Raw genomic sequence first — 144,179 nt, forward strand, 5'->3', positions numbered from 1 at the left:
ATTAGTTAACCCGAATGGCATAACCAAGAACTCATAATGACCATAGCGGGTTCTGAAGGCAGTTTTAGAAATACTCTGCTCTTGTACTTTCAACTGATAATAACCTGATCTCAGGTCAATTTTGGAGAACACAGCTGCACCCCTCAACTGATCATACAAGTCATCAATGCGGGGCAATGGGTATCGGTTCTTTATTGTCACCTTATTCAACTGCCGATAGTCAATGCATAACCGGAGAGTGCCATCTTTCTTCTTAACAAACAACACTGGCACTCCCCAAGGTGACACACTAGGGCGAATAAAGCCCTTATCAAGCAGCTCTTGCAACTGCACTTTCAATTCTTTTAGTTATACAGGCGCCATTCTGTATGGTGTTATAGAGATTGGGTCCACACCAGGCATAACATCAATTTCAAACTGCACTTATCTTTCTGGAGGTAATCCTGGCACTTCTTCAGGAAATACATCTGGAAAGTCACACACAGTAGGAATGTCCTCCAATGTTGGACTCCCCACTTGGGTGTCTATCACATGTGCCAAGTACGCCTTACACCCTTTTCTAATCATTTTCCTGGCCAATGCAGCTGAAATGATGTTTGAAGGCAACAACTGTCTCTCCCCATGTATTACTACATCACCATGCGAGGAGACCAAAAGTGGTATCTTGATCTCTGATCAATCATGGCGTGATGCCTGGCTAACCAATCCATGCCCAAGATAATGTCATAATCTCTGAAGGGCATTTTAATTAAATCAGACAGAAAAGTGTGTCCTTGGATCACCAAAGGACAGTCTCTATATAGCCTATTTACCCTGACCTCCTGGCCTAATAGACTAGTTACTAGCACATCATAGTCCATTGGTACACCTTTGAATAGCGATGAGAGCACATCACACTAGCACTAACATACGAATGTGTGGAGCGAGGATCAAATAACACATACACATCTTGGTCAAGGATAGAGAAAATACCAGCTACAACATCTGATGTTTCAGCCTCCTCCCTCGGACGCATGGTATACACTCTGACTGGTGCGCCACTCGGTACTGGCTGGTTAATAGTGCTCTGACTTCCAGGGGTGTTACGGGACCCCTACCTCAGCCTCTACCTCTAGCGGTGTTGTGACCCTCTAGGTGCAGAGACTTGGGTTGATCCTTCAGATGTGGCAAAAGATCAAGACCGGCACGGACTAGTGCAATCCTTAGTGAAATGTCTGCTTCCTCCACAATTAAAGCATGCACCAGTAACCTTGAAACAAACCCCACCATGAGTTCTACCACAAGTTTCACCTCTTGGGGTGATAGAGCTCCTCGGGGTGTCTGCTTGAGTCTGTGACCGGGCCAGGGGTGGTCGTTGGCCAGAAAATCTGCCTCTGCCAGATCTACGGGAGCTGGATCCCCCAAACTGTTTTCTCTTTCCTGAACCACTCTCAGATGCTTGCCCAGTAGTCTTTTCAGCCTTTTCTTTCTCTTGTGTACCCTTCTTCACTGCCTCTTCGGATTCTATCCTTTCTAATTCCAATGCTTGTGAGATCAATTCAGCAAAATTCTGATGTCTGAAACCCACAACTTGCATTCTCAGACTCTGCCTTAGCCCAGACTCAAACCTCTTGCATCTGTCTCTGGGGGTGGAGACTAAGCTTCCAGCATAGTGGCTTAGCCTTGAGAAATCTCTCTCATATTCTACTACAGTTCGGTTCCCTTGTTTCAAACTCAAGAAATCTTGCAACTTCATGTCCACATATGCATCGGGAACCCATTTCTGTCAGAACTCCCTCAAAAAGTCTGTCCATGTCAGCACAGGTGGCTCAACCAGGCTGTGGGGGATGGTCTTCCACCATTCAAACGCATCCCCTTGCAACAAGGAAATAGAATACTCAAACTTCAATTCCTCTGTACACTGTAGCTTCCTGAAAATTCGTTCCATTCTTTCTAACCACTGTTCTGCCTCCAGTGGATCCATAGTGCCTTTAAACTCAGTGGCCCCAAATTTCATCAACTTTTCATATTGCCGAGTTGAGATTTGTGGTTGTCTTTGCAAATCTTGGTATTTGAGCTTGGGGTGGCACATGACCCGCCATTTGCTGAAGAAATGCAGCCATCTGTTGTACAAATTGAGCAGGAAACTGCGGTGCTAGAGCAGGAGCTGAAGTGGCTGACCCACTCACGTTACGAGTCTTTGGGGCTTCCCCTTGAAACTCAGCCTCAACAGATTGTTCTTCTAAATGATCTCCTTCTTCCATTCCGTTTTCTCAAATTTTCTACTTCCTGAGATTAAACACAAGGAAGTTGACCTCCGTTAGTGCATATTCATGATGTAAATATGTCATATGTATCAATTAAAGACACTTGAGCAGTTGTACTTATCAAATAAATATTCACATGCAATAGTCAAAATTTATTGCAAAACCATGCTCTGATACCACTAAAACATATCACACCTTACCCCTCTGTAAGGCATAATATGATCCCGTAGAATACTTAATGAACTACCGAACTTCACCTACCGATAACTCATTGAGTACCCTACAAGGGATTTTAAAACAATTTTCTTACATTTTGGAAGTGGTGAGCATTTTGATAAGAATTTAAAATAATTTATTCAAGTTTAAATACTAATAAAAATTTTTGTCCATTTTACTTTTGCCGTAAATTTTATAAAAATTTTGACAGAGTTCCCTCTGTATTTTGAGAAACCAGTTCTTCAAATACCTGTAAAAAGCACTTCCAAAAGTTTTCCACTACTCCCAACTTCCAATAAAACTCAAATCAACCCAATTCAAGTCTCTTCAAAGCAAATTCCACAATTTAATCAAAATTTGTCACCACAAAATATTTCATACTCCATTTACAAGGCATAAAGCAGAAAATTCATATGTACAAATATTAAATTTACAGAAGCAAACCCAAAATAATATTATTGCAATTTATTTACAACTGCTCAACTTTCATTGATACATACAACATTCCTATATTTACATCAAAATTATCTACAAGGGTATAAAATAATACCCGTACAACAGACTGGTGTAGTTTTCCAGTTAGTAGCAGCTCACTCTGCTGCCTTCTCTTTGCTCTTATCTGCGACAGCAAAATAAGCTATCGCTGAGTATAAAATACTCAGTGGTGCACAATAAAAAAAAATTAAAATGCTGTAAATAAATCATTCATTGCCAAACATACTTTAAACAGTTCTCAATCATATTTCACAAGTATCAAAGTTCATAATAACACCATTTTGTCAAATAATCTATTAAACACAGTTTAGTCAAACAATTTCATAACACAGTGTTGCCAAAGTCATACACAACTTAAGTCATGACACAAAATTTCCGATCAATGCCGTGTTGTACACCACGACAAAGCAATCTCAACCCCATTAATCGAAACCAATGAGGGTGTGACACCCCTTACCCGACTACAGTGTAGCCGAGCAAGTTATGCCACTCAGTGTGCCGGAGCACTCTATTTTATCTTAATTCATTTTTTTATCGTAGTTCTGAATATAACTTGTGAAATATAATTCATTTATTGAAATTGTAATTTATTTGAGGTTCCGAAAATTTTAAAGAAAATCCGGCGGAGTACCGGCTAAAAATGGAGAAAACAATTCTTCGGAACCTGTGAAAAACACTTCTAATAATCATATTCATCTATTCACAAACTCCAATATCAAAATCTCAATATTTTTCAACCATTCGTTTCTCAATCATTCATCACATTTGATAGTCATGTAACAGTCACAGATCAATATTCACTTTTCCATTTACAAACACAATTTTGCATTATTTACATGAAAATCAAAATACATTACATAAGTTTCATTTACACAAAGGAAAATAAAAATCAATTATAAAATACCAAAATGAAGCCTAGTGTCCTACCAATGCCTTTGTAGATGGTGAGGTGACACGGACACTATCTGAAGCGTGAGCGCCTTACGAATCTATAGTCTACTGGGCCCTCTGTCCAAATCTTCAGTACCTATGCGTTGCAAAAGCGACGCGCTAAGCATAAAGCTTAGTGGTGCCAATAATACAAGAAAATATAATATGCAAATAAAAATGATAATTTCCTTGCTATTGTGTTCATAAGAAATGAGTAATTACTAACTTATTGTTTAGTCGAGGGCTAATCATGTTTTATGATATTAACTTCTTCATGCATTTCGTTAATTATTTTCTTCATGATCTTGAGCTTCTTTGTATTTTTGTAATCATTCCTGATTCTTAATTTTCGTATTTTCTTTAATAATCAGTTCAATCACAGTTATACTTTTCCATGCCCAAGTAACCTATCTTTGGATGAATTGGGTGGATAGCAGTCGTTAACCTTGGACACCGCGGTGCCTCGGGCCGTCATACCATGGGACGCATAACGTCTACCACATATGCAGTCAGTATGGCTAAAAAGCCATGATATCACATAATCGGGCATAAAAGCCATGAATACGGGCATAAAAGCCATGAATACGGGCATAAAGCCATGAATACAGGCATAAAGCCTTTCGCAGTACTGCTAAAACAATACCCTATTGGCATGCCAAACTATCCAAACCAATCTTGTTAGGTATACTAGGGCATTTGATACTTTAAAATTCTTCAATCTTTGAATTTCAACTTTTGGTGTCACTATTCATTTCATTGGTCAACAAGAAAGTTGACTTTTGCATAGAAAGTAGGTACATTGACTTTGGCACTTCAAACATACCACATTTTTCATTTAAAACTTGTTGGTATTGGTTGCCAATACCATTTCTTAGCTTAATGCTAATTGAACAAAATTTTCAGATTTGGTGCTTCATCTTTCTATGTTCCATTTGTTATTTTACAGTGGGAATTTGAGAAATGGTAAACATGAAAGTTGTTCCTTATTCTGTCTAGTTGAATTTCTTTTTTGAATCACTCCATTTGGAGTTTTGTAGCTCAAGTTATGGCCAAAATAAGTTTCTTGTTCACGTGCCTTTATTCATCTTTGCACTTTTGGGTTTTGGCAGATTTTGGTCCAACTTTGGTCAGTAATTTGATCAAGTTAAGTTCATAATTTGGCCTAACTTTCGTCATATGAAATGTTCTACTATGCCTTAGGTTTTCATCGGTTCAAGAATCGCCTAAATCCGATTTTTCTAGAGAGAGTTATAGTCATCCAAACATTACTGCTCAAATGAAAATGCAAATCTCGATCTGATAAATTTCACTTTGCTCAATGATTTGATTAGGTTAATGGCATAATTCGGATTGGTGTCCTTCATGAAAGTTGTTTGTCTATATCTTATCTTATTGCTGTAAAAATTTCAGGTCAATTGACCATATCTACAGATTTCTGCGGACATTTGCAGGATATCGGATTGGGGCCAACTTTTGGTCCTCTTGCTTTGGTCTTTTGGGCATGGTTTCTTCAGCAAAAATGTGTCATTATAAGCCTAGTTTCATGTCCAATTGGTCAAACACCAACTGGACCTACACAGCCAAAGTTATGGCTATCTAAGTGGACTGAAATTTCAGTCACTCTGCTGCACTCACAAGGCAGCCTACACATTCACTTGGCTATACTATTTTTCAGTCCAATTCATGGTCAACATACCTAAAATGGTCACTAATTGACCATTAAAAGGTTCTCTAACAATTTCCTAAGCCAAGTCAATTTTTCACTTCTCAAAAACCTAATTCCCATCTCCATTTCACACTAGTTACCCTAGTTAAATAGTTAAGTCATTATCCACATAATTATGTACTTCAAACATGATCTCTAGTTCACTCCAAGCTCATCAAAAACATTCATTCCTATTCCTTCAATAGGGCAGCCGAAATCCATGGTATGTATACACATGAATTTAGTCCATTTAGTTTACAAATACCTACTAAATTCAAGTCCCTAACATGGAAATAAAGAAGTATTTGCATAAGTAAGCACTAACCTCTTGTAGGGCAGATTTCTCCAAGCTAAAACTTCACTTTCCTTCACTTTCTAGGCTGCCAAACACTTCCCCAAGAGGTATGGACAAGTTTTAGTGAAGGTGACTTAGGGTTTTAGGGTGAGGAAAGCATGGAAATTGAAGCTTTTAAGAACCAAAAATGGAGGAGCATGGGTGACGTTTTTTGAAGAGAGAAAGGGCTGCTGAAATTTCTGGAATTCTGCCTCATTTATCCCTTTTTATTGAATTTTAATTGTCTTGCTTTAATGTGATTGGCCATAGCATTTTTAATTACCTAAGCATGACATCATAATTCCCAATTTAGCTCCTTTTTCTTTCTTTTCTTTTCTACTAAATTTCAATTTAATTTTTAGCAATATTTATTAATATTTTAGATCATAATAATTATTTACTTAACTGGACAAGTCGGCCAAAAATCACCTCTGAAGGCGAAATGACCAAAATGCCCTCCGTTTGGCTTAACGGGTCAAAATTGTCTGTACCGATTGAAAAATTTTTCTAAATATTTTCTTAGCATTCTAATGCCATAGGAACCTCAATGACCCTTCTCTGGAGTCCCAAAAATTATTTTATTAATTTTTCTCCGGGTCTAGGGCTCCTAGTTGCGAAACCTTAACTTCCCTCAGGTTACCCATTGCTTGAGCAGGCTCATTTGACTTAACTGTATTTTATTTCTAAAATTTTTACTAAATTTTTCTCATTAATATTTGAGGTAATTATGGTTCCTCACTTTAGTTTAAATATTTTTCCAGAAGTTCTAGCTATCAGGACCGACCTTGGTCATAGGAGCGATGGTATCTTGAGCGCTCTGGGAGGATGTTACAGAGGGAGTTGGCTAGCTAGCTAATGAGTACTCATCCGATCTACAACCTCAACTGGCAAGTCAGAGAGGGAGGAAAATAAACGATCTCAACCCCAATAATGGAGGATGAATAATAAGTAACTGTCATGCTAAGTGTGAATCAAAAATCCATTTCAAACATTTCATTCAAATATTGCATACAAAAATCAAATCAATTTCCAAAGTTACAATTTGATCACAAGGTGGCAACACAAAAGTTCATAAATTCATAATGCGTATTAAATCAATTTTTCAAGGATAAAATGCTTAAAAAGGGTTTATTGTGCACAAACCTCAAGCGAGTCGTCCCTTAGCCTCGACTCGTTTCCTCGGGTTCCTTCCCGATATTCTTTTCAACTGAAACACAAAATTTTACAATGTTTCAGTACTAGAACTTAACATAAATCCCAAAATAAATTTAGCTTCATAATTACCTAGCTCTAACGTGCTAAATTCGACGTTCTTTAAATTTTGTGTTTCAGGTTACTATTCACTACACTATTCAAGTCAAATTGTTGACTTTTTAGGGATTAATAGGTATGGGAACTCCAACTTCACCCACATACCACATTTTGGTCATTAAACTTGTTGGTTTTGGTCACTTTTTCAAAGCTTAGGTCATTTTGGCAAAATTGCCAATTTTCGGTTTTAGTGCTTTAAAGTTGCACTGTTCCATTGGTCGATCTACTGTTGGAATTTGACAAAACTTTCCTAATAGAAAATGTTCCTTATTGTCTCAAGTGTATTCTCATTTTTTATCACCCCAATCAGAGTTTTGTAGCTCAAGTTATGGCCAAAATAAGTTTACTGTTCACGTGCCTTTATTCATCTTTGGTATTTTGGGTTACGCGATTTTGATCCAATTTTGGTCAGTAATTTGATCAAGTTAAGTTCATAATTTGGTCTAACTTTCTTCATATGAAATGTTCTACTATCTCTTAGGTTTCCATCGGTTCAAGAATCGCCTAAATCCGAGTTTCCTAGAGAGAGTTATAGTCATCCAAACCTTACTGCTCAACTGAAAATCTGCAGAGTTGCAGGTTTGGTAACTCAACTTTGCTCAATAATTTGAATGGGTTAATGGCATAATTTGGGGTGATGTTCTTCATGAAAGTTTTAGTTCTATATCTCCTCTAACCCCTGGCCAAATTTCAGGTCAATTTGACCTGTCTAACTCGAGTTATGACCAAATGAACAGTTACTGTTCATTTGGTCGATTTAATCTTGATGGCACTGCTCTCATTTCACTTTGGTCAATTGTTTCACCAAGTTTTGGTCAGTTTTTGGCCATGGTTCCTCAATGAAAATTGTGCTATTTTATGTCTATTTTCATCCCCAATTGGTGGCATATCAATTAGACTTGTAAAATTTGAGTTTTGGTCCTTCAAAGTGGGTTTGGTCATCTTTGCCAGACATGACCATTACCTCGAATTTAACTAAATTTCCTATCATTCCCACACAACTTATTTGGTCATAATTGACCATTATTTCATTCAAAATAGGTTAAACATGCCATTTATGCATTTCTCCAAATTTTGGTTCATAAACCTAGCATTGAAACCTAATTTCACTTAATTGTTACAATTACTTACATTTATGCCTTTTCATCTTACTACCATACTCATGCAAGTTTATTAACACCTTTAATTCATTTAAAATACATCCACACTCATACATCCATGGCTAGCTGAAAATTCCCTCTCTTCCTAATCATGCAATATTTTTCAATTTCTTCATATAATCTCATTCATTTCTACCCTAAATCCATCATATAAACTAAAAAGAAAAGTTGGATTAGTTTACCTTAAGTGAGCAGAATTTGTCTATCTAATTCTTTAATTTTCCTCTACTTTTCTTCTTTCTTTTGTGATCAAACTTCTTCTCAAGTAACTAAATCAGGTTCTAATAAGTCAAGTTGGGGTCAAAATAGGCTTAAATGGTTGAAAGAAAGCTTGGATTCAAGCTTCTCTAGTGTAACAATGGTGGTTTGTGGGAGAGGGAAGAGAGAGTCACGTTTTTATTTTTGAAGAAGATGACTTTAATTTTTTTTCTTTTGTTTTCTTTTATTTATTTTGCTATGGAAGACCAAAAAAAAATCTAATTTAATAAATATTTAATTAATTCTTTTATGACATCATTCATGATGTCATCACCTTTGACTTTTCTAACTTCTTTCTCTTTTTTTTTTCTATTTATTTTTTTCTATTAGTTCTTTAATTTAATTCTCGATTCTGAAATTTTCTTTTCTCCAATTTTATTTGACAGTTAGGTCAGGAGTCCGCTCTCGGGGTCAATTGACCAAATTGCCCCTCGCCGGTTCATCCCGGTTTGCAAATAATCCAATATTTCTTCCGGCTCTCTGACCTAATTATTTGACTGGCTTAACAGTTCTTTTTCGTGATTTTCTCTTTTCCACTGTGTTCATAAGGGTCCTAAGGACCGCAGCGTCACTTTCTACGGTTCGAAATTTGAGTTTAAAACGACTTGTGATCATTCAGGAGGTCACTCATCATTTGTGACTCTCGGCTCGTTTAACCTCTTATGTTCTGTTTTTCTTATTTATAGTTAACTAATTAAACATTACTAATTATTTGTGTTTATGGCTTCTCAAATTGTCTTAAGTGTGGCCCTAATCCCATTAATTATGGGACCGACACGGTCAGGAACGATGAAATATACCGAGCTATGCAGCGGGGTGTTCTGACCTCATCGATTCATCACTATCCCAAGGTGCATCCTCGGTGTTGTGGTGCCTCCAAAGCACTTTCACGATGGAATCGCTTGTTCCTCAACTCTTTCACTTCTCGAGCCGGGATCCATAGAGGTTCTTCTTCATATGTCAAATCATTTGTATTTCAATTTCTTCCATGGAGATGACATGTGAAGGATCGGCGGTATCTTCTGAGCATGGACACGTGGAACACATTATGGATCTTGTCCAGCTCTGGTGGTAAAGCCAGCCTATAGGCCACTGTACCCACACGTTCAATGACTTCATATGGGCCAATGAACCTAGGGCTTAACTTACCTTTTCTTCCAAACCTCAATACCTTCTTCCACGGTGACACCTTGAGGAACACTTTGTCGCCAACCGTATATTCTATTTCTTTTCTCTTCAGGTTGGCATAAGATTTACATGCATGCGAGGCAACCTTCAAATTAGCTTTGATTAGTTTTACTTTCTCCTCGATCTGTTTCACCAAATGCAGCCCTACGGTTTGTCTTCGCCCAATTGATCCGGCCTGCTTTGAGTTCTACATTTTCTCCCATACAGTGCTTCATATGGGGCCATTTGGATACTAGCTTGGTAGCTATTGTTGTATGCAAATTCTGCCAGTGGGAGGTATCTATCCCAACTTCCCTCCAACTCAATAACACAACTCCTCAGCATATCCTCAAGGACCTAACATATATTTCATGTTATTATTATCATTTCAGTTCAATATGTGTATTTGTTTAATTGGTTTCAATTATTTACAGATTACTCTTTACGATTGCCCATCAGTCGAGGATGGAAAGGCATCTTTGAAGTGGAGTTGTGTACCCAAGGACTCATGCAACTTCTTCCAAAATCTCGATGTAAACCTTGGGTCTCGATCAGATATGATGGAAAGTGGAATTCCATGTAGTCTAACTATCTCACTGATATACAATTCTGCTAACTTCTCCAGTGAGTAGTCAGTCCTAACTTCGTCAATCTATCTACTATTACCCATACTGCATCATGTTTCTTCTGGGTGAGAGGTAGACCACTTACAAAATCTATGGTGACCCGATCCCATTTCCATTCAGGTATGCGTATAGGCTGTAGCAATCCTGATGGAACTTGATGTTCTGCCTTGACCTGCTGACATGTCAAGCATTTAGTCATATAATCAGCTATGTCCTTCTTCATACCAGGCCACCAATACTGAAGTTTCAGATCATGATACATTTTTGTACTTCTTGGGTGCATAGCATAAACACTGGTATGTGCCTCTTTCAGAATACTGGCCTTCAATTCCCCATCCTCTGGTACACATACTCTTCCTTTGTAGTACAGACACCCATATGCTTTCACCTCATAGTCAGTTGCTTTTCCCTCTGAGATTTTGCTCATAATAGCCATTAACTTTTTATCTGCCTTTTGCCCATCTAAAATCTGCTGTAGCAGATTTGGCCTCACTTGCAACTCAGCCAAAATAGCTCCATCTCGAACCAAAGATAGACGGGCATTCAATGATCTCAAAGCTGTGATGGATTTTCTACTCAAAGCATCAGCAACTACATTTGCCTTCCCAGGATGGTAGTCAATTACACAATCATAGTCCTTCAGGAACTCAATCCATCGTCTCTGTCTAAGGTTGAGCTCCTTGTGGGTTGGCAAGTATTTCAGGCTTTTGTGGTCCGTGTAAATGTAGCACTTTTCACCATACAAGTAATGCCTCCATATCTTCAATGCAAAGATAATTGCTGCAAGCTCTAGATCATGGGTAGGGTAATTTTGTTCATGTGGCCTTAGCTGCCTGGAAGCATAAGCGACCACCTTCCCCTCTTGCATCAATACACACCCTAACCTATTATGAGAGGCATCACTGTAGACCACAAAGTCCTTTCCTGACACTGGCTGTGTTAACACGGGTGCCTCTGTCAACATAGCCTTTAACTTCTCAAAACTAGTTTGACACTTGTCATTCCAGTCAAATCTGACATTCTTATGTAACAACTTGGCCATTGGAGCAGCTATTAAGGAAAATCCCTTTCACAAATCTCCTGTAATACCCAGCTAGCCCCAAGAAGCTTCTGACCTCAGTTGTATTCCTGGGAGGCTTCCATTCCATCACTGCTTCTATTTTCTTGGGATCCACCCTAATCCCATCAGCTGACACTATATGTCCAAGAAATGCAATCTCATTCAACCAAAAGTCACACTTGGACAACTTAGCATACAGCTTCTTTTCACTCAGGGTTTGCAAAACAATTCTCAAATGCTCATCATGTTCTTCCCTGGTCTTGGAATACACCAAAATATCATCAATAAAGATCACTACGAACCGATCTAAGTGTGGATGGAAGATACGGTTCATAAGGTCCATGAATGTCGCTGGTGCATTTGTTAGGCCAAAGGGCATCACTAGAAACTCATAATGCCTATATCGGGTCCTGAATGCAGTCTTTGGCACATCTGTATCCTTCACCCTCAACTGATGATACCCTGATCTGAGATCAATCTTAGAAAATACTCCTGCTCCCTTCAACTGATCAAACAAATCATCAATTCTAGGCAACGGATATTTGTTCTTCACAGTCACTTTATTCAACTGTCGATAATCAATGCATAGCCTCAAAGTCCCATCCTTCTTTTTCACAAACAGCATTGGAGCTCCCCATGGTGACACACTGGGGCGTATGAACCCCTTATCAAGCAACACTTGCAGCTGAGTTTTTAACTCCCTCAATTCAGTGGGTGCCATCCTATAAGGAGCAATGGAAATGGGTGCTGTACCTGGTAGTGTCTCAATAGCAAATTTGACTTCCCTTTCTGGTGGCAAACCAGGCAATTCTTTAGGAAATACATCTGGGAAGTCTCTTACTGTGGGTATATCACTCAGGTTTGGCTTAGCCTGCCTAGTATCCACCACATGTGCTAGGTAGGCTTTACAGCCTTTTCTCATCATTCTTCTTGCAACTGTGGCTGAGATGACATTGGATAAGAAATCTGTGCTTTCCCCCACAACTGTGATCTCATTACCCTCAGAAGTTTTCAAAGAAATCCTCTTCAGTTTACAATCAACTATTGCCTGATGACGTGACAACCAATCCATTCCCAAAATCACGTCAAACTCGTGGAAGGGCAACTCAATCAGGTCTGCCAAAAATTCATACCCTTGAATCCTTAACGGGCAACCCTTGTATACTTTGTTCACCACTACACTGTGGCCCAATGGATTAGTGACCAGAATGTCTTGGTCACTCTCCCCTACTAGTATCCCCCTTTCTACGGGTAGGTTGATGCAGATGTATGAATGAGTGGATCCTGGATCCACTAATGCATGCACAGATGTAGTGTAGAGGGAGAACGTACCCCTAATGACGTCCGGGGCATCTTGCTCCTCCTGAGCTCTAATGGCATAAGCTCTGGCAGGTGGTCTGTTATCAGGCCTCTCTGCTGGCTCAGATGCAGGCCTTTGTGATGGTCCCACTGCGTTAGATTTGCTAGATTTCCTACCCCTTTGTGGTGCAGGAGCAGGTCTGTCTGCTTGTGTTGGAGCAGCTGTAATAGTTCTGCATGGATAGTTCTTCAACTGATGCTCTGTTGACCCACACCTTAAGCAGGCACCAGTCACTCTCCAACACTCCCCCTTATGCCATTTTAAACAATGTGGACACGCAGAAGATGCTGGGGCTGATCCCCTGAACCCCATCCCTGGAGAGCTGCCCACTGATGGTGTGGACTGACCTCTCCTAGGGGTAAACTGTGGCTTGGGCCCCTGAGGTGACCACGACCTTGTGGTTGACTGAACTGCGTGCGGGTGGACCCTTGAACCTCTTCCCGGATCACGGGAGCTGAACTAGGACACAGGCCCCTCTTCTGCTGTCTCTCTCTTCTAGTCTGCTCACTGATTCTTACTTTTCAACTTTTATTGCAGCTTCCACTAACTTGGTGAAGTCTGTAATTCCCAAGGCAGTGATCATGATCTTTATATTGTCATTTAATCCCTCTTCAAATCTCTTACACCTTTCAGCCTCATTAGGGACTATCTCCCTTCCGTAGCGGCTCAATCTAACAAATTCCTTTTCATACTCGGCCACTGACAGCTGCCTCTGCCTCAGGTTAATGAACTCTCTTCTTCTCTCTTCCAGGTATACACTACCCACATATTTCTTCTTAAATTCAGAGAGGAAGAAGTCCCAAGTTATAACTTTTGGCTGTACTTCACTGGACACAGTATCCCACTATTCATAAGCATCATCTTGCTTGAGAATCTGATAGCTTCTAGATTTTGCTCTAGAGTGCGATGGAGTTGTTTTAAAACTCGCTATTACATTCAACCAATTCTCATTTGCAGAATCATCTTCTCTCTTGCCAAAGAAGTCCACTGCTCCAAACTTTCTCAATTTTTCTAGATGTGATTTTGGTTGTGGAGGTGGTGGTGGTGGTGCTGGCATTACCCCGGCCATTTGTCTGAAGAATTCAGCCATTTCTTTGGAACATGGCTGTGGAGGTGAGCAGGCTCTGCTTGAGTGAGCGAGTTCTCCCATACCCCAGTCTCATTTGCTGCGGTGGAGCATGACTCTCCACTTCCTCCTCAACTACCCTCACGAGATGTAGGGTCCATATCCTATTTAAAATAAGAAAGACAAACAGATCTGCATTAGTGCCACCTCGACTCTTACAAATGCAATGCATGGTATGGACTCAATCTAGGCCCAGAAACGCCTAAACCATGCTCTGATACCACTAAATGTGACACCCTTTACCCGTGTATGATTATGCAGAGTAAGCAATGTCACACGGTGTCTGCACACTCTATTATACCTTAATTAATTTTTATCATGGTTTTGAATATAACTTGTGAAATATAATATATTTGAGCCATTTATCGAAATTATAATTTATTTGAGGTTTCGAAAATTTTTATAGAAAATCAAATGATCTAGGCTAAAAATGGAGAAAACAGTTCTTCGGATTAAAGAAAATGTTGGGCATTAAAGAAAAAGAGGTAGCTTTGATTGCATCTTCTTTTGCTGGAAAGTCCAACAAGAAGAAGGGCAATAAGAAAAAGAAACCTCAAATTCCTGGTCTTTCCAAGAAGTTAACTAAACAGAAAGGGAAGACTAAAGCTGGTGGAGGTAAAGGAAAGTGTTTCCACTGCCAGCAGGATGGGCACTGGAAAAGAAACTGCCCAGAGTATCTTGCTTCTCTGAATGACAAGAAGGATACACCTTCGGAAGGTATGTCCATTGATAAGTGCATAATTTATCAATTTTACTCCCATCACATTTAGTGTTTTTAATGTGTTTTTATGTTTAATTCAATTGGTTAAATCTGATTTATCTATTAGGCATATGTTTAGGAAGTTGTTTAAATAATTGTGTTAAATCAAGAAATTTGACTCTTGCTGTATTTTTCAGGGTTTTGGTGAAGTTTCTGAGCATAGAAGCATGGAAGGAAGCTTGGAAAGGTCAAAGGATTGAGAAGTGTTGTTGATACAAAGTACACGAGTCGTGTAAGCACAACCAAAAACCCGTGTAACATTCTGCCGGAAAGAATCCGAGGCAGGAAGAAGCGAAGTACGGGCGTGTAATTTGACCGTGTAACTTTTTGTGCCAATGTGAGTGTGACACCCCTTACGTCTATAATGTAGTCGAGCAAGTTATGCCACTTTCGATGTGTCGAACACCAATTCATGTTTCAATTTCAATTAATCTCTTTTTATTCATTTTTATAATTTTTGATTAATCTAAATTTTTCCAAATTTTATAGAAAATCGTGATCTTGGCTATAAATTGGAAAGCAGTTCTTACGAACCTGTTTAAAAACACTTCCAATATAATTATAATCTAAATCTCAGTCAACCACCAACATTTTTCAACAATTTCTCAAATCAATTCAGTATCTCAAAATTCACATTCATCTCATATCACAACCAATTCAATGAGAAATACTCATATTTCTTTCTGAACACAGCTCATAGGTAATGACAACAAAAATATGATTACATGAGTTTATAATATACATAACAAAAGTTTACAAATACAAAAGACTTAGGTAGCCCAATGTCCTACCAATGCACTGCAATTTGTGAGGTGACTTTGAACTCTGAGTGCAGATCTGAAAACTCACCCTATATGAAGTGCATTGGACTCCCCAGCTATGTCTCCAATACCTGCGCGTGGCAAAAGCGACGCGCTAAGCAATTCTGCTTAGTGGTGACAATATAAAATAATAACATGTATATAGAATGTATGTTTACATTTTTGGGTAGACTTAATTTCAAATATTTATTGCAATATTATTCGATTAAAGTTTGGTAAGATTTATTAACATTGCTCGAGTAACCTATACTAGTTAACTGGATTTGATAAACGGTTAATCTGGTGCTGGGTACTAAGTACCTCGGACCATCTCACCATCGGTCACATTGTGTCTCCGGTGTGCATGAGCGACTAATAATTTGTAATAATTATCGGGATTAAACGAGTATAACAACTCAATATCATAGCCAAAGGCTATTATGTCACAGAATGGCATGGAAAGCCATGAAATACATAATGGCATGAAGCCATATGCAGTACTGCTAACAGAACCATATTGGCATGCCAACCTATCCAAACCAATCACATTAGGCCTACTAGGGCATTTAACACTTTTTATTTATGTAATTCTTTGAAATTGAATTCTTATGATTACTATTCATTTTATTGGTCAACCAAAATGTTGACTTTTGCATTGGCAATAGGTAAATTAGTTTAAATATCATCAACATACCACATTTTTCATTTTAAACTTGTTGGTATTGGTTGCCAATACCATCTCTAAGCTTAATGTGAATTGGATGAATTTTCAGTTTTCAAGCTTTGGGTTTCTTGTTCCATTAGTTACTGTTGCAGTGGGAATTTGGAAAAATGATAAACACAAAAGTTGTTCCTTATTTTGTCTAGTTGAATTTATTTTTTGAATCACTCCATTTGGAGTTTTGTAGCTCAAGTTATGGTCCAAAAACCACAACTGGCCGGATTGAAATTTTTATGGACTGACCATATCTACATTGCAGTGAACAGTGACTTCAACTCACTTGTTGGATAGGTTCTGGTCATAATTTGGGTTAGGTTTCTTCATGAACGTTGTTGGTCTATATCTCAGCTTGTTGTGGGTAAAATTTCAAGTCAATTGGACCATTCTACACTGAGTTATGGCCAAATGACCAAACACTGTGCATTTGGTCATTCTGTAGAAACAGACTGCAGGTCATCTGGATTAGGGCAAGCTTTTGGTCCACTTGGTTTGGTCTTATGGGCATGGTTTCTTCACCAAAGTTGTGCCATTATGTGTCTAGTTTCATGTCCAATTGACCAAACACCAATTGAACCTCTACAATTCAAGTTATGGCTGCCCAAACCTGCTGGACTCATGTCCAATTCTGCAGGTCACCTAGGGCAGCCACACTAAACCTAAATCCCATCACTCAACACACTTCATTTTTGGTTTAAACAGAACTAAATGGTCACTAATTGACCATTAATACCCATTTTCATCATAACATGGTCAAAGTCCCATTTCTCCACCCCAAACCCTAACTCAAACATTACCGTTCATGCATTTTCATTGCATTTCTTCAATCCACTTACAAAATGCACATTAAGGGCAGCCATAATAACCTTTTAACTTCATTAAATCATCACAAACAAACCCTAACCATGGCTGCCAAAAATTTAGGGTTTACATACAATTGGTATTCAACAAATTTTCTTTGTAATTTACACTCATTTATAATTACTCAACATAAATTTGAAGAGAAACATAAGTTTAAGTCATTAACCTCTTTTAGCTCAAATCCAAGCCAACCAAAACTTTAATTTTTCTTCAAAATTTTGCTGCCCAAAGCTTCCTTAAGGTGTGGGGTGAATTTTTTGTGAAGACAACTAGGGCTTTTATGGTGTGGAAGCTAGGGAAAATCAAGCTTGAAAAAGCTTGTCCATGGAAGTTAGGGAAGGAATGGTTTACGGCAAGGAAGAAAGAAGAATTGAGAAATCTGGTTTTTCTCTCATTTTTCAGCCCATTTGTCTCTTTTAAATATAGTTATGCCATGTGTCAACATTGGGTTGGGTTAAGGCACACTAATGACATCATGTGATGTCTTAAATTCCCATTTAATTCATTTTTTTTTCTTTTCTTTTCTACTAATTTTCAATTCAATTTTTAGTAATATTTATTCACATTTTATGTTATAATAATTATTTACTTAACTGGACAAGTCGGCCAAAAATTACTTCTGAAGGCAAAATGACCAAAATGCCCTCCGTTTGGCTTAACAAACCAAAATTATGCATCTGGAATTGAAATGTTTTTCTAAATATTTTCTTGGCATTCTAATGCTATAGGAACCTCAATGACCCTTCTCTGAGTCCCCAAACTTATTTTATGAATTTTTCCCAAGGTCTAGGGCTCCTAGTTGTGAGAGCAGTAACTTCCTACTAGGTTACCCATCGCTTGGGCAGACTCATTTGACTTGGTTGTATTTTATTTCTAAAATTTTTCCTAAATTTTTCTTATTAATATTTGAGTTAATTATGGTTCCTCGCTTTAGTTTAAATATTTTTGGGCATTTTAGGTCATGGGACCGACACTAATCAAAAGCAGTAGAGATGTGCGGAGTTGCTATAGGGAGGAGGGTGTTACAACTCTTCCCCTCTAATTTAAATTTCGTTCTCAAAATTTACTGATGCAAAAAGTTGAGGCTGTTGCCTCATCATATCTTCACTTTCCCAAGTTGCCTCCTCGGTGTTGTGGTGTCTCCAAAGCACTTTCACCAGTGGAATCTGCTTATTTCTCAACTCTTTCACTTCCTGAGCCAGGATCCGTATGGATTCTTCTTCATATGTCAAATCCGGTTGTACTTCAATTTCTTTCATGGAGATGACATGTGAAGTATCTTCTTAGCATAGACACGTGGAACACATTGTGGATCTTGTCCAGCTCTAGTGGTAAAGCTAGCCTGTAGGCTACTGGTCCCACACGTTCAATGACTTCATATGGGCCAATGAACCTAGGGCTCAACTTACCTTTTCTTCCAAACCTCAGTACCTTCTTCCATGGTGACACCTTGAGGAACACTTTGTCGCCAACCGCATATTCTATTTCTTTTCTCTTCAAGTCGGCATAGGATTTACATGCATGCAGAGGCAACCTTTAGATTGGCTTTGATTAGTTTTACCTTCTCTTCAGTTTGATTCACCAAGTCTGGGCCTACCAGCCCAATTCTGTCCAGCACACTGGATTTCTACATTTTCTCCTATACAGTGCTTCATACGGGGCCATTTGGATGCTAGCTTGGTAGCTATTATTGTATGCAAATTCTGCCAGTGGGAGGTATCCATCCCAACTTCCCTCAAACTCAATGACACAACTCCTCAACATATCCTCGAGGACCTGACATATATTTCATGTCATTATTATCATTTTAGTTCAATATTTATATTAATTCAATTAGTTTCAATTGTTTACCTGGATTACTCTTTCTGATTGCCCATCCGTTTGAGGATGGAAAGCTGTGCTAAAATGGAGTTGTGTACCCAAGGATTCATGCAACTTCTTCCAAAATCTCGATGTAAACCTTGGGTCTCGATCAGATATGATGGAAAGTGGAATTCCATGCAATCTAACTATCTCACTGATATACAATTCTGCTAATTTCTCTAGTGAGTAGTCAATCCTAACTGGTAAAAAGTGTGCTGACTTCGTCAATCTATCTACTATCACCCATACTGCATCATGCTTCTTTTGGGTGAGAGGTAGACCACTTACAAAATCCATGGTGACCCGATCCCATTTCCATTCAGGTATGCGTATAGGCTGTAGCAAACAAGATGGAACTTGATGTTTTGCCTTAACTTGCTGACATGTCAAGCATTTAGTCACATAGTCAGCTATGTCCTTCTTCATACCAGGCCACCAATACTGAAGCTTCAGATCATGATACATTTTTGTACTTCCTGGGTGCCTAACATAAACACTGGCATGTGCCTCTTTCAGAATACTGGCTTTCAATTTCCCATTATCTAGTACACATACTCTTCCTTTGTAGTACAAACACCCATCTGCTTTCACCTCATAGTGAGTTGCTTTTCCCTCTGAGATTTTGCTCATAATAGCCATTAACTTTTCATCTGCCTTTTGCCCATCTAAAATCTGCTTGTGAGTTTGGCCTCACTTGCAACTCAGCCAAAATAGCTCCATCTCGAACTAAAGATAGACGGGCATTTAATGATCTCAAAGCTGTGATGGATTTTCTGCTCAAAGCATCAGCAACTACATTTGCCTTCCCAGGATGGTAGTCAATTACACAATCATAGTCTTTCAGGAACTCAATCCATCGCCTCTGTCTAAGGTTGAGCTCCTTCTGAGTTGGCAAATATTTTAGACTTTTGTGGTCTGTGTAAATGTAGCACTTTTCACCATATAAGTAGTGCCTCCATATCTTCAGTGAGAAGATAATTGCTGCAAGCTCTAGATCATGGGTAGGGTAATTCTGTTCATGTGGCCTTAGCTGTCTGGAAGCATAAGCGACCACCTTCCCCTCTTGCATCAATACACACCCTAATCCATTATGAGAGGCATCACTGTAAACCACAAAGTCCTTTCCTGACACTGGCTGTGTTAACACTGGTGCCTCTGTCAACATAGCCTTCAACTTCTTAAAACTGGTCTAAAACTTGTCGTTCCAATCAAATCTGACATTCTTGTGTAACAACTTGGTCATTGGAGCAGCTATTAAGGAAAACCCCTTCACAAATCTTCTGTAATACCCAGCTAGCCCCAAGAAACTTTTGACCTCAGTTGTATTCCTGGGAGACTTCCATTCCATCACTGCTTCTATTTTCTTGGGATCCACTCTAATCCCATCAGCTGACACTATGTGTCCAAGGAATGCAATCTCATTCAACAAAAAGTCACACTTAGACAACTTAGCATCTGACTTCTTTTCTCTCAAGGTTTGCAAAACAATTTTCAAATGCTCATCATATTCTTCCTGGTCTTAGAATACACCAAAATATCATCAATAAAGACCACTACGTCGATCTAAGTGTGGATGGATGATACGGTTCATAAGGTCCATGAATGTTGCATTTGTTAGGCCAAAGGGCATCACTAGAAACTCATAATGGGTCTGAATTATCCTTCACCTCAAGATGATACGATGCGAGATCAATCTTAGAAAATACTCGCTCCTTCGATCAAACAAATCATCAATTCAGCGGATATTTGTTCTTTATTCGATAATCAATGCATAGCCTCAAAGTCCCATCCTTCTTTTTCACAAATAGCATTGGAGCTCCCCATGGTGACACCTTTGGGCGTATGAATCCTTTATCAAGCAACACTTGTAATTGGATTTTTAGTTCCTTCAATTCAGGCGCCATCCTATAAGGAGCAATGGAAATGGGTCTTGTACTCGTAGTATATCAATAGCAAATTCAACTTCCCTTTACGGTGGCAAACCAGGCAATTCTTTAGGAACACATATGGGAAGTCTTTTCTTTGTGGGTATATCACTCGAGTTTGGCTTAACTTGCCTAGTATCCACCACGTGTGCTAGGTAGGCTTCACAGCCTTTTCTCATCATTCTTCTTGCAACTGTGGCTGAGATGACATTGGATAAGAAATCTGTCCTTTCCCCCACAACTGTGATCTCATTACCCTCAGAAGTTTTCAAAGAAATCCTCTTCAGTTTACAATCAACTATAGCCTGATGACGTGACAACCAATCCATTCCCAAAATCACGTCAAACTCGTGGAAGGGCAACTCAATCAGGTCTGCCAAAAATTCATACCCTTGAATCCTTAACGGGCAACCCTTGTACACTTTGTTCACCACTGCTGTGGCCCAATGGATTAGTGACCGAATGTCTTGGTCACTCTCCCTACTAGTATCCCCCTTTCTACGGGTAGGTTGATGCGGATGTATGAATGAGTGGATCCTGGATCCACTAATGCATGCATAGATGTATCATAGAGGAGAACGTGCCCCTAATGACGTCAGGGCATCTTGCTCCTCTGAGCTCTCATGGCATAAGCTCACGGTAGGTGGTGCGCCCTCGGGCCTCTCTGCGGCTTAGATGCGAGGCCTGTGATGGTCCCACTGCGTTAGATTTGCTAGATTTCCTACCCCTTTGTGGTGTAGGGCGGTGCATGTCTGCTTGTGTTGGAGCAGCTGTAGTAGTTCTGCATGGATAGTTCATCAGCTGATGCTCTGTCGACCCACACCTTAAACAGGCACTAGTCACTCTCCAACACTCCCCCTTATGCCATTTTAAACAATGTGGACATGCGAGAAGATCTTTGGGGCTGATCCTGAACCCCATCCTGGAGCTGCCCGATGGTGTGGGTGACCTCTCCTAGGGGTAAGCGTGGCTTGGGCCCTGAGGTGACCACGACCTTGTGGTTGACTGAACTGCATGCGGGTGGACCTTTGAACCTCTTCAGTGCGGGAGATGAACTAGATTGACTGAGCCCCTCTTCTGTCTCTCTCTTCTAGTCTACTCACTTATTCTAACCTTTTCAACTTTTATTGCGACTTCCACTAACTTGGTAAAGTCTCAGATTCCCAAAGCGATGATCATGATCTTTATGTTGTCATTTAATCTCTCTTCAAATCTCCTACACCTATCGGCCTCATTAGGGACTGTCTCCCTTCCGTAGCGGCTCAGTCTAACAAATTCCTTTTCATACTCGGCCACTGTCAGCTGTCTCTGCCTCAGGTTAATGAACTCTCTTCTTTTCTCTTCCAGGTATACACTACCCACATATTTCTTCTTAAATTCAGAGAGGAAGAAGTCCCAAGTTATAACTTTTGGCTGTACTTCACTGGACACAGTATCCCACTATTCATAAGCATCATCTTGCAACAGAGATACAGTAGCTTCTAGATTTTGCTCTAGAGTGCAGTGGAGTTGTTTTAAAACTCTGCACATTACATTCAACCAATTTTATTTGCAATAGAATCATCTTCTCTCTTGCCAAAGAAGTCTTTGCTCCAAACTTTCTCAATTTTTCTAAGTGTGATTTTGGTTGTGGAGGTGGTGGTGGTGGTGGCATTACTGACCATTTGTTTGAAGAATTCGGCCATTTCTTTGGAACACGGCTTTTGGAGGTTGAGCAGGCTCTGATGGAGCTGGTGGAGCAGGTTCTCCCCTACCCCCAGTCTCAGCTACTGCAGGTGGAGCATGACTCTCCACTTCCTCCTCAACTACTCTCTGAGATGAAGGGTCCATATCCTATTTAACAAAGACAACAAATCTGCATTAGTGCCACCTCGACTCTTACAAATGCAATGCATGGTATGGACTCAATCTAGGCCCGAAACGCCTAAACCATGCTCACGATACCACTAAATGTGACACCCTTTACCCGTCTACGGTGTAGTTGAGCAAGTTATGTCACTCGGTGTGTCGAACACTCAATTATATCTTAATTAATTAATCTCTTTTTGAATTCATTTGTGAAATATAATATATTTGAGCCATAAATCTATAATTTTTTGAGGTAAAATTTTTATAGAAAATCCAAGAGTGTCGGCTATAAATTGGAAAGCAGTTCTTGAACTGTTTAAAAACACTTCCAATATTTATAATTCAATCATCTCAACCACCAATATCAAAATTTCTCAAATTTTCAATTCGTTTCTCAAAATTCACATTCATCTCATATCACACCTAATTCAATGAGAAATACTCATATTTATTCACAAACACAATTTTCATAGGTATTTACATGAACATCAAAATACATTTCATAAGTTTATACATATGCATAATAAAAGTTAGTTACAAATACAAAAGACTTAAACCTAGTGTCCTACCAATGCACTGGAATTTGTGAGGTGACTTTGAACTATCTGAGTGCGGATCTGTCTCACCTGATGCGGTCTGCTGGACTCTCGACTATGTCTCGATTACTGCGCATGGCAAAAGCAGCGCTAAGCAATAATGCTTAGTGGTGACAATAATAAAATAATAACATGTATTGAATGTATGTTTTATTTGTTTGTGTTAATTATATTTATTTATTATTCGATTAAACTTTGTCCACTTTCATTCTTATTGCCCAAGTAACATAACTAGTTGATTGGATGGATAAGCGGGTAACCGCATTGGGTATTTAGTACCTCGGACCATCACACCATCGGTCACATATGCATCTCCGGTGTGCATGAGCGACTAATAATTTGTAATAACATCGAGGATTAAATCAAGTATAACAACTCAATATCACAAAGGTCGAGAATGGCTTAAAGCCATGAAATCAGAATGGCATAATGCCATATGCGATCGCTAACTGAACCCTATTGGCATGCCAAACTATCCAAACCAATCTTGTTAGGTATACTAGGGCATTTGATACTTTTGAATTCTTCAATTTTTGAATTTCAAGTTTTGGTGTCACCATTCACTTCATTAGTCAACAAAAATGTTGACTTTTGGCTAGAAAATAGGTGCATTGGTTTTAACACTCCCAATGTACCACATTTTGCATTTAAAACTTGTTGGAATTAATCACCAATACCATTTCTAAGCTTAGCACTAAGGGGGCATAATTTTCAGTTTTTGTACCCCAACTTTACTGTTCCATTAGTGACTGTTACAGTGGAAATTTGAGGAAATGGTAAACATGAAAGTTTTTCCTTATTTTGTCTAGTTGAATTTATTTTTTTGAATCACTCCATTTAGAGTATTGTAACTCCAGATATGGTCCAAAAACCACAGCTGGCCGGATTGCAAAACTGCAGAATTGACCATATCTATAGTGCAGTGAACAGTGACTGCCACTGCCTTGTTGGATAGGTTTTGGTCATAATTTGGGGTAGGTTTCTTCATGAAAGTTGTTTGTCTATATCTTATCTTGTTGCTGTAAAAATTTCAGGTCAATTGGACCATTCTACAGTGAGTTATGGCCAAATGAATAGTTACTGTTCATTTGGTCATTCTGCAGAATTTGATTGCAGGGTATCCGGATTGGGGCCAATTTTTGGTCTACTTGCTTTAGTCTTTTGGGCATGGTTTTTTCAGAAAAATTGTGCCATTATATGTCTAGTTTCATTTCCAATTGGCCAAACACCAATTGAACCTACACAGCCAAAGTTATGGCTGTCTAAGTGGGCTGGAATCACAGCCACCCTACTGCACTCACTAGGCAGCATACCCATTTCAGTTTGCCATGCAATAGTTCACTCCAAATTATGGTCAACTTACCTTAAATGGTCACTAATTGACCATTAGAATGTTCTTTAACAATTTCATAAGCAAAGTCCAAGTTTCACTCCCAAACCCTAGCTCATATTCAAGGTTTACATAAATTACCTTAGTTAACTAACTAATTCATTATCCTTATGTTTATATACTTTAAACATGATTTCTAGTTCACTCCAAGTCCATCAAAAACATTCCATCTTGTTCCTTCCTTAGGGCTGCCGAATTCCATGGGGTATATACACATAAATTTCATTCATTTGATTCATAAATTCTTACTTATATTAAGTCTTTAACATGGAATAAAAGAGGTATAAGTGTAAATAGGCACTAACCTTTTGTAGGGCAGAATTTTCCCAAGCTTGACTTCACTTTCTTTCCTTTTTTAGGCTGCCTAGAGTTTCCTTAGAGTGTGTGGATAAATTTTTGTGAAGGTGACTTAGGGTTTAGTAGTGGAATTTCATGGGAAATGGAAGTAATTAAAGGAAATTTTCATGGAGGGTTATGGAGGAGAGGTCACGGCTTGAGGAAGAAGAAGAAGAAGAGCAGAATTTTTTTGGTCTTCTTTTGTCTCTTTTATTAGTTAATTAGATGGTTGTTTAATTGTGATTGGAGAGAGCTTTTAAATGACATCATAATATGTCATAAATGAGCCTTTTATCTCATTTTCTATTCTTTACTTCTCTACTTATTTTCAATTTAATTTTTAGCAATATTTATTCACATTTTATGTCATAATAATTATTTACTCAACTGGACAAGTCGGCCAAAAATCGTCTCTGAAGGCGAAATGACCAAAATGCCCTTCGTTTGGCTTAACGGGTCAAAATTGTCTGTACCGATTGAAAAATTTTTCTAAATATTTTCTTGGCATTCTAATGCCATAGGAACCTCAATGACCCTTCTCTGGAGTCCCAAAAATTATTTTATGAATTTTTTCGGGTCTAGGGCTCCTAGTTGCGAGAACCGCAACTTCCCTCTGGGTTACCCATCGCCTGGGCACCGGCTCATTTAACTTGGTTGTATTTTATTTCTAAAATTTTTACTAAATTTTTCTTATTAATATTTGAGTTAATTATGGTCCCTCACTTTAGTTTAAATATTTTTCCGATCGTTCTAGCTGTCCGGACCAACACTGGTCATCGGAACAGTAGAATGTACGGAGTTGCTACAGGGAGGGTGTTACAACTCTTCCCCTCTAATTTAAATTTCGTCCTCGAAATTTACCTGATGCAAACAGTTGAGGGAACTGTTGCCTCATCGTTTCTTCACTTTCCCAAGGTGCCTCCTCGGTGTTGTGGTGCCTCCAAAGCACTTTCACCAGTGGAATCTGCTTGTTCCTCAACTCTTTCACATCCCGAGCCAGGATCCGTAGAGGTTCTTCTTCATATGTCAAATCCGGCTGTATTTCAATTTCTTCCATGGAGATGACATGTGAAGGATCTGAGCGGTATCTTCTGAGCATGGACACGTGGAACACATTGTGGGTCTTGTCCAGCTCTGGTGGTAAAGCCAGCCTATAGGCCACTGGACCCACACGTTCAATGACTTCATATGGGCCAATGAACCTAGGGCTTAACTTACCTTTTCTTCCAAACCTCAATACCTTCTTCCACGGTGACACCTTGAGGAACACTTTGTCGCCAACCGTATATTCTATTTCTTTTCTCTTCAGGGCAAAATGACTAGATCACCCTTTGTTGGATAAATGTTAAGGGCTAAAAATATTTTGGAGCTAATACATAGTGATGTACGTGGTCCATTTAAGGAAATGGCTAGAGGCAGTTTTCATTACTCTTTTACCTTTACTGATGATAAATCAAGGTTTGGGTATTTGTATTTGATGAAATACAAACATGAATCCTTTGAAAAGTTCAAAGAATTTAAATCTGAAGTAGAAAATCAAACAGGAAAGAGTATTAAAGCTCTTCGATCAGATCGTGGAGGTGAATATTTAAGTACTGAATTTGATGAATACTTGAGAGAGCACGACATTGTTTCCCAGTTGACTCCTCTAGGAACACCACAGCTGAATGGCGCATCTGAAAGGAGAAATTGTACCCTATTGGATATGGTACGTAGTATAATGAGCTATACTAATATGCCAATCTCCTTTTGAGGATTTGCATTAGAATCAGCTTTGTATATTCTGAATAGGATTCCATTCAAATCAGTTTCTTCCACACCTTATGAGATATGGCATGGAAGAAAATCAAGTCTTAAGCATGTTAAGATTTAGGGTTGTCCAGCTTATATCAAAAAGCTGAACACTGATAAATTAGAAACCAGATCAGAAAAGGGTCGATTTGTTGGATATCCAAAAGATAGTTTTGGATATTATTTTTATTTGCCTACTTGACAAAAGGTTATGGTAAGTAGAGATGCCACATTTCTTGAACAACAGTTTGTTTAAGAAGGAGGCAAAAGAAGGCAAATAGAGTTAGAATTAAAGAATTCTGACTAACCAACAGATCAGATGGATATAAATCCATCTAGTCAACCTACACCCGTTGATGAAACATCTACAACTATTCCTCGTAGAACAACCAGGGTCTCTCACCCACTAGTGAGATATGGTTTCCTTCACGAAGAAGAACAAGAGTTGTCTACTCATGAAGAAGTAGATCATGGAGATGATCCACTTACCTATGAAGAAGCTATATCAGATATAAACTCTTCAAAATGGATTGATGCTATGAAATCCGAGATTGATTCCATGTATAAGAATCAAGTTTGAGATCTTGTTGACCCACTTGAAGGTATTATACTTATAGGGAACAAATGGGTTTTCAAGAAGAAAATTGGTTCTGATAGAAAGGTAGAGACCTATAAGGCAAGGCTAGTAGCGAAAGGGTTTCGCCAAAGGCAAGGAATTGACTGTGAGGAGACTTTCTCGCCTGTTGCCATGCTTAAATCAATTAGGATTCTATTGGCAATAGCTGCATACTATGATTATGAGATTTGGCAGATGGATGTCAAAATAGCTTTTCCCAATGGACACATTGAAGAAAACATTTTCTTGGAACAACCTAGGGGTTTTGAATCATAAGATGGTTCCAAGGTATGCAAGCAAAAGTGATCCATTTATGGGTTGAAGCAAGCTTCGAGGAGTTGGAACATCCGTTTTGATGAAACCATTAAGTCAATTGGATTTATCAAAAATGAGGATGAGCCATGTGTATATAAGAAGGTTAGTGACAATGCTGTCACTTTCCTTTCCTTATATGTGGATGACATATTGTTGATGGGTAATGACACAGGTATGTTGACAACTGTAAAGGTATGGTTGTCAAATACATTCTCCATGAAAGACTTAGGAGAGGTAACCTATACTCTTGGGATTCGCATCTATAGAGATAGAGCGAAAAGAATAATTGGTTTATTCCAAAGTCTATACTTGGAAAAGGTGTTAAAGAGGTTTAACATGCTTGATTCCAAGAGAGGATTGTTACCAGTGAGACATGGTATCCATCTTTCAAAAGAGATGTCTCCAAAGACACCTGAAGAAAGAGATAAAATGGCTAGGATTCCATATGCTTCGGTTATTAGAAGTTTAATGTATGCAATGTTGTGTTAGTTTGACTAGTAGGTATCAATCCAATCTAAGTTTGGAACACTGGATAGCTGTCAAGAATATCCTTAAATACTTAAGAAGAACTAAGGATTTATTCTTGATATATGGAGGTGGAGACTTGCAATTGGATGGTTATACTGATTCTGATTTTCAATTAGATGGCAATGATAAAAAGTCTACATTTGGATATGTGTTCATTTGTAATGGAGGTGCAGTCAGTTGGAAGAGTTCCAAATAGAGTATGACTGCAGATTCCACTATCAAGGCTGAGTATATTACTACATCAGATGCTGCAAAGGAAGCTGTTTGGATAAAGAATTTCGTGACAAAACTTACAGTAGTTCCTTCCATTGAGTCAGTAGTTCCACTACACTATGACAATAATGGAGCAGTCATACAGGCTAAGGAAGCTCGGTCTCACTAGAAATCCAAACACATAGAAAGGCACTATCACATTATCAGAGAAATAGTTGGGCGAGGCGATGTAGCCATGCAGAAAATAGCATCAGCTAAAAATCCAACTGATCCATTCACTAAGCCCATGTCACAGACTCAGCTAGACCGACATCTTGAGAAGATGGGTCTAAGATATTGTAACTAGACCGACATTTTGAGAAGATGGGTCTAAGATATTGTAATGAATGGCTCTAGTGCTAATGGGAGATTGTTAGTAGTATGCCCTAGGGCATATCATTTAGTATGTATCTTGTACATGTTTTTATTAATAAAAGGCATTTCCACTTTTTCATTTACATAATATATTTATGTGTAATAGAAAAGGCCCATTAATATTTTGTTAGAAATTCTATTCTTAAGTTGTTAAGAATATGAGTGACAGTATTTTTAGCACAAAGTATCACAAATATGTTCACAATCGAGGATACTTTACAATAAGGACATGACTTATCCAGAAAGATTGTATTCATGTTTGTTCCAAAGTTATTTATATGAGATATAAATAAGATGAAATGGTGAGTCTCATGCCATATAACAAACATGATAGGCACTTATACATGATAAGTAGGTCGAACCAGTGACACTTATGACAAGCACATGGAGTTTACTCTTGTCAATGTATTGTCATAAATCATATCAGTGTATATAATCTTTAGACCTGAGGTAGCAAAGTTATCATGTATATAGGTGGTTTGAGTTTGATACTGCTTTAATACTTGTACTATGTATGGGTATATGGCCATGTGTTGGCTCTTACTAGTTATATATGGAGGTAGGTGTTGATCAAGATGGACTCTGTTCCTCTAAGTAAATAAATATAAAATCCTATGTTCATTTAATTGTTCTTGATATTTCAAGTTCTTAGCCAGGACAGATAGATTTAATCAGAAAAGAGTTTCTGATGAGAAAATCTTTTTAATCAAGAACTGAAATTAAAAGAGAACATAATATTCATAGCAAATGGGGTTTGACATAAACCATGACTCCAGCTTGAATTGGGATTTTGTAACAGACATATTTTAGTACATGGTAACATATGATTATAGGTAAACCTTATTACTAATTGGGTGGCCATGGCATGCTATGCTAGGTGTTAACCATGGTCTATAAGGTGCATAAAATTATGTAGAGAAATCATTTATAGTAAGAAAGAGTTCTGATGATATTAAAAGTTGATATCATGTCTCATTGCCAATTAGTGATGAGCCTAGTAAGTCACACACATACACAAGTAATCACCCAATTAAAAATGATTTAATTAATTAATTAAGGAGTTTCATTAATTAATTAAATATAGCTTTTGTTTGCAATTAGATTGCAAAGTCCTTAGCATGGCTTGAAACCAAATCTAGATTATTGGATGTATAGTATAAGTTAAACTTATATTTAAAGTGTTTAAATATGAATTTAATTAATGAGAAATTAATTGATAAAGATTAATTTATTGATTTATATTTGATATAAATTGATTAGAAGAAGAGAAATAATTATTTTGGGTTGAAAACTCAAAATTAAGACACAGGGGCATTTTGGTCATTTCACAGGGTGACATGTGTCACCATGAGATGGTGACACATGGCACTATACATAAGCTTGCCAAATGTCTTTTAATCATATAAGATGATTAAAATTAAGATTAAATATAGGTTTAACACTTGGCACAATGTGATTGGTTCAATTAAACCTAGAACCAATCAGAAGGTGACATGTGGCAAAGGTTTTAAGTGATGACCTAACTATATAAGTGTTGTTGTGAAAGAACAAATAACACAAGCCACTGCCTCCTCTTTGTGCCGCCACCCAAAGGCTCCTCTTCCTTCTCTTCTTCTTCATCTCTCATCTATTCCAAGAGATTAGTAAACAATCTCTTGAATTAAAAATACTAAAAATCGTTTTTATTGTTCTGTTTACATCTGTAATATTTTAAAAGGCAAAACTTGATTTTCTAATTTATAGAAAAAGCTTTAGAAGTTGTTCAAGGGCTGCCTTAGGTGATCTTGGTGTGGACAAGCAAGAGGGACAACATGCGGTGTCCTAAAGACGCATCCCAAAGGTGCCAAACACACTGCAGTGCATCAAGAGTTTAGTGCACTTATTCTTGATATAATCTAGCATTCTAAAATTAATTTGATTAATTCTAAAATCTTAAATGGCAAATACAGATCCAAAAACATATTAAAAGAGTTTTAATATGTTGTTTATCACTGAAATCAAATAGATAAAAATAAATCTTGCATGATGCATGTGACCTTAGGTGAAACTTTTTGAATTCAATGATATAAACTTGTGTTTTTCATGCTTCCGCTCCTACAAAAACTACAAAGTTTTAGAACATTCCTTAAGGTTTCTTTTGACATAAAAATCACCCTGATTTTAGATCTCTAACTCTAGTTATGAATTTTTAAAATTTACTGTTCACGCATATACTATACAGATTCCAGATTTTCACTCATCTACAAGTTCCTATGGCACCTAGTTGTAGGATTTACTAATTTCTTCCATAAAACACAGAAATAAACATAAGTTAAAACACTAACCTTTATGTATGCCAACCCAAGCTTGACAAACCTCTTTATTTCCACTTCTTTTTGCTGTCTCAAGTTTGCCCAAGGTGCAAGAAGAAATTTTAATGAAAGGAGTAAGAAGTTTTATGGTGGGAAATCAACTAAATTGAAGATATGAAGATGGAAGAGCTATGGAGGTGGAGTGAGAGAGGTTTCCGGCGACTTTGAGAAATAAGGAAGAAGAAGGTGTTTTTTCATACAATTTATCCCTTTTTAAATGTTTTATGAATGCTTGGTGATTGGCTAAAAGCATTTTAATGACATCATCTGATGTCATAATTCCCAATTTCTTTCATTTTTCTTTCTTTTTCTTTTCTACTCATTTTTAATTAAATTTTTAGCAATATTTATTCATATTTTATATTTATTTCCTTAATTGGACAAGTTGGCTAAAAATCATCTCTGAAGACAAAATGACCAAAATGCCCTTCATTTTGTTTAACAGACTAAAATTGTCTGTACCGATCTAAAAAATTTTCTAAGTCTTTTGTTGGCATTCTAATGTCATAAAACCTCAATGACTCTTCTCTGGAGTCCCAAAAATTATTTCATAACTTTTCCCCCCGGTTTAGGACTCCTAACTGCGAAGACCGCAACTTCCCACTAGGTTACCCATCACTAGGGCACCGGCTCATTTAATTTGGTTGTATTTTATTTCTAAAATATTTTCCTAATTTTTCTTATTAATATTTGATTTAATTATGGCTCCTCACTTTAGTTTAAATATTTTTCCAGACGTTCTAGGTGTCTAGACTGGCACCGGTCAGTGGAATAGTAGAATGTACGAAATTGCTATAATGAGGGTGTTATATTGCCTATCACATCTCATGTGAGGTTCAATCCTTTATCTAGCCTCTAATGCTCAAAATCTCAGGCACATCCATTATTGACTTATCTTACATTAGTTAAGTTGATCCCATTGAGCCAGTAAATATGCAAATAATTTTAATGTCCTCAGGCACATCCATTATTAGCCACCAAACCATTTACATATTTACAACATCTCATGCTTAACAATTATTCTTAAGAAAATCTCTTAAATTAATTGCATCATATGCAAGTATTTAAAATTTCCTAAAATAATTGCCTCAATAGAGGGCCCATGATATAATTACCTTTAATTATACCATTTCCAAGTTAATCATTTGTTTGGAAGATTTTGTGGTCGGCCTAATTACTATTATGGTCTCACTTTGCACATTATCCAATTAGCATGCATATATCATATACTTGCATACATTCCCATACATCTCATGCATTCATGGATAAACATATAAATATGGTATGATCATGGACTTTCTAAGGGATTCAATTCTGAGCCACTAAGAATTGAATCAGGGCATTCCTATGTGCATTTCATTCATTCATATTACAAGAGTCGTGGAAGGAGTACATAATCAATACTTGATCTTGAATTCCTCCCACTGGTCCCACCAATGCTCTTGACCTCCTTGATCTTCTTGCAATCCATTACATTGTAATCCTTGGTATACCAAGGCGAATTTATAAGAACATGGACTTTAAAGTCCACAAATAAATGAAATTACAATCCAAAAATATTACAACCTTTATAATACATGCCACTAAAATTAAATTAATTAATTTACAATCCAAAGAAAAATAAAAGACATAAATCTAATTATTCAACTAAAAAAAAAATTCAGATTTGAATCTCATTCAACCAAATTTAAAAATTTAGATTTGAATCTTATTCAAAACAAATTAAAAAATTCAGATTTGAATCTCATTCAACCAAATTTAAAAATTCATATTTGAATCTCATTCAAATAAATTTAAAAATTCAGATTTGAATCTCATTCAAATAAATTTAAAAATTCAGATTTGAATCTCATTCAAACAAATAAATCAAAATTTAATTATGAGATTAAAACTCCTAATTAAACATTTTAATTAGTCATGGGCCTAATAATGGGCCTTGAAACCAAGCCCACACTCAAGCCCAAAAACCATGTGCATAGTTGAATGAACCAAACCATGTGCACCAATGGTGCTCTACACCTTGCTGCCACATTATTGGTCCAACTTGGAACACCCTCACTGTAGCCATTCCGTATATTCTACTGTTCAGGTGACTGGTGTCGGTCCGGACAACTAGAACGTCTGGAAAAATATATAGACTAGAGTGAGGAGTCATAATTAACTCAAATAATGATAAGAAAAATTAAGGAAAAAATTTAGAAATAAAATACAGCCAAGTTAAAGGAGTCGGTGCCTTAGCGATGGGTAATCTAGTGGAAAGTTGCGATCCTCGCAGCTAGGAGCCCTAAATCGGGGAGAAAATTCATTAAATAATTTTTGAGACTCCAGAGAAGAGTCATTGAGGTTTCTATGGCATTAGAATGCCAAGAAAAGGCATAAAAAATTTTTTCAATCGGTACAGACGATTTTGGCTCAATAAGCCAAACAGAAGGCATTTTCGTCATTTTGTCTTCAAAAATGATTTTTGACTGACTTGTCCAATTAAATAAATAATTATTATGACATAAAATGTAAATAAATATTGCTAAAAATTGAATTGAAATTTAGTAGAAAAGAAAAGAAAGAAAAAGAAGTTAAATTGGGAATTATGATGTCATGCTTATGTAATTAAGAATTTCCACCCAATCAACACTTAACAAAATGACTTAAGCGATAAAAGGGACACAAAATAAGATAAAAACAAAAAGAAAACTCCAGCAGCCACCATCATCCTTGGGCAGCTGAATTTATAGAGAGAGAGAGAGAGAGGAGAGAAACCACCATTGAAGCACCTTTTCAAGCTTATGTTCTACCCCTAAAACCACTTCAAAACCCTAGCTTCCCTTCACAAAAATTCATCCTCACATCTAGAGCAAGCTTTGGACAGCAAAAAGAAAGGAAGAAAGTGAAGTTTTGAAGTCTTGGAAAGTGACTAAATCAAGGTTAGTGTCCAATCTCCTACCCCTTTGATTTAATTCATGTTTATTGGCATGAAATGAGTAGAAAATGTAAGAAAAACAAAATAAAACTTATGTGTGTCCATCCCTATAATTTCGACAGCTTAGGGGTAGTTAGGGTTTGATGAAATTACTTGAAACCAAGTATTTATGAGCTTCCCCTAGCATGAGATGAGTGCTTGAACATGTAAGAGTAAGTGAAATGCAAGTGTGATGCATGAATGAACCTTGAAAATGTGGACATTTGAACAACATTAGGGTTTGCTCATGTAATGGTATGTTAACATTGTAATGGTCAATTAGTGATCATTTTAATGTGTGTGAGGAGGAATTGAAGTGAGTAAGGATGTTAGAGTTGAACTTAGGCATGTTGCCCTTGGTGACCTGTAGGACTAGTTGTGAGTCCAGCAAGTTTGACAGCCATAAATGGAATTGTATAGGTTCAATTGGTGCAAGGCCAATTGAAAATTAAAATAGACACATAATGGCACAAATTTGGTGAAGAAACCCTGCCTAGAAAACCAAACCAAGTTGACCTAAAAATTGCCCTAATCCATGTGACTTACATTCTGCCTAGGCAAAGTGACCAAATGAATAGTGTTCATTCATTTGGTCATAACTCAGTATAGAAAGGTCCAATTGACCTGAAATTTTGCCATTAGCAAGCTGAGACATAGCCCTACAACTTTGATGAAGAAAACAAACCCAAAGTTTGCCCATAACATGTCCAAAAACTGACATGCAATCAGTGTACAAAACCTGCAAAATTGGTTATGCCTAGAAAAATCTGGAAAATTGCAATCCGGCTAGTTATGGTATTTAGGCCATAACTTGAGCTAAAAGACTCCAAATGGAGTGATTCAAAAAAGGAAATGTAACTAGACACAATAAGGAACAACTTTCATGAAGACAACTTTGCCAAATTCCTACTGTACAAATGGCCAATGGAACAGTAAACTTAGTGCTTGAAATCTGAAAATTGTGAATAACTAACACTAAGCTTTGAAATGGTATGGGCAACCAATACCAAAAACTTTAAAATGCAAAATGTGGTATGTTGGGGATATTAGAACCAATGTACTTATTGTCTATGAAAAAGTCAACATGCTAGTTGACTAATGAAATGAATAGTAATAATGAAACTTCAATTTCAATAATGGTAAAATTTAAAAGTGTAACATGCCCTAGTACACTTAGTAAGATAGGTTTGGAAAGGTTGGCATGCCAATAGGGTTCAATTAGCAGTACTGCACATGGCATTATGCCATTCTGTGATTTTATGGCTTTTAGCCATTTTTAAATTATAGAGATACTTGGCCTTATGCCTAATATTTATCACAACTTATCAATTGTTCTGTTGCACACTGGGAGATACATATGCGACGGATGGTGTGACGGCTCGAGGTTCTTGATACCCAGTGTCAGTTTACCCGTTTATCCAGTCCAGTCATCCAATATAGGTTACTTGGGCATTCCAAAAATGAAAGTTGATAAATTTAATGAAATAATGAATATAACAAGTATCAAATAATTAAGACTACAAATAATTATCAAAAATTTGTCAGCATGAGACATCAATACATTCATTGCATATTTATTTCCTTTTTGTTCTTTTTATTTTGTTATTGGCACCACTATGCATTATTGCTTAGCGCGTTGCTTTTGGCCATGCATAGATTCTAGAGAGACTGACAGAGAGCCTAGTAGACCACAGACTGGGTGAGGTCGTCCACAGTTTTGCATAGTGTCCGTGTAACCTCATAGACTTCAGGGCATTAGTAGGACACTAGGTCCCATTTTGGTATTTTGTAATCAAACTTTTATTTTTTTATGTATAATTAAGACTCATGTACTATATTTTGGTATTAATGTAAATATTTATAATTTGTGTTTTATTTATAAATGAAAAATTAAGTACTTATTTATGATTTGTATATGATAATCATGTGGAATGCATGAATGAGAAATAGAAGTATTGTTGAGAAATATTGAGACTTTATTGATATAATGGAGTTTGGGAATGATTGAAAATGTATTGGAAGTGTTTTTCACAGGTTTCGAAGAACTGTTTTCTCCATTTTTAGCCGGTACTCTGCCGAATTTTCTATAAAATTTTCGGAACCTCAAATAAATTTATAATTTCAATAAATGACTCAAATGAGGTAAATTTAACAAATTGCACTTCATAACCATTAGAAATAAATTAAGAAAGAATAAAAAAAAATGATTGAAATAAAATATGGTGTTCCGGTACACTGTGTGATATATCCCTTTTGCCTATACTGTAGACGGGTAAGGGGTGTTAAAATTTAGTGGTATCAGAGCATGTTTTAGGCGTTTCTGGGTCTAGATCGAGTCCATACCATGCATTGTATTTGTAAGAGTCGAGGTGGCAGTAATGCAAATCTGTTTGTCTTTGCTATTTTGATTAGGATATGGACCCCACGTCACAGAGGGCAGTTGAGGAGGAAGTGGAGAGTCATGCTCCACCTACAGTAACTGAGACTCGGGGTAGGGGAGAACTTACTCCACCAGCTCCAGCAAAGCCTGCTCAGCCTCCAAAGGCCATGTTCCAACAAATGGCTGAGTTTTTCAGATAAATGGCTGGGGTAATGCCACCACCAGCAGTACCTCCACAACAGAAATCACATCTAGAAAGACTTAGAAAATTTGGAGTAGTGGATTTCTTTAGCAAGAGTGAAGATGATTCTGTTGCAGCCGAAAACTAGTTGAACAGAACAGGAAGGGTTTTAGAACAACTCCATTGCACTCTAGAGCAAAACCTAGAAGCTGCTGTATCTCTACTGCAAGATGATGCCAACCAATAGTGGGATACAGTGTCTAGTGAAGTGCAACCAGAATTAATAACTTGGGACTTCTTCCTCTCAGAATTCAAAAAGAAGTATGTGGATAGTGTATACCAGTATAAAAAGGAAATTATCAGACTAAGCTGCTATGGAAGGGAGATAGTCCCTAATGAGGCCGAAAGGTGTAAAAGAATTGACAAGGGGCTAAATGACAACATAAAGATAATGATCACTGCCTTGGGAATCACATACTTCAGCAAGTTAGTGGAAGCTACATTAAAAGTTGAGAAAGTTAGAATAAATGAGCAGACTAGAAGAGAGAGACGGCAGAAAAGGGGCCCAAGTCAGTCTAGCTCATCTCCTGCACCAGGAAAGAAGTTCAAAGGTCCACCTGCACAGAATTCAGGTTAACCTCAAGGTCAGGGTCAGTCCCAGTGGCCCAGGCCACAATTCACCCCTAGGAGAGGTCAGTCCACACCATCAGTGGTAGCTCTCTAGGGACAAGGTTCAGGGGACCAGCCCCAGCATCTTCTACATGTCTGCATTACCTGAAGTGGCATGAGGAGGAGTGTTGGAGAGTGACGAGTGCCTGCTTAAGGTGTGGGTCGATAGAGCATCAGTTAAGGAATTGTCCACGCAAAACTGCTACAGTTCCTCCAACACAAGCAGACAGACCTGCTCCTGCACCTCAGAGGGGTAGGAAATCTGGCAAATCTAAGGCAGTGGGACCATCACAGAGACCTGCATCTGAGCCAACAGAGAGGCTAGAGGTCAGAGCACCTGCCAGAGCCTATGCCATAAGAGCTCAAGAGGAGCAAGATGCCCTGAACGTCGTAAGAGGTACGTTCTCCCTCTATAACACATCTGTGCATGCATTAGTGGATCCAAGATCCACTCATTCATGCATCTGCATCAACTTACCCGTAGAAAGGGGGATACTAGTAGGGGAGAGTGACTAAAACATCCTGGTCACTAATCCATTGGGCCACAGTGTAGTGGTAAACAATGTGTATAAGGGTTGCCCGTTAAGGATTCAAGGGTATGAATTATTGGCAGACCTGATTGAATTGCCTTTCCACGAGTTTGACATCATTTTGGGAATGGACTGGTTGTCACGTCATCAAGCAATGGTTGATTGTAAATTGAAGAGGATTTCCTTGAAAACTTCTAAGGGTAACGAGATCATAGTTGTGGGGGAAAGGATAGATTTCTTGTCCAATGTCATATCAACCACAGTTGCAAGAAAATTAATGAGAAAAGGCTGGAAAGCCTACTTAGCACATGTGGTGGACATTAGGCAAGCTAAGCCAGATGTGTTCCCTGAAGAATTGCCTGGCTTGCCACCAGAAATGGAAGTCAAATTTGCTATTGAGATATTGCCGGGTACAACACCAATCTCTATTGCTCCTTATAGGATAGCACCTACTGAGTTAAAAGAGCTGAAAATCTAGTTGCAGGAGTTAATGGATAAGGGGTTCATACGCCCTAGTGTGTCACCATGGAGAGTTCTAGTGCTGTTTGTGAAAAGGAAAGATGGGACTTTGAAGTTATGCATCGATTACCGATAGTTGAACAAAGTGACTATGAAGAATAAGTATCCATTGCCTAGAATTGATGATTTGTTTGATCAGTTGAAGGGAGCAAGAGTATTTTCTAAAATTGATCTTAGATCAGGGTATCATTAGTTAAGGTTGAAGGATGCAGATGTGCCAAATACTGCATTTAGGACCCGGTATGGGCATTATGAGTTCCTGGTGACGCCCTTTGGCCTAACAAATGCACCAGCGGCATTCATAGACCTTATGAACTGTATCTTCCATCCATACCTAGATCGGTTCGTAGTGGTATTTATTGATGATATTTTGGTGTATTCCAAGACTAGTGAAGAACATGATGAGCATTTGAGGATTATTCTGCAAACCCTGAGAGAAAAGAAGCTGTATGCCAAGTTGTCCAAGTGTGACTTCTGATTGAATGAAATTGCATTCCTTAGACACATAGTGTCAGCTAATGGGATTAGAGTGGATCCTAAGAAAATAGAAGCAGTGATGGAATGGAAGCCTCTCAGAAATACAACTGAGGTCAGAAGTTTCTTGGGGCTAGCTGGGTATTATAGAAGATTTGTGAAGGGATTTTCTTTAATAGCTGCTCCAATGACCAATATGTTACACAAGAATGTCAGATTTGACTGGAATGACAAGTGTCAGAACAGTTTTGAGAAGTTGAAGGCTATGTTGACAGAGGCACTAGTGTTAACACAGCCAGTGTCGGGAAAGGACTTTGTGGTCTACAGTGATGCCTCGCATAATGGGTTAGGCTGTGTATTGATACAAGAGGGGAAGGTGGTCACCTATACTTCCAGGCAGCTAAGGCCACATGAACAGAATTACCCTACCCATGATCTAAAACTTGCAGCAATTATCTACGCACTGAAGATATGAAGGCACTACTTGTATGGTGAAAAGTGCTACATTTACACAGACCACAAAAGTCTAAAATATTTGCCAACCCAGAAGGAGCTCAACCTTAGACAGAGGCAATGGATTGAGTTCCTGAAGGACTATGATTGTGTGATTGATTATCATCCTGGGAAGGCAAATGTAGTTGCTGATGCTTTGAGCAAAAAATCCATCACAGCTTTGAGATCATTGAATGCCCGTCTATCTTTGGCTCGAGATGGAGCTATTTAGGCTAAGTTGCAAGTGAGGCCAAACCTGCTACAGCAGATTTTAGATGGGCAGAAGATAGATGAGAAGTTAATGATTACTATGAGTAAAATCTTAGAAGGGAAGGCAACTGACTATGAGGTGAAAGAAGATGGGTGTCTGTACTACAAAGGAAGAGTATGTGTACCAGATGATGGGGAATTAAAAGTCAGTATTCTGAAAGAGGCACATATCAGTGTTTATGCTATACACCCAGGAAGTACAAAAATGTATCATGACTTGAAGCTTCATTATTGGTGGTCTGGTGTGAAGAAGAACATAGCTGACTATGTGACTAAATGCTTGACATGTCAGCAAGTTAAGGCAGAACATCAAGTTCCATTGGGTTTGCTATAGCCTATATGCATACCTGAATGGAAATGGGATCGAGTCACTATGGATTTTGTAAGTGGTCTACCTCTCACCCAGAAGAAGCATGACGCAGTATGGGTGATAGTGGATAGATTGATGAAGTCAGCACACTTTCTGCCAATTAGGACGGACTACTCACTGGAGAAGTTATTAGAATTGTATATCAGTGAGATAGTTAGACTGCATGGGATTTCACTTTCCATCATATCTAATCGAGACCCATGGTTTACATCGAGATTTTGGAAGAAGTTGCATGAATCCTTGGGTACACAACTCCACTTCAGCACATGCATCATGCAACATTCATTATGTACCTAATTGATTTCAATGTTCAATTGCATATTAAAACACTTTTAATATGTATTAGGATCTACATTTTCTATTTAAGATTTTTGAATTAACAAATTAATTCATTAGAACCATAGATTAAAAGAATAACATGTGCACTAACCTTTTGATGCACTGTAGATGTAATTGGTACGTTTGGGAAGCACCTAGGACCCCAATTGTTGTCTCTCTAGCTTGTCCACACTAAGATCACTAATGGGCAGCCCCTAAACTAGCTTCTCAAGCCTTACTAACTAATTGTAATTTAGGTTTTTGCCTTTAGAGAGGTTGTAGATGTATACAGGACACTAGAAATAATTTCTAGCAATTTTAATTCAAAGAAGCTTGGATCATTCTTTTTGAATTGATGAGAGAAGATGAAGAGAGGAGAGAGAGCTATGGGTGGCAGCACACTTAAGAGAAAATAAGAAGAGTGGCTCATTTTTATTTTCTCATAACATCACATTATATAATTAGGTCATCACTTAAAACCCTTGCCACTTGTCATTATCTGATTGCATCTTAATTTTAAGTGACCTAATCACATTATGCCAAGTGTCAAAGCTAGACTTAATCTTGACTTTGATCATCTTACATGATAGGAAGAGAAATGACAAACTATGATGCCATGTGTCACCATCTCATGGTGCCACATGTTACCCTGTGAAATGACCAAATTACCCTTGTGTTATAATTTTGAGTTCTCAACCCAAAATAATTATTTCTCCTCTTTTAATCAATTTATATCAAATATAAATTAATTAATTAATCTCCGTTAATTAATTTCTCATAATTAAATTCATATTTAAACACTTTAAATATAAATTTAACTTATACTATACATCCAATAACCTAGATTTGGTTTCAAGCCATGCTAGGGACTTTGCAATCTTATTGCAAACCAAACCTATTTAATTAAGCAATTAAACTCTTTAATTAATCTATTAAATCACATTTAACTTGGTGATTACTTGTGTATGTGTGTGACTCACTAGACTCATTACTAATTGGCAATTAAATATGATATTAACTCTTAATATCATCAGAACTCTTTCTTACCATAAATGATTTTTCTAAATCATTTTAGGCACCTCATAGACCATGGTTAACACCTAGCATAGCATGCCATAGCCACCCAATTAGTAATAAGGAATACCTTAAATGAACCTATAATCATAAGTTACCATGCACTAGAATCTCTCTGTTACAAAATCCCAATTCCAGCTAGAGCCATGGTTAATGTCAAACTCCATTTGCTATGAATATTATGTTCTCTTTTAATTCCAATTCTTGATTAAAAAGATTTTCTCATCAAAAACTCTTTTCTGATTAAATCTGTCTGTCCTGGCTAGGAACTTAAAACATCAAGAACAATTAAATGAATATAGGACTTTATCCCTATTTCTTAAAGTAACAGATTCCATCTTGATCAACACCTATCTCCATATATAACTTGTAGGAGCCAACACATGCCCATATACCCATACACAGTACAAGTATGAAAGCAGTATCAAACTCAAACCATCTATATATAAGATAACTGTGTTATCTAAGGTCTAAAGATTATATGCACTGATATGATTTATGACAATGCATTAACAAGAGTAAACTTCACGTGCTTGTCATAAATGTCACTGATTCGGCCTACTTATCATGCATAAGTGCCTATCATGTTTGTTATGTGGCATGAGACTCACCATTCCATCTTATTTACATCTCATATAAATAACTTGGGAACAAACATGATCTACAATCTTTTTGGATAAGTCATGTCCTTATTGTGAAGTATCTTTGATTGTGAACCAATTTATGATACTTTGTACTAGAAATACTGTCACTCATATTCTTAATAACTTAAGAATAGAATTTCTAACAAAATATCAATGGACCTTTTCTATTACACATAAATACATTATGTAAACAGAAAAGTGAAATTGCCTTTTTATTAATAAAATATGTACAGGATACATACTAAATGATATGCTCTAAGGCATACTACTAACAGCCCTCACTTTAGGTAGTCCGTACATTCTACCATTTCAGTGACCAATGTTTGTGTCCGAATAGGGAACTATATTTAAACTAGAGTGAAGAGTTATAAATAACCTAAATAATGACTAAGAAAAATTAAGAAGAAATTAAAGAAATAAATTGCAAAGAGGTTAAATGAGCTGAAGCTCTAGCGATGGGTAACCCTAACGGGAAGTGACTATGAAGACAGTTGGCAACCCTAGACCTATGGAAAACCCTGTGAAATAATTATTTGGGACTTAAGTGAAGGACTATTGAGGTTTAGATGGCAATAAAAAACTAAGAAAACACAAGAAAATTTATGTTAATCAATACAGACAATTTTAACTCAATGAACTCAATGAAGGGCATTTTGGTCATTTCACCCTCAGAGTTGATTTTTGACTAATATGTCCATTTAAGTAAGTGAGATTTATATCATAAAATATGAATAAATATTGATAAAAATTTAATTAGAAATGAGTAAGCAAGAGAAGGAAAGAAAATAAAACAAAATGAAATTAAAAATCTAATTATGACATAAGCATTATGCAATAGTGATGTAATTAAAAATTTTTGGCCAATCAAAATTTGACATACATAATTAATGGATATAAAAGAAAACAAAAAGAAACAAGTTAGTCAACTTCTACCTCCTTCCAAGCTTAGTTGAAACCCCTATTTGAGAGAACTCCTCCATTTTTGTTCAAGTAAGCTCCAATTCCTAGCCTATTTAACCACAAAATTCATAAACTCCAACACAAAAATTAATGGTTAGGCCTTGAAAAACTGTTTGGTAGCCAAAAAAGTGAAGGAAAGTGAAGTTTAGATAAGGCCAAAATTGGGGCAAGAGAGGTTAGTGCAAATATTCACCTCCTTCTCTTTTTAATCTTTTGTTAGGAAGTTAATTTGAGGTAAAATTTGTTGAAAAATGGAATGAAATATGCAAGGAGGATCAAGCATAGATTTTGGCCAGCCTAGGTACATAGAGAATTTGATGTGCTTTGTTGAAATTAAACATTGATTTTAATTGTGCTGAAGTGATAAACATGATAGATAAGTTAATTGGCATGTATTGGATTGAATTATAGATTGTGATGGTTAGGGTTTGTGATAAATTGGGGATTTTGTGCTTTGATGCTTAATTGGTGTTATTAAGGTCAATTAGTGACCATCTGATATGGTTTGACCTTACAATGGAATTGGTTGTAGAATTGAATTGTGAATTGGGTGAGTTGCTTTTATGCTGGAAATTTTAGACTTTAAGTCTAGTAGGTTTGGGCAGCCATAAGTAAAGTTGTGTAGTTTTAATTGGTGTAAGGCTAATTAGAGATGAAGCTAGGGATGTAATGCCACATTTTTCATGAGGAGAACCTACCCAGAAAACCAACACAAAGTGACCTAAAATTGGCTTGAATCTGGATAACCAAAATCTGGACCTAGAAAAATGACCATATGAACAGTAATTGTTCAAATGGGCATAACTTTGTATAAAGAGGTCCAAATGGCCTGATTCTTGAACCCATTGAAAGCTTAGACATAGTAGAACATCTTTCATGAAGAAAGAAACCCAAATTCTAACTATAACTAAATCAAATTGCTAACAAAATTTAGCTCCTTAAAATTGTCAGAACCAAAACTACCTAGAAAATTCTGGACATTGATCAATCCAACCAATTATGGTAAAAATGTCATAACCTGAGCTACAAAACTCTAAATGGAGTGATTCAAAGAGGGAATTAAAGTAGGGACATTAAGGAACAACTTTAATAAAGAAAGGTTAGCCAAAACCCCCCTGTAGATTCATCCAATAGAACAGTAAACTTAGGTTACAAAAACTGAAAATTTTAAAAATACTTCTAGGAAGATTTGAATTGTGGTTGGCAACTAATGCCAACAAATTTATAACCCAAAATGTGGTATGATCATGTATTTAGAACTTGTATACCTTTTATTTATGGAATTATGAAAATTTAGCATTAATAATATTGTGAATAGTAACCAAAAAGACATAAAAATGCAAATAACCAATACTAAATTGCTAATATGCCCATGTGTGCCTAATTATGATTCGTTTGGATAGGTTGGCATGCCAATAAGGTTCTGACGTGTAGTACTGCTTATGGCTCTGCGCCATTTTTTTATTTATGGCTTTTCTTGCCATTTTGTGATTTATGGCTTTTAGTCATTTTGTTATTCTTTGACATACATGGCTTTATGCCCAATTGATATTATGGCTTTTTAGCCATTCTATTGCACACTTGGCAAACAATATGTGGCCGATGGTGTGACGGCCTGAGGTACTTGATTACCAGTGTCAGTTTACCCATTTATCCAGTCCAATAAAATTGTGTAGATTACTTGGGCAGTTAAAATAAGTCCTAAAAATTTACAACTAATTAATGAATATAAAAACCATTAAATTAAATATATTACAAATAGTTATTAAAAATGCAGTCTGTATGGAATAATAACATAATTTCATTAGGGAAAGATAGGGGAATCATTGGGATAAGTCAAGAATCTTAAATATGGAATTCCTAGTCCTTAGCTATTTGGCCTTATGACCTCCAAATGGTTATCAGGCCATAACTTCCTCTACAAAACTTCAATTGAAATGATTTAAAATGATTTGGAAACCTAAGACAAAGACATAAAACATTGTTTTAGGGACTAGGCCCAAATTATGAGTTTAAGATGCCCAGATATAGAATGCAAAGTTAGGATACAAATCTGGAAAAATTAGAATTTTATGATATGGCTCTTGGAACATGGTTTAGTAATTTGGCCATAACTTGAGATCCACAGCTCCAAACTGAGTGATTCCAATTGGAAAATAAAACTAAGACATAGAGGAACAATTTTCATGAGGACACTTCACCAAATTTTGACTAGAACTAAGTTAAAATGGGGTTGCAAAGTCAGGGTCTAGAACTGCCCTGGACCCGGAATACATTGAAATTTCAAAATCTACTTAGGGATGCATTAAGCATTTAGGTGATTAGCTATTGAAGATAATTGGAATAAGTATTGAAGCTTAGAAATTATGTGATTTTAGTGGACAAAGAAACTTTCAAGGAAAGGAAGGATTAAGTCAAGAAAAGAAAAGTCAAAGAAGGTTTGTAAGCAACTATTCTTTTACTATGTTTTAAATTTGGAATTGATTGGAATAAACTTTTTATGAATGAATTATGTTTTTTCTTTGTAATTGTGAACTTTAAATTGTTGAATTGGCTTTGTATGATTTAAATACAATTACTTTTATGCACTTAAGACTTTAATGCATTGTTTTGAAGATTGCGAATTGTGAAATGTAATTACTTGATTTACAATGTGATTCTTTGAATGGAAATTGTTTGAAATTGTTTTGAAGCCACAGTTAGCATGGCAACATAATTTCTATTCCTCATTAGCTTGCCTAGTGGGATGATATTGATTGTGATCTCCTCCATTTGTAGGGTTGAGTTTTCCCTCTTTGGCTGAAGTGGTGAGATGTGTTACCAGTTGAGAAAGTATTGAATGAGTACTCATATATGCTAGCTACCCCTTGTGTTCCCCTTTAACCTTTGGTTATTAGGAGTATTGGCTTTGTCGTGGTGTACAACCTGACATTGTTTTAGTGTTATGCTCTAAACTATGTGAAGGTTTTCAACACCCTTAAATTATGCATATTTTGATAGAATGGGATTGAAACAAATGTGTGTTAATAGTTGTAAAATATTATATTATTTTCATGGTTCAAGAGAAATGTGAACATTTTAAATGCTTTATTATGATGCAATAAATTGTGATTGCTTGATCAAAATGTTATTCAAGCAAATGATTTGTATGATTGAAAATATTGACTTTGGTTTTATGAATTATGAAGAATTTGAAAATTTCAAGCTCTTTGTTATGATTTGTCAAAGTAGGTTTTGTATTCAAATTTTAAATTATTAGTTGTGCACCACTAAGTTCATCGCTCAGCGATAGCTTTGTATGCTATCACAGGTGAAAGAGAAGATAGAGCAGCTGAGTGAGATTACTTGAAGCTGTGATTTGAAGTCATATTGAGACTATGGTTTTATTAGCTATGGGTATATTATAAGCATACCCTTGGTAATTTCTTTTTGATGAATTTTATAACTATATGTAAGTTTGTACAAATATTGAGTAGTTGTACAAAAAGCTCTGTAATAAAATTTTGAGATTGTAATTATTGTAACACGAACAACCTTCACTTTTCAAGCATAACTTTTACTCTTTCATGCATAAGAAATCATTTAATTTTTCACTAGCCAATCTCATTTTTCTCAAATTTCACAATGTTGATTCAGGTAGAGATCTTGACAAAGTGCATCCTAGTGGAGTTAAGGAACCCAAGGGAAAATTTGGCCCTTTATTTCCCGTCAATCATTCAAATTTGAAGTCAGACTGGCACATTAATGTTACACACTCGAGATCTTAGTGTCCCTGCCACACTCGCAATCCAACACACATGTGAGAAAAAAGGTTATACCTACCTTTGACACACTTAAATTAAGTAAAATCAATTTAGAACTAAAATAGTTTTTAGCATGCCCAGTGGGACTATCTTATGTCAACTTTCTCAATTCTACTTTCTCACTTTCATTTCATAATTGTCACACAAGAGTTTTGGACATCATGCCCAAAACAATGATTTATTGTGAAAAAGAAGTTACAAGGTCAGACCCTGATGGAGTAGCTGATGAAACTGCACTCAATGAATAACAACATCAAGACACCAAGTCACCTTTAACACAAGAGTGGCTTTAATTGCATTCGACGTACAAAGCAATAGCACTAGAACACAACATCAACAATGCCATCTAAGGATCGTACAACATAAAGGTTATCTTTCCATTCAAGCTAGTATAATCCCAACAAGTGAAAAGGCATCAACCAGAAATGAAAAGGAATCCAAGGAATCAAATCACAATAGAAACTTGCTCTAAGGAAATTTGATTATCAAATATAAAATAGACAAGTGGCTGGCTTGTCTAAGTCCATGTTCTTTCAAAGAAACAATGGAAGAAAATTTCAGACTCTCTCTTTTAAGGAGGTTTTGGCCAACACCAAAAATTAGGAAAGAAGATAGCTCTTCAACCTTCTATACAAGTGTTCAAAACCCTAAAATCCCTAAAATAGATAGGACAAAATACATGTGGCAGAACCAATACAGAATAAAACATAACCTGCCAATACTTTGGGACCACAAGGACTACATGCATTTAATGGCACTACAAAACAAGTTAGAATATCTCTAATTCAAATGTACTAATCAGATTGCACTTATGTGTCCTCTTTTACACTTTGCTGAATGGTTGTCTTTCACGTGGCATCTATGTGGCAGCTTGGTAATTTTCCACGTGGCATCTATGTGGTAGCTTGTTGTTTTCCACGTGGCATCTATGAGGCAGCTTGGTAATCTTCCATGTGGCATTTACTTGGCAAGTCACCACACACTTGGACGTCTCCACATCACATGGCAACCCATTGTTCTCTCCTTGGTCGAATGCATGCAAGGCATCCATGACTAGGTTTTGAATCTCTCTTGCTTTGGTTCTAGTAGCTTAGTAATGGTGGAGCACCTCCATCATCTCCTCTCTCTTGAAAAGAATTTCAAATTTGAACTTGCACCAAAATAGGGAGAAAGATTGGCAACATTAAAAGTATTACTCGCACCATAGTTACTTGGCAATTCGATCTTGTAGGCATTGTCGTTAATGCACTCTAAGACCTTGAATGGTCCATCTCCTCTAGGCTGCAACTTTGATTTCCTTTGTGTAGGAAACCTATCCTTCCTTAGATGCACCCAAACTAAATCACCTAGTTCAAAAATAATTGCCTTTAAGCTTTTGTTGGCATGTGAAGCATATGACTTATTTTTCTTCTCAATATGCAACCTAGCTTATTCATGCATTCTTTTCACCAATTTGGCCTTGCTTTTTTCCATCAAGAGATGTAATATGCTCAGTAAGTAATGGTGACAAATCTAAAGGAGTAAGTGGATTAAAACCATATACAGGCTCAAAAGATGAATATCTATTAGATGAGTGTACAACCCTATTATTTGCAAACTCTATGTATGGTATGCATTCCTGCCAAGATTTCAAATTCTTTTTACAAAAGCCCTTAAAGGAGTTGACAAAGTTCTATTCACCACTTCAGTTTGTCCATCCGTTTGGGGATGACAAGCAGTAGAGAATAACAACTTTGTTCCTAATTTTCCCCAAAGTACTCTCCAAAAAAGACTAAAAAATTTCACATGACTATCACTAACAATAGTTCTAGGATGCCATGCAATCTAATAATCTCCCTAAAGAATAGATTAGCTACATAAGTAGCATTATCAGTTTTCCTACATGGGATGAAATGAGCCATTTTAGAAAACCTATCAACAACAACCAATATAGAATCATGACCTCTTTGTGACCTAGGTAACCCTAAAATAAAGTCCATGGACAAATCAACCCAAGGGTGCTTAGGTACGGGTAATAGTGTAAATAACCAATGAGGTAACACCTTAGACTTTTCTCTTTTGCAAGTCTCACACTTTGCATAAAATTCCCAACATCCTTTTTCATATGCGGCCAAGAGAAATGCTCTTTAAAAATGTCTAAAGTCTTAGCAGCATCGAAATACCCGATAAGACCTCCACAATGACTTTCATGCATAAGCAATTCACGTAAAGAAATTTTGGGCGCACACAATCTATTTTCTCTAAATAAATATTCATCATGCCTAAAGTACTTTTAAAATGCAATATGTTCACATGCCACATACACTTGTGCAAAATCAAAATCATGTTCATACATTTCCTTAACATACTCAAAACCAAGTAATTTAGAATCAAGTGTGTTAAGAAGATTATACATTCATGATAATGCATCAGCTACAACATTCTCTTTTCCTTGCTTGTATTGCACCACATATGGGAAGGACCTAATGAACTCAATCCACCTTACATGCCTTTTGTTCAACTTCCCTTGGCCCTTAAGATGCCTTAAGGATTGATGGTTCGTATGTATGATGAATTCTCTTAGTCAAAGGTAGTGCTACCATGTTTCCAAAGCCCTCATCAATGCGTATAACTCCTTTTCATATGTGGACTAATTAAAGGCTGTCCCATTCAATTTCTCATTGAAATACGGAATGGGCTTCCTTTCCTTGCATCAAAATAGCACCAATTCCCTTCCTGGAAGCATCACATTCTATTTCAAATGCTTTTGAAAAATCAAGCAACACAAGCAATGGTGCTGAACATAATTTATCTTTCAACATATTAAATGCATGCTCATGCTCATCACTCCAAACAAAAGGAACACTTTTCTTTACTAATTCATTCAAAGATGCAGCTATGCTACAGAAATTAGGTATAAACCTACGATAAAAACTAGCTAGTCCTTGAAAACTCCTTACCTCTAATGCATTAGTAGGTTTGAGCCATTCCATAATGGCTTTCACCTTCTCCTCATCCACTGTAATACCCTTACTTTAGGTAGTCCACATATTCTACTATTTGTTAGCAGTATGCCCTAGAGCATATCATTCAGTATGTATCTTATACATGTTTTTATTAATAAAAGGCATTTACACTTTTTCGTTTACATAATATATTTATGTGTAATAGAAAAGGTCCATTGATATTTTGTTAGAAATTCTATTCTTAAATTGTTAAGAATATGAGTGACAGTATTTCTAGTACAAAGTATCACAAATAGGTTCACAATCAAGGATACTTCATAATAAGGACATGACTTATCCAGAAAGATTGTATTCATGTTTGTTTCCAAGTTATTTATATGAGATATAAATAAGAAGGAATGGTGAGTCTCATGCCATATAACAAACATGATAGGCACTTATACATGATAAGTAGGCCGAACCAGTGACACTTATGACAAGCACCTGGAGTTTACTCTTATCAATGCATTGTCATAAATCATATCAGTGCATATAATCTTTAGACCTGAGATAGCACAGTTATCTTATATATAGGTGGTTTGAGTTTTATACTGCTTTCATACTTGTACTCTGTATGGGTATATGGGCATGTGTTGGCTCCTACTAGTTATATACGGAGGTAGGTGCTGATCAAGATGGAATCTGTTCCTCTAAGTAAATAGAGATAAACTCCTATGTTCATTTTGTTCTTGATGTTTCAAGTTCCTAGCTAGGACAGATAGATTTAATCAGAAAAGAGTTTCTGATGAGAAAAATCTTTTTAATCAAGAACTGAAATTAAAAGAGAATATAATTGTAACACACCTATTTGTATAGCCTGGTATATTTCACTGTTCCAGTGACTGGTGTCGGTCCGGACAATTAAGGGGATTAGAACCACACTTAAGACAACTAGATAAGCTATAAACACAAATAATTAATAATTGTCAATTGGTTAAGTATAGATAAGAAAAACAGAACATAAGAAGTTAAATGAGCCGAGAGTCACAGCGATGGGTGACCTTCTTGGGAACGACTGCGAAGTCGATTTAAACTCGAATTTCGAACCGTAAAATGTAACGCTGCGGTCCTTAGGACCATTACGAACACAGTGGAATAGATAAAATCACGGAAAAAGGTTGTTAAGCCAATCAAATAATTAGATCAGGGATCCGAAAGAAATATTGAATTATTTGCAAACCGGGTTGAACTGGCAAGGGGCAATTTGGTCAATTGACCTCGAGAGCTGACGCCTGACCTAGCTGTCAAATAAAATCAGAGAAAAGAAAATTTCGGAGTCGGGAATTAAATTAAAAAACTAATAGAAAAATAAATAAAAAAAGAGAGAAATGAAAAAGTGTAGGAAGATAACATCATGCATGACATCATGCATGATGCCATAAATAGTATAATTAATAAATTCAGTTAATTAGATATTTTGGTCTTCCATAAGAAAAAAAAAGGTGAAAAGAAAGAAGAAAAAAAGAGATTATCTTCTTCAATTTCCGTCCAACTCTCTCTTTCATCTCTCCCTCACTTCATCCTCCACGAAAGCTCATCTTTGAGCTTGAAAAACCAAAAATCTCACCATAGAAAATTATTCTACCATGGTTAAAGCTTGTTTTGGCAACTAGAAGAGGTGATTGAAGAATAAAGAAAGAAGAAAGGAAGAGTTTTGAAGGGAATAAAATTCTGCATAAGGTTAGTAATTTAAGTTTAAAAAATTTAGTTTATACTTTGTGTGTTTAGCTCAATTAACTTAGATTTTCGCTGAAAAATCAAAGAAAACATTTATTGGGGGACTTTTAGTGAATTCAGCCAGCTAGGGTTTTGTAACACCCCTAAGTTCGGTAGTGCGTTCTGCTGTTCCGGTGACCAGTGTTGTCCGGACAGCTAGGATGCCTAGAATTACACTTCGATATGAGTGAGAAGACATAAAATAATGAAATACAAGAAAAGAAAATACAAGAAAAACAAAGGAAAAATAATAGCAAAGAAATGTGATCAAGTTAAGCGAGCCGAGAATCCTAGCGATGGGTGACCGCACCGGGAAGTCACGGCGTGGACCATTGACTAGCCCTGGACTGCGGGGAACCCTGAAAAATATTTTTAGGACTTAAATAGACCCTTATTGAAGAATAAATATCATTAGAAAGATCAAAGAAAAATTAAATAATTAGTACAAAGAAAAGTAAGAAATCGAAAAACAGACAAAAATCGATGTTACCGAAAAATCAGGGATGTAACCCGAACAGGGGCATTATGGTCATTTGACATCCCGAATTGTCTTTTGACCTAAATTTCCATAAAAAATAAATAGTATTACACTTAGAAAATAAAATGAAAAATTAAAAGAGTGGTACCTAATATGATTAATGAAAGTGTGATGGCCAAATTGCAATTTTTGAAACTTTAAATAAATAATTATATTAAGTTAGTTAGTGCTCCACTAAAACTTCATTTGGCCACTTAAAAACTGAAGTGGGACAGCTGTAGAACCCTTACCTTCTTCTTCCTCAATTCATTCTCTTCTTGGCCGCATCCTCCCTTCCATGGAAAACTCCATGGCCGTCCACCATCAAGCTCAAGTCCACCTATGATCCAAGCCATTTTCCACTAGCTTCCTTCACTTAAATTATTCTACACCACTTGGATAGTTGATAGGCAGCAAGAAAGGGAAGTTTAATCAAGGTTTAACAAGTTCCAACCATAAGGTAAGTTAGCATTTTTGAAGATAGCTTTGTTAAACTTTGTGTTCATGTTATGGGTGTTGGTTTTGTGAAGAAAATTTTTAAGTTTGAAGAGTTATTGAGATGTTCATTTTGGACAGCCATGAAGTCATGTAATTGATGAAATAATTGTGCATATATTTGATGAGAAATGTTGCTGGTTATGGTGATTTAATATCCTAATAAATTACTTCATATGTATATAGTGATTTTTGCACTTGGATGGAAATTGATGGATTGTGGGATACTTTGGTGTTGAGGAAATTTTCGGCAGCCTTGAGATTCTTGGATAAATGTATATGTTCATGAAGGTATTGGCAGAATATTAACCTTGAGAATTGATGGATATGTGTAAAGATTGATCGTGTAAAGTGTATGTAAGAATTAGTGATGTTTAGGTGTGTATGTGATTGTATTTATACTTTGTAAATGTGAGCTTTAATTGGTGTATTAAGGATGTTTGTAATCTGCCCAAAGTGATGTTAATGTAAAGTGGGATATGGTTTTGGTAATGAACCAAAACAGAAATGGTAAGGGAAGTGAACATATAGTAAGGTACATGTGTAATTGATGTGTGTTTAAGCATGATAGTTAAGGGCAGTATGCATTTTAGCCTATAACTTTAAATGTGTAACCTCAATTGGTATGAGACCAATTGGAGGTGAAACTAGGCACAAAATGTGCCAACTTTCATTGAGAAAGCATACCAAAATTCTGCTTGCAAGGTGACATAAGAAAATGACCAATTCGGATTAAGTGCAATTGAAACCTGAAAACTGACCATTTGGGCAGCAGTTAGTGTTTAGGCCATAACTCACTCAAAACAGGTTCAATTGACCTGAAAGTTTAACCATGAATAGTTAAGACCCATACCTACAAGTCTTATGAAGACACCAAAGCCCAGAAATGACCAGAAGCAAGTCAAAAAGCTTGCACAAGTTCGGGTCCAAAAACTGGCCGAACCAAAGTTGACCAAATTGACCTAAAATTGACTTAATTTGATGCCATTTGACCAGCAATAGTGTAATGACCATAACTTGGTCTACTTAACTCGGATTGACCTAAAATTTTGCCCCGCGTTCCAAAAGACATAGATCTACAAGTTTGTAGTTTTGACCGAAACTCGAAAACTGAGGGAAATAGGTCGTCCGGCTAGGTCAAACTAGTATCCCGGAATCCAGCAAGTTGCATTAAAATGCACTAAACAAGGAAATGAGTTTGGTAAAACGTACCAACCCTAAAACCCTATCGAATGTGACATATTAATGACACTAAAACCTAATTTACCTAAAATGCATCGAGGGTCGGTATATTAGTTGATTGAGCAAATAATAGCCTTCAGTGAATTACTTATCGAACATTATCGTTAGAGATAGTTTAATTTAGTACTGAAACACTTGAAATTGTGTTTCTCAGTTACCAAAGACTCAGGAAAAGGGAAGGAAATACTGAGTCCAGACCAGGAGACAATTATCAGAGGTTTGTGCACAACTAGTTTTCAACTGATTTTGCTCTGAATAATATTTCATATGATTAATTGTATGTTATTGATTTAAATTGTGTTTGTGCACAACTAGTTTTCAACTGATTTTGCTCTAAATAATATTTCATATGATTAATTGTATGTTATTGATTTAAATTGTGTTTGTGCACAACAGTTATTTCTTTTTAATTTTTCGATTGAAATAAATTATGACTATTTGTATAGTATCATTTTCAATTATGGAAATGTGTTTGAATGGATACTTATTGCTTGAAAAGCATTGTAAATGGTTTGAAACTATGGAAAAATTGATTTAGTGTGATTTGTGAAAATTTGAAGTTAATTATGAATTGTGTTGCCATTTTGTGAATGAATTGGCAACACTGTATTCTTAACTTATTCGACTAAATTGTGTTGTTATGCGATTTGATAATTTGTGAAATGAAGTTTAAATTCTTATTGACATTCACTGTCTTCTAAATTTAACTATGTTTTGATTACTGAGATTTATTGTGATATTGTGTTAAATTCCTTATGACAGTATTGTCTTGAATTTAACTATGGTTTTTAAGTATCCACTATTTATTTGAATTATGAATTGTGATTTAAATTTGTATTTAGTTAATGTTGTGCACCACTGAGATATTGTCTCAACGATAGCTTTTTATTGCTGTCGCAGGTAGACAGACAGACAGGGCAGCAGATTAGGCTGCTAGTACCTCCAGCGAGAGACTACCGGGTATAATGAGTATACCAATATTTTGTATTTTGTAATGTAATGTATGTTCACTGTATGTACATATTGTTGTTGGTTTTGAGCAGTTGTAAATAAAAATTGTACATTGAAGCTGTAAAATAATTGTGAGTTATTTTGGCTTGTACAAATTGTATTATATTTCTTTTATCTCAGTCTTTGAAAAATCACTGTGGATTTGAGTTGAGAAATGTGTTGTGTTGAGAAAAATGTTGGAGTTGAGATTTGGAAATCTATTGAAGTGCTTTTTTACAGGTTTTCTGAAGAACTGTTTTATCCAAAATACAGATGGCACTCTGCCAAAATTTTTACAGAAATTCCAAATAAGTCAAATGTGTTAGTTCTATCACTTCAGTTCACAAAAGTTTTTAACACCTGTAAATAGTGCTCACCACTGTGAAAGAAGTAAGAAAAGTTTTTAAAATCCCTTGTAGTGTATTTAATGGGTTATCAGTAGACGGAGTTGATAATTCATTAGGTATACTACGGGATCATGTCATGCCTTACAGAGGGGTAGGGTGTGACAGGTTTGCTATGAATATGCTTGTTTTTTTATTGAATTCAATATGTATGAAAGCCTAATGGAGTTGAGGAATGATATTGGTATGCTTAGAATTAATTGAATGTAACAAATTGAGAATTAGGGTTTGACACCTAGGGTTTAGAGGTAAATATTTAGAGAAATGGTGAAATGATGTATACGATCTAGTTTGAAGTGAGAAATGGTCATTTGTGACCAAATGAAGTGTGTTTGGAAGGGTTAGAGTTAAGGTCAGCATGACCAAGTCAACTTTGAAGGGCCAAAAATAAAATTTTACAAGTCTAATTGGTATGAGACCAATTGGGAATGAAAATAGACACTAAATGACACAATTTTCATTTAGGAAGCATGCCTAAAAAGTGTCCAAAACCTAGTGAACAAATTGACCAAACTCAGAAAATCTCAGTCTACCCTGTACAAACTGACCAAATGAATAGTGCTTATTCATTTCGTCATAACTTGAGCTAGGCAAGTCAAAATGGCCTGACATTTTACCAGTGGACAGTTTAGATACAGACCTAAAACTTTCATGAAGAACACAAACCCAAATTATGCCATTAACCAAGTCATTTAGGCACCCCAAGTTAGTGACCTAAAACTGCCAGAACCGAAAATTGCCCAGAATTCTGGGTTATGTCTAATCCGGCAGCTATGGTTCAAATGGCTATAACTTGAACTAAAAAACTCCAATTGGAGTGATTCAAAAAGGAGAATAAACTTAAGACAATAGGGAACATTTTCTATGAAGAAAGTTTTGCCAAATTCAAACAGTAAAGTAACCAATGGAACAGTGCAACTTAAGACACCAAAACTAAAAATTTGCAAATTTGCCTAAAAGACTTAGAGATTGAGTAAACAACCAAAACCAATAAATTTAATGACCAAAATGTGGTATGTGGGTGAAGTTGGAGTTCCCATACCTATTAAGCCTTAGAAAGTCAACAAATTGACTTGAATAGTACCATGAATGGTAACTCTAAAATGAAAATTTCTAAGAATATTAGTTTAAGCATATTTGGGCTAGAATTAAGTAATTATGAATTAATTATTGAATTTACTGTGAAATAAGATACTGAAACACTATAAATTTTGTGTTTTAGCTGAAAAAGACTCGGAAGGCCTAGAGGTGATTAAGTCCAGGTTTGTGCACAATAACTTTAAATTATTGTTTTTCCACTGAAAACTTGATTTGTATGCATTGTGTTAATTATGGGTTTTGAGAACAATGGTGTTGCCACTTGTTAATGAAAATTTGATGTTGAAAATTGATTGTGTTTGTGCACAAAAATTTTTAAATTATAGTTTTCATAATGGAAATTGATATGTTATACATTGTCAATGTGTTTGTTCATTATGAATTTCGAGAATGTTGTGTTGCCTATTCTACAATGAAAATTTGGAAGGAAAATTAATTATTGATTTGTATGAAATATTTGAACAAAATGGTTTTGAATTTAGTTATGGCTTTGAAAATCTTATTTGAAAAATAGTGTGTTGCCTACTTTGCAAATGAAAAGTTTGGAATGAAATATAATTTGTGAATTGTATGAAATGTTTGAATAACTTGATTTAAATTGTTTTTATTCACACTTGGCATGGCAATATTAATATGTTCCTCCTCCACTTGTGGGGTGAGTATGATATTTGATCAGTTTCCTCCCTCTCTGGCTTCCCAGTCTGAGGGGTGAGTGTGGATGAGTACTTATTAGCTAGCTAGCCACCTCCCTCATTGATTTCGATTAGTGAGGGTGTTTGCCTTGTCGTGATGTACACACGGCATGTTCGGAAATTTTATGTCATGGCCTAAGTTGTGTTATTGTTTGGCAACACTATGTTTATTAAATTGTTTGATTAAGTTGTGTTATTGTTCGGCAATACTATGTTTATTAAATTGTTTGATCAAGTTGTGCTATATTAAGTTTTGAAAATTATGATTTGTTATAAATGTGATTTGAGGAAAAAAATTTGTGAAATGCGATTATGAAATTTTTGGATGATGATTTATTCATAAATATTTTATATTATGTATTTTATGCTTTATTGTGCACCACTGAGTATTTATATACTCAGTGATAGCTTTAACTTGCTGTCGCATATAGGGAAAAAGACATAGCAGTAGAGCGAGCTGCTATAGTTAGAGAAGAGCACAATTGAAGAATTTTTGTATGGGTATTTGTCTATGCCCTGGTAGTTTAGTTTGATGTAAATATGATAGTATGCATATGTATCTCTGTAATTTGAGCAGTTGTACAGATAAAATTGTAATAATATTATTTTTGAGATTTTGCATCTGTAAATTAACTTATAATTGTAAATTAATGATTTAAAACGTAATGTCCATGAGTTATGAAATATTTGGAGATATTCATTCTTGATTTGAATTTTGAATTTTGAATTGAAATGTTGTTATTGCTGTTGATTTGAAGTTTGGTGGTTGCAAATGGAGTTGTGATTGAGAAATATATTGAGAGTGTTTCTATTTTCAGGTTTTGAAGAACTGTTTTCTCAAAATACAGACGGCACTTTGCCGAAATTTTTATAAAATTTGCAAAAAAATAAAAATGGACAAAAAATTTTTTACTAGTTTTAAGCTTTGAATAAATGATTTTAATTCATACCAAAATGCTCACCACTTTCAAAATGTAAGAAAATAGTTTTAAAATCCCTTGTAGGGTACTTAATGAGTTATTGGTAGGTGAAGTTCGGTAGTTCATTAGGTATTATACAGGATCATGTTATGCCTTACAGAGGGGTAAAGTGTGACAATAATATTCATAACAAATGGGGTTTGACATAAACCATGACTCCAGCTTGAGTTGGGATTTTGTAACAGAGAGATTCTAGTGCATGGTAACATATAACTATAGGTTCATTTAAGGTAAACCTTATTACTAATTGGGTGGCCATGGCATGCTATGCTAGGTGTAAAACCATGGTCTATGAGGTGCATAAAATGATTTAGAGAAATCGTTTATGGTAAGAAAGAGTTCTGATGATATTAAGAGTTGATATCATATCTCATTGCCAATTAGTGATGAGCCTAGTAAGTCACACACATACACGAGTTATCACCTAATTAAATATGATTTAATTAATTGATTAAAGAGTTTAATTGATTAATTAAATAGGTTCGGTTTGTAATTAGATTACAAAGTCCCTAGCATGACTTGAAACCAAATCTAGGTTATTGGATGTACAGTATAAGTTAAATTTATATTTAAAGTGTTTAAATATGAATTTAATTAATGAGAAATTAATTAACAGAGATTAATTAATTAATTTATATTTGATATAAATTGATTAGAAGAAGAGAAATAATTATTTTGGGTTGAGAACTCAAAATTAAGATAAGGGGCATTTTGGTCATTTCACAGGGTGACATGTGGCACCATAAGATGGTGACACATGGCGTTACACATAAGCTTGCCAAATGTTTTTAATCATGTAAGATGATTAAAATTAAGATTAAATATAGGTTTGACACTTGGCACAATATGATTGGTTCAGTTAAACCTAGAACCAATCAGAGGGTGACATGTGGCAAGGGTTTAACGTGTTGACCTAGCTATATAAGTGTTGTTATGAAAAGAAAACAAGACAACAAGCAGCTACTCCTCTTTGTGCCACCACCCAATAAGCTCTCCCTTCTTTTCTTCTTCATCTCTCACCAATTCCAAGAGATTAGCAAACAATCTTTTGAATTAAAAATACTGGAAATTGTTTCTAGTGTCCTGTTTACATCTTTAATCTCTTAAAAGGCAAAACTTGATTTTCTAATTAACAAAAAAGCTTTATAAGCTGTTCAAGGGCTGCCATAGGTGAACTTGGTGTGGACAAGCTAGAGGGACAATATCTAGTGTCCTGAAGACACATCCGAAAGGCACAAATACACTACAGTGCATCAAGAGGTTAGTGTATGTGTTCTTAATTTAATCTAGGGTTCTAAAATTAATCTGATTAATTTTAAAATCTTAAATGGCAAATACAGATCCAAAAACATATTAAAAGAGTTTTAATATGTTGTTTATCATTGAAATCAAATAGATAAAAATAAATCTTGCATGATGCATGTGACCCTAGGTGAAAATTTTTGAATTCAATGGTATAAACTTATGTTTTTCATGCTTCCGCTCCTTCAATTGGTATCATAACCACTATATTTGCCATTTAGATTGTTGATTATGTGATTTAATTGTGTGTTTTGATCATGAGATGATTTATCCATTGCTAGTTGCAATGGATGTGTGGCGACATGCTTGATGAACTCCAACATGGTGCGCATGGTTTGGGCTTCACGGGTGGTGCAAGGCTTGGCTTTTTAATTCTGCAATTGTTGTATGATCTAAGGCCTATCCTATGACTAATTAAAGTGTTTAATTTGTAGTTTTAATCACACAATTAAATTTTGATTCAAATCAGAATTTTAAAAATTGTTTGAATGTGATTCAAATTTGAATTGTAAAAGTTGTTTGAATGTGATTCAAATCTGAATTTTTAAAGTTGTTTGAATCATATTTAAATATGATTTTTTAAAGTTGTTTGAATAATATTCAAATCTGAATTTTTAAAAATTGTTTGAATGTGATTCAAATCTGATTTTTAAAAATTGTTTGAATATGATTCAAATCTGAATTTTTAAGGTTGTTTGAATGCGATTCAAATCTGAATTTTTAAATTTGTTTGAATGTGATTCAAATATGAATTTTTAAATTTGTTTGAATCATATTCAAATCTGGATTTTTAAGTTGAATATGAGATATTCAATTTAATTTAAGTATGTATGTTTTATTTAATTGTTAAATAGTGATATGCATGATGGATGATCATGGACTATAAAAGACCAATGTGATTGGATTTATTCTTTTATGTTTCATTGGGATTGTAATTTAAATTAATTAATTTTATTTTATTTTTGGGCATGTATTATTGAGGTTGTAATAATTTTTAATTGTAATTTCATTTATTTAAGTTCTTGTAAATTCGCCTTGGTATGCCAAGGATTACTATGTAATTTGATTGCAAGAAGTTCAAGGAGGTCAAGAGCATTGGTGGGACCAGTGGGAGAAATTCAAGATCAACTGTTGATTATGTTCTCCTTTAGCAACTCTTGTAAAATGAATGAATGAAATGCATCTAGGAATGCCCTGATTCAATTCTTGGTGGCTCAGAATTGAATCCGTTAAAAACTCCATGATCATACCATATTTACTGCTTATCCATGAATGCATGAGATGTATGGGAATGTATGCAATTATATGATATATGCATGCTAAATGGATAATGTGCAAAGTGAGACCTTAATAGTAATTAGGATGACTATAAAATCTTCCAAACAAATGATTAAGTTGGAAATGCTATAATTAAAGTAATTATAACATGGGCTTTCCATTGGGGTAATTGTAACACCCCTCTGTTCGGTAGTGCGTTTTACTGTTCCAGTGACCAGTGTCTGTCTGGACAACTAGAATGCCTAGAACTACATTTAAAAGTTAGTGAGGAGGCAAAAAAAATAATGAAATACAAGAAAGGAAAATACAAGAAAAACAAAGGAAAAATAATAGCAATGAAATGAAACTAAGTTAAATGAGCCAGTACCGCAGCGATGGGTGATCGCACCTGAAAGTTGCGGCATGGGCTGTTGACTAGCCTTGGACCGCGGGAAAACCTAGAAAATATTTTTGGGACTTAAATAAACATCTATTGAAAAATAAATAATATTAGAAATGTAAAAAAAAATTTAAATAATTAGTACAAAGAAAAATGAAAAATCGATAAATTGACAAAAATCGGTGTTACCGAAAAATTGGGAATACAACCCGAAAAGGGGTATTTTGGTCATTTAGCACCTAGAGTTGGCTTTTGACCTAAATGTCCATTAAAAATAAGTAGTGTTGAATTTTGAAAATTCCATGAAAAATTGAAATTGGAATGAAGTGGAATTAGAGAGAAATTAAAGGGTGGACTTATAATTAATCAAAGTTAATTATTTAAATAATTAAATTCACATAAGTGGAGCACTATGGGATATTTAAATATTCAAATGGCCATGTGTATTAACCATTCAGCATCTTCTTCTTCATTTCCATAACATTGCCGAATCCATTTCTTCTTCCAAATTCACCATAGATGGCCATTCATGCAAAGCTCCCTTCCTAATGATCAAGCCATGGTTTCACCCACTTCCTTCACTAAAGTTAAACTACACTTCTTGGGCAGCATATTGGGAGTAAAAAGGAAAGGATTTGAAGAAGTTTTAGCAAGCTCCAATAAGAGGTAAATGCTTATTTTCTTCCCTTGCTTAACTAAAGTTTGTGTTGAGGTTATGGGGAGTATTTTGGCTGAAAAAGTTGAAAGAAATTGTTGAGTTTGCAATCTGCCCATTTTAGGCAGCCATGGGAGGTGAGCTTGCTTGAGTTTTTCTTACATTAAATTGGTAGGAATTGATAGGAATTAGTGTTGGTTGAGTCAATTTGAAGTGCTAGCAATTTAATCCTCTTGTATGTGTGATTGAATAATTGAATTTAGAGTTTTGGAAGTAATTATGAAAGCCTTGGAAAACTGCCATGGTTGGCAGCTTGTAAACCCTTGAATTTGCATGTGAATTGATGAAAATTATTCATCAAATATGATGGAGTTGAATTGAGGGCAGTATGTGTGTATTTGTTATGGGAGTGTATGTGACAATTTGGTGAGTATGTATATTGAATTTGGGTTGGCTTACATGTTGAATATTAATAGTGTATTGTGTGCATTGAACACTTGAGTGTTCTGCCCAAAATGCTTGCTGGAATTATGTTTAGTATTTGTAGAAGTGCTATAAATGAATAATGAAGTCATGAGGAGGAGAAGGCATGTAAAATTAGAAGTGTAATTATCTTGTGCAGGTTGTGTGTTGTTGGCAGTACCTAAATTAGGTTATAAGTGCAAAATTGTGAACCCAATTGGTATGAGACCAATGGGAGGTGAAACTAGACACCAAATAAGCCAACTTTCATGTAGAAATGTTGCCAAAATTCTGCCTATAAACTGACCTTAAAAATGACCAAATCCGGATTAGTGACTTGAAAGCTTGAAAATTGACCATTTGGGTAGTAGTTAGTGTTTTGACCATAACTTACTCAAAACAGGTCCAATTGACCTGAAATTTTTACCATGAATAGTTGAGACATATATCTACAATTCTTATGAAGACACTAAAGCCCATAAATGATCAGAATCAAGCCAAATAGCTTGCACAAGTTCAGGTCCAAAAACTGGCTGAACCAAAAGTGACCTAAAAATGACCTAAAGTTACCATTTTGGTACATTCTGTCCAGTATTGGTAAATTGACCATAACTTGGTCTACACAACTCAGAATGACCTGAAATTTTGCTTCGCGTGCAATAAGACATAGACCTATAAGTTTGTAGTCTGAACCGAAACCCAAAAACTGAGGGAACTAGGTCATCCGGCTAGGTTAAATTAGTATACCGAAATCCGGCAAATTGCAATAAAATGCAAAATACTTGAAAGTGAATTTGGTAACATGTACCAACACTAAAAGGCTATAAAATGTGACATATTGGTAACATTAAACCTAATTCACCTATAATGCATCGAGGGTCAACATCTTAGGTTGACTAAGGAAAATAATAGAATTCAATAAATTAATTGTTAAGCCTTATTCTTAGAGACAGTTTAAATGAGTACTGAAACACTTCAAATTGTGTATTTCAGTTAGCAAAGACTCAGGGAAGGGGAAGGAAACACTGAGTCAGGGCCAAGAGACATTTATCAGAGGTTTGTGCACAACTAGTTTTTAACTGATTTTATTCTGAATATTTCATATGATTAAATAACATATTTTTCTTATGTATTATGTTTAACAAGCATTGGATTTAATTCACTGATTATTGAAATTATTATAGTATGTATGAATTTAGCTTTGTGAAATGGTATTTCCACAAGTATTAAGCATTATTGTGAATTGAATAAATTATGTTTACAGAAGAAGAGAGCTTATTAGTCTGAGGCAGAGGCAGCTATCAGTAGCGAAGTATGAGAAGGAGTTTGTCAGACTAAGTGTAACACCCCTATTTGTATAGCCTGGTATATTTTACTATTCAGGTGATCGGTGTCGGTCTGGACAATTAAGAGGATTAAAATAACACTTAAGACAACTAGATAAGCCCTGAACACAAATAATTAGTAATTGTCAATTAGTTAAGTATTAATAAGAAAAACAGAACATAAGAAGTTAAATGAGCCGAGAGTCACAGCGATGGGTGACCTTCTCGGGAAGGATTGCGAAGTCAATTTAAACTCGAATTTCGAATCAGTAAATGTGACGTCATGTCCTTAGGACTATTGCGAACACAGTGGAAAAGAGAAAATCACAAAAAAGAATTGTTAAGCCAGTCAAATAATTAGGTTAGGGATCCGAAAGAAATTTTAAATTATTTGCAAAACCAGTCAAACCGGTGAGGAGCAATTTGGTCAATTGACCCCGAGAGCTGACTCCTGACCTAACTATCAAATAAAATCGGAGAAAAAAAAATTTCAGAATCTGGAATTAAATTACAGAACTATTGAAAAATTTAGGAAAATGGAAAAAGAAACGAAGAAGTTTTATTACATCATGCTTACATCACTTGGATGACATCATGGGTGATGTTAAAAATCCAATTTAATTTTCCTACAAATATTGACCAAGTCAAATAAGTTAATTATCTTTAAAATAACAAAATAAAAGAAAAATTTTATTTAGTCTTCTTCCTCAAGGTTGTCGTCCATCTCTCTCTCTCTGTCCCTCTCCCTCACTAAAACTCCATGAAAGCTCATTTTGAGCTTGATCAAACTCTAAATCCCACCATAAAAAGTTAAACTTCCGTAATTAAATCTTGATTTCAAGCTTTGATAGAGAACTTGACAACCAAAAGAAGAAGAAAGGAAGAGGTTTTGAAGAGGTGAAAATTCAAAGCAAGGTTAGTAAGCAAACTTGACACTTTTAGTTTGATTTCTTCATTTCTAACTTATTGAACTTGGAAATAAACTTTAAATGAAATGAAAACAAGTGTTGGGGGACAAAGTTAAATTTCGGCCAGCTTGTTAGGGTATTGGATTTGATAGTTTTTAGTTAAAATAAACATGAATTAGAGCTTAAATAATGTTATAATTGTGGTTAGAATGATAAGTGAACTCAATTTTCATGGAATTATGATGAATTGTATAATTAGGGTTCATAGCACCTAGGGTTTGGAGACAAAAATTTTGAGAAATGGTCAAATGGCGTGTTTAACATTGTTTGAGATGAAAAATGGTCATTTATGACCAGTTGAGGTATGTTAGAAGTGTTAGAATTAGGCTTGAATTCGGATTGGTTGTGGGCAGCCTGCAGGCAGCAGGATCAAGGTCCATTTCAAGGACCAACACTGAAAATTTACAAGGCCAATTGGTGTGAGGCCAATTGGGAATGAAACTAGGCACAAAATGACACATTTTTCATTTAGGAGTCATGCCCAAAAAGTGACCAGAACCTAGTGAACAAATTGACCAAATCCGGACTTAGGCAATCTGACCTGTACAAAAATGACCAAATAAACAGTATTTGTTCATTTGGCCATAATTTGAGCTAGACAGGTCTAAATGACCTGAAATTTTACCAGTGAAAAGCTAATATATAGACCTAAAACTTTTATGAAGAACACAAACCCAAAAAATTTCCCTTAACCAAGTCATTTGGCTACCCAAAGTTGGTGACCTAAAACTGCTAGAACTAGTTTGGTGCCTAGAAATCTGGGTTAAGTCCAATCCGGTAGCCATGATTCAAATAGCTATAACTTGAGCTACAAAACTCCAATTGGAGTGATTCAAAAAGGAGAATAAATTTAAGACAATAAGGAACAATTTCTATGAAGAAAACTTAACCAAATTCTAACAGCAAAATAACCAATGGAATAGTGCAACATAAGATACCAAAACTAAAAATTTGCAATTTTGCCTAAAAGACCTAAGTTTTGAGAAAACAACCAAAACCAACAAAATTGGTGACCAAAATGTGGTATATGAGGATAGTTGGAGTTCCCATACCTTTTAAGTATAAGAAAGTCAATATTTTGACTTGAATAGTATCATGAATAGTAACTACAACATGAAAATTTGCAAGAATATAAGTTTAAACATATTGGAATTAGTTATGGGAATTATTATGAAGCAAAGATACTGAGACACTATAAATTTTGTGTTTTAGCTGAAAAAGACTCGGAAGGTCTGAGAGACTGAGTCAAGGCCTAGGGGTGACTCACGTCAGATTTGTGCACAATAAACCTTATTTGAGCATTTTATCATTGAAAAATTGATTTGGTATGATTTATAAAAATTTGGTGTTAATCATGAATTGTGTTGTGACTATGTGAATGAAACTATGACGTTTGAAATTTATCGGATTTCACACGAATTATTTGAATAAAATGTTTGAAATAGATTTTTGATTCACACTTAGCATGACAATGCCTTATTATTTCTCCTCCATTTATGGGGTGAGATCGATTATTTTTCCTCCCTCTCTGGTTTACAAGTTGAGGTTGTAGATTGGATGAGTACTCATTAGCTAGCTAGCCACCTCCCTCATTGATTTCGATTAGTGGGGTTGTAGATTGCTTTGTCGTGGTGTACAACATGACATTGATCATAAATTTTGTGTCACGGCTTAAGTTGTGTATGAATTGGCAACACTATGTTTATTAAATCGTTTGACCAAAATCGTGTTATAATGAGTTTTGATAAATTGTGAAATGTACTTGTAAATATTTAAATTGTGATTTGTCAATGAATGTTTTATGTACTGCATTTCAAATTTTTATTGTGCACCACAGAGTATTTTTATACTCAGCGATAGCTTATTTTACTATTGTAGATAAGAGCAAGAAAAAGCAGCAGAGTGAGCTACTGAACTGGAAAAGTTTCCATTGATCTTTTGTATAGGTATTTATTTATACCCTTGTAGTTAATTGATATAAATATTATTATGTTTTATGTATCAATGTAAAGTTGAGTAGTTGTATAATAAATTGTAATAATATTATTTTTGGATTTTATATCTGTAAATTAAACTTGTGAATGTAAATTAGCTTTATTGAATGCAATGTTGATGGAATTATCTTGAAATGGTTTGATCTGAGAATTTTGAGTTGAATTGAGATTATTTGGAGGTTGGGAATTGTGAAAAATTTATTGGAAGTGTTTTTCTCAGGTATTTGAAGAACTATTTTCTCAATATACAGACGGCACTCTGTCGAAATTTTTATAAAATTTGTGAAAAACAAAAATGGGACAAAAATTTTAAGTAGTTTTGAAACTTCGAATAAATGATTTTAATTCCTACCAAAATGCTTACCACTTCCAAAATGTAGGAAAATGGTTTTAAAATCCCTTGTGGGATACTTAATGAGTTATCGGTAGGTGGAGTTTGGTTGTTCATTAGGTATTGTATGGGATCATGTCATGCCTTACTAAGGGGTAAGGTGTGACATATTTTAGTGGTATCAGAGCATGGTTTTGCAATAAATTTTGACTATTTATGTGAATATTTCTTTGATAAGTACAACTGCTCAAGTGTTTTTAATTGATACGTATGACATATTTACATCATGAATATGATCTAACGGAGGTCAACCTTCTTGTGTTTGATCTCAGGAAGTAGAAATTTTTTGGAAACGGAATGGAAGAGGGAGATCATTCTGTGGAACAATCTGTTGAGGCTGAGGTTCAAGGGGAAGCGCCAGCACTCCAAAACGTGAGTGGGTCAGCCACTCCAGCTCCTACTCTAGCATCACAGTTTTCTACTCAGTTTGCACAGCAAATGGCTATGTTTTTCCAACAAATGGTGGGAAATGTGCCACTTCAAGTTCAGATGCAAGCACCTGTAGCACAACCACAACCCTCGGCTTGGCAATATGAAAAATTGATGAAATTTGAGGCCACCAAGTTTAAGGGCACTGTGGATCCACTGGAGACAGAACAGTAGTTAGAGCGAATGGAACGGATTTTCAGAAAGTTGCAGTGTGCAGAAAAACTAAAGTTTGAGTACTCTGTTTCTCTGTTGCAAGAGGATGTATATGAATGGTGGAAAACCATCCCCCACAGCCTGGTTGAGCCACCTATGTTGACCTGGTCAGACTTTTTAAGGGAGTTTCGACAGAAGTGGGTTCCCGATGCTTATGTGGATATGAAGTTACAGGAATTCCTGAGTTTGAAATAAGGGGATAGAATAATAGCAGAGTATGAACAGGACTTTTTAAGGCTAAGCCACTATGCTGGAAGCTTAGTCTCCACCCCCAGGGACAGATGTAAGAGGTTTAAGTCTGGGTTAAGGCCGAATTTGAGGATGCAAGTTGTGGGATTCAAACACCAGAATTTTTTTGAGCTGATTTCACAAGCCCTGAAGCTGGAAAGGATAGAATCAGAAGGGGCAGTGAGGAAGGGTACACAAGAGAAAGAGAAGACTGAAAAGACTACTGGTCAAGCACTTGAAAGTGGTTTAGGGAAGAGGAAACAATTTCGGGGATATAGCTCTCGTAGATCTGGCAGAGGTAGATTTTCTGGCCAAAGACCACCCCGGTCTGGTCAGCAGACCCAACAAGCTTCTCGAGGATCTTTATCAGTCCGGCAGCGTGAAACCTATGGTAGAACACACGGTGGGGTGTGTTTCAAGGCCATAGGTGCATGATATAACTGTGGAGGGAGTGGACATTTTGCTAGGGATTATACTAGTCTGTGCTGATCTGGACCTTTTGCTACATCTGAGGGATCAACCCAAGTCTCTACACCTAGAGGGTCACAGTTAGCTGGTAGAGGTAGAGGCAGAGGTAGGGGTCCTGGTAACACTCTTGGAAGTTAAAGCACTATTAACCAACCAGTACCTAGTGGTAGTAGCTGGTATTTTCTCCATCCTTGACCAAGATGTATATGTGTTGTTTGATCCTGGCTCCACACATTCATATGTCAGTGCTAGTGTGATGTATTCTACTGCTATTCATTGTGTACCAATGGACTATGATGTGCTAGTAACTAGTCCATTAGGCTAGGAGGTCAGGGCAAATAGACTATATAGGGATTGTCCTTTGGTGATACAAGGACACACTTTTCTATCTAATTTGATTGAAATGCCCTTCAGAGATTATGACATTATCTTGGGCATGGATTGGTTAGCCAGGCATCATGCCATGATTGACTGTAGACTGAAGACAGTCACTTTTGATCTCCCTCAGTATGATGATGTAGTAATACATGGGGAGAGGAAGTCATTGCCTTCAAACATCATTTCAGCTGCACTGGCCAGAAAAATGATTAGGAAGGGGTGTGAGGCATACTTGGTGTAACACCCCTCACCTGGCTACAGTGTAGCCGAGCAAGGCATGCTACAATCGGTGCCGGAGTACCCTAACTTATCTTACCTTATTTTTCTTAAATAATTTTGAATTCATTTAATTTAATATCAATTATTTTTCAACGGAGAAACCAGCGGAGTTTCCCCTATTTTATTATCGTTTGGCGTATTTCAATATTCACCTGTTTGAAATTCAACAATATTTCTAAAATAAAATCTTATCCATACATTTCAATTTCATAATCATTTCCACACTCATATCATCATTTGAAAAATCATTATGTAATTCAAATCTATACTCATTTATACAAATTCATTCATGCTCCATTCTTATAGCAAAATTCTCAAATTTGCATTAATTTACATCATATGCAATAATTAAATAGATCATTAATTTACATGATATACAAATTAATTACAATTTGCTAATTTACATTACAATATAAGAAATAAATAACATACACAAAATACATGATATGCTTAAGGTGAGCCCTATCTACATGCATTGCTGAGGAGGTGACAATCTTGAACGCTCTGTAGATCAAAACTCCAAAATCTCTGTTTAGTATTCACTGGGCTTTAACTTCAGTACCTGTGCGAGGAAACAATTCCATCGCGCTAAGCATTGCTGCTTAGTGGTGCAATAATATAACAAGGAAATAATATATAAATAAAGATAGAAACAAAATTCAGATAATTAAGATTTATTTATACTTCACATGCGGTTTCTAAAATTTAATATGTTTTATCCTAATTTAGTCTTCTTTGGAAGTGTTTATTTCACCAATGTACAGTAATAATGTACAAAGAAAAAAAATGATCTAAAAATAATAAATATACGCTTATTTTATCGTGTAAGTCACATTTGCAATATTTATGTGTGTTATAATTTTTAGCATTTTCTCAATACTTTCTAGGTTGTCTCAGATTATTTCATAATAAGTAAATTTTGATATCGGTCCAGTTCATTTTAATTTATTTCTAATAAATAATTATTCCAATTTATTTTAGGTCATCCTACTCATTTACTTAATTTCTAATATTTATAATTACTAATATTCTTAACTTATTTCAATAAATTTCATTGCCCAAGTAACCTATGACAGGCTAACTAAACTGGATAACGGGTCGTTGGCACTGGACACCGCGGTGTCTCGGGCCGTCATACCATGGGACGCAGAACGTCAACCACGTATGCAGTCAGTATGGCTAAGAAGCCATGATATTACCTAATCGGGCATTAAGCCATGAGTGCAGGCATAAAGCTATGAATACGGGCATAAAGCCATGAATACGGGCATAAAGCCATGAATACAGGCATAAAGCCATGAATACAGGCATAAAGCCTTTCGCAGTACTGCTAAAACAATACCCTATTGGCATGCCAAACTATCCAATCTGACACACATGTCTAGGTAATACAAGGGCACATAATATCATTAAATATTAATATATTGTGTTTTATGTCTTCATTATTTCATAATAAATTTCAATTATAATTCATACATTCATTTGATCATTTATATGATCACAATTCACATCAATTATCTTTTTATACCATTGTACTCAAAATACTTCTCCTCTTTACAATAATGAGAACTAATGTCTCATTCATACATTAATATGGTTCATTTATTCATTCATTATGTTATTCATATTAATCACAATTCTAAACAATGGTTCACATGTACCATTGTATTCAAAACATTTTCCCTTTTCTCATTTATACATTCAAGAATCTACTTATGTAATTACAAATTTTATATTTCAAGTTGAATTATTAATATTTTATGAATTCCATTTGTGATGGGCATATAAGCCCTAACTATCTATTCACATCAATTAGGTGACTTATTTTTCATGTTTCAAGTAATCCATAAACATTTCATGGATTTCAAATTTATGGCCTTAATTCCTTTTTAACAATTTTGACTAGGATGCATAGTCTACATTTGTCATACAATTCTAAGCATTTAAGCTTAGAATTGGTTCTAGGTTTTCATCTTAATTTACTAATCATTTTGATTACTATTCACCTTACTAGTCAACCAAAATGTTGACTTTTTCATACTTAGTGGATATATTAATTCTAATTACACCAAGATCCCATATTTTGAGTTTTACATTTGCTAGTATTAATTGCCAATTGCAATTTAAAGTCCCCTAGATGCATTTCTAATTTCAAATTTTGAATTTCAAGTTTTGGTGTCACTACTCACCTCATTGGTCAACAAAAATGTTGACTTTTGGATAGAAAATAGGTACATTGGTTTTAGCACCCCCAATGTACCACATTTTACATTTAAAACTTGTTGGAATTAACCACCAAATCCATTTCCAAACCTAAAACCAAAAGAGCAGAATTTTCAATTTTTGTGACCCAACTTTACTGTTTCATTGGGTCCTGTTGCAGTGGAAATTTGAGGATATGGTAAACATGAAAGTTGTTCCTTATTTTCTCTAGTTGAATTTCTTTTTTTGAATTACTCCATTTGGAGTTTTGTAGCTTTGGATATGGTCCAAAAACCACAGCTGGCCGGATTTCAATTCTGCAGAATTTACCAAATCTACAGTACCATGAACAGTGACTTCCACTGCCTTGTTGAATGGGTTCTGGCCATAATTTGGGGTAGGTTTCTTCATGAAAGTTGTTTGTCTATGTCTTATCTTGTTGCTGTAAAACTTTCACGTCAATTGACCATATCTACAGTGAGTTATGGCCAAATGAACAGTTACTATTCATTTGGTCATTCTGCAGAATCAGCTTGCAGGGTATCCGGATTGGGGCCAACTTTTGGTCCTCTTGCTTTGGTCTTTTGGGCATGGTTTCTTCAGAAAAAATGTGCCATTATAAGTCTAGTTTCATGTCCAATTGGCCAAACACCAATTGGACCTACACAGCCAAAGATATGGCAGTCTAAATAGGCTGGACTCACAGCCTCATTTCTGCTGTCTTAGGCAGCCTACCAAAACTCTTTGTAACCCTCTAATGCACTTCAAATTATGGTCAACTTACCTCAAATGGTCACTAATTGACCATTAAAATGTTCTTTCAACATCACATACACAAAGTCCAAATTTCTCTCTAAAACCCTAATTCTCAAATAACCATTAATGCACATACATCAATTCAACATACTTAATGATGTTTATGTCTCATACTCATGTTCAAGACCACCCATATACAACTTAAATTCATTCAAAACTCATCAACACTTCCATCACTAAGGCTGCCAACAATTTTTAAGTGGTCCATACATGGATATGTTCTTTTGATTTCATGAATTTCTAACTAAATCCATATACCTAACTTCAAATTTAAAGAGAAAAATGGAGAGATATAGCACTAACCTTAGTGGCAGAATTTTCTCTTGTTAATTCTTCACTTTCTTTTGTTTTCTTGGCTGCCAAACACTTCTCCTTGGTGTGGCTATAATTTTTAGTGAAGGAAGGATAAGGTTTTGAGGTGAGGAAGCTTAGGAAAATCAACCTTAAAAAAAAAAAATGGAGAGAAAGCTTTTTTGGCTATGGTGGACGTGAAATGAGGAAGGAGAATTCAGTTTTTCATTTCAATTTTCTGCCCATTTGACTCATTTTAAGTGGTTGATGGACATGTGTCACAATGTGATTGGGTGAGACTGCTTAGTGACATAAGCATGAGGTCAAAATTGCAATTTTAATTCATTTTCTTTTCTTTTCTTTGCTACTCATTTTCAATTCAATTTTTAGCAATATTTATTCACATTTTATGTCATAATAATTACTTACTTAACTGGACAAGTCGACCAAAAATCGTCTCTAAAGGCGAAATGACCAAAATGCCCTCCGTTTGGCTTAACGGGTCAAAATTGTCTGTACCGATTGAAAAATTTTTCTAAATATTTTCTTGGCATTCTAATGCCATAGGAACCTCAATGACCCTTCTCTGGAGTCCTAAAAATTATTTTATGAATTTTTCCCCGGGTCTAGGGCTCCTCGTTGCGAGAACCGCAACTTCCCTCTGGTTACCCATCGCTAGGGCACCGGCTCGTTTAACTTAGTTGTATTTTATTTCTAAAATTTTTTACTAAATTTTTCTTATTAATATTTGAGTTATTTATGGTTTCTCACTTTAGTTTAAATATTTTTCCGAACGTTCTAGCTGTCCGGACCGACACCGGTCACCGGAACAGTAGAATGTATGGAGTTGCTACCGAGAGGGTGTTACACTTGGCACATGTGATAGACACCCAAGTGGGTAATTCAGCATTGAGGGACATCCCTACGGTATGTGACTTTTCGGATGTATTTCTAGATGAATTGCCAGGATTACCTCCAGAAAGAGAAGTATAGTTTGAGATTGATGTTATGCCTGGTGTGGACCCAATCTCCATAACGCCATATAGAATGGCACCAGCAGAATTGAAAGAGTTAAAAGTGAAGTTGCAAGAACTGCTTGACAAGGGCTTTATCCGCCCTAGTGTGTCACCTTGGGGAGCGCCAGTGTTGTTTGTAAAGAAGAAGGATGGCACTCTCCGGTTATGCATTAACTATCGGCAGTTGAATAAGGTGACAATAAAGAATAGATACCCATTACCCTGCATTGATGACTTGTTTGATCAGTTGAAGGGTGCAGCTGTGTTCTCCAAAATTGACCTGAGATTAGGTTATTATCAGCTGAAAGTACAAGAGCAGAGTATTTCTAAAATTGCCTTTAGAACCCACTATGGTCATTATGAGTTCTTGGTTATGCCAATTGGGTTAACTAATGCTTCGGCTGCTTTAATGGATCAGATGAACACTATCTTCAGACCATACCTCAACTAGTTTGTTGTGGTATTTATAGATGATATATTGGTTTATTCGAGGAATACAAAAGAGCATGATAGACATCTGCGCATTGTACTGTAAACTTTGAGGGAGAAACAGCTATACGCCAAATTGTCGAAGTGTGAATTTTGGCTGAAAGAAATATCTTTCTTGGGGCATGTAGTATTGGTAGAGGGCATCAAGGTAGATCCAAGTAAGATAGAAGCTATCCTTAATTGGAGGCCACCCATAAATATCACGGAGATTCGCAGTTTTCTGGGTTTAGCTGGATACTACCGTCGATTTGTGAAAGGATTCTCCATGTTGGCATCTCCATTGACCAAGCTGCTTAGGAAAGATGTGAAAATTCAGTGGACGGATAAATGCCAATAGAGTTTTAATGAATTGAAGAAATGTTTGACTGAGGCTCCAATCCTGACTTTACCTACTCCGGGTAAAGAATATATAGTTTACAGCGACGCTTCTCACAATGAGTTAGGCTGTGTACTGATACAAGACCAGAATATTATTGCTTATGCATCACGCCAGCTAAAACTGCGTGAGAGGAATAATTCGACACATGACTTGGAGCTTGCAGCAATAGTATTCGCTCTTAAGATCTGGAGACACTATTTGTATGGGGAGAAGTGCTACATCTACACAGATCATAAGAGTTTAAAGTATTTGGGCACCTAGAAAGAGTTGAATTTGAGACAGAGGAGATGGTTAGAGTTGATAAAAGACTATGATTGTTTGATAGACTATCAGCCAGGGAAAGCCAATGTTGTGGCTGACACCTTAAGTTGCAAGACTATGGTAAGTCTATGGGTTACTCCTTTATCTATGGTACATGAGTTGAGATCATTACATGCCAGTTTAGAGATTAATGATGAGGGGCAGACAAAAGTTGCATGGCATGTACATCCAGTGTTGATTGATCAGATCAGAATGGCTGCTCAGAATGATCAGAAGTATCAGAAATTGTTAGAAGAAGTCCTGCAAGGCAAGAAACCAGAATTCTCAAAAAGAGATGATGGTCTATTACTACACCAGGGCAGAATGTGTGCTCCTAATGATGTTGATTTGAGGCAGATCATTTTGAAAGAAGCACATGAGTCTCCTTTTGCCATGCACCCTGGTGGTACAAAAATGTATAGAGGGCTAAAGGAGCATTATTGGTGGATGTGTATGAAGAGAGATATGACAGAGTTTTTTTCCAAATGCCTAACTTTTTAACAAGTGAAGGCAGAGCATCAAGTACCAAATGGGTTGTTACATCCACAACCTGTGACACCCCTTACCCGACTACAGTGTAGCCGAGCAAGTTATGCCACTCAGTGTGCCGGAGCACTCTATTTTATCTGATTTCATTACAGTTCTTGATTTATTTATTCAAAAACTTTATTGAAGATTTAGGCTATTTTTACTTTTATCAAAATCTAACTAAATTGGAAATTTCAAAAATTTTAACGATAATCCGACAAAGTGTCGGCTGTAATTTGGACTAACAGTTCTTCTGAACCTGCCAAAGACAATTTCAATATATAATCAATTTCTCAAACTTAATAGTCTCAAAAATTTTCAAACATAATGTATCTCAATACAGTATCCAGATTTCTCAGAAATCTCATTAGATTTTCAATATCTCAATATTCATAAGTATAATCCCATTATAACTCAAATTCAATTCACATACTAAAATACTTACTTTGAATAGCTTCCATAATTCATAGGTTAATTACATGAGGTTATTTTGTACAAGATATACAAATAATTTACAATGTGCTAGGAATGAACAATATACATAACATGTATAAAATGAGCCCTATCTACATGCATTGCTGAGGAGGTGACAATCTTGAACTCTTCTGACACTTCTGCAGATTTAGACTCCAAAAATCTCAGTCGACATCTCTGGTTTTACCTTGATTACTGCGAGGAAGCAATTCAATCGCTCTAAGCATTTCTGCTTAGTGGTGCAATAATATAACCAGAAATAATATATACAAGTAAAGAAAGAAATAAATGATAATTCAGATACTCAAGAATCAATTTAATTTGGTATGGTATTTCTAGTATCAACGATCATATATACTAGTTTGTTCCTCTTTGGAAGTTCTTAGTTTATAACTTTTCAGTAATACTAGCAGGTATATAATTTATTCTATCTGTATTGTATTTCAAGTCATGCAGATTCTGTAATATATATTTTTATTATGTTTCTTTTGCTAATCTCTTTTGCTTATTCATTCAATACTTACTTAAATTGTATTGGATTTTCATTATACTTAACTTAACTTAGATGCATGAATTGAATAATACTTTAATTGATCGCCCGAGTAACCTATACTAGACGCATCGGATCGGATAACGGGTCGTTGGCCTCGACACCGCGGTGCCTCGGGCCGTCATACCATGGGACGCAGAACGTCAACCATGTATGCAGTCAGTATGGCTAAAAAGCCATGATATCACATAATCGGGCATAAAAGCCATGAATACGGGCATAAAGCTATGAATACAGGCATAAAGCCTTTCGCAGTACTGCTAACACAATACCCTATTGGCATGCCAAACTATCCAAACCAATCTTGTTAGGTATACTAGGGCATTTGATATTTTAAAATGTTAATATATTGTGCTTTATGACTTCATTTTTTCATGATAAATTTCAATCATAATTCATACATTCATTTGATCATTTATATGATCACAATTCACATCAATTATTCTTTTATACCATTGTACTCAAAATACTTCTCCTCTTTACAATAATGAGAACTAATGTCTCATTCATACATTAATATGGTTTATTTATCCATTCATTATGTTATTCATATTGATCACAATTCTAAACAATGGTTCACATGTACCATTGTATTCAAAAAATTTTTCCTTTCTCATTTATACATTCAAGAATCTACTTATGTAATTACAAATTTTATATTTCAAGTTGAGTTACTAATATTTTATGAATTCCATTTGTGATGAGCATATGTGCTCTAACTATCTATTCACATCAATTAGGTGACTTATTTTTCATGTTTCAAGTAATCCATGAATATTTCATGGATTTCAAATTTATGGCCTAAATTTCTTTTTAACAATTTTGACTAGGATGCATAGTCCATATTTGTCATACAATTCTAAGCATTTAAGCTTAGAATTGGTTCTAGGTCTTCATCTTAATTTACTAATCATTTTGATTACTATTCACCTTACTAGTCAACCAAAATGTTGACCTTTTTATACTTAATAGATATATTAATTCTAATTACACCAAGATCCCACATTTTGAGTTTTACATTTACTAGTATTAATTGCCAATTGCAATTTAAAGTCCCCTAGATGCATTTCTAATTTCAAATTTTGAATTTCAAGTTTTGGTGTCACTATTCACCTCATTGGTCAACAAAAATGTTGACTTTTGCATAGACAATAGGTACATTGGTTTTAACACTCCCGATGTACCACATTTTGCATTTAAAACTTGTTGGAATCAATTACCAAATCCATTTCCAAGCTTATTTCAAGTTTTCATATCACTATTCACTTCATTAGTCAATTAAAATGTTGACTTTTGCATAGAAAATATGTACATTGACTTTGGCACTCCAAACATACTACATTTTTCATTTAAAACTTGTTGGTTTTGGTCACTTTCTCAAAGCTTAGGTCATTTTGGAAAAATTGCCAATTTTCGGTTTTGGTGCTCTGAAGTTGCACTGTTTCATTGGTCGATTTACTGTTGGAACTTGACAAAACTTCCTTCATAGAAAACGTTCCTTATTTTGTCTAGTTGAATTTATTTTTTTGAATCACTCCATTTGGAGTTTTGTAGCTCAAGTTATGGCCAAAATAAGTTTACTGTTCACGTGCAATCGTTCATCTTTGAGATTTTGGAGTGCAGCGATTTTAGTCCAACTTTGGTCAGTAATTTGATCAAGTTAAGTTCATAATTTGGTCTAACTTTCTTCATATGAAATGTTCTACTATGCCTTAGGTTTTCATCAGTTCAAGAATCGCCTAAATCCGAGTTTTCTAGAGAGAGTTATAGCCATCCAAACATTACTGCTTAAATGAAAATCTACAGAGTTGCAGGTTTGAACAGTAACTGTGACTGTTATTTGGGTTAGGTTCTGGTCATAATTTGGGGTAGGTTTCTTCATGAAAGTTTGCCTATGTCTTAACTTGTTGCTGTAAAAATTTCAGGTCAATTGACCAAATCTACAGTGAGTTATGGCCAAATGAACAGTTACTGTTCATTTGGTCATTTCTGCAGGGGCTGTTGCAGGGTGTCCGGATTGGGGCCAAGTTTTGGTCCACTTGCTTTGGTCTTTTGGGCATGGTTTCTTCAGCAAAAATGTGCCATTATAAGCCTAGTTTTATGTCCAATTGGCCAAACACCAATTGGACCAACACAGCCAAAGATATGGCAGTCCAAACAGGCTGGACTCACAGCCTCCCTGCTGCTGTCACTAGGCAGCCTACCAAAACCAATTTGCAATACCATATTTCACTCCAATTTATGATCAACTTACCTCAAATGGTCACTAATTGACCATTAAAATGTTCTTTCACAATTTCATAAGCTAAATCCAAGTTTCACTCCCAAACCCTAGCTCATATTCAAAGTTTACTCCCATTTACCTAGTTAGCTCACCAATTCATTATACATGTATATATATACCTTAAATATCATCTTTAGTCCACTCTAAGTTCATCAAAACAGTCACTCTTATTCCTTCCTTAGGGCTGCCAAAATTCCTTGTATACATACACATAAATTCCATTCATTTAATTCACAAATTCTTGCTTATTTTAGGTCTCTAATCATGGAAAGAGAAAGATGTATGCATAATAGGCACTAACCTCTTTAATGGCAGAATTTTCCAAGATTAAACTTCACTTTCCTTCACTTTCTAGGCTGCCAAACACTCCCCCAAGCTGAGTGGACAAGTTTTAATGAAGAGACCTAAGGGTTTTGTAGTGGAATTTCATGGGAAATGGAAGTAATTAAAGAAAATTTCCATGGAGGGTTATGGAGGAGAGCTTCACGTCTTGAGGAAGAAGAAGAAAAAGATGACTAGAATTTTTGGTCCATTTTGTATGTTTTAAGTGATTTAAGAAAGCTTGTTAACTTGTGATTGGTTGGGAGTAAGTGAGTGACATCATGTGATGTCATTATTTGCATTTTATTGATTTTTCTTTTCTTTTCTTTTCTACTAACTTTGTATTAGTTTTTCATCAACATTAATTCATATTTATGTCATATTAATTATTTACTCAACTGGACAAGTCGGCCAAAAATCACCTCGGAAGGCGAAATGACCAAAATGCCCTCCGTTTGGCTTAACGGGTCAAAATTGTCTGTACCGATTGAAAAATTTTTCTAAATATTTTCTTGGCATTCTAATGCCATAGGAACCTCAATGACTCTTCTCTGGAGTCCCAAAAATTATTTTATAATTTTTCCCCCTGGTCTAGGGCTCCTCGTTGCGAGAACCGCAACTTACCTCTGGTTACCCATCGCTTGGGCACCGGCTCTTTTGACTTAACTGTATTTTATTTCTAAAATTTTTACTAAATTTTTCTTATTAATATTTGAGTAAATTTTGGTTCCTCACTTTAGTTTAAATATTTTTCCAGAAGTTTTAGCTGTCCGGACCAACACCGGTCACCGGAACAGTAGACTGTGCGGAATTGCTATCGGGAGGATGTTACACAACCAGTGCCAGAATGGAAATGGGAGAGAATAACTATGGATTTTGTGATGGGACTTCGGAGGACACAAAAGAGTCAAGATGCAGTTTGGGTCATTATTGACAAACTGACAAAGTGTGCTCATTTTCTGCCTGTTCTGATGGACTATAGTCTAGAAAGATTGGCCAAGTTGTACATTGATGAGATAGTAAGACTGCATGGAGTGCTAGTATCCATCGTATCTGACAGAGATCCTAGGTTCACTTCTAGATTCTGGGGTAGTCTTCAGAGAGCCTTAGGAACTAGATTGAACTTCAGTACGGCATTCCACCCACAGACCGATGGCCAGTCTAAAAGGGTAATTCAGATCTTGGAGGACATGCTACGGGCTTGTGTGATTGAATTTGAGGGCAGTTGGGATACACACTTGCCTTTTATTAAGTTTGCTTACAACAACAGCTACCAATCAAGCATTGGGATGTAACGGCCTGGCCCACTAGTGATATTGTTCGCTCTGGGCCGGGCCATTACATTTATGGTATCAGAGCCGCTCCGTGTGCAACCTTGAACGATGGTGGGGCAAACCTCAGCGAGGACGCTGAGTCCCATAATGGGGGTGGATTGTAACACCCTAGGCAAATCCCACATCAGCAAAACATGGGAGAGATGCTGGGTTTATAAGTTGGTGGTTCGTAACCCCTAGTGACACATTTTAAAACCGTGAGGGTTTTGGCCCAGAGTGGACAATATCACTAGTGTGTGTTAGTAGTATGCCCTAGAGCATATCATTTAGTATGTATCTTGTACATAATTTTATTAATAGAAGGCATTTCCACTTTTCCGTTTACATAATATATTTATGTGTAATAGAAAAGGTCCATTGATATTTTGTTAGAAATATTATTCTTAAGTTGTTAAGAATATGAGTGACAATATTTCTAGCACAAAGTATCATAAATAGGTTCACAATCGAGGATACTTCATAATAAGGACATGACTTATCCAGAAAGATTGTATTCATGTTTGTTCCCAAGTTATTTATATGAGATATAAATAAGATGGAATGGTGAGTCTCATGCCATATAACAAACATGATAGGCACTTATAAATGATAAGTAGGCCGAACCAGTGACGCTTATGACAAGCACATGGAGTTTACTCTTGTCAATGTTTTGTCATAAATCATATCAGTGCATATAATCTTTAGACCTGAGATAGCACAGTTATCTTGTATATAGGTAGTTTGAGTTTGATCGCTTTCATACTTGTACTGTGTATGGGTATATGGGCATCTGTTGGCTCCTACTAGTTATATATGGAGATAGGTGTTGATCAAGATGGAATCTGTTCCTCTAAGTAAATAGAGTTAAAATCCTATGTTCATTTAATTGTTCTTGATGTTTCAAGTTCCTGGCCAGGACAGATAGATTTATTCAGAAAAGAGTTTCTGATGAGAAAATCTTTTAATCAAGAACTGGAATTAAAAGAGAACATAATATTCATAGCAAATGGAGTTTGACATAAACCATGACTCCAGAGTTGGGATTTTGTAATGCAGAGATTCTAGTGCATGGTAACATATGATTATAGGTTCATTTAAGGTAAATCTTATTACTAATTGGGTGGCCATGGCATGCTATGCTAGGTGTTAACCATGGTCTATGAGGTTCATAAAATGATTTAGAGAAATCATTTATGGTAAGAAAGAGTTATGATGATATTAAGAGTTGATATCATGTCTCATTGCCAATTAGTGATGAGCCTAGTAAGTCACACACATACACAAGTTATCACCTATTTAAATATGATTTAATTAATTAATTAAATAGTTTAATTGATTAATTAAATAGATTTGGTTTGCAATTAAATTGCAAAGTCCCTAGCATGACTTGAAACCAAATCTAGATTATTGGATGTGTAGTATAAATTAAATTTATATTTAAAGTATTTAAATATGAATTTAATTGATGAGAAATTAATTAATAGAGATTAATTAATTAATTTATATTTGATATAAATTAATTAGAAGAAGAAAATAATTATTTTGGGTTAAGAACTCAAAATTAAGACACCGGGGCATTTTGGTCATTTCACAGTGTGACACGTGGCACCATGAGATGGTGACACATGGCATAACACATAAGCTTGCCAAATGTTTTTTAATCATGTAAGATGATTAAAATCAAGATTAAATATAGGTTTGACACTTGGCACAATGTGATTGGGTCACTTAAACCTAGAGCTAATCAAAAGGTGACATGTGGCTAGGGTTTAATGTGTTAACCTAGCTATTTAAGTGTGGTTATGAAAAGAAAACATAACCAGCAGCCTCTCCTCTCATATGTCACGCCACTTTGAGCCTCTCCAGCTATTTCTCTTCATCTCTCATCAATTCAAAGAGATTAGCCATCAATCTCTTGAATTAAGAACACTAGAAATTGTTTCTAGTGTCCTGTTTGCATCTCTAATCTCTTAAAAGGCAGAACTTGAATTTCTAATTAATAGAAAAGGCTTTAGAAGCTGTTCAAGGGCTGCCATAGGTGTTCTTGGTGTGGACAAGCTAGAGGGACAACATCTGGTGTCCTGAAGACGAATCTCAAAGGTGCACATACGCGGCACATCAAGAGGTTAGTGTAATCGTTCTTGATTTAATCTAGGGTTCTAAAATTAATCTGATTAATTTTAAAATCTTAAATGGCAAATACAGATCCAAAAACATATTAAAAGAGTTTTAATATGTTGTTTATCATTGAAATCAAATTTTTTTTTAAAAAAAATCTTGCATGGTGCATATGACCCTAGGTGAAATTTTTGAATTCAATGGTATAATCTTGTGTTTTTCACGCTTCCGTTCCTTCAATTGGTATCAGAGCCACTATATTTGCCATTTAGATTGTTGATTATATGATTTAATTGTGTGATTTGATCATAAGATGATTGATTCATTGCTGGTTGGATTAAGAGGTGTGGCGTCACACATGGTGAAGCCACCAATGGTGGCGGCAACAATGGTTCCATGGGTGATTCAAGGTTTGGCTTTTAATTCTGCAATTGTTGTATGATCTAAGGCCTATTCTTTGACTAATTAAAGTGTTTAATTAGTTGTTTTAATCACACAATTAAATTATGATTCAAATCAGAATTTTAAAAATTGTTTGAATGTGATTCAAATCTGAATTTTAAAAGTTGTTTGAATGTGATTCAAATCTGAATTTTTAAAGTTGTTTGAATCATATTTAAATCTGATTTTTTAAAATTGATTCAATAAAATTCAGATCTGATTTTTTAAAAATATTTGAATGTGATTCAAATCTGATTTTTTAAAAAATGTTTGAATGTGATTCAAATCTGAATTTTTGAAGTTGTTTGAATGTGATTCAAATCTGAATTTTTAAATTTGTTTGAATGAGATTCAAATCTGAATTTTCAAATTTATTTGAATCATATTCAAATCTGGATTTTTAAGTTGAATATGAGATATTCAATTTAATATAAGTATGTATGTTTTATTTAATTGTTAAATAGTGATATGCATGATGGATGATCATGGACTATAAAAGACCAATGTGATTGGATTTATTTCTTTTATGTTTCTTTGGGATTGTAAATTAATTTATTTTAATTTATTTTGGGCATATATTATTAAGTTTGTAATATTTTTGGGTTGTAATTTCATTTATTTAAGTTCTTGTAAATTCGCTTTGGTATGCCAAGGATTACTATGTAATATTGGATTGCAAGAAGTTCAAGGAGGTCAAGAGCATTGGTGGGACCAGTGGGAGGAATTCAAGATCAAGTGTTGATTATGTACTCCTTCAGCAACTCTTGTAAAATGAATGAATGAAATGCACCTAGAATGCCCGATTCAATTCTTGGTGGCTCAATTGAATCCCTTAGAAAGTCCATGATCATACCATATTTATCGCTTATCCATGAATGCATGAGATGTATGGGAATGTATGCAATTATATGATATATGCATGCTAAATGGATAATGTGCAAAGTGAGACCTTAATAGTAATTAGGATAGCTATAAAATCTTCCAAACAAATGATTAAGTTGGAAATGCTATAATTAAAGTAATTATAACATAAGCCCTCCATTGGGGCAATTATTTTAAGAAATTTTAAATAGTTGCATGAGATGCAATTAATTTAAGAGATTTTCTTAAGAATAATTGTTAAGCATGAGATGTTGTAAATATGTAAATGGTTTAGTGGCCAATATTGGATGTACCTGAGGACATTAAAATTATTTACATAATTATCGCTCAATGGGATCAACTTAACTAATGCAAGATAAGTCAATAATTGATGTACCTGAGATTTTGAGCATTAGGGGCTAGGTAAAGGATTGAACCTCACATGAGATGTGATGGGCAAGGAGTTGCTCAATTATAGTTTATTGTAATTCCAATAATGGATGTACCTGAGGATGATCAATAGAATTATAAGAATTCAATCACCCACTAGAAATCCATCCAACTAGGATTTCCGTTTTCTACTTTGGAAGTGTAGGATTCGCTAAGTTAGTGGGAGGACCAATTTGATTAAAAGACCATAATCATATTTGGTTAATTACATGATACATTTACTAATTAATCTGGTTATTTCTGCAATTAATTTTCTGATAATAATGAGCACAGAACAACCACCACCATCCAATATCCTTGCAAGCATACTTGATCGCAATATGTTGACAGGACCTAATCTGTCTGATTCGCTAAGAAATTTGAAACTTGTCCTGAACCTTGAACATATAGGATATGTTCTAGATTCAAATGTTCCTGGTCCCTTACCTCCAGAGGCCACACAAGAGGAACATGAAACTTTGGACAAGTGGAAGGAGCATGATATGAGAGCTAAGTGTTACATGCTTGCTTCTATGAGTAATGAGTTACAGAAGCAACATGAGAACATGCAGAGTGCGAGTGAGATCCTCCTTCACCTACAAGAGTTGTATGGTGAGCACAGCAGGAATGCTAGGTATGAGATATCTAGACAGCTATTCCGTATGAGGATGTCTGAGGGACAGAAAGTTGGGGATCATGTCCACAAGATGATTCGGCTGATTGAGCAGTTGGAACATCTTGACTTCAACATGGATTTCCAACTACAAACGGATTTGATCCTTCAGTCCCTTCCTGAGTCTTTTGAGAATTTTGTGACAAATTTCCATATGACTAAACAGGAATGCACCTTAGCTGAATTACTCAACATGCTGGTTATTGCCCAAAAGAATATGCCAGGCAATAAAGAAAAAGAGGTAGCTTTGGTTGCATCTTCTTCTGCTGGAAAGTCCAACAAGAAGAAAGGCAATAAGAAAAAGAAACCTCAAATTCCTGGTCCTTCCAAGAAAATAGCTAAATAGAAAAGGAAGACTAAAGCTGATAAAGGCAAAGGAAAGTGTCTCCACTGCCAATAGGAAAGTGTTTCCATTGCCAGTAAAAAAAGTGTTTCCACTGGCCAGAGTAAAGCAATCTAAATGAATGCAATGCCATGGTGAAAACCAACTCAAGTTCAAAATATATTTGGCACTTAAGGTTATGTCATGTTGCAGAAGATAGGATTGCAAAACTGGAGAAAATGGGGATTCTATCCTCATTGGGCTCTGAGCCTACTCCAACTTGTGAATCTTGCCTTCAAGGCAAAATGACTAGAACACCCTTTGTTGGACAAGGGCTAAGAGCTGAAAATATTTTGGAACTAATACATAGTGATGTATGTGGTCCATTTAAAGAAATGGCTAGAGGGGGCTTTCATTATTTTATTACCTTTACTGATGATAAATCAAGGTTTGGGTATTTGTATTTGATGAAATACAAACATGAATCCTTTGAAAAGTTCAAAGAATTTAAATCTGAAGTAGTAAATCAAACAGGAAAAAATATTAAAGCTCTTCGATCAGATCGTGGAGGTGAATATTTGAGTACTGAATTTGATGAATACTTGAGAGAGCATGGCATTGTTTCTCACCGACTCCTCCAGAATGCCACAACCGAATGGTGTATCTAAAGGAGAAATCGTACCCTATTGGATATGGTACGTAGTATGATGAGCTATCTTGATATGCCAATCTCTTTTTGGGGATTTGCATTAGAATCACTTTGTATATTCTGAATAGGATTCCATCAAAATCGCTTTCTTCCACACCTTATGAGATATGGCATGAAAGAAAACCAAGTCTTAAGCATGTTAAGATTTGGGGTTGTCCACTTATATCAAAAGTCGAACAACGATAAATTGGAGACCAGATCAGAAAAAGGTCAATTTGTTGGATATTCAAAAGATAATTTTGGATATTATTTTTATTTGCCTACTTCACAAAGGTTGTGATAAGTAGAGATGCCACATTTCTTGAACAACAGTTTGTTCAAGAAGGAGGCAAAGGAAGGCAAATAGAGTTAGAATTGGAGAATTCTGATCAACCAACAATCAGATGGATATAGATCCATCTAGTCAACCTATACCCATTGATGAAACATCTAAAGTCCTCGTAGAACAACCAGGTATCTCACCCACGGTGAGATATGGTTTTCTTCATGAAGAAGAACAAGATTTGTCTACTCATGAAGAAGTAGATCATGGAGATGATCCACTTACCTATGAAGAAGCTATATCCGATATAGACTCTTCAAAATGGATTGATGCTATGAAATCCGAGATTGATTCCATGTATAAGAATCAAGTTTGGGATCTTGTTGACCCACCTAAAGGTATTGTACCTATAGGGAACAAATGGGTTTTCAAGAAGAAAATTGGTTCTGATGGAAAGGTAGAGACCTATAAGGCAAGGCTAGTAGCGAAAGGGTTTCGCCAAAGGCAAGGAATAGACTATGAGGAGACTTTCTCTCCTGTTGCCATGCTTAAATCAATCAGGATTTTATTAGCAATGCTGCATACTATGATTATGAAATTTGGCGATGGATGTCAAAAGGCTTTTCTCAATGGATACATTGAAGAAAACATTTTCATGGAACAACCTAAGGGATTTGAATCCCAAGATGGTTCCAAGGTATGCAAGCTAAAGCGATCCATTTATGGGTTGAAACAAGCTTCGAGGAGTTGGAACATCCGTTTTGATGAAGCCATTAAATCTTTTGGTTTTATCAAAAATGAGGATGAGCCATGTGTATATAAGAAGGTTAGTGACAGTGCTATCACTTTCCTTGTCTTATATGTGGATGACATCTTGTTGATGGGTAATGACACGGTATGTTGACGACTATAAAGGTATGGTTGTCAAATACATTCTCCATGAAAGACTTAGGGGAGGCAACCTATATTCTTGGGATTCGCATCTATAGAGATAGAGCGAAAAGAATAATTGGTTTATCCCAAAGTCTATACTTGGAAAAGGTGTTAAAGAGATTTAACATGCTTGATTCCAAGAGAGGATTGTTACCAGTGAGACATGGTATCCACCTTTCTAAAGAGATGTCTCCAAAGACACCGAAGAAAGAGATAAGATGGCCAGATTCCATATGCTTGGCTATTGGAAGTTTAATGTATGCAATGTTGTGTACTAGGCGGATATCGCATATCTGTTAGTTTGACTAGCAAGTATCAATCCAATCCAGTTTGGAACATCGATAGTCACAAGAATATTCTTAAGTACTTGAGAAGAACTAAGGATTTATTCTTGATTTATGGAGGTGGAGACTTGCAATTGGATGGTTATACTGATTCTGATTTCCAATCAGATATCGATGATAGAAAGTCTACCTCTGGATATGTGTTCATTCGTAATGGAGGTGCGACATTGGAAGAGTTCCAAGCAGAGCACATCGCAGATTCCACTCATCGAGGTGAGTATATTCTTTGCATCGATGTCGCAAAGGAAGTCGCTTTGGATAAAGAAGTTAAGAACAGAACTTACGGAGTTCCTTCCATTGAGTTAGCGGTTCCACTACACCGTGACAACAATGGAGCGATCATCTGAGCTAAGGAACTAAGGTCTCACCAAAATCCAAACACATAGAAAGGCACTACCACATTATCAGACATATAGTTGGGCAAAGGCGATATAGCCATGCAGAAAAATAACATCAGCTGAAAAATTCATCTGATCCATTCACTAAGCCTTTGTCACAAGCTCAGTTAGACTGACATCTTGAGAAGATGGGTCTAAGGTATTGTAATGAATGGCTCTAGTGCTAGTGGGAGATTGTTAGTAGTATGCCCTAGAGCATATCATTTAGTATGTATCTTGTACATAATTTTATTAATAGAAGGCATTTCCACTTTTCCGTTTACATAATATATTTATGTGTAATAGAAAAGGTCCATTGATATTTTGTTAGAAATATTATTCTTAAGTTGTTAAGAATATGAGTGACAATATTTCTAGCACAAAGTATCATAAATAGGTTCACAATCGAGGATACTTCATAATAAGGACATGACTTATCCAGAAAGATTGTATTCATGTTTGTTCCCAAGTTATTTATATAAGATATAAATAAGATGGAATGGTGAGTCTCATGCCATATAACAAACATGATAGGCACTTATAAATAATAAGTAGGCCGAACCAGACAAGCACATGGAGTTTACTCTTATCAATGTTTTGTCATAAATCATATCAGTGCATATAATCTTTAGACCTGAGATAGCACAGTTATATTGTATTTAAGTAGTTTGAGTTTGATCGCTTTCATACTTGTACGTGTATGGGTATATGGGCATCTGTTGGCTCCTACTCGTTATATATGGAGATAGGTGTTGATCAAGATGGAATCTGTTCCTCTAAGTAAATAGAGTTAAAATCCTATGTTCATTTAATTGTTCTTCATGTTTCAAGTTCCTGGCCAGACAGATAGATTTATTCGTAAAAGAGTTTCGATGAGAAAATCTTTTAATCAAGAACTGGAATTAAAAGAGAACATAATATTCATAGCAAATGGAGTTTGACATAAACCATGACTCAAGCTTGAGTTGTGATTTTGTAACAGAGAGATTCTAGTGCATGGTAACATATGATTATAGGTTCATTTAAGGTAAATCTTATTACTAATTGGGTGGCCATGGCATGCTATGCTAGGTGTTAACCATGGTCTATGAGGTTCATAAAATGATTTAGAGAAATCATTTATGGTAAGAAAGAGTTCTGATGATATTAAGAGTTGATATCATGTCTCATTGCCAATTAGTGATGAGCCTAGTAAGTCACACACATACACAAGTTATCACCTATTTAAATATGATTTAATTAATTAATTAAATAGTTTAATTGATTAATTAAATAGATTTGGTTTGCAATTAAATTGCAAAGTCCCTAGCATGACTTGAAACCAAATCTAGATTATTGGATGTGTAGTATAAATTAAATTTATATTTAAAGTATTTAAATATGAATTTAATTGATGAGAAATTAATTAATAGAGATTAATTAATTAATTTATATTTGATATAAATTAATTAGAAGAAGAAAATAATTATTTTGGGTTAAGAACTCAAAATTAAGACACGAGGGCATTTTGGTCATTTCACGATTGTGACACGTGGCACCATGAGATGGTGACACATGGCATAACACATAAGCTTGCCAAATGTTTTTTTAATCATGTAAGATGATTAAAATCAAGATTAAATATAGGTTTGACACTTGGCACAATGTGATTGGGTCACTTAAACCTAGAGCTAATCAAAAGGTGACATGTGGCTAGGGTTTAATGTGTTAACCTAGCTATTTAAGTGTGGTTATGAAAAGAAAACATAACCAGCAGCCTCTCCTCTCATATGTCACGCCACTTTGAGCCTCCAGCTATTTCTCTTCATCTCTCATCAATTCAAAGAGATTAGCCATCAATCTCTTGAATTAAGAACACTAGAAATTGTTTCTAGTGTCCTGTTTGCATCTCTAATCTCTTAAAAGGCAGAACTTGAATTTCTAATTAATAGAAAAGGCTTTAGAAGCTGTTCAAGGGCTGCCATAGGTGTTCTTGGTGTGGACAAGCTAGAGGGACAACATCTGGTGTCCTGAAGACGAATCTCAAAGGTGCGACATATGCGGCACATCAAGAGGTTAGTGTAATCGTTCTTGATTTAATCTAGGGTTCTAAAATTAATCTGATTAATTTTAAAATCTTAAATGGCAAATACAGATCCAAAAACATATTAAAAGAGTTTTAATATGTTGTTTATCATTGAAATCAAATTTTTTTTAAAAAAAATCTTGCATGGTGCATATGACCCTAGGTGAAATTTTTGAATTCAATGGTATAATCTTGTGTTTTTCACGCTTCCGTTCCTTCAGTGTGCTGGGCCACAAATGTAACGGCCCGGCCCACTAGTGATATTGTCCGCTCTGGGCCGAAGCCCTCACGGTTTTAAAACGCGTCACTAGGGGTTACGAACCACCAACTTATAAACCCAGCAACTCTCCCATGTTTTGCCGATGTGGGATTTGCCTAGGGTGTTACAATCCACCCCCCTTATGGGATTCAGCGTCCTCGCTGAGGTTTGCCCCACCATCGTTCAAGGTTGCACGTGGAGCGACTCTGATACCACAAATGTAATGGCCCGGCCCACTAGTGATATTGTCCGCTCTGGGCCAAAACCCTCACGGTTTTAAAGCGCGTCACTAGGGGTTACGAACCACCAACTTATAAACCCAGCATCTCTCTCGTGTTTTGCCGATGTGGGATTTGCCTAGGGTGTTACATGGGATGCCTCCATATGAAGCTTTGTATGGCAGAAAATGTAAAACCCCATTGTGTTGGGATGACAGGGGTGAAAGGAAGATGATTGGGCCCGAAATTATTCAGCAGACTGAGGAGAAAATCAGAGTGATCAGAGATCGACTTAAGGCTACATCAGACCGTCAGAAGTCATATGTTAATCTGAAGAGAAGGGATATTGAATATGCAATGGGTGACAAAGTATTCGTCAAGGTTTCCCCTTGGAAGAGGATTATAAGATTTGGCAGGAAGGGGAAACTGAGTCCTCATTTCATTGGGCCATATGAGGTTTTGGAAAGAGTGAGTCCTTTGGCATATCAATTGGCACTACCTCCAGAGTTGGAGAAGATACATAATGCCTTTCATGTGTCTATGTTGTGGAGGTATCGATCCGACCCATCTCATGTACTACCGGTAGAAGAAATTAAAGTGAATCCAGACCTCACATATGAAGAAGAACCCATTAAGATTCTGGCTTATGAGGTGAAGCAGCTATGGAACAAGTAGATTCTGTTAGTGAAAGTGCTGTAGAACCATCATTCGAGCCAAGAAGCTACTTGGGAACGAGAGGAGGACATGAGGAGACAACACCTACAGTTGTTCAGAGATTGATGCCAGGTAAAATTTCGAGACGAAATTTATTTTAAGGGGGGGAGAATTATAACACCCCTATTTGTATAGCCTGGTATATTTCACTATTCATGTATCGATCTGGACAATTAAGAGGATTATAATCACACTTAAGACAACTAGATAAGCCCTGAACATAAATAATTAGTAATTGTCAATTAGTTAAGTATAAATAAGAAAAACAGAAAATAAGAAGTTAAACGAGCTAAGAGTCACAGCGATGGGTGACCTTCTCAGGAAGGATTGCGAAGTTAATTTAAACTCGAATTTCGAATCGTAAAATATGATGTTGCGGTCCTTAGGACTATTGCGAACACAGTGGAAAAGAGAAAATCACGAAAAAGAATTGTTAAGCCAGTCAAATAATTAGGTTAGGGATTCGGAAGAAATATTGAATTATTTGCAAATCGGGTCGAACCGGCGAGAGGCAATTTGGTCAATTGACCCCGAGAGCTGACTCCTGACCTAACTGTCAAATAAAATCAGAGAAAAAAAAATTTCAGAATCGAGAATTAAATTAAAGAACTATTGAAAAATTTAGGGAAATGGAAAAAAGAAAAGAAAAAGTTTTATTACATTATGCTTGCATCACTTGGATGACATCATGGGTGATGTAAAAAATCCAATTTAATTTTCCTACAAATATTGACCAAGTCAAATAAGTTAATTATCTTTAAAATAACAAAATAAAAGAAAAATTTTATTTAGTCTTCTTCCTCAAGGTTGCCATCCATCTCTCTCTCTCCCTCTCTATCACCAAAACTCCATGGAAGCTCATTTTGAGCTTGATCAAACCCTAAATCCCACCATAGAAAGTTAAACTTTCATCATTAAATCTTGATTTCAAGCTTTGATAGAGAACTTGACAACAAAAAGAAGAAGAAAGGAAGAGGTTTTGAAGAGGTGAAAATTCAAAGTAAGGTCAGTAAGCAAACTTGACACTTTTAGTTTGATTTTTGCATTTCTAACTTAATGAACTTAGAAGTAAACTTTAAATGAAATGAAAACGAGTGTTGGGAGAAAAAGTTAAATTTTGGCCAGCTTGTTAGGATATTGGATTTGATAGAGTTTAGTTAAACTAAACATGAATTAGAGCTTAAATAATGTGGTAATTGCGGTTAGAATGATAAGTGAACTCAAATTTCATGGAATTATGATGAATTGTATAATTAGGGCTCATAGCACCTAGGGTTTGGGGACAAAAATTTTGAAAAATTCTCAAATGGTGTGTTTAACATTGTTTGAGATGAAAAATGTTCATTTGTGACCAGTTGAGGTAGGTTAGAAGTGTTAGAATTAAGCTTGAATTCGGATTGGTTGTGGGCAGCCTGCAGGCAGCAGGACCAAGGTCCCTTTTAGGAACCAAAACTGAAAATTTACAAGGCTAATTGGTGTGAGGCAAATTGGGAATGAAACTAGATACAAAATGACACATTTTTCATTTAGGAGTCATGCCCAAAAAGTGACCAGAACCTAGTGAACAAATTGACCAAATCCGGACTTAGGCAATCTGACCTGTACAAAAATGATCAAATGAACAGTGTTTTTTCATTTGGCCATAATTTGAGCTAGGCAGGTCTAAATGACCTGAAATGTTACCAGTGGAATGTTGAGATATAGACCTAAAACTTTTATGAAGAACACAAACTCAAATTATGCCCTTAACCAAGTCATTTGGCCACCCAAATTTGGTGACCTAAAACTGCCAGAACCAGTTTGGTGCCCAGAAATCTAGGTTAAGTCCAATCCGGCAGCCATGATTCAAATAACTATAACTTGAGCTAAAAAACTCCAATTGGAGTGATTCAAAAAGGAGAATAAATTTAAGACAATAAGGAACAATTTCTATGAAGAAAACTTAGCCAAATTCTAATAGCGAAATGACCAATGGAACAGTGCAACATAAGACACCAAAACTGAAAATTTGTAATTTTGCCTAAAAGACCTAAGTTTTGAGAAAACAGCCAAAACCAACAAAATTGGTGATCAAAATGTGGTATATGAGGATAGTTGGAGTTCCCATACCTTTTAATTATAAGAAAGTCAATAATTTGACTTGAATAGTATCATGAATAGTAACCACAACATGAAAATTTACAAGAATGTAAGGTTAAACATATTAGAATTAGTTATGGGAATTATTATGAAGCAAAGATACTGAGACACTATAAATTTTGTGTTTCAGCTGAAAAAGACTCGGAAGGTCTAAGAGGCTGAGTAAAGGCCTAGAGGTGACTCACGTTAGGTTTGTGCACAATAAACCTTATTTGAGCATTTTGTCATTGAAAAATTGATTTGGTATGATTTACAATAATTTGGTGTTAATCATGAATTGTGTTGCCACTTTGTGAATGAAACTATGACTTTGGAAATTTATCGGATTTCTCATGAATTATTTGAATAAAATGTTTGAAATAGATTTTTGATTCACACATAGAATGACAATGTCTTATTATTCCTCCTCCATTTATGGGGTGAGATTGATAATTTTTTCTCCCTCTCTGGTTTACCAGTTGAGGTTGTAGATCGGATGAGTACTCATTAGCTAGCTAGCCACCTCCATCATTGATTTCGATTAGGGGGGTTGTAGATTGCTTTATCGTGGTGTACAACACAGCATTGATCTAAAATTTTGTGTCATGACTTAAGTTGTGTATAAATTGGCAACACTATGTTTATTAAATCGGTTGACCAAAATTGTGTTATAATGAGTTTTGATAAATTGTGAAATATACTTGTGAAATATTTAAATTGTGATTTATCAATGAATGTTTTATGTACTGCATTTCAAATTTTTATTGTGCACCACTGAGTATTTTTATACTCAGCGATAGCTTATTTTGCTATCACAGATAAGAGCAAGGAAAAAGCAGCAGAGTGAGCTTCTAAACTGGAAAAGTTTCCGTTGATCTTTTGTATGGGTATTTATTTATACCCTTGTAGTTAATTGATGTAAATATTGTAATGTTTTATGTATCAATGTAAAGTTGAGTAGTTGTATAATAAATTGTAATAATATTATTTTTGAATTTTATATCTATAAATTAAACTTGTAAATATAAATTAGCTTTATTGAATGCAATGTTGATGGAATTATCTTGAAATGGTTTGATCTGAGAATTTTGAGTTGAATTGAGATTATTTGGAGGTTGGGAATTGTGGAAAATTTATTGGAAGTGTTTTTCTCAGGTATTTGAAGAACTGTTTTCTCAAAATACAGATGGCACTCTGCCAAAATTTTTATAAAATTTGCGAAAAAATAAAATGGGATAAAAATTTTAAGTAGTTTTGAAACTTCAAATAAATTATTTTAATTCCTACCAAAATGCTTACTACTTCCAAAATGTAAGAAAATGGTTTTAAAATCTCTCGTGGGATACTTAATGAGTTATCGGTAGGTGGAGTTTGATAGTTCATTAAGTATTTTACGGGATCATGTCTTGCCTTACAGAGGGGTAAGGTGTGACACTAAGCCGCTACGGAAGAGAGATAGCCCCCACAGAAGCAGAGAGGTGCATAAGGTTTAAAGAGGGGCTAAATGACAACATCAACATAATGATCACTGCTTTGGGGATTACGAACTTCACAAAATTAGTTGAAGCCACACTGAAAGTGGAAAGGGTAAGAGTAAGTGAACAAAATAGGAAAGATAGGCAGTGTAAGAGGGAATTTGGATCAGGGCAGTCAATTATACAGACTGATAGTAAGAAGCATAAGGGTTCTAGCTCACAATATCAGGCACAGGGCTAGGGAGGCCAAATTGGGATATCTATAGCTAGCTCCCCAGGAACAGTAACAAGGGGATCAGCCCCAGTGCCTGAATGTATACAATGTGGTAGGAGACACAGAGGTGAGTGTCGACGGTTAACTGGAGAGTGTTTCAAGTGTGGGGCTACGAATCTTTTCATAAGAGATTGCCCTCAAAGGAGTGGTTCAACAGCTCCAGTTCTAGTTGATAGACCTACCCCTACAATTCAAAAGGGAAAAAGATTAGGTAGAGCAGAGACAGCTGACATTTCACAAAAGATTGTTTCTGAGATAATTGAAAGGCCCGAAGTCAGGGTGGCACCACGGGTATATGCTATGGAAGCTCAGGAGGAGCCAAACCCAGACATTGATGAGGCGATACAAGGAAGAGAAGAAGCAAGGAGGTAGCAAATCCACGATTACTTAAGTCAGGTAAATTTTTATGATGAAATTTAAATTAGAGGGGAAGAGTTGTAACACCCTCACTATAGGAATTCTATACATTCTACTGTTCCAGTGACCGGTGTCAATCCGGATAGCTAGAACGTCTGGAAAAATATTTAGACTAAATTGAGGAGCCATAATTAACTCAAATATTAATAAGAAAAATTAAGAAAAATTAAGAAAAAATTTTAGAAATAAAATACAACCAAGTTAAATGAGCTGGTGCCCTAACGATGGGTAACCTAGTAGGAAGTTGCGGTCTTCACAGCTAGGAGCCCTAAACCGGGGGGAAAATTTATGAAATAATTTTTGAGACTCCAAAGAAGAGTCATTGAGGTTTCTATGGCATTAGAATGCCAAGAAAAGGCTTAGAAATTTTTTTAGATTGGTACAGACAATTTTAGTCTACTAAGCAAAACGAAGGGCATTTTGGTCATTTCGTATTCAGAGATGATTTTTGACCAACTTATCCAATTAAGTAAATAATTATTATGATATAAAATATGAATAAATATTGCTAAAAATTTAATTGAAAATGAGTAGAAAAAAAAGGAAAAGAAAAATAAAATAAGAGTCATATTTATGACATAAGCATGATGTAACTAAAACCTCCATCCAATCACAATTTAATAAATTAACTAAAGAGATAAAATGAAACAAAAATGAGATTAAAAACAAAAAAATTAGCAGCCTCTTCTTCCATAACAGCCGAACCAAAAGAAAGAGAGAGAGTCCTCCATTGATGCACTCATCAAATCTTTAAAACTTGGCCAACTACACCATAAAACCTCATAACCCCTTCATGAAAAATTGATCTTACACCTTGGGCAAGTTAGAGCTAGGAAAAAAAAAGAAGGAAAAAGAAGGTTTTGCAAACTTGGGAGTTAGCTCCAACAAGGTTAGTGCCTTATTTTTCTCTCTTATATTTTATTTCTTGTTATAACAACAAATTAAGTAATGAATTGAAAAAAATTTGAAGCAAACTATACATGTTCGGGTTTCTTTAAATTTCAACAGCCATGAACTTCCATGAGTTTGATGGCTTTTGATGGACTTAAAATGATGTAGGGATGTCCCTTGATATATATAAGTGAGATAAAAACTTTAGTTGTATGTATAATGCAAGATTTGAGAAATTGAGAACTTAGGGTTTTGAGCAAATTGATGTTTTCCTCCTATAATGGTGTAGGAATATTTTAATGGTCAATTAGTGACCATTTGGTAAGTTTTAAACTTAATATGAAGTGAATTGAGTCATTGAATGTTGGAAAGGGTAGGCTGTCTTGTGTGCTGCAGTCTGGACTCTTGGAGTCCAGTGTGTTTGGAGAGCCTTAACTGAACTTGTGTAACTCCAATTGGTACAAGGCCAATTGCAGGTGAAATCAGATACATAATGCTACAACTTTGGTGAAGGAACCCTGTCCAGAAAATGAACCTAAGTGGCCCTAAAAATTGACCTAATCCGGGTGGCCAATATGCTATCCTTGGAAAATGACCAAATAAACAGTGTTTATTCATTTTGTCATAACTCAGTGTAGAAATGTCCATTTGATCAGAATTTGATATCAATGGAAAGCTTAGACAATTTAGGACAACTTTCATGGAGACCATAACTCTAAATTCTAACCAAAACTAAATGAAATTATCCATCAAAATCAGGACATCAAAACTGCAGAATTGATTCTGCTCAGAAATTCTGGAAAAATTACAATCCGGCCAATTATGGTATTTAGGCCATAACTTCATTTATAAAACTCCAAATGGAGTGATTCAAAAAGTACAATGTAACTAGATATAATAAAGAACAACTTTGATTGAGAACACTTGACCAAATTCTCACTGTAGAATGGCCTAACGGAATAGTGAACTCTAGCACCCAAAAACTGAAATTTTGAATTATTCTCCATTGGTTAGAAGTATGGATTGGAAACTAATGCCAACACTTTTGGGAACCAAAATGTGATAAATCTATGTGATTAAAACTCATGTAACTATTATATATCAGAAAGTCAATATTTTGACTTAAATGACTAAATGAATAGTAACTTTACATGTTAAGTACGAATACTCAAGAAATAACTTTGAAATATGCCCTGGTAGGCCTGATGTGATTGGTTTGGATAGGTTGGCATGCCAATAGGGTTCTGATAGTAGTACTGCGTATGATGTATGGCTCCATGCCATTCTATGATATGATAGCCTATGGCTATACTAATTATGATGTTATACTTGGCTTTATGCCTTATTGCTTTTATGGCTTATTAGCCATTCTGTCTGCACACCGGGAGACACATTATGACCGATGGTGTGATGGCCTGAGGTACCTGGTACCCAGTGTTAGTTTACCACTTTATCCAGTTCGGTCAATTTGTATAGGTTACTTGGGCAAGAAAAAGTATAAATGTAATTGAATTGATTATTAAAGGAAGTAAGGAAATTAAATATCAAGATAAATAACATAAATGATTACAATTAAAAAAAAAAAAGAAGCTCAAAATCATCCAGAAAACGATTAATAAAATGCTAGAAGGAGTTAATATCATAAAATGTAATTAGCCTTCAACTAAACAATAAGTTAGTAATTATTCATTTCTTATAAACACAGTAAGTAGGAAATTTTTACTTTTATTTGCATATTATATTTTCTTATATTATTGGCACCACTAAGCTTTATGCTTAGCGCGTCGCTTTTGTAACACTTAGGTACTGAAGATTTGGACAAAGAGCCCAGTAAACCATAGACTAGGTGAGGCCATTCACAGTTCTGTATAGTGTTTGTGTCACCTCACAGGCTACAGTGCATTGGTTGGACACTAGGTCCCATTTTGATATTTTATACTGTTTGTACTATTTGTAATCAAACTTTTATTTTCTCATGTATAAATTGAAACTTATGTAATATAATTTGGTATGAATGTCAGTATTTGTAAATTTGTGCTTATAAATGAAACATACATGATTATGATATTAAATGAATGAATGAAAAATGGAAGAATTATTGAGAAATTGTTGAAAATTGATGTAATAATTGAGAGTTGTGGAATAGAATGACTATTGGGAGTGTTTTTCACAGGTTCCGAAGAACTATTTTCTCCATTTTTAGCCGGTACTCTGCCGGATTTTCTATAAACTTTTTGGAACCTCAAATGAATTTAAAATTTCAATAAATGACTTAAATGAGTTAAATTTCACAAATTACACTTCATAACCACGAAGAAATAAATTAAAGAAGGATAAAAATAATTGAGATAAAATATGGTGTTCCAGTGCACTGTGTGGCTTATCTTGCTCGGTTACACTGTAGACGGGTAAGAGGTGTCACATTCTCTCTGTAGGTGCTTATATCTCTCCCATCCAACATAGAGTGATTCACCTTCCCTTTGCCTAAAGGTGTTGAGTTCAACTCTCAACTTTGCAGTCTTTGAAGGAACGGAAGGGTGAAAAACACAAGTTTATACCATTGAATTCAAAAATTTTTACCTAGGGTCACATGCATCATGCAAGATTTATTTTTATCTATTTGATTTCAATGATAAACAACATATTAAAACTCTTTTAATATGTTTTTGGATCTGTATTTGCCATTTAAGATTTTAAAATTAATCAGATTAATTTTAGAACCCTAGATTAAATCAAGAACGATTACACTAACCTCTTGATGCACTGTAGTGTGTCTGCGCCTTTGAGATTCATCTTCAGGACACCAGATGTTGTCCCTCTAGCTTGTCCACACCAAAAACAACTATGGCAGTCCTTGAACAGCTTCTAAAGCTTTTTCTATTAATTAGAAATTCAAGTTCTGCCTTTTAAGAGATTAGAGATGTAAACAGGACACTAGAAACAATTTCTAGTGTTCTTAATTCAAGAGATTGATGGCTAATCTCTTTGAATTGATGAGAGATAAAGAAGAATAGATGAAAAGCCTCAAAGTGGCGTCACAAAGGAGAGGAGTGGCTGCTGGTTATTTTTTCTTTTCATAACCACACTTAAATAGCTAGGTTAACACATTAAACCCTTGCCACATGTCACCCTTTGATTAACTCTAGGTTTAAGTGACCCAATCACATTGTGCCAAGTGTCAAACCTATATTCAATCTTGATTTTAATCATCTTACATGATTAAAAAACATTTGGCAAGCTTATGTGTAATCCCATGTGTCACCATCTCATGGTGCCACGTGTCACACTGTGAAATGACCAAAATGCCCATGTGTCTTAATTTTGAGTTCTTAACCCAAAATAATTATTTTTCTTCTTCTAATTAATTTATATCAAATATAAAATAATTAATTAATCTCTATTAATTAATTTCTCATTAATTAAATTCATATTTAAACACTTTAAAAATAAATTTAACTTATACTATACATCCAATAATCTAGATTTGGTTTCAAGTCATGCTAGGGAGGCACAAATTAAAGATTTGGCATAAATTTAATTGCAAACCAAACCTATTTAATTAATCAATTAAACTCTTTAATTAATTAATTAAATCATATTTAAATAGATGATAACTTGTGTATGTGTGTGACTTACTAGGCTCATCACTAATTGGCAATGAGACATGATATCAACTCTTAATATCATCAGAACACTTTCTTACCATAAATGATTTCTCTAAATCATTTTATGAACCTCATAGACCAAGGTTAACACCTAGCATAGCATGCTATGGCCACCCAATTAGTAATAAGGTTTACCTTAAATGAACCTATGATCATATGTTACCATACACTAGAATCTCTCTGTTATAAAATCCCAACTCAAGCTGGAGTCATGGTTTATGTCAAACTCCATTTGCTATGAATATTATGTTCTCTTTTAATTCCAGTTCTTGATTAAAAGATTTTCTCATCAGAAACTCTTTTCTGAATAAATCTATCTGTCTGCCAGAACTTGAAACATCAAGAACAATTAAATGAACATAGGATTTTATCTCTATTTACTTAGAGGAACAGATTTCATCTTGATCAACACCTACCTCCATATATAACTAGTAGGAGCCAACACATGCCCATATACCCATACATAGTACAAGTATGAAAGCAATATCAAACTCAAACTACCTATATACAAGATAACTGTGCTATCTCAGGTCTAAAGATTATATGCACTGATATGATTTATGACAAACATTGACAGGCGTAAACTCCATGTGTTTGTCATAAGTGTCACTGGTTCGGCCTACTTATCATTTATAAGTGCCTATCATGTTTGTTATATGGCATGAGACTCACCATTCCATCTTATTTATATCTCATATAAATAACTTGGGAACAAATATGAATACAATCTTTCTAGATAAGTCATGTCCTTATTATGAAGTATCCTCGATTATGAACTTATTTATGATACTTTGTGCTAGAAATATTGTCACTCATATTCTTAACAACTTAAGAATAATATTTCTAACAAAATATTAATGGACCTTTTCTATTACACATAAATATATTATGTAAATAAAAAAGTGGAAATGCCTTTTATTAATAAAATTATGTACAAGATACATACTAAATGATATGCTCTAGGGCATACTACTAACAATCTCCCACTAGCACTAGAGCCATTCATTACAATATCTTCGACCTATCTTCTCAAGATGTCGGTCTAATTGAGTCTGTGACATAGGCTTAGTGAATGGATCAGCTGGATTTTCAGCTGATGCTATTTTCTGCATGGCTACATCGCCTCGCCCAACTATTTCTCTAATAATGTGGTAGCGCCTTTCTATGTGTTTGGATTTCTGGTGAGACCTTGGTTCCTTAGCTCAGTATGATCGCTCCATTATTGTCACGAGTAGTGGAACCGCCGACTCAATGGAAGGAACTACTATATGTTACATCACGAACTTCTTTATCCAAATAGCCTTCCTTTGCAAAGATTCGATGCAAAGAATATACTCGATCTACGTAGTGGAATCTGCAGTCGTGCTCTGTTTGGAACTCTTCCAACTGACTGCACCTCCATTACAAATGAACACATATCCAGAGGTAGACTTTCTATCTTCGATATTTGATTGGAAATCAAAATCAGTATAACCATCCAATTGCAAGTCTCCACCTCCATAAATCAAGAATAAATCCTTAGTTCTTCTCAAGTACTTAAGGATATTCTTGACAGCTATCCAGTGCTCCAAACCTGGATTGGATTGATACCTGCTAGTCAAACTAACAGCATATGCGATATCCGGCCTAGTACACAACATTGCATACATTAAACTTCCAATAGCCAAAGCATATGGAATCCTGGCCATCTTATCTCTTTCTTCAGGTGTCTTTGGAGACATCCCTTTAGAAAGGTAGATACCATGTCTCACTGGTAACAATCCTCTCTTGGAATCAAGCATGTTAAACCTCTTTAACACCTTTTCCAAGTATAGACTTTGGGATAAACAAATTATTCTTTTCGCTCTATCTTTATAGATGCGAATCCCAAGAATATAGGTTGCCTCCCCTAAGTCTTTCATGGAGAATGTATTTGACAACCACACTTTTATAGTCGTCAACATACTTGTGTCATTAGCCATCAACAGTATGTCATCCATATATAAGACAAGGAAAGTGATAGCACTGTCACTAACCTTCTTATATACACATGGCTGATCCTCATTTTTTATAAAACCAAAGGATTTAATGGCTTCATCAAAACGGATGTTCCAACTCCTCGAACTTTGTTTCAACCTATAAATGGATCGCTTTAGCTTGCATACCTTGGAACCATCTTGGGATTCAAAACCCCTAGGTTGTTCCATGAAAATGTTTTCTTCAATGTATCCTTTGCGAAAAGCTGTTTTGACATCCATCTGCCAAATCTCATAATCATAGTATGCAGCTATTGCTAATAAAATCCTAATTGATTTAAGCATGGCAACAGGCGAGAAAGTCTCCTCATAGTCGATTCCTTGCCTTTGGCGAAACCCTTTCGCTACTAGCCTTACCTTATAGGTCTCTATCTTTCCATCAGAACCAATTTTCTTCTTGAAAACCCATTTGTTCCCTATAGGTACAATACCTTCAGGTGGGTCAACAAGATCCCAAACTTGATTCTTATACATGGAATCAATCTTGGATTTCATAGCATCAATCCATTTTGAAGAGTCTTTATCTGATATAGCTTCTTCATAGGTAAGTGGATCATCTCCATGATCTACTTCTTTATGAGTAGACAACTCTTGTTCTTCTTCATGAAGAAAACCATATCTCACTGGTGGGTGAGATACCCTGGTTGTTCTACGAGGAACAACTGTAGATGTTTCATCAATGGGTATAGGTTGACTAAATGGATCTATATCCATCTGATCTGTTGGTTGATCAGAATTCTCCAATTCTAACTTTATTTGACTTCCTTTGCCTCCTTCTTGAACAAACTGTTGTTCAAGAAATGTGGCATCTCTACTTATCACAATTTTTTGTGAAGTAGGCAAATAAAAATAATATCCAAAACTATTTTTTGGATATCCAACAAATCGACCTTTTTCTGATCTGGTCTCCAATTTATCAATGTTCAGCTTTTTGATATAAGCTGGAGAACCCCAAATCTTAACTTGCTTAAGACTTGGTTTTCTTCCATGCCATATCTCATAAAGTGTGGAAGAAATTGATTTTGATGGAATCTTATTCATAATATACAAAGCTGATTCTAATGCAAATCCCCAAAAGAAGATTGGCATATCAGTATAGCTCATCATACTACGTACCATATCCAATAGGGTACGATTTCTCCTTTCAGATACACCATTCAGTTGTGGCGTTCTTGGAGGAGTTAGCTGAGAAACAATGCCATGCTCTCTCAAGTATTCATCAAATTCAATACTCAAATACTCACCTCCACGATCTGATCGAAGAGCTTTAATACTCTTTCCTGTTTGATTTTCTACTTCAGATTAAATTCTTTGAACTTTTCAAAAGATTCATGTTTGTATTTCATCAAATACAAATACCCAAACCTTGATTTATCATCAGTAAAGGTAATAAAATAATGAAAATCCCCTCTAGCCATTTCTTTAAATGGACCACATACATCACTATGTATTAGCTCCAAAATATTTTTAGCTCTTAGTCATTGTCCAACAAAGGGTGATCTAGTCATTTTGCCCTGAAGGCAAGATTCACAAGTTGGAGTAGGCTCAGAGCCCAATGAGGATAGAATCCCCATTTTCTCCAGTTTTGCAATCCTATCTTCTGCAACATGACATAACCTTAAGTGCCAAATATATTTTGAACTTGAGTTGGTTTTCACCATGGCATTGCATTCTTTTAGATCACTTGCATTCAATTTGTGTTTGTCATTATTATCCAAATAATAAAGACCATCATTCATATAACCTGAACCAACATATTTATTTCCAAAATAATTATTGCAAACATCATCTGTGAACTGAAATTCATAGCCATTTCTAGTCAAACTAGATATAGAAATGATATTCTTAATAGCATCAGGTACATATAAAATATTATCCAAACACAAAACATGTCCAAACATGCAAAAAGATTTAGATCCTATGACTAAAGCTTCAACAGTTGAGCCATTGCCAATCCAGACTCTAATATCTTGAGAACGCAAGTCGCCATCGCTTGCTAGTTCCTGCATATCATTAGAAATGTGAGAACTGGCACCAGTATCTAAAACCCAAGCTGTAGATGAACTATGAGTATCATCAGAATCTAAATAACAAGATATGGACATACTTTCCAAAGGTGTATCCTTCTTGTCCTTCAGAGAAGCAAGATACTCTGGGCAGTTCCTTTTCCAGTGCCCATCATTTTGGCAGTGGAAACACTTTCCTTTGCCTCCATCAGCTTTAGTCTTACTTTTCTGTTTAGCTATTTTCTTAGAAGGACCAGGAATCTGAGGTTTCTTTTTCTTATTGCCCTTCTTCTTGTTGGACTTTCCAGCAGAAGAAGATGCAACCAAAGCTACCTCTTTTCCCTTATTGCCTGGCATATTCTTTTGGGCAATAACCAGCATGTTGAGTAAACCAGCTAAGGTGCATTCCTGTTTAGTTATATGAAAATTTGTCACAAAATTCCTAAAAGGCTCAGGAAGGGACTGAAGGATCAAATCCGTTTGTAGTTGGAAATCCATGTTGAAGTCAAGATGTTCCAACTGCTCAATCAGCCGAATCATCTTGTGGACATGATTCCCAACATTCTGTCCCTCAGACATCCTCATACGGAATAGCTGTCTAGATATCTCATACCTAGCATTCCTGCTATGCTCACCATACAACTCTTGTAGGTGAAGGAGGATCTCACTCGCACTCTGCATGTTCTCATGTTGCTTCTATAACTCATTGCTCATGGAAGCAAGCATGTAACACTTAGCTCTCATATCATGCTCCTTCCACTTATCCAAAGTTTCATGTTCCTCTTGTGTGGCCTCTAGAGGTAAGGGACCAGGAACATTTGAATCTAGAACATATCCTATATGTTCAAGGTTCAGGATAAGTTTCAAATTTCTTAGGCAATCAGACAGATTAGGTCCTGTCAACCTATTGTGATGAAGTATGCTTGCAAGGATATTGGATGGTGGTGGTTGTTTTATGCTCATTTTTATCAGAAAATTAACTGCAGAAAATAACCAAATTAATTAGTAAATGTATCATGTAATTAACCAAAATGATTATGGTCTTTTAATCAGATTGGTCCCCCCACTAACTTAGCGAATCCTACACTTCCTAAGTAGAAAACGAAAATCCTAGTTGGATGGATTTCTAGTGGGTGATTGAATTCTTATAATTCTATTGATCATCCTCAGGTACATCCATTATTGGAATTGCAATAAACTATAAGTGAGCAACTCCTTGCCATCACATCTCATGTGAGGTTCAATCCTTTACCTAGCCCCTAATGCTCAAAATCTCAGGTACATCCATTATTGAGCCAGTAATTATGCAAATAATTTTAATGTCCTCAGGTACATCCAATATTGGCCACTAAACCATTTGCATATTTACAACATCTCATGCTTAACAATTATTCTTAAGAAAATCTCTTAAATTAATTGCATCTTATGCAACTATTTAAAATTTCTTAAAATAATTGCCCCAATGGAGGGCCTATGTTATAATTACTTTAATTATAGCATTTCCAACTTAATCATTTGTTTGGAAGATTTTATGGTCATTCTAATTACTATTAAGGTCTCACTTTGCACATTATCCAATTAGCATGCATATATCATATAATAGCATACATTCCCATACAACTCATGCATTCATGGATAAGCAATAAATATGGTTTGATCATGGACTTTCTAAGGGATTCAATTCTGAGCCACTAAGAATTGAATCAGGGCATTCCTAGGTGCATTTCATTCATTCATTCATTTTACAAGAGTTGCTGAAGGAGTACATAATCAACACTTGATCTTGAATTCCTCCCATTGGTCCCACTAATGCTCTTGACCTCCTTGAACTTCTTGCAATCCAATATTACACGGTAATCCTTAGCATACCAAGGAGAATTTACAAGAACTTAAATAAATGAAATTACAAACTTAATAATACATGCCCAAAAAGAATTAAAATTAATTAATTAATTTACAATCCCAAAGAAATATAAAAGAAATAAATCCAATCACATTGGTCTTTTATAGTCCATGATCATCCATCATGCATATCACTATTTAACAATTAAATAAAACATACATACTTAAATTAAATTGAATATGTCATATTCAACTTAAAAATCCAGATTTGAATATGATTCAAATAAATTTAAAAATTCATATTTGAATCTCATTCAAATAAATTTAAAAATTCAGATTTGAATCACATTCAAACAACTTTAAAAATTCAGATTTGAATCACATTCAAACATTTTTTAAAAAATCAGATTTGAATCACATTCAAATATTTTTTAAAAAATTAGATCTGAATTTTATTCAATCAATTTTAAAAAATCAGATTTAAATATGATTCAAACAACTTTAAAAATTCAGATTTGAATCACATTCAAACAACTTTTAAAATTTAGATTTGAATCACATTCAAACAATTTTTAAAATTCTGATTTGAATCATAATTTAATTGTGTGATTAAAATTACTAATTAAACACTTTAATTAGTCAAAGAATAGGCCTTAGATCATACAACAATTGCAGAATTAAAAGCCATCCTTGCGCCACCTTGAAGAACCATTGTTGCCGCCACCAATGGTGGCTTCACCTTGTGTGCCTCCACACATCCATTGCAACCAGCAATGGATCAATAATCTCATGATAAAATCACACAATTAAATCATATAAACATCAATCTAAATGACAAAAATAGTGGCTCTGATACCAATTGAAGGAACGGAAGCGTGAAAAACACAAGTTTATACCATTGAATTCAAAATTTTTTACCTAGGGTCATATGCATCATGCAAGATTTATTTTTATCTATTTGATTTCAATGATAAACAACATATTAGAACTCTTTTAATATGTTTTTGGATATGTATTTGCCATTTAAGATTTTAAAATTAATCAGATTAATTTTAGAACCCTAGATTAAATCAAGAACGATTACACTAATCTCTTGATGCACTGCTGCGTGTCTGCGCCATTGAGATTCTTCTTCCGGACACCAGATGTTGTCCCTCTAGCTTTTCCACACCAAGAACACCTATGGCAGCCCTTGAACAGCTTCTAAAACTTTTTCTATTAATTAGAAATTCAAGTTCTGCCTTTTAAGAGATTAGAGATGTAAACAGGACACTAGCAACAATTTCTAGTGTTCTTAATTCAAGAGATTGATGGCTAATCTCTTTGAATTGATGAGAGATGAAGAAGAATAGATGAAAAGCCTCAAAGTGGCGTCACAAAGGAGAGGAGTGGCTGCTGGTTATTTTTTCTTTTCATAACCACACTTAAATAGCTAGGTTAACACATTAAACCCTTGCCACATGTCACCCTTTGATTAGCTCTAGGTTTAAGTGACCCAATCACATTGTGCCAAGTGTCAAACCTATATTTAATCTTGATTTTAATTATCTTACATGATTAAAAAACATTTGGCAAGCTTATGTGTAATCCCACGTGTCACCATCTCATGGTGCCACGTGTCACACTGTGAAATGACCAAAATGCCCCTGTGTCTTAATTTTGAGTTCTTAACCCAAAATAATTATTTTTCTTCTTCTAATTAATTTATATCAAATATAAATTAATTAATTAATCTCTATTAATTAATTTTTAATTAATTAAATTCATATTTAAACACTTTAAATATAAATTTAACTTATACTATACATCCAATAATCTAGATTTAGTTTCAAGTCATGCTAGGGACTTTGCAATTTAATTGCAAACCAAACCTATTTAATTGATCAATTAAACTCTTTAATTAATTAATTAAATCATATTTAAATAGGTGATAACTTGTGTATGTGTGTGACTTACTAGGCTCATCACTAATTAGCAATGAGACATGATATCAACTCTTAATATCATCAGAACTCTTTCTTACCATAAATGATTTCTCTAAATCATTTTATGAACCTCATAGACCATGGTTAACACCTAGCATAGCATGTCATGGCCACCCAATTAGTAATAAGGTTTACCTTAAATGAACCTATAATCATATGTTACCATGCACTAGAATCTCTCTTACATAAAATCCCAACTCAAGCTGGAGTCATGGTTTATGTCAAACTCCATTTGCTATGAATATTATGTTCTCTTTTAATTCCAGTTCTTCATTAAAAGATTTTCTCATCAGAAACTCTTTTCTGAATAAATCTATCTGTTTTGGCCAGGAACTTGAAACATCAAGAACAATTAAATGAACATAGGATTTTATCTCTATTTACTTAGAGGAACAAATTCCATCTTGATCAACACCTACCTCCATATATAACTAGTAGGAGCCAACACATGCCCATATACCCATACATAGTACAAGTATGAAAGCAGTATCAAACTCAAACTACCTATATACAAGATAGCTGTGCTATCTCAGGTCTAAAGATTATATGCACTGATATGATTTATGACAAAACATTGACAAGAGTAAACTCCATGTGCTTGTCATAAGTGTCACTGGTTCGGCCTACTTATCATTTATAAGTGCCTATCATGTTTGTTATATGGCATGAGACTCACCATTCCATCTTATTTATATCTCATATAAATAACTTGGGAACAAACATGAATACAATCTTTCTGGATAAGTCCTGTCCTTATTATGAAGTATCCTCGATTGTGAACCTATTTATGATACTTTGTGCTAGAAATATTGTCACTCATATTCTTAACAACTTAAGAATAATATTTCTAATAAAATATCAATGGACCTTTTCTATTACACATAAATATATTATGTAAACAGAAAAGTGGAAATGCCTTTTATTAATAAAATTATGTACAAGATACATACTAAATGATATGCTCTAGGGCATACTACTAACAGTCTTTGCAGGTGGGAAGTATCTTGCTTGAAAAGCTTGTGAGAGGTCCTCCCAAGTGATGAATGTTCTAGTTGGTTGAGAAAGTAACTACTTCCTTGCTCTATCTCGAAGGGAAAATGGAAATGCTTTGAGTCTTATGGCTTGATCAGAGACCCCGTTCATCTTGAAAGTGTCACAAAGGGCAAGAAAGTACTAGAGGTGGTAGTGCGGATCTTCCGTTAGTAAACCCCCAAACTGGGTTTGTTGGATCATCTGGAGCCATGCTGGTTTTAATTCAAAATTGTTGGCATCCACTATGGGTCTTGTAACACTGGGTTGGAATCCTTGTATAGAGGGAGATCCGTAGTCCTTCAAGAGTCTCGGCCTGTTGTTGTTATTGTTGGCCATATTTGGAATTTCTGGATTTCTTTGATCTTGTCCTTCATGTTTCCTCTCCCTCCTGATAGTTCTTAGGGTTCTGTCTATCTCTAGATCCAAATCAAAGACTTCTTCCTCTAGTCTTGTTCTTGCCATACACCAAATCAATCACCTGAGAAAGAATAAGAGAATGCAACAATTTAAACAAAATTAAACAATAAATGAAAATGCCTAAATAAGCTAAATTACTTATCGCTTAGTATTACTAAAATTAAAATTCCCCGACAATGACACCAAAAACTAGTTTGCTGGTTTTACAAACTTGCAAGTGCATGGATCGCGAATAAGTAATAAAGTAGTGAGTAGAGTATCATCCCACGAGGAATTTAATTAGTAAATAGCAAACTATACAGTGATTTTGGCTGTCTAGGCTATCAAATAAAATGAGGGAATGAAACTTGTCTATTTTAAACCCTAGAATAATAAACTTAAATGGAATAGTCTATTTTGAAATAATTCTGGGATTAAGATTTCACACTTTAATCTTACTATGGATGTGATCTTGTCTATTTACTGGATTGAGAATCGTTTGCCTTGATGGAAATTAATCCTAAGATATCCTAAGTCCTTTCTCAAGGCACCTTGGGTGTATTTTAATTAACCTAAACCCTACTTTCATGGTGATTAAATTAATTAAAACCCTTTAAGATCTTTGACTAATTTTGAAACTCAATAGATATCATCAGCCTATTTCTAGGTCAGATTTCCTAGGTTTAAAATCTTGATTTCTAATATTAATCTTCACCTTTCAGTCCTTCAATTAATATCTGTAATCAATATTAAGTGGGTACCAACACAGCATGTATTAAGATCACAAGAAATTAAATCAAGAAACAAATCTCAAATCTAATAAACAAAACTTAATATTTGTCCATAATAATGATTACAAGCATTACTCTCCAAATTCTATAATATGAAAATTACTCACTCATGGTAAGTTCAACAAACAAGATAATAACAAAGTAAAAGACAATAAAATTCCTCTAAACAAAAATAGAACGAAAGAACTGAAGAGGATCTGCAGCTTTGATATTGTGGAACTTTAGCTGAAGGCTCCTCCTTAAAACTGATGTCCTGCTCTTCTAGATGGCTGTGAGAAAATAATTATAGGACTCTGAATTTCCCTCTTTTTTTTTTCATTGTTATCTTTAGCCTCTATTTATATTGAATGGCCTAGGGCTAGGTTTTTAGAGTCCCTAAGGTGTTACGAGTCTCTTCTCTCTATCAAAACTGCAGTTGGAGCAAAATCAGGAAGTTGGCTGTCGATGGATACACGGTCCGCGTATCACTACATGGCCTAGGGCCGTGTAACTAACTAGAGTTTTGAATGTTTGCATCTCGCGATGTCACAGAAGGTTACACGGGGCACAGGAGGTTACACGGGTCTAGGTACACGGCCCATGTACTTTTGTTCTTTAGAGAATTCTTCAAACTTGGCCAGGCAGAGACTTACACGGGTTGCCAAGATTTACACGGGTCTGAGTGAACAACCGTGTACTACGTTTCTTCCTTATCCTTCTCAGCTTTCATTTGGCAGTAGGTTACACGGGTCTATATCTTTGTTTACATGACCCATATAAAGTGTATCAGCAACACTTCTCTTCCCTTTGTGTTTTTCCAAGCTTTCTTTTGTACTCCCATACCTTGGAACTTCATCCAAACACCTGAAATAATGCAGAAAACATGGAATTTAAAGTTTGTCAATGGAAATCACAAAAGTTAATGAAATTAATGACTATGCATGAGATTACTTGCCTATAAGCTATGAAATAGTATACAAATATGCTTAAAAATATCTATATAATACAAGTGTATCATAAGCCAGCTGGGTCTTTTTCGTCTTCTGAGAAAGTGACGAAATTGGATGCCTGAATTTATCCAACTATTTTCTTAAATTGCCCTAGTGTGATATCGGGGGTTACAAAGTCCTGGTCCAGAACCCTCTGTAAGGCATGGCGATGCACTTTCGAGCTCATTATTAATGACAACCAGGAGATTCGAGCAGGTGTCTTCTTTAATTGTTCGATCATGTCATACTCACTCTACTTCATGATTTGCAACAACAGTTCATCTTTCTCTTTCTTTTCACTGCACTCTCCTTTTTCTACCACTTTCCCCCCCTTTTCTACATTCACAGGTGACTCTCCTGCCTCTACTTTCCCTTTATTTTTCTTTTTATCAATGCCATAACACCTCCCACTTCTAGTAATAAATTCTACTTCTTGACCTAGTATGGGTGAGTCATTTGTTAGGATAGTTTTTGGTGTGAATTGGAGAGTAGTATCATTGGACAGCCCATATATGTCATTTTCAAGTGACCATGGGGGGTGAAACATGGTTTAGGGGTGGTGATGGGTTAAGTGTAGGTATGGTTAACGGTAGGAGTAGCAGTGTTACTAGATGCACTCTGTGTAAAAACTTGGAAATTATAATTCCAAAGTCTGGTGCTGGCGGTGTTGGTGTGGTAGGTGCAGAAAAAACCATCTTTGGAGGGGATCTTGAGATGTCTTCGCCATATATGGCAGTGTTTACTTCCTTTTCTTCTTTTGACTTCAATTGACACCTCAAGATTCTAAGCAATACTATTCTCTGGATTTCCTCCTTGAATTCATTACAGTTCTATAACTCATGATTGGCTATTCCATTATGATAGGGACATCTTAGGCCTGGCCGATCATTTTCAAAGTCAATTTCTCATGGGTGTATATACCCTTCCAGTACTACTATTGTGAGAATTTCATCAAAGTACGGGATCAACTAATTTACTTTCATAATCAAGTTCTTATCTAGGGACTCTGCCATATTGACACCATTCCCTTTTCTCGTATCATGATGGGGTAATGGGTTTGAAGTGACATTAGGAGCATAGCTATTCCCTTCAATCTTTAACCACCTATTCCTAATCAGGGATTGTACCCTTCCTCAAAGTGCTCCATAGTTATCTGTTGAATGTCCCACAGCCCCGCCATGATATTCACATTTGGCATTAGCATCATACCACCTGGGATATGGCAGCTAGATGGGGTCTAGTGGGATGGGCGCTATCTGATTGATATCTAATAAGTAACGATAGATTTCACTGAGTGGGAAAGATAATGGCAAATTAGGATTCCTTAATGGTTTTGGATCGGGTTGAGGAGCAGGTTGGTCAGGTGGTCTAGTATTGTAAGCAACTTGGGGAGGGTATTGCAGGCAAGGATAATTTGGGAATGGAGGAGGAACGTTTGCTACTATTGGGCTTTGGGCCGGAGCGTATGGGCTTAAATTGTTTTGTGGTGGTGAGTGAGTATATTTAGAAATGGAGTGCACATCCCCTTCTTTCTTTCTCCAAAATTAGTAGTTTTTTTTGCAAAACTCTCCCCTGCTACTTCCTATAATTATTAGTAGTATGCTCTAGAGCATATCATTTAGTATGTATCATGTACATGTTTTTATTAATAAAAGGCATTTTCACTTTTCCATTTACATAATATATTTATGTGTAATGGAAAAGGTCCATTGATATTTTGTTAGAAATTATATTCTTAAGTTGTTAAGAATATGAGTGACAGTATCTCTAGCACAAAGTATCATAAAGAGGTTCACAATTGAGGATACTTCATAATAAGGACAGACTTATCCATAAATATTGTATTCATGTTTATTCCCAAGTTATTTATATGAGATATAAATAAGATGGAATGGTGAGTCTCATGCCATATGACAAACATGATAGGCACTTATACATGATAAGCAGGCCGAACCAGTGACACTTATGACAAGCACATGGAGTTTACTCTTATCAATGTATTATCATAAATCATATAAGTGCATATAATCTTTAGACCTGAGATAGCACAGCCATATTGTATATAGGTTATTTGAGTTTGAAACTGCTTTCATACTTGTACTGTGTATGGGTATATGGGCAAGTGTTGGCTCCTACTAGTTATATATGGAGGTAGCTGTTGATCAAGATGAAATCTGTTCCTCTAAGTAAATAGGGATAAAATCCTATGTTCATTTAATTTTTTTGATGTTTCAAGTTCCTGTCTAGGATAGATAGATTTAATCAGAAAGAGTTTCTAATGAGAAAATCTTTTAATCAAGAATTGGAATTAAAAGAGAACATAATATTCATAGCAAATGGAGTTTGACATAAACCATGACTCCAGCTCAAATTGGGATTTTGTAACAGAGAGATTCTAGTGCATGGTAACATATGATTATAGGTTTATTTAAGGTAAACCTTATTACTAATTGGGTGGCCATAGCATGTTATGCTAGGTGTTAACCATGATCTATGAGGTGCATAAAATGATTTAGAGAAATAATTTATGGTAAGAAAGAGTTATGATGATATTAAGAGAGAGTTGATATCATGTCTCATTGCTAATTAGTGATAAGCCTAGTAAGTCACACACATACACAAGTAATCACCAAATAAAATATAATTTAATTAATTAATTAAAGAGTTTAATTGATTAATTAAATCGGTTTGGTTTGCAATTAGATTGCAAAAGTCCCTTGCATGACTTGAAACCAAATCTAGGTTATTGGATGTATAGTATAAGTTAAATTTATATTTAAAGTGTTTAAATATGAATTTAATTAATGAGAAAATAATTAATAAAGATTAATTAATTGATTTATATTTGATATAAATTTATTAGAAAGAGAGAAATAATTATTTTGGGTTGAGAACTCAAAATTAAGACACAGGGGTATTTTGGTCATTTTACAGGGTGACATATGGCACCATGAGATGGTGACACATGGCACTACACATAAGCTTGCCAAATGTCTTTTAATCATGTAAGATAATTAAAATTAAGATTAAATATGATTGGGTCAATTAAACCTAGAACCAATCAGAAGGTGACATGTGGTAAGGGTTTTAAGTGATGACCTAACTATATAAGTGTTGTTATGAAAGAACAAATTGCATAAGCTGCTGCCTCTTCTTTATGCCGCCACCTTGAAAGGCTTCTCCCTTCTCTTCTTCTTCATCTCTCATCTATTCTAAGAGATTAGCAAATAATCTCTTGAATTAAAAATACTAGAAATCGTTTCTAGTGTTCTGTTTATATTTTTAATATCTGAAAAGGAAAAACTTGATTTTCTAATTCATAGAAAAAGCTTTAAAAGCTGTTCAAGGGCTTCCATAGGTGAACTTGGTGTGGACAAGCTAGAGGGACAACATCTGGTGTCCTAAAGACGCATCCCAAAGGTATAAATACGCTGCAGTGCATCAAGAGGTTAGTGTATTTATTCTTGATTTCATCTAGTGTTCTAAAATTAATCAGATTAATTCTAAAATCTTAAATGGCAAATAAAGATCCAAAAAATATATTAAAAGAGTTTTAATATGTTGTTTATCATTGAAATCAAATAGATAAAAACAAATCTTGCATGATGCACGTGACCCTAGGTGAAAATTTTTGAATTCAATGGTATAAACTTGTGTTTTTCATGCTTCCGTTTCTTCAATTGGCATCAGAGCCACTATATTTGCCATTTAGATTGTTGATTATATGATTTAATTGTGTGGAATAATCATAAGACGATAGATCCATTGCTAGTTACAAGAAAGGTGGCAGCTTGGGTGAAGAACACCATCATTGGTGCGCCATCTTTGGCATTCATGGGTGGCACAAGGTTTGGCTTTCTAATTTGCAATTGTTGTATGATCTAAAAGCTCATCATATGTCTAATTAAATTGTTTAATTAGAGTTTTAATCACACAATTAAATTTTGATTCAAATCAGAATTTTAAAAATTGTTTGAATGTGATTCAAATTTCCATTTTAAAAGTTGTTTGAATGTGATTCAAATTTGAATTTTTAAAGTTGTTTGAATCATATTCAAATACGAATTTTTAAAGTTGTTTGAATAATATTCAAATCTGAATTTTTGAAAATTATTTGAATGTGATTCAAATCTGATTTTTAAAAATTGTTTGAATGTGATTCAAATCTGAATTTTTAAATTTATTTGAATGTGATTCAAATCTAAATTTTTAAATTTGTTTAAATCATATTCAAATCTGGATTTTTAAGTTGAATATGAGATATTCAATTTAATTTAAGTATGTATGTTTTATTTAATTGTTAAATAGTGATATGCATGATGGATGATCATGGACTATAAAAGACCAATGTGATTGGATTTATTTCTTTTATGTTTCTTTCGGATTATAAATTAATTAATTTATTTTAATTTTTTTTGGGCATGTATTATTAAGGTTGTAATAATTTTTGAGTTATAATTTCATTTATTTAGTTCTTGTAAATTCACCTTAGTATGTCAAGGATTACTATGTAATTGGATTGCAAGAAGAACAAGGAGGTCAAGAGCATTGGTGGGACCAGTGGGAGGAATCCAATATCAAGTGTTGATCATGTACTCCTTCAGCAACTCTTGTAAAATGAATGAATGAAATGCACCTAGGAATGCCCTGATTCAATTCTTGGTGGCTCAGAATTGATTCCCTTAGAAAGTCTATGATCATACCATATTTATTTATTGTCCATAAATGCATGAGATGTATGGGAATGTATGCAAGTATATGATATATGCCTGCTAATTGGATACTGTGCAAAGTGAGACCTTAATAGTAATTAGGATGACCATAAAATCTTCCAAATAAATGATTAAGTTGGATATGCTATAATTAAAGTAATTATAACATGGGACCTCCATTGAGGCAATTATTTTAAGAAATTTCAAATACTTACATAAGATGCAATTAATTTAAGAGATTTTCTTAAGAATAATTATTAAGTATGAGATGTTGTAAATATGTAAATGGTTTGATGGCCAATATTGGATGTACTTGAGGACATTAAAATTATTTGCATAATTACTGCCTTAATAGGGTCAACTTAACTAATGCAAGATAAGTCAATAATGAATGTACCTGAGATTTTGAGCATTAGGGACTAGGTAAAGGATTGAACCTCACATGAGATGTGATGGGCAAGGAGTTGCTCACTTATAGTTTATTGTAATTCCAATAATGGATGTACCTGAGGATGATCAATAGAATTATAAGAATTCAATCACCCACTAGAAATCCATCCAACTAGGATTTTCGTTTTCTACTTTGGAAGTGAAGGATTCGCTAAGTTAGTGGGAGGACCAATTTGATTAAAAGACCATAATCATTTTGGTTAATTACATGATACATTTACTAATTAATCTGGTTATTTTTTGCAATTAATTTTCTGATAATAATGAGCACAGAACAACCACCACTATCAAATATCCTTGCAAGTATACTTGATCGCAATAGGTTGACAGGACCTAATTTGTCTGATTGGCTAAGAAATTTGAAACTTGTCCTGAACCTTAAACATATAGGATGTGTTATAGACTCAAATGTTCCTGGTCTCTTACCTCCAAAGGCCACCCAAGAGGAACATGAAACTTTGGACAAGTGGAAGGAGCATGATATGAGAGCTAAGTGTTACCTGCTTGCTGTTAGTAGTATGCCCTAGAGCATATCATTTAGTATGTATCTTGTACATATTTTTAATAATAAAAGGCATTTCCACTTTTCCGTTTACATAATATATTTATGTGTAATAGAAAAGGTCCATTGATATTTTGTTAGAAATATTATTCTTAAGTTGTTAAGAATATGAGTGACAATATTTCTAGCACAAAGTATCATAAATAGGTTCACAATCGAGGATACTTCATAATAAGGACATGACTTATCCAGAAAGATTGTATTCATGTTTGTTCCCAAGTTATTTATATGAGATATAAATAAGATGGAATGGTGAGTCTCATGCCATATAACAAACATGATAGGCACTTATAAATGATAAGTAGGCCGAACCAGTGACACTTATGACAAGCACATGGAGTTTACTCTTGTCAATGTTTTGTCATAAATCATATCAGTGCATATAATCTTTAGACCTGAGATAGCACAGTTATCTTGTATATAGGTAGTTTGAGTTTGATATCGCTTTCATACTTGTACTATGTATGGGTATATGGGCATGTGTTGGCTCTCGCTAGTTATATATGGAGGTAGGTGTTGATCAAGATGGAATCTGTTCCTCTAAGTAAATAGAGATAAAATCCTATGTTCATTTAATTGTTCTTGATGTTTCAAGTTCTGCCAGACAGATAGATTTATTCGTAAAAGAGTTTCGATGAGAAAATCTTTTAATCAAGAACTGGAATTAAAAGAGAACATAATATTCATAGCAAATGGAGTTTGACATAAACCATGACTCCAAATTTGAGTTGGGATTTTGTAACAGAGAGATTCTAGTGCATGGTAACATATGATTATAGGTTCATTTAAGGTAAATCTTATTACTAATTGGGTGGCCATGGCATGCTATGCTAGGTGTTAACCATGGTCTATGAGGTTCATAAAATGATTTAGAGAAATCATTTATGGTAAGAAAGAGTTCGATGATATTAAGAGTTGATATCATGTCTCATTGCCAATTAGTGATGAGCCTAGTAAGTCACACACATACACAAGTTATCACCTATTTAAATATGATTTAATTAATTAATTAAAGAGTTTAATTGATTAATTAAATAGATTTGGTTTGCAATAAAATTGCAAAGTCCCTAGCATGACTTGAAACCAAATCTAGATTATTGGATGTGTAGTATAAATTAAATTTATATTTAAAGTGTTTAAATATGAATTTAATTAATGAGAAATTAATTAATAGAGATTAATTAATTAATTTATATTTGATATAAATTAATTAGAAGAAGAAAATAATTATTTTGGGTTAAGAACTCAAAATTAAGACACAGGGGCATTTTGGTCATTTTGCAGTGTGACACGTGGCACCATGAGATGGTGACACATGGCATAACACATAAGCTTGCCAAATATTTTTAATCATGTAAGATGATTAAAATCAAGATTAAATATAGGTTTGACACTTGGCACAATGTGATTGGGTCACTTAAACCTAGAGCTAATCAAAAGGTGACATGTGGCTAGGGTTTAATGTGTTAACCTAGCTATTTAAGTGGGGTTATGAAAAGAAAACACAACCAGCAGCCTCTCCTCTCATATGTCACGCCACTTTGAGCCTCTCCAGCAATTTCTCTTCATCTCTCATCAATTCAAAGAGATTAGCCATCAATCTTTTGAATTAAGAACACTAGAAATTGTTTCTAGTGTCCTGTTTACATCTCTAATCTCTTAAAAGGCAGAACTTGAATTTCTAATTAATAGAAAAGGCTTTAGAAGCTGTTCAAGGGCTGCCATAGGTGTTCTTGGTGTGGACAAGCTAGAGGGACAACATCTGGTGTCCTGAATACGAATCTCAAAGGCGCAGACACGCTGCAGCACATCAAGAGGTTAGTGTAATCGTTCTTGATTTAATCTAGGGTTCTAAAATTAATCTGATTAATTTTAAAATCTTAAATGGCAAATACAGATCCAAAAACATATTAAAAGAGTTTTAATATGTTGTTTATCATTGAAATCAAATAGATAAAAATAAATTTTGCATGGTGCTTGTGACCCTAGGTGAAAATTTTTGAATTCAATGGTATAATCTTGTGTTTTTCACGCCTGCCTTTAATTGGTATCAGAGCCACTATATTTGCCATTTAGATTGTTGATTATATAATTTAATTGTGTGTTTGATCATGAGATCAAGAGATTCATTGCTGGTTGGATCATGAGATGTGGCGTCACACATGGAGAAGCCACCATTGGTGGTGGCAACAATGGTTCCATGGGTGATTCAAGGTTTGGCTTTTAATTCTGCAATTGTTGTATGATCTAAGGCCTATTCTTTGACTAATTAAAGTGTTTAATTAGTTGTTTTAATCACACAATTAAATTATGATTCAAATCAGAATTTTAAAAAAATGTTTGAATGTGATTCAAATCTGAATTTTAAAAGTTGTTTGAATGAGATTCAAATCTGAATTTTTAAAGTTGTTTGAATCATATTTAAATCTGATTTTTAAAATTGATTCAATAAAATTCAGATCTGATTTTTTAAAAAATATTTGAATGTGATTCAAATCTGATTTTTTAAAAAATGTTTGAATGTGATTCAAATCTGAATTTTTGAAGTTGTTTGAATGTGATTCAAATCTGAATTTTTAAATTTGTTTGAATGAGATTCAAATCTGAATTTTTAAATTTATTTGAATCATATTCAAATCTGGATTTTTAAGTTGAATATGAGATATTCAATTTAATTTAAGAATGTATGTTTTATTTAATTGTTAAATAGTGATATGCATGATGGATGATCATGGACTATAAAAGACCAATGTGATTGGATTTATTTCTTTTATGTTTCTTTGGGCTTGTAAATTAATTAATTTAATTTAATTTATTTTGGGCATGTATTATTAAGTTTGTAATAATTTTTGGATTGTAATTTCATTTATTTAAGTTCTTGTATATTCGCCTTGGTATGCCAAGGATTACTATGTAATATTGGATTGCAAGAAGTTCAAGGAGGTCAAGAGCATTGGTGGGACCAGTGGGAGGAATTCAATATCAAGTGTTGATTATGTACTCCTTCAGCAACTCTTGTAAAATGAATGAATGAAATGCACCTAGGAATGCCCTGATTCAATTCTTGGTGGCTCCGAAGTGAATCCCTTAGAAAGTCCATGATCATACCATATTTACTGCTTATCCATGAATGCATGAGATGTATGGGAATGTATGCAATTATATGATATATGCATGCTAAATGGATAATGTGCAAAGTGAGACCTTAATAGTAATTAGGATGGCTATAAAATCTTCCAAACAAATGATTAAGTTGGAAATGCTATAATTAAAGTAATTATAACATAAGCACTCCATTGGGGCAATTATTTTAAGAAATTTTAAATAGTTGCATGAGATGCAATTAATTTAAGAGATTTTCTTAAGAATAATTGTTAAGCATGAGATGTTGTAAATATGTAAATGGTTTGGTGGCCAATATTGGATGTACCTGAGGACATTAAAATTATTTGCATTATTACTGGCTCAATGGGATCAACTTAACTAATGCAAGATAAGTCAATATTGGATGTACCTGAGATTTTGAGCATTAGGGGCTAGCAAAAGGATTGAACCTCACATGAGATGTGATGGGCAAGGAGTTGCTCACTTATAGTTTATTGTAATTCCAATAATGGATGTACCTGAGGATGATCAATAGAATTATAAGAATTCAATCACCCACTAGAAATCCATCCAACTAGGATTTCCGTTTTCTACTTTGGAAGTGTAGGATTCGCTAAGTTAGTGGGAGGACCAATTTGATTAAAAGACCATAATCATTTTGGTTAATTACATGATACATTTACTAATTAATCTGGTTATTTTCTGCAGTTAATTTTCTGATAAAAATGAGCACAAAACAACCACCACCATCCAATATCCTTGCAAGCATACTTGATCACAACAGGTTGACAGGACCTAATCTGTCTGATTGGCTAAGAAATTTGAAACTTGTCCTGAACCTTGAACATATAGGATATGTTCTATATTCAAATGTTCCTGGTCCCTTACCTCTAGAGGCCACACAAGAGGAACATGAAACTTTGGACAAGTGGAAGGAGCATGATATGAGAGCTAAGTGTTACATGCTTGCTTCTATGAGTAATGAGTTACAGAAGCAACATGAGAACATGCAGAGTGCGAGTGAGATCCTCCTTCACCTACAAGAGTTGTATGGTGAGCACAGCAGGAATGCTAGGTATGAGATATCTAGACAGCTATTCCGTATGAGGACGTCTGAGGGACAGAGTGTTGGGGATCATGTCCACAAGATGATTCGGCTGATTGAGCAGTTGGAATATCTTGACTTCAACATGGATTTCCAACTACAAACGGATTTGATCCTTCAGTCCCTTCCTGAGTCTTTTGGAAATTTTGTGACAAATTTCCATATGACTAAACAGGAATGCACCTTAGCTGAATTACTCAACATGCTGGTTATTGCCCAAAAGAATATGCCAGGCAATAAAGGAAAAGAGGTAGCTTTGGTTGCATCTTCTTCTGCTGGAAAGTCCAACAAGAAGAAGGGCAATAAGAAAAAGAAACCTCAGATTCCTGGTCCTTCCAAGAAAATAGCTAAACAGAAAAGGAAGACTAAAGCTAAAAAAGGCAAAGGAAAGTGTTTCCACTGCCAGCAGGAAAGTGTTTCCATTGCCAATAGGAAAGTGTTTCCATTGCCAGTAAGAAAGTGTTTCCACTGGCCAGAGTATAGCAATCTAAAAGAATACAATGCCATGGTGAAAACCAACTCAAGTTCAAAATATATTTGGCACTTAAGGTTATGTCATGTTGCAGAAGATAGGATTGCAAAATTGGAGAAAATGGGGATTCTATCCTTATTGGGCTCTGAGCCTACTCCAACTTGTGAATCTTGCCTTCAAGGCAAAATGACTAGATCACCCTTTGTTGGACAAGGGCTAAGAGATGAAAATATTTTGGAACTAATACATAGTGATGTATGTGGTCCGTTTAAAGAAATGGCTAGAGGGGGCTTTCATTATTTTATTACCTTTACTGATGATAAATCAAGGTTTGGGTATTTGTATTTGATGAAATACAAACATGAATCCTTTGAAAAGTTTAAGGAATTTAAATCAAGTAGAAAATCAAACAGAAAAAGTATTAAAGCTCTTCGATCGATCGTGGAGGTGAATATTTGAAATCGAATTTGATGAATACTTGAGAGAGCATGGCATTGTTTCTCACCGACTCCTCCAGAACGCCACAAATGAATGGTGTATCCGAAGGAGAAATCGTACCCTATTGGATATGGTACGTAGTATGATGAGCTATACCGATATGCCAATCTCCTTTGGGGATTTGCATTAGAATCACTTTATATATTCTGAATAGGATTCCATCAAAATCAGTTTCTTCCACACCTTATGAGATATGGCATGGAAGAAAACCAAGTCTTAAGCATGTTAAGATTTGGGGTTGTCCAGCTTATATCAAAAAGCTGAACACTGATAAATTGGAGACCAGATCAGAAAGAGGTCGATTTGTTGGATATCCAAAAGATAGTTTTGGATATTATTTTTATTTGCCTACTTCACAAAAGGTTGTAATAAGTAGAGATGCCACATTTCTTGAACAACAGTTTGTTCAAGAAGGAGGCAAAGGAAGGCAAATAGAGTTAGAATTGGAGAATTCTGACCAACCAACAGATCAGATGGATATAGATCCATCTAGTCAACCTATACCCATTGATGAAACATCTAAAGCTGTTCCTCGTAGAACAACCAGGGTATCTCACCCACCAGTGAGATATGGTTTTCTTCATAAAGAAGAACAAGAGTTGTCTACTCATGAAGAAGTAGATCATGGAGATGATCCACTTACCTATGAAGAAGCTATATCAGATATAGACTCTTCAAAATGGATTGATGCTATGAAATCCGAGATTGATTCCATGTATAAGAATCAAGTTTGGGATCTTGTTGACCCACCTGAAGGTATTGTACCTATAGGGAACAAATGGGTTTTCAAGAAGAAAATTGGTTCTGATGGAAAGGTAGAGACCTATAAGGCAAGGCTAGTAGCGAAAGGGTTTCGCCAAAGGCAAGGAATAGACTATGAGGAGACTTTCTCGCCTGTTGCCATGCTTAAATCAATTAGGATTTTATTAGCAATATTGCATACTATGATTATGAAATTTGGCGATGGATGTCAAAATGACTTTTCTCAATGGAGACATTGAAGAAAACATTTTCATGGACCAACCTAAGCGATTTGAATCCCAAGATGGTTCCAAGGTATGCAAGCTAAAGCGATCCATTTATGGGTTGAAACAAGCTTCGAGGAGTTGGAACATTCGCTTTGATGAAGCCATTAAATCTTTTGGTTTTATAAAAATGAGGATGAGCCATGTGTATATATGATTGTTAGTGACGGTGCTATCACTTTCGTTGTATTTTATGTGGATGACATAACGTTGATGGGTAATGATACGGTATGTTGACGACTATAAAGGTATGGTTGTCAAAGACATTCTACATGTAAGACTTAGGGGAGGCAACCTATATTCTTGGGATTCGCATCTATAGAGATAGAGCGAAAAGAATAATTGGTTTATCCCAAAGTCTATACTTGGAAAAGGTGTTAAAGAGGTTTAACATGCTTGATTCCAAGAGAGGATTGTTACCATGAGACATGGTATCCACCTTTCTAAAGAGATGTCTCCAAAGACACCAAGAAAGAGATAAGATGGCCAGGATTCCATATGCTTGGCTATTGGAAGTTTAATGTATGCAATGTTGTGTACTAGGCCTGATATCGCATATCTCGTTAGTTTGACTAGCGGTATCAATCCAATCCAGTTTGGAACATCGATAGTCACAAGAATATCCTTAAGTACTTGAGAAGAACTAAGGATTTATTCTTGATTTATGGAGGTGGAGACTTGCAATTGGATGGTTATACCGATTCGATTTCCAATCGATATCGATGATAGAAAGTCTACCTCTAGATATGTGTTCATTTGTAATGGAGGTGCGATCATTGGAAGAGTTCCAAACACAAAGACGATCGCAGATTCCACTACAGAGGTCGAGTATATTCTCGCATCGATGTCGCAAAGGAAACTGCTTGGATAAAGAAGTTCGTGATGTAACTTACATGAGTTCCTTCCATTGAGTCGCCAGTTCCACTAATCGTGACAACAATGGAGCGATCATACAAAGCTAAGGAACTAAGGTCTCACCCAAAATCCAAACACATAGAAAGGCACTACCACATTATCAGACATATAGTTGGGCAAAGGCGATATAGCCATGCAGAAAATAACATCAGCTGAAAAACCCGCTGATCCATTCACTAAGCATTTGTCACAAGCTCAGTTAGACCGACATCTTGAGAAGATAGGTCTAAGATATTGTAATGAATGGCTCTAGTGCTAGTGGGAGATTGTTAGTAGTATGCCCTAGAGCATATCATTTAGTATGTATCTTGTACATATTTTTAATAATAAAAGGCATTTCCACTTTTCCGTTTACATAATATATTTATGTGTAATAGAAAAGGTCCATTGATATTTTGTTAGAAATATTATTCTTAAGTTGTTAAGAATATGAGTGACAATATTTCTAGCACAAAGTATCATAAATAGGTTCACAATCGAGGATACTTCATAATAAGGACATGACTTATCCGTAAAGATTGTATTCATATTTGTTCCCAAGTTATTTATATGAGATATAAATAAGATGGAATGGTGAGTCTCATGCCATATAACAAACATGATAGGCACTTATAAATGACAAGTAGGCGAACCGGTGACACTTATGACAAGCACATGGAGTTTACTCTTGTCAATGTTTTGTCATAAATCATATCAGTGCATATAATCTTTAGACTGAGATAGCACAGCTTATCTTGTATATAGGTAGTTTGAGTTTGATCTCGCTTTCATACTTGTACTATGTATGGGTATATGGGCATGTGTTGGCTCCTGCTAGTTATATATGGAGGTAGGTGTTGATCAAGATGGAATCTGCTCTAAGTAAATAGAGATAAAATCCTATGTTCATTTAATTGTTCTTGATGTTTCAAGTTCCTGGCCAGACAGATAGATTTATTCGTAAAAGAGTTTCGATGAGAAAAATCTTTTAATCAAGAACTGGAATTAAAAGAGAACATAATATTCATAGCAAATGGAGTTTGACATAAACCATGACTCCAAATTGAGTTGGGATTTTGTAATGAGAGATTCTAGTGCATGGTAACATATGATTATAGGTTCATTTAAGGTAAATCTTATTACTAATTGGGTGGCCATGGCATGCTATGCTAGGTGTTAACCATGGTCTATGAGGTTCATAAAATGATTTAGAGAAATCATTTATGGTAAGAAAGAGTTCGATGATATTAAGAGTTGATATCATGTCTCATTGCCAAATAGTGATGACCCAAGTAAGTCACACAAATACACAAGTTAACACCTATATAAATATGATTTAATTAATTAATTAAAGAGTTTAATTGATTAATTAAATAGATTTGGTTTGCAATAACATTGCAAAGTCCCTAGCATGACTTGAAACCACATCTAGATTATTGATGTGTAGTATAAATTAAATTTATATTTAAAGTATTTAAATATGAATTTAATTAATGAGAAATTAATTAATAGAGATTAATTAATTAATTTATATTTGATATAAATTAATTAGAAGAAGAAAATAATTATTTTGGGTTAAGAACTCAAAATTAAGACACAGAGGGCATTTTGGTCATTTTGTACAGGACACGTGGCACCATGAGATGGTGACACATGGCATAACACATAAGCTTGCAAATATTTTTAATCATGTAAGATGATTAAAATCAAGATTAAATATAGGTTTGACACTTGGCACAATGTGATTGGGTCACTTAAACCTAGAGCTAATCAAAAGGTGACATGTGGCTAGGGTTTAATGTGTTAACCTAGCTATTTAAGTGGGGTTATGAAAAGAAAACACAACCAGCAGCCTCTCCTCTCATATGTCACGCCACTTTGAGCCTCTCCAGCAATTTCTCTTCATCTCTCATCAATTCAAAGAGATTAGCCATCAATCTTTTGAATTAAGAACACTAGAAATTGTTTCTAGTGTCCTGTTTACATCTCTAATCTCTTAAAAGGCAGAACTTGAATTTCTAATTAATAGAAAAGGCTTTAGAAGCTGTTCAAGGGCTGCCATAGGTGTTCTTGGTGTGGACAAGCTAGAGGGACAACATCCGTGTCCTCAAGACGAATCTCAAAGGCGCAGACACGCAAAGACATCAAGAGGTTAGTGTAATCGTTCTTGATTTAATCTAGGGTTCTAAAATTAATCTGATTAATTTTAAAATCTTAAATGGCAAATACAGATCCAAAAACATATTAAAAGAGTTTTAATATGTTGTTTATCATTGAAATCAAATAGATAAAAATAAATTTTGCATGGTGCTTGTGACCCTAGGTGAAAATTTTTGAATTCAATGGTATAATCTTGTGTTTTTCACGCTTCCGTTCCTTCACTTGCTTCCATGAGTAATGAGTTACAGAAGCAGCATGAGAACATGCAAAGTGCGAGTGAGATCCTCCTTCACCTGCAAGAGTTAGACGGTGAGCACAGTAGGAATGCTAGATATGAGATATCTAGGAAGCTGTTCCGCATGAGAATGTTTGAGGAACAAAATGTTGGGGTATGGGTATATGGGCACAAAATGAGATAGCACAGTCATATTGTATATAGGTGGTTTGAGTTTGATACTTCTTTCATACTTGTAATGTGTATGGGTATATGGGCATGTGTTGTCTCCTACTAGTTATATATGGAGGTAGCTATTGATCAAGATGGAATCTGTTCCTCTTAGTAAATAGGGATAAAATCCTATGTTCATTTAATTATTCTTGATGTTTCAAGTTCCTGGCCAAAACAGATAGATTTAATCAGAAAAGAGTTTCTAATGAGAAAACCTTTTAATCAAGAGCTGGAATTAAAAGAGAACGTAATATTCATAGCAAATGGAGTTTGACATAAACCATGACTCCAGCTAGAATTCGGATTTTATAACAGAGAGATTCTAGTGCATGGTAGCATATGATTATAGGTTCATTTAAGCTAAACCTTATTACTAATTGAGTGGCCTTGGCATGCTATGCTAGGTGTTAACTATGGTCTATAAGGTGTACAAAATGATTTAGAGAAATAATTTATGGTAAGAAAGAGTTCTGATGATATTAAGAGTTGATATCATGTCTCATTGCCAATTAGTGATGAGCCTAGTAAGTCACACACATACACAAGTAATCACCAAATTAAATATGATTTAATTAATTAATTAAAGAGTTTAATTGATTAATTAAAGAGTTTAATAGATTAATTAAATAGGTTTGATTTGCAATTAGATTGCAAAATTCCCTAGCATGACTTGAAACCAAATCTAGGTTATTGGATGTACAGTATAAGTTAAATTTATATTTAAAGTGTTTAAATATGAATTTAATGAATGAGAAATTAATTAATAAAGATTAATTAATGGATTTATATTTGATATAAATTGATTAGAAGAAGAGAAATAATTATTTTGGGTTGAAAACTCAAAATTAAGGCACAGGGGTATTTTGGTCATTTTATAGGGTGACTTGTGGCACCATGAGATGGTGACACATGGCACTACACATAAGCTTGCCAAATGTCTTTTAATCATGTAAGATGATTAAAATTAAGATTAAATATAGGTTTGACACTTGGCACAATGTGATTGGGTCAATTAAACCTATAACCAATCAGAGGGTCACATGTGGCAAGGGTTTTAAGTGATGACCTAACTATATAAGTGTTGTTATGAAAGAACAAATTGCATAAGCTACTGCTTCTTCTTTGTGCCGCCACCTTGAAAGGCTTCTCCCTTCTCTTCTTCTACATCTCTCATCTATTCCAAGAGATTAGCAAACAATCTCTTGAATTAAAAATACTAGAAATCGTTTATAGTGTTCTGTTTACATCTTTAATCTCTCAAAAGGTAAAACTTGATTTTCTAATTCACATAAAAAGCTTTAGAAGCTGTTCAAGGGCTGCTATAGGTGAACTTGGTGTGGACAAGCTAGAGGGACAACATCTGGTGTCCTAAAGATGCATTCCAAAGGTACAAAGACGCTGCAATGCATCAAGAGGTTAGCGTATTTGTTCTTAATTTAATCTAGGATTCTAAAATTAATCTAATTAATTCTAAAATCTTAAATGGAAAATACATATCCAAAAAAAATATTAAAAGAGTTTTAATATTTTGTTTATCATTGAAATCAAATAGATAAAAAATAAATCTTGCATGATGCATGTGACCGTAGGTGAAAATTTTTGAATTCAATGGTATAAACTTGTGTTTTTCATGTTTCCGTTCCTTCAGTAATCTCCCCAACCTAACATTTGCTTGAATCCTTTCCCTCATCTAGATAATATGAAAGAAGCTATTGGAAGTGTTTTGAATCATGAAGTTGAAATACAGGGCCTTCAAAGTCTCAATGAACAAAGAGCAAAGTTCATTATCCGTCACCAGAAGATAAACCTCAGTTGCCTTTTCTCTCCATCTCTGACTATACTTCTTAAAGCTCTCCCTTTCTTTTTACACTAGGTTTTGGAGGTCTCTCTATGTGGGGGTGACATCACAATTGAATTTATATTATTTGAGGAAAGCATCCGCTAAATCCTTCTAGGAGTGTAATTTACTCCTATCCATTGTATACACTAACGCAAGGCTACTCCTGAGAGGCTTTCATAAAAGAAGTGCACTAAGAGTCTGTCATCTTGTCACACCCTACCCCTCTGTAAGGCATAACATGATCCCGTAGTATACCTAATGAATTACCAACTCCGTCTACTGATAACCCATTAAATACACTACAAGGGATTTTAAAAAAACTTTTCTTATTTCTTTTACAGTGGTGAGCACTATTGACAGGTATTAAAAAGTTTGGTGAATCAAGTGAAATAACTAACTCATTTGGTTTATTTGGAATTTCAGAAAATTTTGGCAAAGTGCCATCGTATTTTGGACAAAGCAGTTCTTGTAAAACTCGTAAAAAGCACTTCAATAATTTTCCAAATCTCAACTCCAATATATTTCTCAACACAACAGTTTATCAACTCAATTCCATAGAAATTTTTCAAAGTCTGAGATAAGGAAATATAACACAATTTGTACAAACCAAAACAACTCATAATTATTTTACAAGTCAAATGTACAATTTGGATTTACAACTGCTCAAGACCAAAAACAAAATGTACATACAGTGTCATACATTACAGTACAAAATGCAAAATATTGGTATACTCATTATACCAGGTAATCCCTCGCTGGATGTACTAGCATCCTAGTCTGCTGCCCTGTCTATCTCTCTACCTGCGACAGCAATAAAAAGCTATCGCTGAGACAATGTCTCAGTGGTGCACAACATTAACCAAATACAATTTTTAAATCACAGTTCATAAATCATATCAATAGTGGATACTTAAAACCATAGTTAAATTCAAGACAATGAATGTCATAAGGAATTTAAAATCCAATTCACAAATTATCAAAATTCATAATAACACAATTTAGTCAAATAGTTTAAGAATACCGTATTGCCAATTCATACACAATTTGATCAAATTACTGAATAACACAGTTTTTCCAATCAATGACACAATTTGATCAAATAACTGAATAATACCATTTTGCAAATCAATAACACAATTCGATCAAATAACTGAAGAATTTAATGTTGCCAATCAATAACACAATTTAGGCCATGACACAATTTTTCCATACATGCCGTGTTGTACACCACGACAAGACATGCTCACCCCAATGATCGAAATCAATGAGGGAGGAAGCTAGCTTAATAATGAGTACTCATCCACACTCACCTCTGACTGACAAGTCAAAGAGGGAGGAACATAATCATACTCACCCCAGACTGATAAGTCATAGAGGGAGGAATCATCACACTCACCCCATTAATGGAGGAGGAAATAGTATCAGTGTCATGCCAATTGCGAGTCAAAGCCATTCCAAACATTTTATTCAAATGATCCGTAAGAATCCAATAAATTTCCAAAGTTATAATTTCATTCACAAAATGGCAACACAATTCGTAATCCACTTCAATTTCCACAAAAACCATTTACAGTACTTTTCAATCAATAAGTATCCATCAAATACCATTCAAACAGTTTCTCACAGTTTCAAATCATTTACAATGCTTTTCAAGCAATAAATATCCATTAATGTCATTCAAATAGTTTTTCATAGTTTCAAACCATTCACAGTATTTTTCAATCAATAAGTGTCCATCAAACACATTTCCACAATTTAAAACAATGATATACAAATAGTCAATATTTATTTCCATTGAAAATAATTCAAAAGAAACAGTTGTTGTGCACAAAAACAATATCATATAAATAATCATATGAAATATTCGAAACAAAATCAGTTAAAAACTAGTTGTGCACAAACCTCTGATATTTGTCTCCTGGTCCTGACTCAGTATTTCTTTCCCTTTTGCTGAGTCCTTGTTAACTGAGAAACACAATTCGAAGTGTTTCAGTACCAAATTAAATTGTCTCTATCGATGGTGTTTGGTAAATAATGCACTGAACTCAATTATTCACTTAATCACCTAATATACCGACCCTCGTTGCGTTTTAGGTAAATTAGGTTTTAGTGTCGTTAATATGTCACATTTGATAGGGTTTTAGGTTTGGTATGTTTTACCAAAGTCATTTCCTTGCTTAGTGCATTTTAATGCAAATTTCTGGATTACGGGACACTGGTTTGACCTAACCGGACGATCTAGTTCCCTCGGTTTTCGGGTCTCGGTCAAAACTACAAACTTGTAGATCTAGGTCTTATTGCACGCGGTGCAAAATTTCAGGTCAATCCGAGTTAAGTAGACCAAGTTATGGTCATTACACTATTGCTGGTCAAGTGGTACCATTTTAGGTCAATTTTAGGTCAAATTGGTCAATTCTGGTTCGGCCAGTTTTTGGACCCGAACTTGTGCAAGTTGTTTGACTTGCTTATGGTCATTTATGGGCTTTTGTGTCTTCATAAGACTTGTAGGTATGGGTCTTAACTATTCTTGGTCAAAATTTCAGGTCAATTGGACCTGGTTTGAGTGAGTTATGGCCTAAACACTCACTGCTGCCCAATTGGTCATTTTTCAGGTCCTAATTGCACCTAATCCGAATTGGTCAAATTTTTAGGTCACCTTGCAAGCAGAATTTTGGCATGGTTTCTCAATGAAAGTTGACACATTTTGTGCCTAGTTTCACCCCAAATTGGTCTCATACCAATTGAGATTACACATTCAAGGTTATAGGCCAAAATATACACTGCCCTCAATATGCATTTCACACCCAAACTTCAAACACACACTTACCTTTACAAGGTTCTCTTCCATACCCTACCAAACTGTTTTGGCACATTACCAACACATTTTCTACATTACATTAGCATTATTTTGGGCAGATTCCAATCACCATCAACACACCAATTATCATTCACAATCACAATTCTAAGTACCATTACAATTACACCTAAACATTACAAACATTACATACACTTTACAACTTTAATTTACATACTTAACATCAATCCTTCTAGGTCAATATGCTGCCCACACTTCCTTCAATATACACCCTTTCTCAAGTGTCCACAAGCTGCCACAAATCACTCATCAACATCACATTGCCATACCATATGCTAATTCCCATCAAAGTGCATAATTCACCATATATACATACATTAAATCACTAGGTTACTAACTCACCATGAACAACATTATTTCTCAACAATTATATGCACAATTTCCTCATCAAAAACGTGACCATGGCTGTCCAAAATGACAACAACAATAACCCTTCAAACTCAAAATTTTCCTTCACCAAACCAATACCCATAACATGCACATAAACTTTAACAAAGTAATTCTCAAAATTATGAACTTACCTTATGCTTGGAGCTTGTTAAACCTTGCTTAAACTTCCCAAAATTGGTATCAATATCTTCCTTGTGGTGTGTAGACCATTTTTCATGAAGGAACCTAAGAGATTGGAGTTGAAAATGGGGAGGTTAAGTGAGCTCATGCAAAACGTCCATGGAGTTTCCTCTCCCTTCACTCATGGCAATGTTGAAATCTAAAATGAGGAAGATGAAGTTCAGCTGCATTTTAAGTGTACACTTGTCCCACTAAGTATTTAATTAATCCCCTTAGTGGTCCACTTAAAATTAAATCATTTTATAAGTTAAACTTTCACTTATTCCACATTTAACCCATGATTTTAGCTATTTTCTTTAGGTACCACCAAATTAATTTTTCATTTTATTTTCTAAGTGTAATACTATTTATTTTTAATGGACATTTAGGTCAAAAGACACTTCGGGATGTCAAATGACCATAATGCCCCTGTTCGGGTGGCTTTCCCGATTTTTCGGTAACACCGTATTTTGTCTGTTTTTCGATTTCTCACTTCTCTTTGTACTAATTATTTAATTTTTCTTTGATCTTTCTAATGATATCTATCCTTCAATAAGGTTCTATTTATGTCCTAAAAATGTTTCCCAGGGTTCCCCGCAGTCCAGGGTTAGTCAACGGTCCACGCCGTGACTTCCCGGTGCGGTCACCCATCGCTAGGTTTCCCGGCTCACTTACTCGGTTACATTTCTTTGCTATGATTTTTCCTTTGTTTTTGTTTTCTTGTATTTCATTATTTTATGTCTCCTCACTCATATTGAAGTACGGTTCTAGGCATCCTAGCTGTCCGGACAACACTAGTCACCGGAGCAGTAGAACGCACTACCGAACTTTGGGGTGTTACACATCTTTTGTGAGAGCAGACATCTTAGCTATGTAGGTGGCCAAGTGGATGCGAGTGTCAGAGTTTCCACTGTACTTGTCGAATTTTGGGACTTTGAATTTTGGTGGTATCACTACATCTAGTACTAATCTCTGTGAAGACACATCAACTAAGCCATACATATTTAACCCTTCAATAGCTCTTACTCTTTCCTCTAGACTAGACAGCTTCTCACTCTCTTTCTCTCTATTTTCTCCCCCTGCTACATAAGCTATGCCCCCAATTGGAAGATTAGTTGTAGGGTAAATTGAAGAGATTGGTGCTGAAGGATGAAATTGTACATTCGAGACAACCTGATGGTAGGAAACAAGTAATTCACTGCTTAGGAATGTTGGATTGAAGGTGATTGTTGTGTCAGGGATGGAAGTTTGGAAGGTGAAAGAAGTTGAGGCTTGATCATGAAGCTTTTGGTCATGAGAATCAATTGTTGTTGTAAGTGAGGGAATTGCTAGTAAATTTGGTTCTAGTGCTAGCTAGGTGGTTTCTTTGGTTTGGGACATTTCTCTCATCATTTTCATTAGCTCTGAGATATGTTCCCTTAATTCTGAAACTTGTCCCTGTAAGTTCTACACTTTTTCTTGCTCTTACTGTAATGGCCCAGCCCCCTAGTGATATTGTCTGCTCTGGACTGAAGTCCTCACGGATACCACAAATGTAATGGCCCGGCCCACTAGTAATATTGTCCGCTCTGGGCCGAAGCCCTCACGGTTTTAAAACGCGTCACTAGGAGTTACGAACCATCAACTTATAAACCCATCATCTCTCCCGTGTTTTGTCGATGTGGGATTTGCCTAGGGTGTTACAATCCACCCCCCTTATGGGACTTAGCGTCCTCGCTGAGGTTTGCCCCACCATCGTTCAAGGTTGCACGCGGAGTAGCTCTGATACCACAAATGTAATTGCCCGGCCCACTAGTGATATTGTTCGCTCTGGACTGAAGTCCTCACGGATACCACAAATGTAATGGCCCGGCCCACTAGTAATATTGTCCGCTCTGGGCCGAAGCCCTCACGGTTTTAAAACGCGTCACTAGGAGTTACGAACCATCAACTTATAAACCCAGCATTTCTCCCGTGTTTTGTCGATGTGGGATTTGCCTAGGGTGTTACACTTACATTATCCTCTTCATTCGAGATCTTGTTAAGTAAACTCTTCTTGATATAACTGGTTACTCAATCGGATTTGCTTTGTTAGGAGCAATATTGATTTCTTATAGAGAAAATGTATTACCAATTTTATTTCTTAAAAACAATATTATCGTGACTAAAGTCCTGATTGATTAAAGGATACTGCAATAAGTAATTGCCAAAATGGTGTTTGCCGAGGGTGAACAATGTCAATCTTTATAATGGCACCATTTGATAGTCTAACCATAAAGGACGGGGCATATGCATGGCTATGATACTTGTTCATATGGTGCAAACGTCTTTTCGCATAGCTCTAACGAGGATTAATCCCACGGGAGTTACATTATTCATTCATAAATTTTAAGGTCCCAAAACACGATTCTATTATTCGTAAAGTATATATAGTATTGTGCTATTGCCTAGGCTCAAGAAAGCTCCTTAAAATACAATGACATCTTTTGAGGTACTCATATAATCTTAGTTCTTGTTTCGTAGGATTGAACATCTTCAAAGTGTATTCAGATTCTGGCAGCAGTTCTTGTTTTTGTGCTATCATTTTCTCTAACCAGTCAACATTTTCTCATAGTTCTTGATAGAGGGTGGCTTGTCTGTCCTTTTCCTTTCTTTCCTTGGCACATTCCTTTGAGACATCGTTGATTAGTTGTGCCTGATCCTTAAGCTCAAGCTTCTTCCTTTTGTTCTGTTATTTGTATTCTTCCACCAGTATCTCATGGTATTCCAATCTTTCCTATAACTTACTATTTTGTATCCTTGCCTCTTTTACCACGTTTTGGAGCAAGGCTTTCTCTTTTTCTCACTGGGTTTTTTGTCCCTCATTGTCTGCCTCCCCTACCGTTATTTCTTCTCGAAGCCTTTTTACCTCCTTTTTTAGAATTTGTTGTTGATCTTCTAACTATTTTATGTGTTCCTTCAATTGTTGGTTCTCAGTGGTCAAACTCTAGAGAGGACTAACCAATCCGGTATTAACTTCTTCCATGTGGACTTCTTGGTGAGACATGCTACTCTCGAACCTTATCAGTTTGGAGACTTGATACTCCTTGTCCCTCTTATTTCTCCATAGGAAATACTCTTCTGTTGTACTTGTCCTTTTAGGTGACTGTTCCATCAAGATTACCTTTTCCCAGGATTTATGCAAGGCTTTTAATTCGTTCTCTCTACTGGGTTCATGATAGAAATGAGTTCGATGGAATCCTTCGATATTGGGAATGAATTAAGTCAAGCCGAATTGTCTCATTACCATAGCTGGGATATAACTCGTGCATCCGGTTAGCCCTACCAAAGGTATAAGATGATGATCTTCTGTATTGATCAAGATGGGTTGGCCTGTAGTCCACAACTTCCTCCAACAATAATTGTGACTATTAAAGCTTAGAATCTGCTCTTGCCATTGTTGTTCATTCTTCTGACTTATTGATAACTTCGCCATCTTTTCAATAATAGGCTGATTGGAGTACCAGGTTAAACCCTTAGTTTCCAGTGGACAGACATGGCTGAGGATCCAAATATACAGCAACTGGAGCAACATTTAATGACTCCCCTACCTTGTTGCTGAAAATATGTCAGAGTGAAAAAGGTTTCAGCGAGGACGGTAGGTATTGGATTGATATTATGCTTTTCCATTGCCCAAAATACTTTCATGACGTTATGAGTTACAATTCCTAGAGGTCCAGGGAATAAGACCAGTCCATAAATTCCCAGAGCTAGTGCTGACAAAGCCTTGTCCGATATCTTACCATGAATATGTTGTTCCAAATGTTTCTTAATGTAAGTCCAAGGCCACCCATATGAGTTTTCCTTAACGGTTTCTTTTACTTTCGCTTCTTTTGTCAGGACTCCTATTATGTGCGCATACCATTTCTGTAACACCCCTATATTCGGTAGTGCGTTCTACTATTTCGATGACCAGTGTCTGTCCAGACAGCTAGAATGCTTGGAACTACACTTAAATGTTAGTGAGGAGACATAAAATAATGAAATAAAATAAAGGAAAATATAAGAAAATCAAAGGAAAAATAAGAGCAATGAAATGTAACTAAGTTAAACGAGGCAAAAACAGTAGCAATGGGTGACTGCGCCGGAAAGTTACGACGAGGACTGTTGACTAGCCTGGACCGCGGGAAACCCTAGGAAACATTTTTAAGACTTAAATAAACATTTATTGAAGTATAAATGACATTGGAAATGTCAAAGAAAAATTAATTAATTAGTACAAAGAAAAACTAGAAATCGAGAAACCGATAAAAATCAGTTTATCGAAAAATTTGAAATGCAACCCGAAGAGGGGCATTTTGGTCATTTGACACCTAGAGTGGACTTTTGACCTCAATATCCATTAAAAATGAGTGATATTACACTTTGAAAATATATGAAAAATAAGAAATGAGGTACATAATGTAAAAAGTGAAAGATTGGTGATAAAATTACAATTTAGGAAACTTTGGATTAATTAATCATTAACTAATCTTTAGTGCTCCACTAAGGGGGGATTAGTGGAAATATAATATAACATATATTGGGCAAAATCCACTTCATCTTCAACCTCTCAACAACCAGCCAAAAACTTCCCAAAGGAATTCCTCCATAGCCAAACCTCACGCAAACTGTAACACCCCTATGTTCGATAGTGTGTTCTACTGTTCCGGTGACCAGTGTCTGTTCGGACAGCTAGAATGCCTAGAACTACATTTAAATATTAGTGAGGAGACATAAAATAATGAAATACAAGAAAAAAAAATGCAAGAAAAACAAAGGAAAAATAATAGCAATGAAATGTATCCAAGTTAAACGAGCCGAGAACCATAGCGATGGGTAACTGCACCGAGAAGTTGCGGCGTGGACCGTTGAGTAGCCCTAGATAGCGGCGAACCCTAGAAAATATTTTTAGGACTTAAATAAACATCTATTGAAGTATAAATATCATTAGAAATATCAAAGAAAAATTAATTAATTAGTACAAAGAAAACGAGAAATCGAGAAAACAACAAAACTCGGTGTTACCAAAAAATCGAGAATGCAACCTGAATAGGAGCATTGTGGTCATTTAACACCCCAAGATGCCTTTTGACCTAAATTTTCATTAAAAATAAATGATATTGCACTTGGAAAATGTCATGAAAAATTAAAGTGGTGGTACATAATCTAAATAGTAAAAAAAAAAGAGGTTAAATGTGGGAAATTGGAAAACTTGGATTAAATAAGTAATAATCTTCATTAATGCTCCACTAACTTCAGCATTTGGACACCTAAAGGGACACTTGGGAGGTGCAGCACTCATCTTCAACCTTAGGAAGAGAACCAGCCGAATCCTTTCTCCCAAGGTCCATCCATTGTGTCTACACTCCAAGCTCAAGTTCACCATGTTCTAGCCACTTTTTCGATTAGGTTCTTTCACTAAACTTGACCACCATACCTTGGGCAGCATACTAGGAGCAAGAAAGTTAAGTTTTGGTGAGGTTTTGAAGAACTTCAAAAGTAGTAAGTGAGTGTTTTCAATTCTTGTTTCATTAAAAGTGTAACCAAGGTTGTGGGTAGTTGATTTATAGAAGAATATTTGAAGTTTGATATTTTATTAGAGATGTACATTTTGGCAGCCATGGAAATTCAGTATATGTAGCTTGTTTTTACTTGTTTATGGTTGTTTAAGACGTTGTTATTGATGGCAGCATGGATATGTGTATAATGATTTGGAATTGGGCATGTAAATGGGGTATGTTCATGTGGTTAAATGGTGTAAATGGACTTTGGAAAATTCTGTTTTATAGTGTGCATATTGAGAATGGTTACAAGCTATCCATGATGACCAAAATGTGTTGTTAAATGTGTTAATGGTAAGGTACAAACCAGAATTGGCATGAAGGAAGTAGTTTGGTAAGTGTTGAATATGTAATTGGTAAGTGATGAGAAGAGTGTAGTAGGGCAGTGTGTGTTTTGGCTTAGAACCTTAAGTGTGTGACTCCAATTGGTATGAGACAAATTGGAGGTGAAACTAGGCACAAAATGTGCCAACTTTCATGAAGGAAGCTTACCAAAATTCTGCCTAGAACGTGACTTGAAAAATGACCAAATCCGGATTAGTGACTTGAAAGCCTGGAAATTGACCATTTGGGCAGTAGTTAGTGTTTTGGCTATAACTCATACAAAACAGGTCCAAATGACCTGAACTTTTTATCATGAATAGTATAGACATAGATATACAATTCTTATGAAGACACCAAAGCCCAGAAATGGCCAGAACAAAGCCAAATAGCTTGCACAAGTTCAGGTATCAAAACTGGCCGAACCAAAAGTGACCTAAAAATGACCTAAAGTTACCATTTTGGTGCATTCTATCCAGCATTGGTAAATTAACCATAATTTGGTCCACACAACTCAGAATGACCTGAAATTTTTCCCCACGAGCAATAAGACATAGATCTATAAGTTTGTAGTTTGGACCGAAACCCGAAAACCGAGAGAACTAGATCGTCCGGCTAGGTTAAAATAGTACACCAAAATCCGGTAAATTGCAATAAAATACAATACACTTGGAAATGAAATTGGTAACATATACCAAACCTAAAGAGCTATAAAATGTGACATTTTGGTAACATTAGAATTGACTCACTTAGAGTGCATCAAGGGTCAACATTATAGGTTGACTAATGAAATGAATTGAGGGGAATAGTGCCAACAAAATTTAAATATTGGATTTTATTATTAGAAACAAATTCATTGGGTACTGAAACACTTTCAATTGTGTGTTTCAGTTGAAAAGGATATTGAGATGCATAAGAAACACTGAGTCAAGGCCTAGAGGCTACTCAAACCAGGTTTGTGCACGATAATTTTGATTTCTCATTTTCTACTTAAAAATTTAGTTTAACATTATAGTTTTAAATTGTGTCTGTGCACAATACTTTTTATACTCACCATTTTTACTAGAAAATTTATTTGGAGAAATGAGTTATGAATAATATTTGATTGTTTTGGTTTTGGGAATCTTAATTGGAAATTATTGTCTTGCTTACTTTGCAAATGGAAATTTTGAGATAAAATATGATTTGTGGTTTGTATGAAATATTTAAATATTGTGATTTGGAATTGTTTTGATTCACACTTGGCATCACAATATTAGTACTTTCCTCCTCCATTTATGGGGTGAGTGTGACTATTTTCCTCCTCCATTTATGGGGTGAGTGTGATTATATTCCTGCCTCTTTGACTTGCCATTCTAAGGTGAGTGTGGATGAATTCTCATTATTTAGCTGGCTTCCTCCCTCATTGATTTCGATTATTAGGGTGAGTGTGCCTTGTCGTGATATACACATGGCATGTTCGAAAAAATTTGTGTCATGGCCTAAATTGTGTTATTGATTGGCAAAACTGTGTTATTCAGTTATTTGATCAAATTGTGTTATTGATTGGCAACACTGTGTTATTCAATTGTTTGATCAAATTTGTGTTATATAAGCTTTGAAAAATGGTGAATTGTTTGGATTGTAAATTGTCAATAAAAGTTTTACATACCTCATTTTAAATTGTTATTGTGCACCACTGAGTAAATTTTACTTAGCGATAGCTTTTTCATTGCTGTCGCAGGTAGACAGACGGACAAAGCAGCAGAGTAGGTTGCTTGTACCACATTTTGAGATTTCACCGGGTATATTAAGTATACCATATTTTATAGTTTTTGTTGTAATGTATTTGCACTGTATGTATATATTGTACTTAGTCTTGAGCAGTTGTAAACTAAAATTGTAAATTATTTTGGCTTGTAAAAATATTGTGATATATTTACCTGATCTTAGCTTTTTGAATCATTGGAAAATTGATTATTAAACTGAGTTGATAACATTGAGAAATTTATTGTGTTGAACAAATTATTGGAGTTTGGGATTGAGGAATTATATATTTGAAGTGCTTTTTACAGGTTTTTGAAGAACTGTTTTATTCAAAATACAGATGGCACTCTGCCAAAATTTTTACAGAAATTATTAATACTGCAAATGTGTTATTTAGTTTTACTTCAGTAAAAGAAAATTTTTAACACCTATCAATAGTGCTCACCACAATAAAAAGAATTAAGAAAAGTTTTAAGAAAAGTTTTAAAATCCCTTGTAGTGCATTTAATGAGTTTTCTGTAGATGAAGTTGGTAATTCATTAGGTATACTACGGGATCATGTTATGCCTTACAGAGGGGTAGGGTGTAACATGTTTTAGTGGTGTCAGAGCTAGTTTTTAAATTCTGTTTTGACTTGTAATTTGAATATTCTTTCTTCATAGTACAATGCTCAATGTCATTGTTTGATACATACAGTACATTACATTATAAATATGCACTAACAGGAGGAAATCTCCTTGTGTTGGTTGTATAGGAAATAGAAAATCCTGTGAAAAGATATGGAAGAGAAAAATGAGATAATATAACAGTCTGTGATAGCAGAAGTACAAGTTGAGGCCCTAGCTCCACAAAATGTCGAAGGCCCGACTGTACCAGTTTTACCGGTACAAATTACTGCACAAACGGCCCAGCAAATGGCCACTTTCTTTTAACAAATGGCTGATAATCTGTCAACCCAAGCCTAAGTACAAACCCAACCCCCACAAGGGTAGTGTGAAATAGAGAAGAGGGAGAAACCTATGGGTTAGAGCTCGAGTAGTAATTTAGGGAAGAGAAAAGAATTTAAGGAGCCCCAAGCTCAGGGATATAACAAAGGTGGATCATCAGGGCAGAGACCACCAAGGTCCAGTCATCGAATAACTAGAAGTTCCTACCCTCCCCGCCAATGTGAAACTTATGGTAGAAATCATGGTGGGGTATGCTACAAGGCCATAGGAGCCTGTTATAACTATGGAGGCATAGGACACTTTGCCAAAGACTGCACCAGTGCCCGTAGAGTTGGGCCACCTCCTACTACTGCTGAAGGGTCAGTTCAGAATCCTGTCACCAGAGGTTCACAACCACCTAACAGAGGTAGAGGTAGGGGTAGAGGTAGTCCATCAAGCAACCAAGGCACAATGAATTAGTCAGAGCAAGGCAGTGCTCAGATAAGAGTCTATGCAATGAGACAGAGAGAACAGGCTGAGACTTTTAACATTGTTGCTGGTACTTTCTCAATTACTAACTAAGATATATATATATATATGTATTGTTTGACTTGGGGTCTGAATAATTTTATGTTAGTTTTAGAACTATATGTTCTGTTATTATTCCTTTACAGGGGAATAAATTTTGATGCATTAGTGATTAGTCCTTTAAGATAAGGATTGTGATAATAAGTGAAATTAGTTTTGGAAGAGTTTATCGGCGAAAAGTATTTTCTAACACACCATAAATTATAAAGTTAAACGGCAAGCCTACTTAATGTAAGGCAAGAGGTAGTAAAAGTAAGTTGCGGTAATAGACTTGCTCTAGATGAGGGCAAAGATGTTATTGTTAGTAATTGTTAGTGGATATTGTAATCAGAATAAGTTTCGTATATTAGTGAATTCGAAAAGGATAAAATATAGGAAAATTTGATCTATTGGGATGTATCATAGTAACTGTGCAATATTCTTGATGTTTATACTAGAAGCTGCAGATTACAGCACTGACTTGAGATTATTGTGTAGAGCTACGTACTACTTGATAGTACACCAAGATGAGAATAGTTGCCAACGGCATCTGTTTTGGTACAGTAATGCCGGGATAGAATTTTATTGTTAGAAATAATTTTGAAAATCCTACTTAGGGATTTAAAACTCAAAAGTTAGAATATCGAAAGGTTATAGTTTAGTACAAAAGGAAGTAAGTTATAGAATATTAATAGATAAAAAGAGTTGTGGAAGTAAAAATTTGAACACTTAGTTCAGATATAACAAAGAGATGTTACGAATGTGAGTAAGATTGTTGACTAGAATGGTCAGAGGACCAATGACTAGATAAATAATTCTAAAGTGACCTCAAGGGTCATTCAATAAGGAAACATGAACCAAAATATTAGACAGTACAATAGTAAGATAATATTAGTGCTATATAAACAAAGTAAATGTTATATTATATTGTTAAAAGTTTTACACAAATTTAGAGGAAAGAAGATTATACGACCGTATAGAAAGGAGAAAATAAACATATGACTATTGTAAGACGGCTATTGGGTAAAATTTCGCGGACGAAATTTATTTCAAGGGGGGGAGAATTGTAACACCCCTATGTTCGGTAGTGCGTTCTACTGTTCCGGTGACCAGTGTCTGTCCAGACACCTAGAATGCCTAGACTACATTTAAATATTAGTGAGGAGACAAAAAATAATGAAATACTAGAAAAAAAAATACAAGAAAAAACAAAGGAAAAATAATAGCAATGAAATGTAACCAAGTTAAACGAGCCGATAGCGATGGGTGACCGCACCGAGAAGTTGTGGCGTGGACCGTTGACTAGCCCTGGACCGCGGGAAACCCTAGAAAATATTTTTAGGACTTACATAAACATCTATTGAAGTATAAATATCATTAGAAATATAAAAAAAATAATTAATTAGTACAAAGAAAAATGAGAAATCGAGAAAACGACAAAACTCGGTGTTACCGAAAAATTGGGAATGCAACCTGAATAGGGGAATTGTGGTCATTTAACACCCCGAGATGTCTTTTGACCTAAATGTCCATTAAAAATAAATGATATTACACTTGGAAAATGTCATAAAAAATTAAAGTGGTGGTACATAATCTAAATAGTAAAAGAAAAGAGGTTAAATGTGGGAAATTGGAAAACTTGGATTAAATAAGTAATAATCTTCATTAGTGCTCCACTAACTTCAGCATTTGGACACCTAAAGGAACACTTGGGAGGTGCAGCACTCATCTTCAACCTTAGGAAGAGAACAAGTCGAATCCTTTCTCCCAAGGTCCATCCATGGCGTCCACACTCCAAGCTCAAGTTCACCATGTTCTAGCCACATTTTCCATTAGGTTCCTTCACTAAACTTGACCACCATACCTTTGGCAGCATACTAGGAGCAAGAAAGTTAAGCTTTGGTGAGCTTTTGAAGCACTTTAAAAGTGGTAAGTGAGTGTTTTCAATTCTTGTTTCATTAAAAGTGTAACCAAGGTTGTGGATAGTTGATTTATGGAAGAATTTTCGAAGTTTGATGTTTTAATGGAGATATACATTTTGGGAGCCATGGAAATTCAGTATATGTAGCTTGTTTTTACTTGTTTATGGTTTTTAACATGTTATTGATGGCAGCATGGATATATGTATAATGGTTTGGAATTGGGTATGTAAATGGGGTATGTTCATGTGGTTAAATGGTGTAAATGGACTTTGGAAACTTCTGTTTTATAGTGTGCATATTGAGAATGGTTACAAGCTGTCCAAAATGACCAAAATGTGTTGTTAAATGTGTTAATGGTAAGGTACAAATCAGAATTGGCATGAAGGAAGTAGTTTGGTAAGTGTTGAATATGTAATTGGTAAGTGTTGAATATGTAATTGGTAAGTGATGAGAAGTGTGTAGTAGGGTAGTGTGTGTTTTGGCTTAGAACCTTAAGTGTGTGACTCCAATTGGTATGAGACCAATTGGAGGTGAAACTAGGCACAAAATGTGCCAACTTTCATGAAGGAAGCTTTCCAAAATTCTGCCTAGAAGGTGACTTGAAAAATGACCAAATCCAGATTAGTGACTTGAAAGCCTAGAAATTGACCATTTGGGCAGTAGTTAGTGTTTTGGCTATAACTCACTCAAAACAGGTCCAAATGACCTGAAATTTTTACCATGAATAGTTTAGACATAGATCTACGATTCTTATGAAGACACCAAAGCCAATAAATGGCCATAACTAGGACAAATAGCTTGCAAAAATTACGGTATCAAAACTAGCCGAACAAAAAGTGACCTAAAAATGACCTAAAGTTACCATTTTGGTGTATTCTATCCAACATTGGTAAATTGACCATAATTTGGTCTACACAACTCAGAATGATCTGAAATTTTGCCCCACAAGCAATAAGATATAGATCTACAAGTTTGTAGTTTGGGTCCTAACCCAAAAACTGAGGAAACTAGGTCGTCCGGCTAGGTCAAAATAGTACACAGAAATCTAGTAAATTGCAATAAAAGGCAATACACTTGGAAATGAAATTGGTAACATATACCAACACTAAAGGACATATTAGTCACATTAGAAATGACTCACTTAGAGTGCATCAAGGGTCAACATTATAGGTTGACTAATGATATGAATTTAAGGGAATAGTGCCAAGAAAATTTAAATATTGGATTTTATTGTTAGAAACAAATTCATTGAGTACTGAAACACTTTCAATTGCGTGTTTCAGTTGAGAAGGATATTGAGAAGCATAAGGAACACTGAGTCAAGGCCTAGAGGCTATTCAAACCAGGTTTGTGCACAATAATTTTGATTTCTCATTTCTACTTAAAAATTTAGTTGAACATTATAGTTTTAATTTGTGTCTGTGCATAATACTTTTTATATTCACTATTTTTACTAGAAAATTTATTTGGAGAAATGAGTTATGAATAATATTTGATGGTTTTGGCTTTGAGAATCTTAATTGGAAATTATTGTGTTGCCTACTTTGCAAATGGAAATTTTGAGATAAAATATGATTTGTAATTTATATGAAATATTTAAATATTGTGATTTGGAGTTGTTTTGATTTACACTTGGCATGAAAATATTAATACTTTCCTCCTCCATTTATGGGGCGAGTGTGACTATTCTCCTCCATTTATGAGGTGAGTGTGACTATTTTCCTCCTCCATTTATGGGGTGAGTGTGATTATATTCCTCCCTTTTTGACTTGCCAGTCTGAGGTGAGTGTGGATGAGTTCTCATTATCTAGCTAGCTTCCTCCCTCATTGATCTCGATTATTGGGGTGAGTGTGCCTTGTCGTGATGTACACACGGCATGTTCAAAAAAATTTGTGTCATGGCCTAAATTGTGTTATTGATTGGCAAAACTATGTAATTCAGTTATTTGATTAAATTGTGTTATTGATTGACAACACTGTGTTATTCAATTGTTTAATCAAATTTGTGTTATATGAGCTTTGAAAAATGGTGAATTATTTGGATTGTAAATT

The sequence above is a fragment of the Hevea brasiliensis genome, chromosome 2 (assembly GCF_030052815.1).
Source record: "Hevea brasiliensis isolate MT/VB/25A 57/8 chromosome 2, ASM3005281v1, whole genome shotgun sequence".
Lineage (NCBI taxonomy): Eukaryota > Viridiplantae > Streptophyta > Magnoliopsida > Malpighiales > Euphorbiaceae > Hevea > Hevea brasiliensis.